The sequence below is a fragment of the Orcinus orca genome, chromosome 1, assembly GCF_937001465.1.
Source record: "Orcinus orca chromosome 1, mOrcOrc1.1, whole genome shotgun sequence".
In the NCBI taxonomy this organism is placed as follows: Eukaryota; Metazoa; Chordata; class Mammalia; order Artiodactyla; family Delphinidae; genus Orcinus; species Orcinus orca.
Genome location: NC_064559.1, coordinates 98362874 through 98505458, shown reverse-complemented (window position 1 = coordinate 98505458; position 142585 = coordinate 98362874). Strand labels below are relative to the sequence as shown.

Sequence of the window (142585 nt, the reverse complement as noted above, 5' to 3'; positions counted from 1 at the left end):
CACAAAGCACCGAGCTGATCTCCCTGTGCTATGCAGCTGCTTCCCACTAGCTATTTACCTTACGTTTGGTAGTGTATATATGTCCATGCCTCTCTCTCGCTTTGTCACAGCTTACCCTTCCCCCTCCCCATATCCTCAAGTCCATTCTCTAGTAGGTCTGTGTCTTTATTCCTGTCTTATCCCTAGGTTCTTCATGACATTTTTTTTCTTAGATTCCATATATATGTGTTAGCATACGGTATTTGTCTTTCTCTTTCTGACTTACTTCACTCTGTATGACAGACTCTAGGTCTATCCACCTCATTACAAATAGCTCAATTTCGTTTCTTTTTATGGCTGAGTAATATTCCATTGTATATATGTGCCACATCTTCTTTATCCATTCATCCGATGATGGACACTTAGGTTGTTTCCGTCTCTGGGCTATTGTAAATAGAGCTGCAATGAACATTGTGGTACATGACTCTTTTTGAAGTATGGTTTTCTCAGGGTATATGTCCAGTAGTGGGATTGCTGGGTCATATGGTAGTTCTATTTGTAGTTTTTTAAGGAACCTGCATACTGTTCTCCATAGTGGCTGTACCAATTCACATTCCCACCAGCAGTGTAAGAGGGTTCCCTTTTCTCCACACCCTCTCCAGCATTTATTGTTTCTAGATTTTTTGATGATGGCCATTCTGACTGGTGTGAGATGATATCTCATTGTTTGGGTCTGTAAACCATCTGCTCAGGATTTGGGGAGGGAGGAGGAGCCTAGAGAGAGGGAAACAGCAATGCAGCTACAGGCCAGGGACACTGGAAGACAGACAGACAGTAAACATTCCATGCTGGCAGAACACCAGGGACATTTTGGTTTTTCTTGTTTTTTTTTTTTTTTTGCAGTACGTGGGCCTCTCACTGTTGTGGAGCACAGGCTCTGGATGCGCAGGCCCAGCGGCCATGGCTCACGGGCCCAGCCGCTCCGCGGCATATGAGATCTTCCCGGGCCGGCTCACGAACTCGTGTCCCCTGCATCGGCAGGTGGACTCTCAACCACTGCGCCACCAGGGAAATCTCTTAAGGCAGCATCTCAGCCACCTTGTGCAGCTGCAAACGTAAATCATCATCAACACCCCCAGCCTGTCTACCTCTTTCAAATTGACAAAGCATTTTCATCTATGAGAGACAGATAGATATTATTACAATTATCTTCCCATTTTACAGATGTAGAAACTGAGGATCAAAAGAGGTTAATGAATAAACCCAATATGTAGTAGAGCCTGGCCTGGGACCAGGTCCCGGTCCTTTCATACCAATGGTCTTTCCAGATCCAAGTCCCTCTCAGTGCAGTGAATCTCCCACACAAGATGGTTTCAGACCTTGAGAAGCCACATGAAAGGGGGAGGCCAGGCCTGTCGCAGGGCAGCCTCTCTCCTCCCTAGCACCATTCCAGGCAGGAAAACTAAGGTCTGTGGCTGCATGTCAGCAGCCTCTGAGATCAAGGTGGCCTTTGTTCAACCCCAGCTCCTCCTTCTGCACTCAGTACGTCACAAACGGTCTGTGCCTCCAGCCCAGCCAGACCTGCAAAGGCTGCTGGCCTGAGAAACCTCAGCTGTTCTCTCAACAGGGCCCGGGGACCCTCACTGTCTGTGAGCTGCAGGCTGGTGGACCTGCACTCCTTCCCAGGGCAGTGACGTGTCCTCCTAGGGAGTCTCACGGTCCAGCTTTCACAGGGTCTTTTCACCTTAGTCTTAACATCCATCCCATCTGTCACACCAACGACATTACCTTTTAAACCTGGAGAAGGCCCCCCCCACCCCAGTGGAGAGACTGCTCTCACCCTGAGCTTGTTCCCAGCTCCTGAGTGGGCTCCTGTTTGTCTGTGGCTCTCACCCCAGCCACATCTTTCGGCTTCTTTCTGCTGGGCTCCTTTATCACTAGATTTCCCTAGATTCTTGGCTGGACTGGTTGTCAACATCTCTCTTCTGTCCAGCGGGGGAGGACAGACCACACCACAGCACAGCCTTCTACCCACCCCAGGCATTCAGACCACATTACTCTACCCCATAGGGAGGTGAGTGGGCTCTGCAGATCCCCACACACAGTCCCTGAGAAGGTGCCCACCGACCTTTGAGACCGTCCCATTGGGAGCACAGAGGGGAGGGAGAGCCCCAGCAGGAACAGATAACTGGGAAAACCTCCCCACTTTAAGGGTCACTCCCCATCCCTTATGGGCCTAAGAAAGAACCCCCATCAGCCTCCAGCCTGCACACCAGCTCCCACTCCCCGGAGTAAGACCTTCCCTCCCGCCCAGTGCCCGAAGACCCTTCCAGATGCAGCTCAGATGGCCCCCTGGGAGCCTGCCCCATCTGCCCCAGATGAATTAGGTGCTCTCTGCGCTGGCTCCCACAGCACTTCAGCTAGTTGTTGATTATTTGTGATGTGACCGGGTCACAGGCTCTTGTCCCCCTCTTCTGATGCAGGCCCCAGGCCCCGTGAACAGGGAGGCAAGGAGACCCCACTCTCAGGCTGGTGCCAGTTCAAGGTCGGCACCTGAGAGTGGGTGTCCTGTTGACTCACCCTGGTCCCAGCCCTCCCGTAAGGACGCTGGGGTGTCACATATGCTCTTGAACACGACAGGCAGCTTTCAGCTAAGCTGCACGTGGCAGCCATGGCTGGTTTCCACTCAGCAAATATTTACTGAGCACGCCAGTGCCTCGGCACAGCCAGGGCTCTCATTTCCTGTCCAGGTCACCATCTGCTGCGGTCATTGAGCCCTGAGGTGGCTTCAGGGGCAGCGTGACCTCACCCAGCGCCTCCCCTTCTGATAGACACTTGGTCCCCAAGGACCCAGTTGCCGTGTTCTGTGGGAAAACGAAGGTGAGCTCCTCCATGGCTATATCTTCCCAGACCTGTTTCAGGGGTGCTAATTCACCCCAAGAACATCCACCCCTCAGAAGGAAAATCTTAAAGTCTGCAGTGTTATCCTCAGAAATTCAAGTCTGAAAGCTAAATTCTACTATTGGCATAGTAGTAGAATAATTCTACTACTGGGCATATACCCTGAGAAAGCCATAATTCAAAAAGAGTCATGTACCACAATGTTCATTGCAGCACTGTTTACAATAGCCAGGACGTGGAAGCAACCTAGGTGTCCATCGACAGATGAATGGATAAAGAAGATGTGGCACATGTATACAATGGAATATTACTCAGCCATAAAAAGAAACGAAATTGAGTTATTTGTAGTGAGGTGGATGGACCTAGAGCCTGTCATACAGAGTGAAGTAAGTCAGAAAGAGAAAAACAAATACCGTATGCTAACACATATATATGGAATCTAAAAAAAAAAAAGGTTCTGATGAACTTAGGGGCAGGACAGGAATAAAGACGCAGATGTAGAGAATGGACCTGAAGACACAGGGAGGGGGAAGGGTAAGCTGGGACAAAGTGAGAGAGTAGCATTGACACATATACACTATCAAATGTAAAATAGATAGCTAGTGGGAAGCAGCTGCATAGCACAGGGAGATCAGCTCGGTGCTTGGTGACCACCTAGAGGGGTGGGATAGGGAGGGTGGGAGAGAGATACAAGAGGGAGGGGATATGGGGATATATGTATACATATAGCTGATTCACTTTGTTATACAGCAGAAACTAACACAACATTGTAAAGCAGTTATACTCCAGTAAACATGTTAAAAAAACCCCACATAGGTCAATGGAACAAAATAAAGAACACGGAAATAAACCAACACATATATGGTCAATTAATTTATGACAAAGAAGCCAGTGGGGAAAGAACAGTCTCTTCAATAAATGGTGTTGGGAAAACTGGATAACTATATGCAAAAGAATGAAAATGGCTGAGAAATATTGCATTGTATATATGTACCACATCTTCTTTATCCATTCATCTGTTGATGGACATATAGGTTGCTTCCATGTCTTGGCTATTGTAAACAGTGCTGCAATGAACATTGTGGTGTTGCTTAGCCATTAAAAAGAATGAAATAGTGCCATTTGCAGCCACATGGATGGACCTAGAGATTGTCATACTGAGTGAAGTAAGTCAGACAGAGAAGGACAAATATCATATGATATTGCTTACATGCAGAATCTAAAAAAAAATGATACAAATGAACTAAAATTTACAAGACAGAAACAGATACACAGACTTACAGAACAAACTTATGGTTACCCGAGGGGAATGGTTCGGGGGAGGGATAGTTAGGGACTATCATGTACACACTGCTATATTTGAAATGGATAACCAACAAGGACCTACTGTGTAGCACAGGGAGCTCTGCTCAATATTATGTAACAACCTAAATGGGAAAATAATTTGAAAAAGACTAGATACACGTATATGTATAACGGAATCACTTTGCTGTACACATGAAACTAAAACAATGCAAAAAGCAACAAGTGAGCCTACGTCAAACTAAAAAGCTTCTGTGCAGTAAAGGAAATCATCAACAAAAGGAAAAGGCAATTTACTGAATGAGAGAAAATATGTTCACATCTTATATCTGAAAAGGGGTTAAGATCTAAACTATGTAAAGAACTCACACAACTCAACAGTAAAAACACAAACAATCCAATTTAAAAATGGGCAGAAGATCTGACTAGACATTTTCCCAAACATACAGATGGGCAACAAGTACATGAAACCATGCTCAATATAAGCAGCCTCAGAGAAATATAAGTCTAAACTACTACGAGATATCACCTGACACCTGTTAGAATGCCTAGTATCAAAAAGACAAGAAATAACAAATGTTGACGAGGATGTGGAGAAAAGGGAACCCTTGTACATTGTTTTTGGGAAAGTAAATTGATGCAGGCGCTAGGGAGGTTCCTCAAAAATTAAAAATAGAACCACCATATGATTCACCAATTCCACTATGGGGTATTTATTTGAAGAGAATGAAAACACTAACTTGAAAAAATATACATGCACTCCCATGCTCATTTCAGCATTATTTACAATAACCAAGAAATGGAAACAACCTAAAACCTAAGTGTCCACCAATGGATGAATGGATAAAGAAAATGTAATATATATACATACACAGTGGAATATTATTCAGCCATAAAAAGAATGAAATCTTGCCATTTGCTACAAAATGGATAGACTTTGAGGGCATCACGCTAAGTGAAGTAAGTCAGACAGAGAAATACTAGTACCGTTTGATCTCACTTGTATGTGGAATCTTAAAAAAAAACCAAACAAGCTCATAGATACAGAAGACAGGTTGGTGGTTGCCAAAGGGGGGTGGGGGTGGGGGGAGGTGGGCGAAATGGGGAAGGAGATCAAATGGTACAGACTTCCAGTTATAAAATAAATAAGTTTTAGCAATGTAATGTACAGCATGGAGACTATAGTTAAAAATACCGTACTGCATATTTGAAAGATGCCGAGACTACATCTAAAAGTTCTCACTACAAGAAAAAAAATTCTGTAACTATGTATGGTGACAGATATTAACTAGATTTATTGACTTAATCATTTTGCAATATATGTAAATATTGAATCATTATGTTATAAACTAATATAATGATGTATGTCAATTACACCTCAATAAAATTTTTTTAAATTATATTAAATCAAAAGTGAAAAAGGAACATCTAGTTTGCAGCAGCAGGAAGTCACAGGGGCAGGGCCTCTGGTGATCTGTCAGGGCCTATCAGCCCAGGGAATCCTGAACAGGCCTCCACCTCTACCCTTGAAGCTCCTGAGAAGTCTTCAGCAGGGGTTTTCAGCACTGCTGAGACCACCTGGAGTAAGGAGAAGCTTGGGAGTCTGGGGTCAAAGTCCCCTATCTCCCAGAGGGCCTCTCCCCACTCCCCACTGTCCAGAGCTCCCAGCCTGTAAACTGGGGGGAGGGGTGGGAGGAAGGACACCTGGTGGGATCAGGCCCTAGAGGAACTCACTCTTCATCAGAGATCTAAGGATGCAAAAGAGACCAGAAAATGCCCCCCGCCCCCCCATACGTGCCCATGCACACCCTCCATCAGAGGTCAGATTACCCAGCACCTAGGTCCAGGGGCAGATTCTTCTTGGAGAGGGGATGGGAAGGGGACCTAGAAAGGCCACTGGGGCCATGTGGGTTCCTGGCATCTGTGCACCTGCCTCAGGGACACCTTCTGCCTCACAGACCCAACCCCATGGATTTTCCCCCAGCTGCCTTTAGCACAGGCCAGTATTTGGGAAACACTTTTGAGAAAACAGCTCATGTCAGTCAGGGGAGCCAGGAAAGAGTCAGGAGACCCAAAAGGAAGTTACTTATCTCCACATAGGTCTCCCTTGTTTTGCTTTCAACTTCCTCCAGGCTGAATACACCAAAGGACACTGAGTGGGTCCACCCCACAGGCTGGTTCCTGCCAGCTCTGACCATCTCTGCCCAGGAAGAGCCAAAGGGTATGAAACCCCTGCTGCCCAGTGTCCCACCCACTCACCTCCAGATCCAGTTTCTTTTTCTTCTTCTTTCATTTTGTGGAAGCTTTTTCTTTCAATTTTATGTTTTCAAACTTTTATTAATTTTTAATAGACATTTTCTAGAAGGGTTTTAGATTTACAGAAAAATAATGAAGATAATAAAGTTCTCACATCCCCTTACACACCATTTCCCCTATCATTAACATCTTACATTAGTATGGTAATCCGTTACAATCAAGGAACTATTATTGATAGGTCCACACATTATTCAGATATCCTTAGTATTTCCCTTATACCCCTTTTGTGTTCTAGGATCCCATCCAGAACAGCACATTACATTTAGTTGTCATGTCTCCTTCAACTCCCTTAGCTGTGACAGTTTCTCAGAATTCCCTTATTTTTGATGTTGACAGTTTTAAGGAGTATTGGTCAAGTACTTTGTACATTGTCCCTCCATTGGGATTTGTGTGATGTTTCTGAGGTTACAGGCTTTTGGAGGAAGACAACTGAGGTAACAATGCCCTTCTTATTATATAATCTCAGGAGTGCATACTGTCAACATGACCTCACTGGTGACGTTGACCTTGATGTCTGTCCTGGGTAATGCCTTTCAGTAATTTTTTATTCCTGCTTTGAGTTCTTTTTTTTTTTTTAACATCTTTATTGGAGTATAATTGCTTTACAATGGTGTGTTAGTTTCTGCTTTACAACAAAGTGAATCAGTTATACATATGCATATGTTCCCATATCTCTTCCCTCTTGCATCTCCCTCCCTCCCACCCTCCCTATCCCACCTCCCTAGGTGGTCACAAAGCACCGAGCTGATCTCCCTGTGCTATGCGGCTGCTTCCCACTAGCTATCTATTTTATGTTTGCTAGTGTATATATGTCCATGCCACTCTCTCACTTTGTCCCAGCTTACCCTTCTCCCTCCCCATATCCTCAAGTCTATTCTCTAGTAGGTCTGTGTCTTTATTCCCATCCTACCCCTAGGTTCTTCACGACCTTTTCTTTTTTTGTTTTTCTTAGATTCCATATATATGTGTAGCATACGGTATTTGTTTTTCTCTTTCTGACTTACTTCACTCTGTATGACAGACCTAATTGTCCATCAACAGATGAATGGATAAAGAAGATGTGGCACCTATATACAATGGAATATTACTCAGCCATAAAAAGAAATGAAATCGAGTTATTTGTAGTGAGGTGGATGGACCTAGAGTCTGCTTTGAGTTCTTATCTCTATTTCTAAGAGAACTTTCTCATTTTGAGATAGTTTCTTTCTTTATTGCTTTTTTTAGGTGGATGCATTTTTCTAGAAAGGGGTTCCTAAATCATCAGATTCTCAAAAGTTTGCATAATAAGAGATGTCAAGACCCTAACAAGGTCGGCTTAGGAGCCTCTCGGGTCACTTCCAGTGCAGCCAATACTTACCGAATACGACCGGGAATTCATCCCATAGCAAGGCTTTCCTTCTAACCATAGGAATTATTTCAAGGGCTTTCTTTTTAAAGAATTTTTCTTATTTATAGTCAAGGTACACACAGGAGACAGCACAGGTGTGACTGCCAAGGAAAATCACTAGGGGGATATTTATAACAAGGAAATATTGGCAAATAAATGATGAAGAAGGGGAGGAAATCCCCAAGATGTTACATTGGAGGGCTGTCACTGAGATGGTTAGTGGTGTTGTGAATTTTAGTGAAGTGATTGCTGGATTGCCATGTAGCCATAGTGTACACTTAATAGCACCTATAATAAAGCACGTGGTACATCAGGAGTCAAGGCCATGGATCCACATTTTATTTTTCTGATTTACAAGTGTTGAGAAAGGAGAAATCCCAAGATGCCGCTCTCCCCCACCAGGGAAAAGAACATTTTGACTTCTGTGAATTGGCCAAATTGTTGTCTCTTCCTGAAGCCATCATTAGCCAGCATGACAAGGCCTCCATCATTCGAATTATTTAGCCATCTGATAATGAGGGCCTTCATGAACCGGGAGGACCCTCCGTGGAATCTGCGAATGGAAAGCCCCTTACCTAACACATTAGTAAAAGTTACAGGTACACAATGAAGGAAAGCCCTAGTGCACCAGCCATTGACGTATTTGAAGCACACTTGGGAAGTCACATTTTGCAGTCCCTAGAATGGCTTTGCATTGGCACTAAATGAAGAAGGAAAATTTTGTACATTTCCAACAGTCTCCATCTACCTACCCCTCTTGCAAGTGACTGGCTTAGTTTGACCCTTTTCCTCTAATGGTTCGGCATGAGGAAAACACAGCTTCAGTGAGAGGGATTTTTTTATTGGCCACATCACACAGCTTGCGGGATCTTAGTTCCCCAACCAGGGATTGAACCAGGGCCCACAGCAGTGACGGCGCTGAGTCCTAACCACCGGACAGCCAGGGAATTCCCATAGTGAGAGGGATTTTGTATTTGTGTGATGATTTGCCAAGTTGGATAACCTACCTTGTCCCTTGGAGCTAAAGATGGAGATAAGATTTGTCTGTCCCCTCTTAAGCAGGATCTACCCCAGACTTGTTGCTTCTGGGAGCTGGCACTACTCTAAGGGGGAGTCCAGAGCAGCTGGAACCTTTTGGCTGTTAGTGAGTTTGCTGGTTAATAGCTAAATCAAGAAAGGTATTGGTGAATAATAGAGATATTTGGCATTTGAGGAAGGTTGAGGGAGGATGAGGAACAGTGACCAATATGACTACTCACTGTTGAGAAACCAAATCCAAGTCCACTAACTCCTCCTTGAAGAATATTGAAGCTACTGGCTGTCACATATAGAGCAGATCTATTTCATGTGGACTTTAGCAAATCAAATGATAGAAACTGGGCTATTGTCAACTGAGTATTAGAATTCTTGTATCTCATTGAAATCTCCGATTTTGTAATAGCCTTTAATAGAGTTTCAGCCTTGTCTTAATCTGTTTGGGACCTAGTATCAAGAATATCCAATTTTGAAACTGATGTGTCACCGTGTCAACATTGTATCGAACTGGAGACACCACTGTTTGTTGTTCTGCAATGCCCACATTCAACCGTTTTGTGCATGATATCCAACAAATTTTAATAAGCTAGTGAAGAAGAAATCTGAGTAATTAGTTTAAGCAAGTAAATGCTAATTAGGGAATGTCTCAAAAGCATCCCTTATATACTAGGTCAAAACACATCTTACAGCCCTGCTTAGTAGTGTAATCCAAGTTCTGTCAAGGCAACTGCACTTGTGTGTGTGTGTTTGCTTTGCCTGACAGATGGCTCTGTTCGCTTAGATTGATAGCTAGGAAAATAATAATTCCATTATTCTGGCCAAAAGAATATTAGCTCTTGGGTTTTGGCTGTTTCAGTCAGTCTTCCTGCCAGCACAGCATATGAATCTATATGGATTCGATTTTCAAGGAAATGGACTCATCTTGAAGAGTGGCTATCTGAAATATCATCTGTTCACTCTAAAAAAAGCCCCGCAATGAACAAATATAATAAAACAGAAGCAGACTCACAGACGTAGAGAACAGACTAGTGGTTACAAGAGGGAAGGGGGTAGGGAGAAGGACAAAATGGGGAAGGGGATTAAAAGGCACAAACTACTAGGCATAAAATAAATAAGTTACAAGGATGTAATGTATAGCATAGGGAATATAATCAATACTTACAATGACTTTGTTTGGAGTATAATCTATAAAAATATCAAATCACTGTGTTGTACATCTGAAACTAACATAATATTATAATTCAACTAGACTTCAATAAATAAAAAAGAAAGAAAAATTTGGCTTTAGCTCTGTGCTGGTTTCTCCTTTAAAGCAGTCTATTTCCTTGCTTCTCTCCTGTAGCATTAAGGCAATCTTTTCTTAAAATCTGAGACGAATAATTGAGGTTTCTGCAGAATAAAGGAGCTGCACAGACATGGCACAGCAGCTTGCAACTCCTGTGCAGTCATTCCCTGCTTTTGTACATGATGCTTTTTAAAGTGCTTTTAATAGTCAGCATTTTGACTTACCCAGGGCCAGATGCTGGCTGCAGTGTGCTATTCCTTCAGCAGTGGATGTGTTCAGTGTTGCCAGAAACAGTCGAATATGCAGGTAGAAGCTGTGAGATACAATACAGAGATTAGTGCCCTCATAAGAAGAGGAAGAGATAGCAAAGCTTTCCCTCTTCACCGTGTAAGGAAACAGCAAGGAGACAGCAAGCCAGGAAGAGGGCCCTCACCAGGAAGGGCATCAACCAGCACCTTGATCTTGGACTTCACAGACTCTGGAATTATAAGAAAATAAATTTCTGTTGTTTAAGCCATCTAGTCTATGGCGCTTTGTAATAAAACTCTAAGAAGACCAAGACAGTCTGGAGGAGAAAAGGAAAAGACTCCATGACCCACCAGCACCACCTGCAACCAGCCCCTAAGCCTCCCTCAAAGCATCCTCCTTCCCGGCCCACCCATAGCACCTGGGCGTTAGTGCCACCTGGCGGCTGAAGATGAAACTGTCCTAGCGGTTTCCTGAAAGGTGTCTTCCAACATCAGGTCAACATTCAGCCAACATGTAATAAGTGTCAACTGTGTGCAGCACCACTGGGATACAAAGACAGGAGGCAAATTCACTTTACTAGAGGAGTCCAAACTCTAGCGGGGGAGATAGAAGCAGAAATCATTTCAGTGCAGGTTGTATGTGCTACAGTACAGAGGCTCTTAAGAAGCATTTTCTTTCATCAAGGAGAACAAAACAGACCATGTGAAAACTGAAATAAAGCAGGAAGGCCTCTTGGAGGAAGAATGCAAGATAACCTGCAGGAAACAGGTGGAGCACACACAGCCACCAGGAGAGGAAGGGGCTGCAGGAATGGAAAGAGGTGTAGCTTGGGGGTCCTGTGGCCCAGGGTCTCCATTCCTGACAGAGGCCAAGGCAGGTGTAAACTGGAGGAGACTGGTCCAACATGTTGTGCTCTAGGGATGTTAGAAATGACCAAAGCAATGGACTTAAAGTTAATTTAAAAAGAAAAAAAATCAGCTTCTCATGCATCAAAATTTACCAGGAGCATGACAGTCTGAGGGGGAAAGGACAAAAGGGGAGTAAGTGAGCCTATTGCCTGCCTAGGTTTTCCCCAGATCCCTCCTCACTCGTAAGGTTCAGGTAAGGTTGGGGGTCTCAGCATTGGGGAGAGAAGCAAACGGTACCGGGTGGGGGAGAAATGACTCCCTCCGCGGCCCCTTCCAGCCATACAACTCAGTGTGCAGAGGGCTGATGTGAATGCGGGGGATGGTGGGTCGCGTGGCCAGGTCCTAAGAGGATGGACTTTCACGGCAGGAGTCAAGGCAAAGGGTAATGAGCAAAACCAGCAGCAGTGAGTTCCCGGTAAACCCACCACTCAGATCAAGACTCTACCAGCCACGCGGAGGGGTGTGGAGAAGCCCCTCAAGCAGGGCAGCAGAGCTGGGCCAAGCAGATTGGGGCTGAGGCCAGGAGAGCAGGGCCAGCGGGATCCAGGGAATGTGGACAGAGCCCAGTGTCACAGCCACATCCACGTGATGAAAACACAGGAGAGCAGCAAGACTAATACCTTCCAGCAAGAAGACTTTGGTCCCGGTCCAGCTGCAGGCGGGGTCTGTGGCCTCCATGGGAAAGGGAGCCCTGAGGCCAGGACAGCCTTTTGCACTGGTGTCCTCAGGCCTCCCACAGGCCCTGCAGGTAGCGGGTGCCGAATAAATGCTTCCTGGATGTGAGGATGTTGCAGCTTCCACCTGAAACCACCAAAGAATTCTTGCACCAGGTATCACTGAAGATAAAGGCCCCTTGGCCTCTGAGCTAGCCTTTCCCCCGAAGGAATTCCTGACTCCAGTCAGTGCTCAGAGGCGCCTGCCTGCTTTGAACTCTGCTGCTCGGCCTGCCAACCACCCAGTTCCCAGAGGTCCTAACAGCCAGGCTGCCTCGCCCCACTTCTCCTGACCTAACCCCTTGAGCACCAGCTTCACCCCTGCCCCAGCACGGCCCAGACCCAGGAGCAGTGCAGGCTCAGTCCTGGGGACAGTGACTGCGGGCTAAGAGCCTGGTGTTTCCCTCAAACCTGAACACAGGACTTCATCCACGGATTCAGTGAACACTGGTTGCCTGTTGCCCAGGTCTCCTAGAAAGCCAGAAGCAGAACTGAATACTCTGGTTTTCCTGGACACCATCCCAACTGGTACTGGGGGTTCATCCTCCTCCTGGGAGAGTCTGCACCCACCCTCAACGTCCCATGAGGTCCTTAGCTCTATCCCCGGGACAGAGGGTTTACAAATGTCCCACGTCCCCCAGGTCCCTGGTGCTGGGCTGCCTGCACTCCCAGAAAACTATTATAAATCGCTGGCACCTAACTCTTACTGCCTGTCCCCTCACTGTCAAGGCTGCTCTCACCCCTTGCCCTGTAAGAAGGGAGCAGTGTCCTTCCTCTGGAGCACAGCCCCAATCTGTGTGTCCAGCAAATCACTGAGGCCCAGCCACTGATTTCCATGGGATGATGAGAGAGCCGGGGTCACTTCCTCTCCTCTTCTCTTGGCAAAAGTTTTCCTGATAAAGTCTGTTCCTTAATCATATGAATTTTCAGGAATTCTTCCTGGGACCTGATATGCGGTTGTGGCAATAACGAAAAGACCCGCCTTGCAAAATGGCACAAGACTCTGGAACTGAGCAGTGGGACACAACGGTGATTTTGTTAAAGGACAGAGAATCAAAGGCACCAGGGCTGTTTCTCCAGGCTCCAACCTGCCCACCAGTGCCCCTCCCCAGCCAGGCAGTTTCCCTGTTTCCCCACCATCCCTGTCTCCCATCCCTACACATTCCACTTTCCAGATTTTATTCTCTTGCCTCAACTTCTTTGAAAAAATGTCCCCAAAGCCTGAGTATTCTCTTCCTCTGAAATACAGATTAAATCATTCCCATTTGTAATGTAAAGAACCATCTTCTGAGATGTGAATCAGCACCGTCTTGTGAATGAAGGGTCTTAGTGAAGAATGAGGGGTGGGAGACAGAGGTGTGGGCTCCACCTGGACTGGCTTTGTCTTGTTGCTGGAAGAAAATCCTAAGGAGCCCTCACAGGAGTGGGGGTTCTTCCTGTGTGGAGCAGAGAGAATAAAACCCTGGTGCTGAGACTGCACTGTCCCTGGTGGCCAGGGGGAGAGAATCTAGATTCAGGGTGCTGGTAAGAAGTGGTAGTAGCAGGACGGGAAGCAGCTCAGTACTGGGGATGGGAGCAGAGAGAGTCCTGCTTCAGAAATGGAGCAGGGCTCATGTCATAGAGGGGGGTGGAGAATGAAACTGTATTAAGTGCCCACAACGTTCAGGGCACTGTGCTAGGAGCTTATATACGTTTTCCCAAGTAATCCTTACAGCTCGGCCCCTAACTACCTGGTCTACAGAAATGCATGCACCTGCCTCCAGGGGACACAAGAAAAAGGCCCTGTGATGTCTAGTGAAAGAAGCCAGAGAGAGAGGACACGAACTCTGTATCTTCTCCTGTGTGAACCGCCCAAACAGGCCAAGCAAATCACCATGTTTGTGGATGCCTACAGAGGTGGTCAAATTATGGAGAAAAGTAAGGAAGTAATTATATCTGCTGAGGGGGTCCTTGTGATTTGTAAGGGGCACACAGAGACTCTTGGGGTGCCGGGGTGTGCCATCTCATGACCCGTGGTGCTTATATTGGGTGTTTCCTTATAATAATTCATTAAGCTATACATTTATCGTTATGTTCTTTCTGTATTGTTTTTTCACAACTAAGAAGGTCTTTAACAAAAAGTTCTGTGAACACCTTTGGAGCATAAAGTACTTCCAATATTTGGGGGTTTCTGTTAGGATTCATCGCGGATGTGGGTAATGAGGCAGATGACATATTTTACATTTCCTGATGCACATTACAGACCCTATGGGATGTCACTGCTTAATTTGAATTTCTATGACTACAAGTAAATTACAACATGTTCTCAAATGTTTCTTAGCTGGCTTTATTTTCTATTTTGTGAATTATTTATTCATATCTTTGAATATAATCCATTCGTGAGATCCAGTCATGCTTGGGATGCCGACTCCAGAGCATTTTGAGGGCAGAGAAGTGTCCATGGAGAGGAAGATACTAAAGATACCAAAGGGGCGGGGGGAACCGGAGGGAGCAGCTGGTGTCCCTTCCCCAGGCTGCAGATGCAGAGCTGTGAGAATCCTTTCTGTTTGTCTCCACGCATCCTGTGTCCCCTGAAGCAGCTCATGGGACAGGCCCTGGGGATGCAGTGAGCAGACTTCATACCTGCCTGAGAGGAGCAGGTCCAGAGGGGCAGCAGACAAGACAAAACAAAACAAGGCAACTGAGACACAGGGCTGGATGGGACACACACAGTGATGGAGGGTAGACAATACACACTGGCAGGGTGGGGAAAGTGGTGTTTGAGCGGGAAGGAGTTTGAAGAGGGGGTGGTGGGGGCGTAGGGGAAGCTGAAGGAACTGTGAGCAAATAGAGTACTGAGTGGAATGGGTGAAACGTCGGGCACGTTTGAGACTAGTCTGGAGAGAAGGGAAGAGACCACGAAGGCCCTGGAGGCCATGCTCAGAGTTAAGCTTTATTTTGTAAGCTGGCATTTCCCAAAACATGTGACGATTCAGACACTAATTTAGCAGAGGCTCAGGAGGGCTTTGGTTGAAAAAATAAGAAGGAACGTGGAATCCCACGGTCACATATGTGATGCAGTGAGTGCAGGAGCCAAGCTATGCTCTGTTCTCCCCACAAGCCCTCACCTTCCTCTCCATCTCCCCACCTATGGTAGCTCATCAGCAGTGTCCTCCTTACAACGAAACCCCATTTTATTGTCAGTAGCACAACCACATCTCTGCACTAACCATGAGCTATCTGAGGTAGACCTGTCTGCCCCCAGCCCAGACCCTCTTCAATGGCATACTTGTTCCTTCCACAAATATTAATGAGCTCCTACTGTGTGCCAGTCACTGCTCCAGGTGCTTAGGACACATCCATGAAAGAATCCAGCAAAACCCTCTACCCTCATCACTCCATTAGAAGGAGGAAGACACTACACAACAGTCATGATAAATAAGGAAGTGGTATAGTGTGTTAGACGCTGATAAGGGCGCTGGGAAAAGCAGGGTAGGGAGGATCCAGGCCTGGGAGAGTGGTTTTAATTTTACATCAGAAGGTCAGAACAGGCTTCATCCAAGGAAAGCCTTTTGAGAAAAGACTGGGAGGAGGTGACGGAGTGGACATCTTAAGGAATAGCTTCCTTGGTGGAGGTGACAACCCTTGTAATGGCCCTCAGGGGGGACCGTGCCTGGTGTGCTCCAGGAGGCCAGCGTGGCTGGAGCAGATGTGAGTGCAGGCAAGAGGGGAAGGAGATCCTGAGATCAGACAGGTAACGAGGAGCCAGATCAGATCCATCTTGACCTGGAATCTCGGGATGCCCATGCCAGAAGGGGCCTCAAAGACTGCATGATAACCTACCACTTGCTGGTCAGGTGAGAAAATGAGGTGGACAGGACAGGGTCGATGGGCACTGGTATAGAACCTGGTTCCTGTACAGCTTCTCAAAGCCAGGTCTTGCTAGTGAGGACCTTGCCTGGGTCCTGTGCAGGGCTGTGCTCTCCACTCTGTCCACGTGTCCAGGAGAGACCACCCCGGTGGCCACAGCAGCAGGGCAGGGAGACTGGGTGGCTGCCGCTGCAGCACTGTCCACCAGGGGACGCTGGCCCAGCGCGCAGCTTCTCCCTTCATCCCCGGAAACTCCCTGATCTCGGCTCCGCAGGGCTGTCGCCACCTGGCTCTGTCCCCAACTCCAGCCCACGCAGCGGCTCCTTCCCACCCAGGCTTGCCCCCTTTGTCTCAACCAACCTCCCTGCCTCTCCTTCTCCCCCTCCCCTCCCCCCTCTTCCCAAGCTACCGGGGTGGGTACAGCCCAGCCCCAAAAAGGTCTCTGAGAAGGGGACCCCGCCTGGGTTTTGAGGGGCGGAGGAGTGGGAGATGGGGAGGGGTGGCTGAGGGCGGGGCGGGGCGGGGTGGAATGTGCACAGTCACGAGTGCTGTCTGCCCTGCTCCCCGGGGGCTGGCTCTTGCTCTCTCCCTGTTGTGTTTGCTGCTGAGGGGTCCCCAGGGGCTCATTTGGAGCCCGGGAACAGGGCAACCGGGGAGTAAGGGCAGAGGCGAGATTCGGAGAGGAGAGCGGGGGCCTCTGCCCGCCAGAGCCCCTGGGAAAGGAGGCCGCTCCCCGCCCCCCAGCCCCACTCGCAGGGCTTATCACCTTCCACAGCCTCGGAGAGGCGGAGACCGAGGCACCAGAGAAAGACTTCCAGGCACCCTCCTTCCCTGCCCCCGTTTCCCGGATGTGTCAGGACGAGGCCGGGGTGGACTGTGCCCGCACAGCGCTCTGCTCTAGGCCACCCTGGGTCCTGCAGGGCTGCGGCGGGCGGTGCTGCCGCGGCCCCTTATCAACGCCCTGTGCCCAGGCCACACCCGCCTGGCACACACACCCAGCGGGGAGAGGAGAAACGTCCAGAGAGCCCCTACCCCACCGCTCCACAGGCCGGGGACGGGAGGGAAAGCCAGGACGGCTGATGCAGGTGGGGGTCTGCGCCCAGTCTCTCTGACCCACTGTCCCCAGCGTCTCCTTCGTCCTCTTCCCCCACCCTGACCTCGCTCTCTGGGCCTCTGAGGCCTAAACCCCCAAACCTGAAGAGCAGAGGTCAGCGGGAGTCCCCAGCTGACCAGGGAAACAGGCTCCTCCCCTGAACCTTGGTCTTGCTCAGCAGCTGGCCCGAGGCCAGGAGCAAGCTTTCCCCTCTCCAGAGGAAGACTTCCTGCTGGCCAGAGGCCGGGGAAATCCCAGAAGCCGAGCTTCCCCTGCCCTCCAGGGACTCACACCCGCCAGGCCAGGGCAGGGAGCTGCTGGGCCCTCCCACGGCAGAGCGGGGGCGGGGGGAGGGGCTGAGGGCACGGGGGGAGGGGCGAGGGCGGGACAGGGTGAGAGAGGGGCTGGGGGGACGTCAGGGAGCAGGGTCAGAGGCCCAAGAGGGAGGGAGAGGGGCCCTCGTTCACCCCTTCACTTCTGGGTTTGGGGTTGCATCACTCACATCCCGCTCAGGGGAGGGGCTGAGGGCTGGCCAGACAGTGGAGGGAGGGGGAGGGGGCTTGGAGACAGGGAGGGGCGGGTGCCCGATATTTCTGTCAGAACCGGGAGGAAGGGATCGTGATGGGCTAAGGGGAGGGAGGAGACAGCTGGCAAGACCCACTCTCCCCCAAGCGCTGGGACTGGTGGTCCCGCCGTTCCTCCCCTCACAGTCGGCTGGGGTGGGAAGATGGGGAAGGGAGGAAGGAGAGAGTGAGAGTGAGGGGTGTCCACGTGGCAGAAAGCGCAGCCCCCGCAGGAGAGAAGGCAGCGTGCATGGGGTGGTGCTGGGCATTAGAATGGTTATTCTTGTCCTGTTTCCCTAGAGATCTCCTTCGGGCCCCCTCACAACAGCTGTGATGTATTCCTCCTCCAGTTCCCCTGCTGACGGCTTAGGGGACCAGGCCCAGAATCCCAGCCAAGGGCGGGAAGCCTCGTCTTCCCTGCAGTGAGCACCCCCATCCCACATTCTGTCTCCCTCCTTTGCAGCTAACTGCCCTCCTGACCAAAGCTGAGCCTTCTCCTCCCTCCTCCTCCAGGAAGCTCTCCTAGACTGACCTCCCCACACCCCCTCATTCCAGGGCTCTTCTTCAATCTGGCCGCAATGGCCACACACCCTTTTCTCTCCTGGGCGCTGATAGGTGGCTGTGTAAGTGTTCTAAGCCCTGTGGTTTCCTGGGTGTGTCTCGGGTCTCCCATTAGTAACAAGTCCAGGGCAGGGACCTTGAAGTCAGGTCACAAGCCAGTCCATGTGGGGAGGGGGTGGGGAAGCCGCCAGTGGATTTTCACAGCCCCGGATCCTAATTAAAGGGTCCCCATCTCTCCATCGCAACCTGCGTAAGCCTGACCTTTGCATCTCCCCTTTCCCCACTTTTTTCTCAAATCCAAGCCATCAGCCTCTCCCAACTTCTGGTTTTCAGTTAACAGGTCCACCCTTCTCCCACCCACCCAGGCTGGAAACCTGGAGTCATCTTGACTCCTTCCTCTGACAGCCCAGATACAGGCTCACATCCAGCCCTGCCTCTTCCAGCTCTCCAACCCCAGTCACCTCACTTCATCTCAAGTCAGCAAGCATTCTTGATCACCTGCCAGGGCCTGACTAGTGTCAGGTGCTGATACACAAAAGATGAGTAAGGTCCCGGCCTTGCCCTCGAGGGCGTCACCGCAGTGTTAGTTGCACTATAATAAGTCTTTTTTTTTTTTTTTTTTAACATCTTTATTGGAGTATAATTGCTTTACAATGGTATGTTAGTTTCAGCTTCACAACAAAATGAATCAGTTATATATATACATATATTCCCATATCTCTTCCCGCTTGCGTCTTATACTGGAAGCACAGAGAGCCCTGGAGTTGGAGAGATGCATTTCCACTGGGGACATGAGGAAGACAGTCTGGACTTTTCTGTGTTTCCTTAGTAGAAGAGATGAAGTTCTGGCTCACCAGTGACTGGCTGAGTGGCCTTGGACAAGTTATTTAACCTCTGAGCCTTTGTTTCCTCAACAACAAAAAACCCTTGCAGGATTTGGGAGGATTAACTGTAATAATAGCTAACATTTATTAGCTTTCGTTAGGTACCAGGCCGTCTCCTAAGTGTTTTATAGGTAACATGTCATTTTATCCTTGCAGACCCTGTGAGGTAGGGGACAGAGTCATCCCTATTTTTAGATGAAGAAACTGAGGCTCGGGGAGGTTAAGTACATTGCCTGCGTGAGTCCAACTAAAAAGGACTGATGCCAGGATTTGATGCAAGACACTGTTTCATAATCACGTATTACTCATCCATGTAAGTTTATCTTCAAAATAATGATACTAGTAGGCAACCTTTTTTGAGCACTACACTGTGCCAGGCTCTGTGCTGATTGCATGAGGCCATGGCATCAGATGCAACAGCAGGAGGAGAAGCGGGGGACTTTACCCTTCTGTATCGGCTGCTGCTTAACCTGCGTTCTCAAGGCTTCCACCTCTCAGAGCCTCAGACCAAGATGCTGGGCCTGGGCTGGTAGATGCAGAAGCTGGGAAAGAGTTGTTAACCAAAACTTTAGAAACGGAGACCTGACTGAAATAAAAAGGTGTTTATTGGGGCTTGTTAGAACTGCAGCCCGGGACACACAGATTCAAGAAGTACTTGAATTGTGTTCCATGGGACTACAACATGGCGGAGGCTTATGAGGGCAAAACCTGCAAGGTTACAGTTAATTACATGAGTTCTCAAGAATTACAATCAAAGACGGCAGGAAGTGAGGGTGCCGGTTACGCAAGGACAGGTTGGGGTCTGAAATGGTCGCATGGTTACAAGGGGGAATCTTGAGACCAGAAGGTTGCAGGTGGCACGTGTTGTTCTGAATGCCCTGGTGGTGTCCTTGGGTCTGGTACAGTTCAAAGAAAGTTCACGTTCTCTGTGGTGCAGAGACGTGTCTGACACCAGATCCTCAATGGCCTCCTGACTCCATTTTTGTGTGAACTGTGATGACTTTATTATAATTTCAATTTGTCATCAGAAAGGAGGGGAGAAGTGCCCCCAAGGGCACTGCCAACACCCCTCTCCAGCCCCATTCCCCAGCTATGACTACGGAACACAACATCAAGAGAAACCACCGTCTTGCCAGCTAAAGGTACCAGAGATCAGAGTTCAGGGTTGTCAAGCAGCTGGAAGTTTCAAGGGGGAAAATCTGGAAGCATGACAATCTAGGAGTGAGATCCAAGTCACAAAATAAATTGTCTAAATCCCTGGGTGGCAGCTAGACTATACATATGAGGGAAGGACCAAGGTACCTCGTAGAAAAGTAGGTGTATGGCAGAGAGAAATCTGTTATTGACAGAGATACAGAAAAATCAGAGCTGTGAATCTTTTTTTAAAAACCTGAATTCATACCCCAACGTTGTACAGCTTGTTGGTAAAAAGCTGAAGCCAGATGGGCTTGAAGAACAGAGTCCAAATCTGACAGAGCAACTGGCAAAAATGAGGGAATACTGAGAGGCAAGGGAACCATTGATGAACAACCTCTAAAAATGTGAGCAAATAATTTGACAGACACTTCACTAAAGGACAAATTGCAAAGAAGCACCTGAAAGGTGGAAAAGTGCTTAACGTCATTTAGCATTAGGGAAATGCAAATGCAAATCACACTGAGATAACACTACACAACCCTACCATGGCTAACACAAGAAGACTGAAAATACCAATTGTTGGAGAGGATTTGGAGCAACTCGAGCTCTCATACATTGCTGGAGGTAGTGAAAATGGCACATCCACTTTGGGAATTTGTTTGGAAATTTCTTGTAATTTTAAATGTACACTTAACCATACGACTCAGTGTTCTATTCTTAGATATTGACTCAGCAGTCCTAAGGAAGTGAAAAACAAGGCTGAGATTATGTGAAGCAACATAGGAACCCAGAGAGCAAAATTCAACTCTCGGGGTTGCACTAGTAGGACCAGAGAGTTGGTGTCTCCTTAAATTTTGAACCTTCGATGACTTCCTTGCCTCACGCTAGTCCCAGCCCTGAGAAAACATGTCTACACAAAGACAGGTGTGTTCATAGTGTCTTTATTGGTAATATCCCAAAACTGGAAGCAGCCCAAATGTGTATCAGTTGGTAAACGGATAATCACATTGTGGTACGTCCATTCCACACTGTGGAATACTACACAGCAACACAAAGAAATGAACAAACAGTACGCAGAAAAACATGAGGGACTCTCCAAGGCTTTATGCTGAATGAAAGAAGTCAGACACAAAAGACTACTACTGTATGATTCCATTTACGTAAACTTCAAGAAAAGGCAAAATTATAGTGTGGGAAAGCAGATTAGTGTGGCCTGGATCAGGGGGATCCAGAGGAAGGGGATACAAGGGAATTTTTTTGAAGGGATGGAAACATCTGTTTATTGACTGTGGTATGGGCTACCTCACTGTGTACATTTGAGTAAATGTGTGAATGAATACAGCCTTTGAGGGCAAACAGAGTTTGTCAAATCCCCTTGACAGGCTTAGAAGCCCCGAGTCTCAAGGAGAATACAGACCCTGCTGGGAACTGACCCAAATGCCAGACCAGGATTTGTTCAGAGTCCTCTGCTTTTCATCTTCCAAGGACAGGGTGAGAGGTAGCATACTGGGCTCATCAGTGATGCGCAAGCAATCTCCCATGGGGATACACCTAAAGAGAGAGCCATGTGGTAGGGAAACAGACACACCTGTCCTTGATTACAAATAATACGTGCTTCAGAGGCAAAGTAAAGGATGCCAGAGACCAGATCTAGTAGGACAAAGCTGGGAGGAATGGAGGGGTAGGGGGGAGCAAGGTTCATTTTTCAGGGGCTGACTAGTTTTTATTGAGTTGTAATTTACATACAGTAAAAGTGGTTGATTTTAAGTGTGCAACAAGATTTTCTTGTGTTTCCTAGAGAAAAGTTTTAACTTTTCTACAACTGTGTATTAGATCCATTCAGGTTTTTACTTCTTGGGTGGAGTGGGGACTCTTGGGTCTGAGTTATTATGAGTTATAATAATAATAATATACTATATAATAATATATAATATAATAATCTGAGTTATTATTATGAGTAAAACTGTGCCCCCTTTCTGTTTGGATCTCGCCCTTAGAACCTAACTGGTAGGGCCAGGTGTTGTCGCCGTAGCTACTCAGTTGTTGGAACAGATGGGGTTAGACAAGGGACTAGGGGAAGCCATTCTGAGAGCTTAGTCTCTGTGTTTTTTCTCTGAATTTGCTAGAACACTTGCACTTCAGGCCAGTGCCCTGGGCTTATGAGCTGTTTGTATTCCATGGTGAGAGGAGCACGCCTTTGAGTTTTGTGTGTGTATGCGTGTGTGTGTGTGTGTGTGTGTGTGTGTGTTTCCATTTCCGCATGGCCCAGCCACTTTGGTAACCATCATTACTAGTATTATTATCTCTAGGAGCTGAGCTTGGAGAAAACAGTATGCTGGTAAACACTGCTCATTGAAAATCCCTTCTGGGAGAAATTCTTGGATGAGGATGAAGAGCTTTGCAGAAGTTACAAAGATTTTTTAAAAAACTGGAGCAAGAAGAATAGCAGGGATATCTTGTCTGTTGCAGGACTGATATTTGGGTTCACTTGGAGTTAAGCAGTTTCTCACACTTCAGACACTCATCGGTGTTGATGCAGACCAGCTCCCATTGCAAAAGATTGGCAAGAAGGTTGAAGTTACAGTGGAATATTGGGGAATTTTTTTCAACAGATGCTTGGCCACCTCCTCATGTGTTTCCTTGTGTACAGTAGTGCCACGGGAAAGAATTGATAGCTCAGGTGAGCTGATGGGGCTCCTCTCCTTATCCTTTAATTTTTAGAGGCTCAGAGTGAGTAGAGTCCTGGCATGGATTCCTAGCTTTCCAGTTGTTTTCCCAGCATTTGATGCTTTTCTGCCAAAGCCCCTTTTGGACCCTGCATCCTAAGTTTCAGAGCTGAGGCTGCGGAGCTGAGCCAAGGAGGGGAACCCAGATGCTCGGCCTCACAGATGAGACCAGCTGCAGAGGCTCATAGCTCTGGAGTCAGTGGTCTTTGAAGCAAAAACTGGGGGAGGCAGCTATGGTGGGGTCTTGAGGCTGCTAGGACCTCCAGAGGAGGGGTGACGCAACTGCACGTCTCAGCTCAGGCTGCACCTCCTGGGGGTGTCAGGAAGGATGAAGAGGATCTGGTAGTTTTTGCTGCCCAGGGTCTGACTAGCTGTCATTTGCTGAGGAGCACAAGGAAAATGTTGATAGTAACCAGTAACTGCAATGGTTTGTATTTATATATAACTCTTTTAGGAGAATATTTCAAAGGTAATTAGCATTATAATGAATCAAAACTGCGAGGGATTGTGTAAAATGGGGTATGAGTGAATTGAATTAATGAGATTGCATTTTTCAAATTATTGGCTCATCAAAGAATTGGTTGATAGTTTAAAATGAGTAAATTTTTAAATAGGAATTTTTAAATGACTCTAATAATGATCCATCATGTTTGTAGTAAATAGACTCAAGTCCATAACCAGTGGACCAAAAAAATGTGAATGCACATTAGTCCGATTAAATTCAAAATCACCAACTTAGTTCCAGCAAAAGAACATTACCCACCACATTAAATTAACCTTAACTTGAATTTTATTGTTCTTTCTAATTGTATACTTAAAATTTTTATTGTTATTAGATAAGCATACAGTGTATACATTTCGTATTTATATACCTTTGAGTAATGTAATAATAAAATAAGTTAGCGAAAATTGGATTTCAATATATGCGTGGTGAGTTTTTACTTTTAAAAGGGATCTCTGATTCTCAGCCTGAACACAAGTAACGTCTGTCACACTTGATGTCAGTGACACCTAGTGGCGGGAGGCAGAACTGCAACTTCATTGATGGTTTAAACAGCCTCCTCTTGGATAAACTTCAGTGTTCCTCTGGTCTTGAAATGAGTCTTGAAATGAGGTGACCACCAGTCCCTGGTCTCTCCCTGTGGCTCTTCAGCTATTTGGAGCAACTATATGGAGGAGAGAATTATATTTAATGTGCTGGGAACAGAACGTGGAAACAAATGGTGACTTTTAGAGTGAGGAAGTCTTCAGGAAGGCATTTCTAACAATTACAGTGGTCCAACAATGTACATAATTTGGCTAGAAATTCTCTTCTCTTTGTTTTTGTTTTTTTTGTGTGTGGTGACTCTAACATTCCTTGACCTTATGCCCTGTGGGTAATAAGCTCCCCACCACCAGAAGTGTTTAACAAGCAGCTAATGACCATTTGATCAGGGAGGGATTCTACTGAAGGGTCTCCTGAACTTGGTGGGAAGAGAGGTTAGAAGGCCTCTTGGCCCCATTGCAGCCCTGAGTTTCTTTAGGCTCAGAATTGAATCTGATTTCAGTGACTCTATGCAGGTAGGTTGAGAAAGAAGGGGCTGCCTCACAGCAGGTGCGCAGGACCCATTGATCCAGGTCGTGGGCCCAAGCCCACTCTGTTCCATGACCTTCTGAAAAGTGTCCATTCAAGTCTCCACCTTCACCATCTCCGCATCACTTGAGTTCTTATTAGGGTCAATTGAGTAAATGTTGCCACTGCCCTCTCTAAGACATCTGGGTGTCCTAGAAGTCACTTTGCCTTAAGAAGTTTCTTAAAGCTCTTTTTGAAAAGAGCTGATGTGCTCTAAATTGCGAACAGACCAGGGAGAGAATTATGCCTTTGTCACTATGAAAGGATCAAAGGTGGCCATGGGCTTAATGTGTGACAATGTGTGCAGTGGAGACGCAGGGGTCAGAGCTGTAGATTTATAGAGTGATCCCAATAAGGACGGTAGGCGCTCAACATAGTTTTGGAAGTTTTAGCCACAGCAATCAGAGTAGAAAAGGAAATAAAAAGAATCCAAATCGGAAAAGAAGAAGTAAAGCTGTCACTGTTTGCAGATGACATGATACTATACATAGAGAATCCTAAAGATGCTACCAGAAAACTACTAGAGCTAATCAATGAATTTGGTAAAGTTGCAGGATACAAAATTAATGCACAGAAATCTCTGGCATTCCTATACACTAATGATGAAAAATGTGAAAGTGAACTCAAGAAAACACTCCCATTTACCATTGCAACAAAAAGAATAAAATATCTAGGAATAAACATACCTAAGGAGACAAAAGACCTGTATGCAGAAAATTATAAGACACTGATGAAAGAAATTAAATATGATACAAATAGATGGAGAGATATACCATGTTCTTGGATTGGAAGAATCAACATTGTGAAAATGACTCTACTACCCAAAGCAATCTACAGATTCAATGCAATCCCTATCAAACTACCACTGGCATTTTTCACAGAACTAGAACAAAAAATTTCACAATTTGTATGGAAACACAAAAGACCCCGAATAGCCAAAGCAATCTTGAGAACGAAAAACGGAGCTGGAGGAATCAGGCTTCCTGACTTCAGACTATTCTACAAAGCTACAATAATTAAGACAGTATGGTACTGGCACAAAAACAGAAATATAGATCAATGGAACAGGATAGAAAGCCCAGAGATAAACCCACGCACACATGGTCACCTTATCTTTGATAAAGGAGGCAGGAATGTACAGTGGAGAAAGGACAGCCTCTTCAATAAGTGGTGCTGGGAAAACTGGACAGGTACATGTAAAAGTATGAGATTAGATCACTCCCTAACACCATACACAAAAATAAGCTCAAAATGGATTAAAGACCTAAATGTAAGGCCAGAAACTATCAAACTCTTAGAGGAAAATATAGGCAGAACACTCTATGACATAAATCACAGCAAGATCCTTTTTGACCCACCTCCTAGAGAAATTGAAATAAAAACAAAAATAAACAAATGGGACCTAATGAAACTTCAAAGCTTTTGCACAGCAAAGGAAACCATAAACAAGACCAAAAGACAACCCTCAGAATGGGAGAAAATATTTGCAAATGAAGCAACCGACAAAGGATTAATCTCCAAAATTTACAAGCAGCTCATGCAGCTCAATAATAAAAAAACAACGCAATCCAAAAATGAGCAGAAGACCTAAATAGACATTTCACCAAAGAACATATACAGACTGCCAACAAACACATGAAAGAATGCTCAACATCATTAATCATTAGAGAAATGCAAATCAAAACTACAATGAGATATCATCTCACACCAGTCAGAATGGCCGTCATCAAAAAATCTAGAAACAATAAATGCTGGAGAGGATGTGGAGAAAAGGGAACACTCTTGCACTGCTGGTGGGAATGTAAATTGATAAGCCACTATGGCGAACAGTATGGAGGTTCCTTAAAAAACTACAAATAGAACTACCATATGACCCAGCAATCCCACTACTGGGCATATACCCTGAGAAAACCATAATTCAAAGAGTCATGTACCAAAATGTTTATTGCAGCTCTATTTACAATAGCCCAGAGATGGAAACAACCTAAGTGCTCATCATCGGGTGAATGAATAAAGAAGATGTGGCACATATATACAATGGAATATTACTCAGCCATAAAAAGAAACGAAATTGAGCTATTTGTAATGAGGTGGATAGACCTAGAGTCTGTCATACAGAGTGAAGTAAGTCAGAAAGAGAAAGACAAATACCGTATGCTAACACATATATATGGAATTTAAGAAAAAAAAATGTCGTGAAGAACCTAGGGGTAAGACAGGAATAAAGACACAGACCTACTATAGAATGGACTTGAGGATATGGGGAGGGGGAAGGGTAAGCTGTGACAAAGTGAGAGAGTGGCATGGACTTATATACACTAGCAAACATAAAATAGATAGCTAGTGGGAAGCAGCCACATGGCACAGGGAGATCAGCTCGTTGCTTTGTGACCACCTAGAGGGGTGGGATAGGGAGGGTGGGAGGGAGGGAGATGCAAGAGGGAAGAGATATGGGAACATATGTATATGTATAACTGATTCACTTTGTTATAAAGCAGAAACTAACACACCATTGTAAAGCAATTATACTCCAATAAAGATGTTAAAAAAAAAAAAAGAAAAAAAAAAGAGGAGCGTGAAGGCCTCGCTGTTTTCAGGTTCTTCAGAATTGGGGAGAGATCAGAGGCAAAGAGTTTCTACAAAGCCCTTCTCAGCGATGCCCCGAGCACTTTCCTTGGAACTGGATACCTGGCCGCAGAGCCCCTGTGTTGCAGGCCCTGGATCTGTGCTATTTGAGAGAGATGCTGCCCACCCTGGAAAATCTACCTGATCTAAGCTCTGAGATCCAACTGTTACACTGGGTGACCCGACCATCCTCTCCATGATTAGTTTCCTGCCTGCAAACAATCAACTGTAGAATGTGTGTGACCTGACTGAACTTGACAATAATGTCCTCAGGATCAAGTGACACTGAGACCTTGAGCCCAGGGAGCATGTATAACCGAGCAGGACCCTATGTCCTCTGCTTTAGTTCTTCTCTGAAGTACCTAGATAACAGTATCTCATGCACATTTTCTGAGCTGTTTTACAGATGCTAAAACCCCCACCAGTGGAAGAAGTTAACTACTTGATGACCATGAGCACGTAACCCCCAGACCTAGTGGAGCCTGAGGACTGATAATGTTAACCCTGTGGTACCACCCTATTCCCTCACCATCAACCATTCAGAGAATTGTGCACAAGCTGATCACACACCCTGCGACTCCCCTCCCTCAGCTGGTCTTTAAAAATGCCTCCCTGAAGCCCATCTGGGAGTTCAGCCTTTGGGAGCATCAGCTGCCCCAAACTCCTTGTCTGGCGCCTTACAATAAACGCTGCACTTTCCTTCACCACAACCCAGTGTTCGTAGGTTGCCTTTATTGCACGTGGACAAGCGGACCCAAGTTTGGTTCGGTAACACATCAGACTTCTTCAGGGAGTCTGACCGTTGGGCTCACGTGGGAGCCCCTGGCAGCATGGTAGCATCATTGAGTGCAATCTCAGGGTTTCCCTTTAGGGGCAGAAATGGTCCCTATGGAGACGTGGGTGGGTCTGATGTTGCACAAGGATTGGAGGGGGTTTGTGTGGCCTGGGGATGGGGCAAGGTTTTGCGGGGCCCACATGCGCTGGACCACCTGAAGATGCTCTCTGAAAGCAGGCGACCACGTAGGCTCTGCAGACACAGGCCCAGCTCTGTCACTTTCTAACTGGGTGAGCTTAGGCAGGGTAGTGAACTTCACTGAGCCTCTGCTTCCTTTTTCTCTAAAATGAAAATATGAATATATTAGTTGCACCTGCCCCATAGGGTTGGCTGTAATAAGTGCAGTGAGGTGCCCAGCTCAGTGCCAGACACATGGGGGACCTCAGCAGAGGTGAGCTACAGTTACTGCAATGTAGCTACGGTTACAGGCAAGGGCCAAAGTGGTCCATCTGGTTGGACTGGGAGGAGGCTTATGCTGTTAAGTATTGTTAAAAGGTTTGGATTATAAAGACGGTTTGGATTTATAAAGTTTATGGAGCTAATAGAGAAGAATCATGTGGCAACAACCTCCCTCTCTCTCCTGCGCCCAAGGTTGCAAAAAGTTGTGGAAAGTCCAGAAGTGTTTGGTGCCTCCGTGATGGTACAGACAACTTTTTCAGGGTGGTCTGTGACTTGCGGGGGAAAGCTTGTGTGGCCGTGGGAGTGTGGGATCAGGCATGGGCTGCTGAGGAGGGAACACTGTAAAGACTATTATGACCTCTGGAAAGCTGGAATTTAACATCAGTGGTCTTCAGAAGGTCTAGAGCATGCAGCAATTTACAAATTTACAAATACAAAACTTTGAATCTTATGTCTGGTGAGGTTGGTATGTGTTGTAAGTTGCTTAGCTGGGGAGTGAGCCTAGCAGACTGCCTGGCAATCCCAACCAATGTTAATGGTTCTCTACCAGTCTTCTCAAGCATAGAAGATGCTTGAGATGTGATTAAAAATGAGTGTGTGTGTGTGTGTGTGCACGTGTGTGTGTGTGTGTGAAAATGGCTTTCCAGTGAGAGAAACATGTTGTCAGAAGACAAAAAGGTCACTGACTCACAGCATGAAGATACTCACAGGAAACATCTGTCTCAATGAAAACCGATTTTGGGGATAGGAGGGAACCTGCCCCAGTGGCTCCTTACATGTGAGCCTGGGGTTGTCCACAGGTGTCCAGACAGCTTGCAAGGACCCACGGTGTCCTGGATGGTTCTTATGCCCTGGGGGGAAGTGAGGCTTTGTCTGCTCAGACTCTGAGGGTGCCTACCACGCAGGCCCAGCCTCCCAGCCACTATCAGAAGCCAGCCCTTTCATGAAGGGGCTTGAGGTCTGCCAAGTGGTAACAATGTCCAGTGACGCCAGGGTGTGACAGCACTGTGGGGACCCATGTGCGCCGATGTGTGGTATTGATGCTCTGGTACCTTTCTGTAATGAGATCGTAAGCCTGTGTGCCGATGGTATGACTAAAATGACAAGGGTTGAATGAAGGGAAAGAAAGAGACATGCCTCTGCTTTAAGGAAACCCTAACCCTTTTGGAGCCTTTCCATCGTCACAGCTAACAAAGCAAGTGAATTAATAAAAGGAAGTTGTCTCCTCTACTCTTCTCACCTCTTGCCCTTGGCAAGAGAAACACACACACACACACACACACACACACACACACACACACACACACACACACACACACACACTTGTCCCCTCTGGAGGGTGCTGGAGGCAGGTGCACTTTCTTCCATCAGGATGAATGTTTCTCGGCTCCTTCAAGTGGGGCACCAGGGCAAATTTTCCGGTATGTTTGTGGATGTCAGTCCAAAGACCAGGAAGAAGTCCAGGTGAGAAACTCTGAGCCACCTTGCCTCCCCTTCCTGCTACAGTCCTAGCCAGCAGCTTTCTTTCTGGATGCTTCTGGCTTTGCTCAGTCTTTTTACAACCCTCCTTTTCTTTTAATACAGGCACGCTCCTTTGCTGACTGTTCATGGGGTAATGGACCCACAGAGTATAGCTTTTGCCGTATTGGGTGATAAATTCTTCCATATATGCTGGGGCAAGCTGGTGTTCTTACAGACATTGAACACTGGTATTTATGTCCTAGTCAAGCATCTTTCCATCTTTCCACAATATTACCAAAGGCCTTTTTGCAATTATATGTAGGTGGCCAGACTGGAGTGATGGTCTGGTTGTGAGGGAGGGAGAGTATAAATTCTCCATCAAGAATGGCTCTGTGGACGCCTGCCCAGAGGAAACGAGGCTTTCCTGAGTTCATTTGTGAGACTGAGGCTGCTTCCCATCATTTGTCTTGAGGGTTTTTTGTTTGTTTGTTTTTCTGTTTGTTTGAAAGAACTCATTTTATTACTTGGATTGTCAGTCTTAGGAAAATAGCTTTTCACAAAGAATAAAATGTAGAAAATATTCTGTGAAAGCCTCCTGCATCCAAGTGGGGAGTTTTTGAGGTTTCAGACATTAGGTCATTGATGATCAAAAAGTTGTCATTCCCCTTGGGAAAATGGTTATTATCTCCACAAGGCAGTGGCAAGCTGACCCCAAAGGGGACGTGTGAGAATTTGTGTTGTGCGTTCTTACACAGCTGTGCCAGGGGCAGCGATATCTGACAGTTTCTTCAAGTCCACATGACAATATTTTATTACCATGTTTTAAATTTTTGGTTTCGTTTTCTGGTTTTTCTTTTACAAATAGCCTCTTACCAGAATGGGCGGAGGTGGGGGCTGTGTGAGATGGCCTAGAATGGTGGGAACCTCTGAGAAGGGTGCTGTCCGCATCTGTCAGGGGTTCAGGATCCCGGAGCCCAGTTTTGAAATGATCCTTTGGATTTTTTATGTATTTTCTTGATGTGAATTTTTCTCAAGCTTCGTATCTTTCATTTAGTACTTCCTGTTGTGGAACATCTCGCTCTGATGCTCGACCACCTGCTTATCATCACTGGCTTTTCTAGAAAACTCTGTGGACGATGAAGCTGCCTCTAGAGACCTGACCGCCTGCCTCACCCACTGGCCACACAGCTGCCACACGCCTTACTTTTGGTCACCTGAGCCCTGCGCCTGTTACATTTCCACGCCCCTGTGTGGTGGCCTGTGCAATTTGTATGCACCACACAGGCTTAGTGGCTTTCAAGGGCCTTAGAGGAAGGACGGAAACTGAAGATTCCTTCTGTTTTGAGGCCAGTGACCTCATGAATGTGGCTCCCAGTCCCTCTGTGGATTGAGAGTCTACGGAGTGTCTGGTGGTCCCACTGGCCCTCCTGTAGGAATCCCAGACCACTCTGGACCCAATCCCTTCCCTCCCACAGGGCCCAGGGCCTAACTTTTTTTCTTTCCCTTTGAAATGTTCACCAGCCACTTTAAATGAGCTTTTCTCTTCCCTTGACCCTGACTTTGGACCCAGCTCCCTTGTGCCTGCCTGTTCCTGGGCCTCTTTGTTTTCGGGATTTTACTGGTCTTTATTCAGGGGATATAGGCTAGGGACATGAAAGTAGGCAAGGTATAAAGTTCAATAACCCCTACAGGTGTAACCTGAGGCTTAATAGCTGCTGAGAGTTTTTGTGAAAACCTCATGGGCTGCAAGCCCTGGGGTAGCTGCCAACATAAGAAAGGGGAGACCGGGTGGGGGTCATGGCCAAAAGTCTCAGGTGTATTTTTTCACCCTTAGTGGGAGCTGGAGATGGGGCAGAGTTCGTTTGCAAGGTGGAAGACAGTAATTACCAAATCACTACAAAGTGATTACCAAATTACAAAATCACTACATTGGGCTTAGGTTTTAATTTTTAAAAATTCAGAAATTACTTAAAAATTTTTTTGTCGCTGTTGGAAAAGAACAGTGAAATTGTTCCCTTGACACCACAATTATCTTTTCAGCATTAAAAATAAGTCGTTGAATACCATGCACTTTAAAAGTTTGATAACTTTACTGCTGAATTGTTTGTATCAACCTGTGAACATTTCCAAATCACCTTTTGTTTTTACCCTAATTATTTTTTGTGACTTAAATAACTTATCTAAAAACATTTCCGCACAAACTCATCTAAATGTTAGTAAAGCTCCCCCTGGTGGCGAGTCTGAGTATTGAAGTCCCGCGGTCTATCTTCCTTCACGGGCACCAGCAGTCTACGACCTAAGCTGCCTGAAGAGCAGTCTGTGCCAACCTTTTGATGCTGAAGCTCTTATTTGCCACTGATAGGTGTGTGTGTGTGTGTGTGTGTGTGTGTGTGTGTGTGCGTGTGTGTGTGTTAGGGGGTGTCTGGGTGCGTGAGCAGAATGTGCATAGAGGCTAAGGATGGACAGAAAGACCATGGGTTGTATTTAGGCGGGAGTTGAGAGCGAACAATCAGGAGATCTACTTGTCCCTCTGCATCCCTGTTCCCCTATCAGCAGCGCTGAATTCGTTGGCCCAGAAAGGACCCTCATCACACAGGGGAGTTGTGTGCTCCCCATTCTCCAACCTGAGGCTGCCCATGTCTGAGGCACCACTGGCTGTGCACAGAATGCCAGCTCCTACTGCTGGCAAAGCCACTGACCTCCAGCTGCTGCCTCCCTCTGTCCTCCTTCCCTAGCCAGGCCCCGAGGAGACAGGAGACAGCTCCCCCAGGTTGTTACGGGGTACTCTGCTCCCAGACCTGGCACCAGCCAGGAAACCAGTGATAACTAGTGGTCACTGGTTAGAACTACGACTTTACTTTGAATTTTCAGTGTGCCGTAATAACCTCCATACTAAATAGACATATTCATGTGTAAAGAATACATGCTTGTGTTTAAAACTCAAACAGTAGATAAAGGCATTCAATTAAAAAAAACTAAACTTTCTCTTCCTTATTGTTCCACATTTACTACTGCAATGAACAATTTCTGAGTCATCTGGTTAATAGCACACAAATGTAAATAACATGGCAATATATGTAAATTCTTGATTTACCAACTTTAGGTAGTATCTATTAACTACCTTGCAGGAAAGGTAAAGAATTTAGGGCATTATATGGGCTTCCTTTCTTCCTGCCCCCTCTACTTCCTGGTTTCGATCTGTAATGTTACTAGGTTTTCCAGCGGTTAGATATACAATTTAAGAGTGTACTTAAACCTCTATTTCTTGATGTATCATCTTTAGACAAAATCTACTGATTTTCCACTACGCAAAACAAGGAAATCAGTGCATGTAGATGTCCCTCTGCTCTCCTCCTCCAGATTTCTGTCAGCCATACTATCATTTTTATATTGAGCATGTTTATAGCAGTTAAAGGCTAAAGTAACCATAATTAAGTGTTCTATGCTTTGGGTTGATTCTGAAAACTGAAACCCCTTAAATAGTATTTACGGCATTATGATTATGTAAACATTATGTACTGCAGAAGCAAGTGTTGTGATTAGGCCCACAGAAAAGGAAAGAAAGTAACATGTAATTAAACCTTGGCCACTCAAAGGAGAATGTTCTATGAATGAAGTCCTATATCCTTCCACTCTGTTGTTTACTCACAATTATCCCACAGTTTAGTTTGCACCAAATTTGAACCATGACTTCCTTAGACTGGGTTTTTCCCAAGGTTTCTAACTGTCATTTTACTTGTTGTTATTGGAGAATCACATATCTTCATCTTATTGTTTAGAATTAACTACGACCTGCTTAGGATATATATTTTGAGCTCTTATTCATATAATTTGCATAGTAGAAGTGGCTTGCTTTCTGAACACAATCTTCACAGAGCCCTCTGTCTTTGGACCAGTTACTTTCTAGGGCTGCTATGCTGTTGTCAGCTTAGGAGTTTTTCACTGCACACCTGAGTCCCACGTTTTCTTGGATGTGGGTCATTTTCTCTTTTGGATTTATTGTTATTGCTAATGTACAGATTCGCTAGAGCACATACTCCCATATAACATAGCAGTTAAGAGTTGGCCTCCTGAGTTTGAAACCTGGCTTCATCGTTTATCATTCTGTGGTCTTGAACAACTGTGTGTGCAGGGTCTTGGTGTCCTCCTCTATAAAATGGGCATAATACAGCTCCCTCACTGGTTATTTTTGGATGGGCTAAGATAATACATGTGGAACTGTTAGGTCAGTCACCAATAAATGATAAAAATTAATATTTGGTGGATTTGGAAAGGGAGAGGAGTATATTAGTGTGCTCATTGACCATTCGACCATCCTGAAACATGGCAGCCAAAGCATGCTTCTGAAGTGGTCATGAAGGACCCGAAGGACCCTCTGCCACTGGGCACTCTCTTGATGATGTTGTGCTGTCTTTTATGGCAGGGACTCCCATGTGCATGTCTCCAGACCTCTCTTCTAAGCCCAGACTTCCATCCCTGACTGTCTACTTGACATCCCCACTTGCATGTCCAATACACATCTCAAATGCAACTTGTTCAAAACTAAACTCCTCATCTTCTCTCCCAGACTTGTTGCACTCCCACCATTCTCCAGCTCAGGATGGAGTTGCCATCCTTCTAGTTGCTCAGGTCAACCATTTCAGAGTCACATTGATTTCTTTTCTTTTTCTTGTATTCCACATCTAAGCCATCAGGAAATCCTGTGTACTCTATGTCCAAAACGTCCCCAGTATCCTACCCCTTCTGAACACCACCACCGTCTCCATGCTTGTGGGAGCCATCAACATCTCTCACCTGGACCGTGCACAGCCTCCTAACTGGTCTCTCCGCCTCCACCATTGTTCCCTGCCATCTATCCTCAGACTTGTCAGGTATGATCCTGCCTTGCAGCCTATGCCCTCTTCCCAGGACTCTCCTCCTTCAGAGACCCATTGTCCGTCCGATGAACCTATCATGCCTTTGCTCAGACGTCACCTTCCCAATGAGGACTTCCATGGTCACCCTACTTAAAACTGCAGCCTGCCCTGGCCACTCCTGATTCTCCTTACTTTGCTCTACTTCTTCTTCTTCCTCCATGGCACATACCACCCTCTAAATTACTACGCACGTTACTTATTTTTCATGTTTATTGTTTAGTATCTTTTCCTCTGCTAGATTGTCAGTTTCTTGAAAGCAGAGTCTTTATCTGTTGTATTCGTTGATGTATTCCAAGTGCCTAGTGTAGTGCCTGACTCAGTTGCAGGCACAAAGTAAAATTTGGTGAATGAATGAACGAATGAATGGCAATGAGGAGAGTTGGGGTTCTCCCACACTGGCATACTCCGCTGGCCCAGCTATTTGAAGGTGACACCAGGAGGAGGCAATATGGTTAATAAGTCCAGGGAGCAGGATCTCCTTAAAGTTAAGATTTACAGGGCGGTGACTTCCAGAGTGCAAGGCTATCAGGCAGCATGAGGATTTCCCACCCCAGCATTCACAGGACCTGCTGGCCTCAAGGCTTCTTTCCAGCTCCAACCTTCTGTAATTTCAGACCATATGAGGTGCTGAATTCCCTGGAGGTATTGCAGCATAGGCTGGATGATGGCTCAGGAAGGATAATGCAAAGGGACCCAAGCATGAGAAAAGCATTAATAGTGGATGACCTTCAAGTTCTCCTCTAATAATAAGATTTGATAATTAGATGACTGACCTCCCCCTGATCTCTCCCATCCCTCAAAGCCTGAGTCACAGCCCTAGAATCCCTGGTCCTGCTGGGTCCCTCTGAGCCATTCCCTGACCCTCCCTATACCCCTATTACTCCATAGTTATGGTCACAGAACCTCTTTCCCCTCCCCTACAGAATGTATTCTATTTCTGCCAAGACAATGTAGTGTCCCTGACTGAGAGAGAGCAGCCTGGACAAATGGAAGGAGGGTAAGTGAGGGACACCTTCCTCTCAACCTTACTCTTTCATCTCTTCTTCTAATTTCCGCCCCTTCTCACTGACATGGCCACATGGCCAGCTCTGGACCAGACTTATCCATCAGGTTTGCACTGTGGTTCGCCACTTGGAGACGCAGGTGGACATGTGAGTTCAGAGGTGTGGAACAATCACAGGAGAGATCTAGATGAGAATGGCGATGGTCAGGCAGGAAGGGAGGCTGAGGGCCGGAGCATGGAGAAACAGCCCTGAAGTACCCATCAGCCTAAGCGCTCTCATTTTCTCTCTTTCATCCCCACCCCCCGCCCCAGCCCTTGATCTCTTCAGCAGCCTGGTGCCAGAAAACCTAGAGCTACAGGATGTGCTGAGCTCTGGCCCAAGGAATTAGAATTTATTCAAAGCCCTCTTGTGAGCAAACGACATGATCTTTTGTCAACAAGAGACCTGGGAGAGTATGTCTAGCAAAATCACCCCTTTGCTTTCATTTCTCTGCTAAATGACCAGATAAAACCCACATTACATAGGTCATTCCCTGAAATGCTAATATATGTATTCTCCCACCTCCCACCTAATTATCCCATTCCTTTCACATTAAAAAGGTTAACAAGTTATTTTCCACTATTTTCTTCTGGAGTATCTTTTTGGCAGTTCAGCAGCTGCTTCACTGTAATGATGGAGTAGGGACTAATAAAGGCAGACAGCAATGCAAACTTTGCAGTGAATGCAAGTACCTAGCCACCTGCTCTGAGAACACCTGCACAGGGTTTATACAAACATTATCTCTTTCAATAAGTACTCCAGGCAAGCAGCTGATATTATTTTCCTGTTTTACAGGTGAGGTGAGCAGAGCTTGGAGAGGCTGGATAGTGGGCGGTAGGGCCATACAGGAGCCAGGCCTCTGGCTTCAGCTCTCATCTGCTCTCTGCTTCTTCACAAATGTCTCTCTCCAAACAGGACTAGTGACCCATGAAACCCTGCAAGGACATTGGGTGAAGAGGCTAAGAGCATGGACTTTGACGCTAGCTCCAACTTACTAATGTGTGCTCTTTTCTTATTATGGCTAAAATTTATTTATCAATTTATTTTAAAAAAATTTAAATTGAAGTGTATTTGATTTACAAAGTTGTGTTAGTTTCAGGTGTACAGCAAAGTGATTCAGTTATATGTACATTATATAATACATATATTCAGTTATACATATATATTCTTTTTCAGATTGTTTTCCCTTATAGTTTATTACAAAGTATTGAGTATAATTTCCTGTGATATACAATAAGTCCTTGTTGGTTATCTATGTTATATATAGTTACATGTATATGTTAATCCCAAACTCCTAATTTATCCCTCTGCCCCTTTCCCCTTTGGTAACCATAAGTTTCTTTTCTATGTCTGTGCATCTGTTTCTATTTTGTAAATAAGTTCATTTGTATCACTTTTTTAGATTCCACATATAAGTGATATCACATGATATTTGTCTTTGTCTGACTTTCTTCACTTAGTATGATAATCTCTAGGTCCATCCATGTTGCTGTAAAATGGCATGATTTCATTCTTTTTTATGGCTGACTAGTATTCCATTGTGTATATGTACCACATCTTCTTTCTCCATTCATCTGTTGATGGACATCTAGGTTGCTTCCATATCTAGAATAATGCCTGGCATGCTGCCTTATATTTATTAATTCTTCAATAAATAGTAGCTTTTCTTATGAGTTAGTCTCTGATGAGGGGGCTGTACTGATCAGAGGAGATTGGAAGAGGGGAAAGACAGCAAGGTTGGCTAGTTGACGTCGAAAGAGTTAAATCTGGAGATTTTGTACGGGCCAGCCAGATGTCAAAGAGAAAGACGGACCTTGAGGAGGGACAAAGGACAAAACAGAAAGAGAAAACAGGTGTGCCCTTGAAAGGTTTGACATTCTTTTAACTACCAAATTGAGGGAGGCCAGACAGGTACCTCTCCTCTTTGAGGACACCCCTCAAATAACACCACTCTTCCCTGTCAGAGTTCTGAACCAACTGAGAAACAAACCAAAAGATATATTGGAGCCAGTTGACCACCTTTATGATTGTGATAATAAATTTTATACATCAACTTGATTGGGCCATAGGGTGCCCAGACATTTGTACAAACATTAGTCTGGGTATATCTGTGGGGGTGTTTTTGGATGAGATTAACATTTGAATTGATAGACTGAGTAAAGCAGATTGCCTTCCTTTAATGTAGGTGGGCCTCATCTAATCAGTTGAAGGCCTGATCAAAAACCAAAAGGCTGACCCTCTTCCAAGTGAGAGACAATTTCTCCTGCTTGACTAGCTTCAAGCAAGGACATCGGTTTTCTTCCTTTCTTGGACTCAAATTGAAATCTTGGCTCTTCCTAGGTCTCTAACCTGCCGGCATTTGGACTGGAATTACACCATCAGCTCTTCTGGGTCCCCAGTTTTCCAAATGCAAATCTGGGGACTTGTCAGCCTCCATAATCATATGAGCCAATTCCTTATAATAAATCAATCTTTCTTATAGATAGATAGATAGATAGATAGATAGGTCATCTCTTGGTTCTGTTTATCTGGAGAATCCTAATGTAATTATTAATAAAGCTGAGGTGTGAGAACCAAATGGGCTGGCTAACTACCCCTCTCCAGGCTGGAACTTGAGACAGGCCACCTGAGGGAAAGTTTCAGTCTTCAGAGAAGACACACTTATCTAGATTGCAGGCTTATACTGGTCCTGAGTAAAGAGGAAGGAGAAAGGGAACAAATCCCCATGTCTCTAACTTGGATAGAATAGATTCACCAGTGAAGATGTGAGCAAACAGCCATTGTCCGCTAACTGGGGAAGAATAAGAGGTGTTTAGGGAAAATTCTAATGATCCCTAGATTTTTGTGCAGCTCACTGTGCTTATCCATTAAGCCTGTGGTCGATCACGGGTGTGGGCAGCAGAAAGAATATCTACTGATCCCATCTGTGTGAGGCTGCATGCCCAAACCAAATATTCCTCCTCTGTGCAGTCTTCTGGGAGCAGAGCTGAGCCACTCAGGTTTTGTAGAGAGCTCTGAAATGGGTCAGAACAGTGGACTAACTAGAGTCCACTCCAGCTCACAGTGTACTTGAAACTGAGTTTCCTCTCTGTTCTATTACCCGCCCCTAGTTATTTCATCCGTATTTCCTAACCGTCTATTAGAGGTTCTGTGTTGAGGTCTGATGACATCATTTACTTCTCCAATCATAACACGCCAACACAAAGATACTCTGATGTTGAGAACAAATTCCATTCCATTAGGAAATCCCCAGGGAAGAATGACAGCTCAAAAATTAAATTCCCAAGGAAATTAAAGTAAAATATTTTAAGTTAAAAACCCCAGTCATCATCCTCAATGTCCTGTGTGGCTCTACCCTTGGCCAGGGTGTCTCAGTGCCTGAGCCAAGCAGGATTCTCGCGACACATGTAGTGGAGAGGGTGGCTCACAGGGCTGGGTGAAGTTCTATCAGCATCTCAGGGCACCTATCAATTCTATGCCAAGTGTCTGAGGTGCTTCTCCCCTACCTGATGCTTTATTTTAAAAGTTTTCAAATCTCAGAAAAGTTGGAAGAGAGAATAGTACAATGAACACTGCCATGCCCTTCCTTGCATTCACCAATTTTTGCCAAATTTGTTCTCTTTCTCTCTCTCTCTCTCTCTCTCTCACACACACACACACACACACACACACAGAATTTAAAAAATATTTACTGAATCATCTGAAAGTATTTTGAATATTTTCAAAAATATTTATATAGTAATATCAGGTTATTGATTCAATATTATCAATAATATATAGTCCATATTAAATTTTCCCTAATTTCTCCTGTGGCTTCTTTTTTTTTTTGATCAAGAATCCAATCAAAGTTCCTATTAGGTGTGTCTTTTCAGTCTCCCTTTGTCACACTGCCCTTTTATTTTCACCTTTTGTGACATTGACAGTTTTGGGGAATCTCTCTCAGAATGGCCCACATTCTGAATTTGTCTCCTCACATAGGTTCTGGATTAGCTTCTTTGATAAGAGCACTCTGAAGGTGAGACTGGACTTCCCACTGCACCACATTAAAGATCACGGAGGGTCAGTGTCCCCCACTACTAGTGATGCCACATTTGGTCACTTACTGAAGACTGGCGCTGCCAGATCTCTCCGTTGTAAAGGTACATTTCCCCTTTTGTACTGTGGGTGATGATGCACTGAGACCCTGTGGATCTCTTGTTGCCTAGCAACCTCTTACCCAGTAATTTTAACATCCATGCGCGATCCTTGCCTGAATCAATTGTTACCATGGGATTGCAAAGTGGTGATTTCCTAATGTCAACATTCCTTCTACATTTATTATTTGTTGTCTTCTGTAAATAAGAGATTTTGACTGCTATTTTTTTTCCTTTGAGAATAATTATCTCATAAATTCTTTTAATGTGTTATCGTTTATTACTAGTAATATTATTTTTCATGCTCAAATTATCCCAAGGCAAACTCATAGATGAGGTACCTTACTATTTGCTATATACTGAATGTTTGTGTCCCCTCCAAATTCATATGTTGAAACCTAATCCCCAATGTGATGGTATTAGGAGGTGAGGGTCTTTGAGAGGTGATTAGGTCATGAGGGCAGAAGACGGCTGAGGCCGCAGCTTTTTTGTTTTGTTTTGTTTTTAGTAAATATATTTTTTATTCATTTTAATTAGATTTTAAGCTGCTTTTGTCTTTGGAGGCTTTTAGAAAGAAAACTGAATTAGGTCCACTTCAAGGTCCACTGATTTTCTTTTATGAAACTTGTATGATGCTCTCAGGCCATATCGTAGCTCTGCAATAATATCTATCTTGATTTTCCACTCTGCAGCTTTCTTTTGAATATGTTCTCTAGTTGAGGATTTGTGTAAAGAATATACTGCTGTTCTTGCCATTTCCAAAGCAGTCTTCAGAAAGGCCATATCTATGCCTTTATTATTTTTGGTCCCAAAGGGAGGATTCATAATTACTGTATCAAATGACTTAGACATTCTGTTAGATAACGAGCACACATCACACTGAGCCATGTCAACATTTGTTAACTCAAACTCTTCTACATTCCTATTAAATATTTCCAGTGTGTCTTCATCTATGTCAAATCCAACACACAATCCCTCATAGGGGGTTTTGCTCTTATAAAAGAGACCCCAGGGAACCCCTTTGCCTCTTCTGCCATGTGGGGACATGTCTAAGAACCAGGAAGCAGGCCCTCACCTGACACTAAATCTGCTGGCACCTTGACTGTGGACGTCCCAGCTTCCAGAACTGTAAGAGGTAAATTTCTGTTGTTTTTAAGCCACTCTGTCTATGGTATTTTTGTTATAGCAGCCTGAGCAGACTAAGACACTATTTAAAAGAATCCAGAGAGTTAATAGGACATGTCAGAGTATCATAGCACGGGCCCTAGACTTACTGACTTTAGAAAAGAAGTCAATCTCAGGGTCCTAAAACATTTATCCTAACAAAATTATGTCCCCGGAGACCAGCATTTAGCATTGCCAAAGAAACTGGTGTCTGAATCACAGAGGGTAAATGGAAAAGATCTTTTCACCATAATGAAATTGTGATAAAGTCTAGAGTCTGAAATTTTAACTAAAGTGGAAGAAATCTTAAGTTTTGTTTTGCTACTATGAATTCACCATACTGGGAAAGGGGCAGAATTCACCTAAGTGGTACATTTCTTTTCCACTGAAGAATTTTTAAATTTCCTTTTTTTTTGAGTCTGGTGCTACCACCTTCTCAGAGCGGCATTGGGTATGAGCTTTGTTGGGTAATGTGGCCTCCATCACAGATGGTGAGCAGATCTTTTCCTTTAGTCCTGAGCTGCTCTCGCAGTTAATTTGCAGTTAGGCCTAAAAATCCCCCTCCTAGGGAATGCGTTCCCCTTGTCTGTCTTTATGTTAGTTGCAGTTCTGTAGTAGAGACAAATGTCTCTCCTCTTGCTCTATAAGGCAGCACGGGGCTACAGCTCAGGCTCATATCTCTGGTGTCCTTGTTAAAAGATTCAGCTGAGGTTGGGTCAGCAGACCCAGCCCTTCCTACCTTGGCAAGGCCCTAACTCCTAACAGCTTGAAAAGCTCTGTGACACACAGGGAAGTCAGCTGCCTTGCATTGAAAGCAGAAAATATTGCCCTGGCTCCCAATATATCAAAGGCCTTGAATGAAAAGGTTCTGTTCTATGGCTGAAGCTTGGTCACAGCCACAGCTGTTCAAGAAAGCCAATCTGTTGAAGGACAGTGGTCCCTTTTTCAAGGTTGCTGGCTTTGCTGGGGCCCTTGACTCTCACCTAGAAGATAGCCTGAAGGAGAAGATCATGTGCTAACACACTGTGGGTGAGTATAATCCCAGGGAAGTAGAAGGGAGAGGGAATAGGAGGGAGGCTGGGAAAGAAGAACACATTTAAGAATGTGTAGGGCTTCCCTGGTGGCGCAGTGGTTGAGAGTCCGCCTGCCGATGCAGGGGACACGGGTTCGTGCCCTGGTCCCGGAGGATCCCACATGCCACGGAGCAGCTGGGCCCGTGAGCCATGGCCGCTGAGCCTGCACGTCCGAAGACTGTGCTCCGCAATGGGAGAGGCCACAACAGTGATAGGCCCGCATACTGCAAAAAAAAAAAAAAAAAAAAAAAAGAATGTGTAGACCCAACTTGGCCAGAGTTTTGCAATAGGTTGATTGCTTGGTCACTCAAGGAGTCCTCAGAGAGGTCATATAAATAAAGCTTTTACATCTCTGAATGGTGCATTTAGGGAGGGGGCTGTGGAGAGGACAAAAGGAGCAACATTTATCCATTGCCTTCAATATCCCAAAGTTAACTTCCCTGCACATTTGCACTTCAGCCCAATAGGGGAGCCCCGGAGTGGAGGTGGAAGGCTCATGGAATGTGTGTGAGGGAGGTGTTGTCAAGTCATGCCCCCAAGTGCCATAGGAACTGGAACCCTTGACTGGCAGAAGCAACTGCCTGAATACACAACCATGGGAATAGTGTAGGTCGTGTCCAGGGCCACCGCACCCAGAAGAGCCCAGTGCACTTGCTCCCCATTGCTTAATGGTCAGTGTGTGTATCCCCAGCCCTACAGCCTTTGGTCAAAACCTCGTCTAAGTTCTAGTGCCCTGCCACAAAACACCACAGCCTAAGACTTAAAGCTCCTGTCTCAAGTTCAGCAGCCAAAAGTCAACTCCAATACACTGTCATAAAAAAACACAGTAAAAAACCCATATGATCTCTGCCTGGTAAGCACCACCAAAGCATAGAGCCGTCTGCCCTGCTTCGAGCAGAAGCCTCCATCTCTTGCTATGCATTTTGCTCCCCTGAATTCTCTATTTTTGTTTCTCAGGGTTTGAAGCCTCCTATGCTAAACCTTGAGGTTGGGGTTGTGAAACTGTAAGTATCCCTCTGTAGAGGCAGGTCTTTTAAAACTTAGGACAGAGGGGAACACATGGTCCTGTGGGCTGCTCTTGGCTATGAGAAAAGAAGACAGAGGGGCTGGACCACTAGAAGCCAGGAGTGTGGTGTTAAAGGAACTCCCTTCCCGTGAGAGGAGTGGGGAATAGTGTGCTCTCTAACATCCCCAAACCCCAGGGCACTTGTGTTAAGATTTCTTAAAAGCTCTCTCACCGGGCTCTGCTCTCTACCTGAGGCTCAACAGTTCCCCTTGAGTGGTGAGATGAGGGGCTGTCTTCCCTTCTTTAAGCCATTATCTAGGAGTCCTGCCTTCCCCTGGCTGGAGTTGGGAGGGAAAGTAAAACACCCAGTGCCCCTCACCAGACCACCCATCTCCTCCATCACCCCTTTCAATGAACTCTGATCTCAGCTGATAGAGGAGGTGTGAGGAACCAGGGAAGTACCCAAGGGTCATGTGGCCACTTCTGAGTCAATCCTGTGGGATGTGTCCAGAAGCTCCTCTTCAGAACATGTGAGTTACTATCAACTGTTGAGCTCAGCTTTGGGGCTTAAGCGTTTTTCTGAGGGAAACAGGAAAAGTCCATTCAACACTGTTGCACATTCATTTATTCACTATGAATTGAGCATCTGTGATTCACCAGGCCCTGTGTTGTGTGTTGGGCATGATGCGAGGATGAGAGGAGGGTTATAAAATAGAACTAACTATAACACTCAACCCTAGAGAGGCTTTAAGTAGTCCAGGGAGAGAAGCACGTGGGTGCATGCACTCACACACACACGTGCACACACACACACACACACACACACACTTTTGTAAGGACTACAAGAAACATAGATGCCAAAGGTTATAGAAACCTGTAGAGAGAAATGAGGCCTCACTGAGTATTGACATTTGAACTAAGTGTTGAAGGATGAGTGAGTTTGACCGAACAAAAAGGGGAAAGTTACTAGGAAAAAAGCTATGGCTGCTTGAAAGAAGGTGGTGTGTATAGGAAATGAAAAGAAGTTCCTGTGACAGGAGTACATGGTGTGTGTTCTTGTCTGTTAAAGGGGATATTGGGAGGTGGAGCTGAAAATGTAAGTTGGAACTAAATCCTGAAGACCCTTGTGTCCACTGATAGAGCCTGAAATCTGGATAATTGAAGGATTTCAAGCAGAGGAATAAATAGAGCTGGTTTTTAGAAAGATCATATTAGCAACTCTGTTGGGAGGTCGAACTGGCAAATCTGTTGGGGATGGTTATGCAAAGAGAGAATCTGGAAGTTGGGAAACCAGTTTCGAGGCTATTATGTAATGCTGGTGGTAGGTGATGAAGGCCTGTACTAAGGAAGTGGCAGTAGGAACTAAAAGGAGGATGTGATTTGAGAGATATCTCAAAAATAAAGCTGACGGGGAATTCCCTGGTGGTCCAGTGGTTAGGACTACAAGCTTCCACTGCAGGGGGCCCGTGTTTGATCCCTGGTGGTTGGGGAACTAGGATCCCGCATGCTGTGTGGTGCAGCTGAAAGAAAGAAAGAAAGAAAGAAAGGAAAGAAAGTTGACTGGGTTGGCTTGGGTGACCAATTCAATGTAGAGACTCACAGACGGCTATGCATCTTCTGTCTTGGGTGAGTGGGTAGAGTGCTATCTTCAAGTAGAAAAAGAAGAAGAAGAAGGAAAAGAGAGGGAGGGAGGGAGAGAGAGCGAGAGAAAAGAGGAAGAAGGAGAAGAAGGGGGAGTGGGGAGAAGGAAGGAAGGAAGAAAGAGAACACAGTAAGGAGAGCAAGTTTTGTGGGGACAACTGATTGGGATTTATGTGGTGTTTTAGATACCTGCAGTTCATGCAAGTATCTTGTTCTTGTTTTGAACAATACGCAGCATTCATCTCAAACTGACAGGTGGACCTTGTAGCAATGATTTTATTGGGATTATTAAAAACTCTAAGATTGAAGGACATGTGTTGCACTTCTTTGGGTTAAGAGAGAGCAGGTAATGATATAGACAAATTTGTAGAGGTGATGTTTATTCATCAGGGAGATTTAATGGACATCCAATTCGACAACAATTCATTGAGCACCAATTGAATGCCAGGTACCATGCTGGCTGCTTGGGCTTTGCTTTTAAGGAACTCTCAGTCTTGTTGGAGAAACACAAAAATGCACACGTCTCTGTAGCAGAGGAGCCGTGTAAAGGAAAGAGCACTGTCCTGGGTACCAGGAGTCATGGGTTTAATTTAGTATGTGCTTTGCCACTAACTCATCATTTAATTTTCAGCTAGTTGCTCTTCCTCTTTCGTTCTCAATTTACAACCAAAAAATTAAAGAAGTGGCTTAGATAAACTCTAAGTTCCCTCCAAACATCAGCCATTAGTGATTCCATGTCTCACGGCATACAAGTGCTATGGGAGTCCAAAGACAGATCATTTCCAGTAGGGGCTGACATTTGACTTGGGGCCCAGTGAATAAGCAGGATTCTAGCATATGCAATTGACGGAAAAGGCTAAGAGGAGGAAGTGCAGAGTGGCTATGTTAGCAAATGGGGAAGATCACCTGGTGATTGAGTGTAGGGTGTGGAGGACAATGACCACGGAAAAAGCTGGAGAGGGAAGTAGGTGGTACTATGTGGAGAAGGGCCATGAATGCCCCGTCAAGGATTTTATTAATCCAGGCAATGTGGCTTGGAAACGATTCCCCCTGTACAATCCACCGGAGGGTGGAGATCAAGATGAGGTGTGATGGACATCATAAAAATGGATCAAAACATCCCATGGCTCAGAGGCGAGATAGATCAACTTTGAATGGAGAAGGCTAAGAGGTATATTTATTCACAGTGTATTCATTTCCTCTGTGGGAAAGTGTGAGGCCTGAGGTGGGGAAACGAAGATGACAGCAGCTGCTTTTTACTGACCTAGGGAGGCTGACGAAACCCAGCATGTTGCTGAGAAGTTCTCTTAGCAGCAGGATCTGATGGTGTTCTAGCGGAAAGATGGTGCAGGGAGCATGTGATCTACGTGAGTGGCCCCCATGGAGTTGGGCAGTGGGCAGCCAGAGCCCACGCTACTTCTTCATGGGCCTGGGTACTCAGTATGCTCCTAGGATCAGTAGCATTAGCATCACGTGGGAGCTTATTATAGATGCAGGATCTCAGCCTCCACCCAGACTCAATGAATAAGAATCTGCATTTTAACAAGATCTCCAGGTGACCCATAAGCACTTTATTTTATTTTATTATTTTTTAACATCTTCATTGGAGTATAATTGCTTTACAATATTGTGTTAGTTTCTGCTGTATAACAAAGTGAATCAGCTATATGTATACCTATATCCCCATATCCCCTCCCTCTTGCGTCTCCCTCCCACCCTCCTTACATAAGCACTTTAAAGTTTGAGAAGGCTTCCTGCTTTCTGAACACAGCTTTCCTCACTCAAACTCCTTCTCTTAGTTTATTTCCTACTCAGGGAAGAGAAAAGAGTACTTCTTGGATTTACTAGGGAGCACACTGGATCAGATGCCAGTTTGAGGGTAGGAATACACCATAATGACCCATAATATCTTCTTCATTTATTCATTCATTCAATCAATCAAATAATAATAGAGCACCTCCTATATTTCAATATGTATTCTATCTGCATCTCTGGTCCTCCTGGCCTTGACTGTCCTGGGTTACTTCTGGCAGGATGGGAAGGATCTAGGACCTAAGGTGTGAAGTCCACTTACTTGGGCAGGTAGATATTGGCACATGGGCAGGAGAGGAGTTATCCTGGTGTCAGATTCTGAGCTTAGAGTTTCAGACAGACAGGGGGAGTGTGGAATGCAGTCCCATCATGGGGAGGTCCATGACGAGCGCAGTGTCCATGTCTCCAGGGGTGTGTGCTGTCCCATTGGGCAGAGCCCACTGTAGCCTTACCAGACTGACTGCAGCTGAGAAAAGCACCCACTGAAAGCAGGTTATCCGTGGCAGATTTTAGGGGCAGTCCTCATGGAGGAATGGTGGGGATGTGTATGGGAGTAGGACTCGGAATAGTGACCAAAGCTGAAGTTCATTAAGGAAGCCAGGCAACATCATGGGCCCTGGGTTGGGAGCACATGTCATTAAGAAAAAGACCACTGGGCCAAGGCTGTCACTTTGGAAATAGGAGGGAGTCCTGCAGGGCCCTGTGTTCTGTTCACACTAGGGTGTGGGCACTTGATGCACAGGTTGCTGGGTGTGGCCTTGGGTCTAGGACCCAAGGTTTAAATCTTCCCGCTTTGATGTCCCTTCTCCCCCAAGGGTGGTTTTGGGTGCAGAGGCTGAGACAGCAGTCGGGAGCTGCGTGGACTCATCTGTGAGGAGTGGATGCAGCCAAGAGCTGGGGCTTAGGGGCTGCGGTGTAAGCCCCCTTCACCTGGGAGTAGATGACGCAGGAATCCTGGGGGAAGGAGCACATAGGTGAGGGCCAGAGGCCAGCAGGCCCTAGGTGGGAGAGTACACAGGTCACGGGACTCACCGTGTTCTTGAGAAGCTTTGGGTCAGAGGCTGCTGTGGAAAGAAAGGAAGCATTCATCTGTGAACTGAGAACTCTCTCTTTGTATCTGTGCCATCAGCCCAGCCACAGCCATCTCCATGTGGCTGCACTGAACCTTTCCTAAGAACCTCAACCTCACAGCTTCGACCAACTCTCTCAGTATCACTCCACTCTTTGTTCCTCATGCTGAGCTCCCCAGGGACTCTCAAAAGAAAGAAATCTACTTTTTATCTTGTTCATGCTTTGATCATAGATTCATAGTATATATTATGGAGAAGCAGCCTGGCCTGGAGCAGAGGCAGTGCAGTGGTTCAGAGCAGACTTCTGATCCAGACCACCCCAGACTGAGCCCCAGGTCAGCCGTGCCACCTCTGTGGCCTTGGGCAAGTCACTCAGTATCTCCTGCCTCGGGTGTCTCATCTGTATGTTGGGAATAATAATACCTACCTATAGGGTTATGTGTGTGTGTGTTTGATTTCTAACATCTGTTATGTGCTGAGCAGTTCCAATGTGCAGGTACACTTCTGAGGGCTATAAACAAACAAACTTTAAATGTATGTGTGTGTGTACATATTTATGGCATATATATATATATATTTTTTTTTAAATGTATTTATTTACAATACTCAGAACTGTACCAGTCACATAGGAACTGCTCAATACATGTTGATATGATAATAGAAGTTGTTATTATTATTATATTGTCTTAAAGCTGTAATGAAATATGGCATTCATCAAGCAAGGCTTTCTTTTTGGCTTGGAATGAGCCTCAAGGCTCCCTGGAACTGCCCTGAGAAGCAGAGCTTGGCCTAAGGCTTGGACTCTAGAGACAGACTCTTCTGTCATTTGTTAGCTCTGTGACTTCAGGCTGGTCATTTAAGGTCTCTCTGCCTCTGTTTTCTCATCTGTGAAATGGGGTAACAACAACACACTTCAAAGGAGATTGTAAGTGTGAATGAGTTCATACGTTTTAGAGGTGGGCCACTGAACCAAGAATGGAACAAAATAGAGTTCTTTTAATTTTATACAAGAAGAATCAAAAAACCAGAGAAGGAAGCAGAATGGCTAAAAATCACATGGCACTTTTTACAGAACAAAGTTAGAATAGCCCCAAAGGCTTTCCCTTTCCTGCTCTGAGCAAGACGAAACCAGGCTGGGATTCTTCACGGCTGACCATCTACCATGAGTGAGGACTAATGACACAGACAGACAACCTGCATATACTCATTATAAAAGCTGCTTAAACTCTGCTGCTGTAATAGCATCTCCACATCTACTTCCTCGTTTGATCCTCACAATTACCCTATGAGAGACTGTGATAAGCAGAATAATGTCTCCCACAAAGATGTCCATGTCCTGATACCTGCAACCTGTGAATATGTGACCTAAGATGGAGAAAGGGATTTTGCAGATGTGATTAAGATTAAGGACCTTCAAATGGTGAGATTATTTTAGATTATCCAGGTGGAATTTTAAGGAGAATTTTAAAATCTGAGAACTTTTTCTAGTTGTGGTCAAAGGGAGCACTGACTATGGAAGAAATGGTTAGAGAGGTGCCACTTGCTGGCTTTGAAGGGGATGGGATGGGACCATGAGCCCCAGAAAGGAAAAGAGTGTCCTTTAGAAGCTGGAAAAGGCAAGGGAATGCATTCTCCCATGGAGCTTCCAGAAAGGACCTCTGCCGACACTGATTTTAGCCCAGTGCGACCTGTGTTAGACTTCTGACCTACAGCACAGTAAGATAATAAACTTGTATTGTTTAAACCCTCATGGTCATTTGCCACAGCAGCAGTAGAAAACAGGTACAAGTAGGCAGGGAATGATAGACAGTCCTGTCTCATTTCACAGATGGGACACTGAAGCTCTGAGGAGCTGACTGCCCAGGGTGATGACTTTGTTACTCAAGTGATGCTGAGGCCATCCATGGAGAATGGAGAAAGCAGCTCTGCATGGTGAGCTTGGGTTAATCGCAACAGAGTAGGTGGGTACAAAGTAAGAAGCCCAGTGACCCAGCCTGAGGGGCAGTTCTGTGTCTGGTTGGCCCAGACCCACTGAAGGGGTGGAGACTGAGCCACACATAGCAATAGACCGCCAAAATCAAGGGTCCTTTGGTCTTACCTGCCTGTTTGTTCTCCACCTTCACGGTCCGGACTTCTGAGTACACCACGTCTCCTCTGTTAGGATTTACTTGGAGAGAAGTTGAAGTTTGAGAGGACTCTAAGGTTCTTGCCCCTTGTCTTGCTACTTCCTCCTCCCCCAGATAGAGTTTGTTCTCTGGAGGGGGCAGAGCCCTCTGGGCCTCTGTACTGTCCCTTCCTCATTTCTTCTCCCACCACTTCTTGGACCAACCCTGGGGTCCCTGCCCAAATGGAGGGTCCTCTGTCCTCACCATTGCTGTACACTGGTTGTAGTTCTATCCAGCTTGGTACATTGTGGTAGGTGGGCTCTTGTGGGTCTGAAGCTGACTGATTCCTGTAAGATAGAAGCATTGATGTTTCCCAGAAATCCTGATGAAGTAACTATAAGGATCATTCCCTGTTAGTGAGTCTTTACCACAGGATAGTTGCCAAGCCTGGAAACGTAGATGAGCATATAACAAATGGTCTATTGTTATGGACTATTATATTATAAATCATAATATTAATCCAGATTTTATGATCACCTGTATGTCACTGTGCTAGTGCCTATAACAATATTAAGTTGATTCTATTATTATCTCTATTTTTTAGATGGAAAAAATGGAGGTTCTGAGAAGTAAAATGACTTGCTCAAGACTATGTAACTAGAAAGGGGAAGAGCCAAGATTCAAACCTGGCTCCAAGGTCTACACTCCCAGAGAGATCAGTATCTGAGTGAAATCCATAATTAGAAAAGCTCAAATGGGAATTCCCTGGTGGTTCAGAGGTTAGGACTTGGTGCTTTCACTAAGAAGGGCTCGGGTTCAATCCCTGGTAGGGGAACTAAGATCCTGCAACTGTGCAGCATGGCCAAAAAAACAAACAAACAAAAAGGCTCAGAGGAGCTCAGGATGGTTTGGATGCTGCTACCATAAGCTTGCCCAGGGATAGTTTGTGAGCTGTGGTGTGACTCCTAAAGTCAGCCTTTGGAATCCAAGATGGCAGCCCCTTCTTCACAGGCACCACCTCCTGTTAGCAGAGAGGTCTCTCGGGGTGGCCAAGTTGCATGACTCCATCTTCTTGGCTGTCATCACAACAGATGTTGGTTAGGTTAGGTTGGCCATGACCAGAGCTTTCCAGGCTGATTAAGCTAAGACCATCTTAGGAAACGGATGGATTCAGTGGTCATAGTGTCACTCAAACACTCAAACAACCAAGGCAACATTGGACCAAGGATGTAAGTTAATAAATAAAAAGCAATTAACACTTGCTGCAAGAAAAAGGCCTATTTAGCTAAGCTGATGGGTGAGAAGGTCCTGGGAATTGAGATATCCCAAGGGAGGTGGCAACATGAAATTGGCACAACCCATCTCAGTGACATGAAGCAGTGACCGTGCTCTCAGCAGTAACCAGATTTAATTCCATTTTCATACTTGGTGGGCATTTCATTAACCATACGGCAATATAGGCAGGTCTTACCTGGAGGAGTCAAATGTAGGCTTTCTTCCTGCAAAGGAAAGCAGAGAGACATTGAATCCAGGAGAAGGAAGACTTCACAAGGAGCACAGCTCATAGGAGGCTCACCTAGAACCTTCCAGGAGTCACTGTCTCTAAGATGTGAACCCTCCTTTGCTATGTCCAAGGGAGGTAGCAGATTGGGCAAAAACTACTTATCCTGGATTCCAGAGGGGTATAGTTATAATACAAAAGGGTAGCCCACAATCCATAATCTTTTAACGTGGAGTTTGTGAAGAACAATGGTCAATAGCTGAATGTGGGAAAATAGACTTGATCGGCTATGAAAATACCATACATTTACAAAATCAGTAAGTTATCAAATTACATTTGGTTTCTGTTCTCACTCCTATTTCTCAGAGTTTTTCTTCTCCTCTTCTGTTCCTTGGGGGTCTTGTAAGGGTAGAGAGGGAAAGACACTGTAATTTGTCATGTCAGATAAACTACATCTTGTGAAGACATCTTACACCCAATAGGGCTGTTCTGGAAACTTTGCATTTGATTAAGACAAATTCTGGAGGAACTAGAGAGGAAGGTAGGAGTTGTGGAATTGTGCAGAAAGGAGGTTTTGAGAGCTTGGGGTTGGTTCCAAAGGCAGCATGGGCCTGAGGGAATGGAGATGGGAAGGACAGGGACTCAAGCAAAGGTTAACTAGGGAGTTACTCACCTGCTTTTCTCGGGAGCCAGCAGTAGAACAACAGTGCTATGGCAGCGAGACCCATCATGCTGAGCAGCCCCCCGGTGACACCGGTGGCAACAGGGCCACTTCTGCTCTCTGTCAGCCCTGAGGGGGAGACCCCAGGCATGAGCCAGATGGAGAGGCTTGTGGTCTTGAACTGCCCTGATCCCTGGAGCTGATGCCTGGGAGAGAGGATGAACTGAGGGGACCAGGACTCCTGAGGCTAATGAGGTGCAAGTGTGGCACAGGGGATGGAACTTCTCTTGGTGGGGAAGCTCATGTCTGTGGCTGATGCAAGGGTTGAGGGTCAGGATGGATGATGCTAGCTGAAGAGTATTAAATTCGGTGGTCTTCTTTAGCCTCCTTTCCCACCCAAATGACAGGCCTTCAGAAAAACTTAATGAAAATAACAGTTTGGAGAACATCTAGCTTTGTGTACATGTCCCTGAGAAACACTGTCCTGGTCAGGCATCACAAGGATTATCAGAGTATCCTAGGAGGAAATCTTTTGGCCACATCTGTGGCCTGAGAATAGGAAACTTACCTGTGATGGAAAGTGTCACTGCCTCACTGCACTGGGGACCCAGGCCATTGTCGGCCTCACAAGAGTAGGTTCCAGAATGATTTGCAGTCAGTGAGAGGTTGAGGGACACTCCTTGTCCATAGTGGGACATGCTGCTCTCTAGGGTGACATTCTTGTGATAAAACTGGTACAGGATCGGGGGAGAGCCTCTCTGGGCCTCACAGTGAAGCTCCACCACATCCCCCACCACAGCCTGGGCCCTGGGGGCCCTGAGGGTGAGGATAGGGCGAGACACTGGAACTGAGGAAAAAACAAAAAGTCAATAGAAGTTCCTACTTCTAACATATTCAGAAAGGAACAAAAAATAATATAAACAAATAATAAAAGTCATATCTCAATCAAGGAAAATATATTGAAACACATATGACAGGCAAAGTTAGTGACCTGAATCCACAAATAGCTTTCAACGCACAAAAATATCCAACAGAAAAGTGTGAAAAGGGTATGAATCACTAAAAACTTCAAATAGCCAATAAATATATAAAGATATTATCTTTGTTACTAGTTAAGTATATACAAATAAAAACACCCATCAGACTGGCAAAGCTTAAAAAGGTAGATAATACTGATGGGGTTGTGGATTAAGAGGCACCCTGATATTCTCTCAGTGGGAATGCAAATTTGAGACACTTCCTTGAATGGTGATTTGGAAATATATATCTAATTTAAAATGCACATAAACTTGGACCCAGCAAATCTACTTCTAAGACTATTTTCTTTAGGGCTACTAACATAAGTTATGTAAAAAATGGCCAATAGACACGTGAAAAGATGCTCAATATGGCTAATTATTAGAGAAATGCAAATCAAAACTACAGTGAGGTATCACCTCACACCAGTCAGAATGGCCATCATTAAAAAGTCAACAAGTTTGGTACTGTGATGTGTTTACTTATTATATACAGTTCATACTTCATAGAAACTGTTATTTTATTGCTTTTGAATAAATTTTATATGTTGAATAAAAAAAAAGTCAACAGGACTGAGACCTTCAAGATGGCGGAGGAGTAAGATGTGGAGATCACCGTCTTCCCCACAAATACATCAGAAAAACAACTACATGTGGAACAACTCCTAGAGAACACCTACTGAAAGCTGGCAGAAGACCTCAGACTTCCCAAAATTGTGGCTTACAGGGTTTTGGTGCTCCATCCCGGTGTCAGGTCCTATGCCTCTGAGGTAGGAGAGCGGAATTCACAACATTGGTCCACAAGAGACTTCCCAGCTCCACGTAATAACAAATGGCAAATGCTCTCCCAGAGAGCACCATCTCAATGTTAAGACCCAGCTCCACTCAATGACCAGTAAGCTACAGTGCTGGATACCCTATGCCAAACAACTCGCAAGACAGGAACACAACCCCACCCATTAGCAGAGAGGCTGCCTAAAATCAAAATAAGGTCACGGACACCCGAAAAAACCCACCAGACACGGCCTTGCCCACCAGAAAGACAATATTCAGCCTCACTGACCAAGACACAGGCAGCAGTCCCCTCCACCAAGAAGCCTACACAACCCACTGAACCAACCTTAGCCACTGGGGACAGACACCAAAAGCAACGGGAACTACGAACCTGCAGCCTGTGAAAAGGAGACCCCAAACACAGTAAGTGAAGCAAAATGAGAAGACAGAGAAAAAAAAGCAGATGAAGGAGCAAGGTAAAAATGACCAGACCAAACAAATGAAGAAGAAATAGGCAGTCTACCTGAAAAAGAATTCAGAGTAATGAGTGTAAAGATGATCCAAAATCTTGGAAATGGAATGGAGAAAATAGAAGAAACATTTAAGAAGGACCTAGAAGAACTAAAGAGCAAACAAACAATGATGACCAACAAAATAAATGAAATTAAAAATTCTCTTGAAGGAATCAATAGCAGAATAACTGAGGCAGAAGAACGGATAAATAACCTGGAATATAAAAGGGTAGAAATAACTACCACAGAGCAGAATAAAGAAAAAAGAATGAAAAGAATTGAGGACAGTGTCAGAGACCACTGGGCAAACATTAAACACACCAACATTCAAATTATAGGGGTCCCAGAGAAGAAGAGAAAAAAAAAGGAACTGAGAAAATATTTGAAGAGATTATAGTTGAAAACTTCCCTAATATGGGAAAGGAAATAGTCAATCAAGTCCAGGAAGGGCAGAGAGTCCCATACAGGATAAATCCAAGGAGAAACAGGCCAAGACACATATTAATCAAACTATCAAAAATTAAATACAGAGAAAAAATATTAAAGGCAGCAAGGGAAAAACAACAAATAACATACAAGGGCATCCCCATAAGGTTACCAGCTGATCTTTCAGCAGAAACTCTGCAAGCCAGAAGGGAGGGGCAGGGCATATATAAAGTGTTGAAAGAGAAAAACCTACAACCAAGATTACTCTACCCAGCAAGGATCTCATTCAGATTCGACAGAGAAATTAAAACCTTTACAGACAAGCAAAAGCTAAGAGAATTCAGCATCACAAAACCAGCTTTACGACAAATGCTAAAGGAACTTCTCTAGACAGGAAACAGAAGACAAGGAAAAGACCTACAAAACAAACCCAAAATAATTAAGAAAGTAGTAATAAGAACATACATATTGATAACTACCTTAAAAGTAAATGGATTAAATACTCCCACCAAAATACATAGACTGGCTGAATGGATACAAAAACAAGACCCACATATATGCTGTCTACAAGAGACCCACTTCAGACCTAGGGACACATACAGACCGAAAGTGAGGAGATGGAAAAAGATATTCCATGCAAATGGAAGTCAAAAGAAAGCTGGTTAGCAATTCTCATATCAGACAAAATAGACTTTCAAATAAAGACTATTACAAGAGACAAAGAAAGATACTCATAATGATCAACAGATCAATCCAAGAAGAAGATATAACAACTGTAAATATTTATGCACCCAACAGAGGAGCACCTCAATACATTAGGCAAATGCTAACAGCCATAAAAGGAGAAAGTGACAGTAACACAATCGTAGTAGGGGACTTTAACACCCCACTTTCACCAATGGACAGATCATCCAAAATGAAAATAAATAATGAAACACAAGCTTTAAATGATACATTAAACAAGATGGACTTAATTGATATTTATAGGACATTCCACCCAAAAACAACAGAATACGCCTTCTTCTCAAGTGCTCATGGAACACTCTCCATGATAGATCATATCTTGGGTCACAAATCAAGCTTTGGTAAATTTAAAGTAATTGAAATTGCATCAAGTAACTTTTCGGACCACAATGCTAAGAGTCTAGATATTAATTACAGGTAAAAATCTGTAAAAAACACAAACACATGGAGGATAAACAATACACTACTAAATAACCAAGAGGTCACCTAAGAAATCCAAGAGGAAATTAAAAAATACCTAGAAACAAATGACAATGAAAACATGATGACCCAAAATCTATGGGATGCAGCAAAAGCAGTTCTAAGACGGAAGTTTACAGCAGTACAATCCTACCTCAAGAAACAAGAAACATCTCAAATAAACAACCTAACCTTACACCTAAAGCAATTAGAGATAGAAGAAGGAGAACAACAAAAAACCCTCACAAAGTTAGCAGAGAGAAAGAAATCATAAATATCAGATCAGAAATAAATGAAAAAGAAATGAATGAAACAATAGCAAATATCAATAAAACTAAAAGGTGGTTCTTTGAGAAGATAAACAAAATTGATAAACCATTAGCCAGACTCATCAAGAAAAAAAGGGAGAAGACTCAAATCAATAGAATTAGAAATGAAAAAGGAAAAGTAACAACTGACACATCAGAAATACAAAGGATCATGAGAGATTACTACAAGCAACTATATTGCAAAAAAATGGACAACCTGAAAGAAATGGACAAATTCTTAGAGAAGCACAACCTTCCAAGTCTGAACCAGGAAGAAATAGAAAATATAAACAGACCAATCATGAGAACTGAAATTGAGACTGTGATTAAAAATCTTCCTAAAAACAAAAGCCCAGGGCCAGATGGTTTCACAGGCAAATTCTATCAAACATTTAGAGAAGAGCTAATACCTATCTTTCTCAAACTCTTCCAAAATATAGCAGAGGGAGGAACACTCCCAAACTCATTCTACAAGGCCACCATCACCCTGATACCAAAACCAGACAAAGATGTCACAAAGAAAGAAAAGTACAGGCCAATATCACTGATGAACATAGATGCAAAAATCCTCAACAAAATACTAGCAAACAGAATCCAACAGCACATTAAAAGGATCATACAATATGCTCACGTGGGTTTTATCCCAGGAATGCAAGGATTCCTCAGTATATACAAATCAATCAATGTGATACACCATATTAACAAAGTGAAGGAGAAAAACCATATGGTCATCTCAATAGATGCAGAAAGAGCTTTTGACAAACTCAACACCCATTTATGATAAAACCCTCCAGAAAGTAGGCATAGAGGGAACTTACCGCAACATAATAAAGGCCATATATGACAAAACCACAGCCAACGTCATTCTCAATGGTGAAAAAATGAAACCATTTCCACTAAGATCAGGAATAAGAGAAGGTGGTCCTCTCTCACCATTATTATTCAACATAGTTTTGGAAGTTTTAGCCACAGCAATCAGAGAAGAAAAAGAAATAAAAGGAATCCATACCGGAAAAGAAGAAGTAAAGCTGTCACTGTTCGCAGATGACATGATACTATACACAGAGAATCCTAAAGATGCTACCCAAAAACTACTAGAGCTAATCAATGAATTTGGTAAAGTAGCAGGATACAAAATTAATGCACAGAAAACTCTTGCATTCTTGAGAGGGCAGACAGCAGAAGCAAGAAGAACTACAATCCTGCAGCCTGTGGAACAAAAACCACATTCACAGAAAGATAGACAAGATGAAAAGGCAGAGGGCTATGTACCAGATGAAGGAACAAGCTAAAGCCCCAGAAAAACAACTAAATGAAGTGGAGATAGGCAACCTTCCAGAAAAAGAATTCAGAATAATGATAGTGAAGATGATTCAGGGCCTCGGAAAAACAATGGAGGCAAAGATGGAGAAGATGCAAGACATGTTTAAAAAAGACCTAGAAGAATTAAAGAACAAACAAACAGAGATGAACAGTACAATAACTGAAATGAAAACTACACTAGAAGGAATCAAGAGCAGAATAGCTGAGGCAGAAAAATGGATAAGTGACCTGAAAGACACAATGGAGGAATTCACTGCTGCGGAACAGAATAAAGAAAAAAGAATGAAAAATGAAGACAGCCTAAGAGACCTCTGGGACAACATTAAATGCAACAATATTTGCATTATAACGGTCCCAGAAGGAGAAGAGAGAGAGGAAGGACCAGAGAAAATATTTGAGGAGATTATACTCGAAGACTTCCCTAACATGGGAAAGGAAATAGCCACCCAAGTCCAGGAAATGCGGCGAGTCCCATACAGGATAAACCCAAGGAGAAACATGCCAAGACACACAGTAATCAAATTAGCAAAAATTAAAGACAAAGAAAGCAGCAAGGGAAAAATGACAAATAACTTACAAGGGAACTCCCATAAGGTTAACAGCTGATTTCTCGGCAGAAACTCTACAAGCCAGAAGGGAGTGGCATGATATACTTAAAGTGATGAAAGGGAAGAACTGGCCACCAAGATTACTCTACCCAGCAAGGATCTCATTCAGATTTGATGGAGAAATCAAAAGCTTTACAGACAAGCAAAAGCTAAGAGAATTCAACACCACCAAACCAGCTCTACAACAAATGCTAAAGGAACTTCTCTAAGTGGGAAACACAAGAGAAGAAAAGGACCTACAAAAACAAACCCAAAACAATTAAGAAAATGGTCATAGGAACATACATATCAATAATTACCTTAAACGCGAATGGAGTAAATGCTCCAACCAAAAGACACAGGCTCACTGAGTGGATACAAAAACAAGATCCATATATATACTGTCTACAAGAGACCCACTTCAGATCTAGGCACACATACAGACTGAAAGTGAGGGGATGGAAAAATATATTCCATGCAATTGGAAATCAAAATAAAGCTGCAGTAACAATAGTCATATTGGATAAAATACACTTTAAATAAAGAATGTTACAAGAGACAAGGAAAGACACTACATAATGAGCAAGGGATCAATTGAAGAGGAAGATATAACAATTATAAATATATATGCATCCAACATAGGAGCACCTCAATACATAAGGCAATGGCTAACAGTTCTAAAATAGGAAATCGACAGTAACACAATAATAGTGGGGGACTTTAACACCCCACTTACACCAATGGACAGATCATCTAAAATGAAAATGAATAAGGAAACAGAAGCGTTAAATGACACAATAGACTAGATAGAGTTAATTGATATTTATAGGACATTCCATCCCCAAAGAGCCGATTACACTTTATTCTCAAGTGTGCATGGAACATTCTCCAGGATAGATCACATCTTGGGTCACAAATCAAGCCTCAATAAATTTAAGAGAATTGAACTCATATCAGGCACCTTTTCTGACCACAATGCTATGAGATTAGAAATGAATTACAGGGGAAAAAACATTAAAAAACACAAACACACACACACACACAAAAAACCCCCAAAAAACCCCACAAACACATGGAGGCTAAACGATACATTACTAAATAACGAAGAGATCACTGAAGAAATCCAAGAGGAAATAAAAAAATACCTAGAGACAAATGGGAATGAATACACGATGATCCAAAACCTATGGGATGCAGCAAAAGCAGTTCTTAGAGGGAAGTTTATAGTTATACAAGGCTACCTCAAGAAACAAGAAAAATCTCAAATAAACAATCTAACCTTACACCTAAAGGAACTGGAGAAAGAAGAACAAACAAAACCCAAAGTTAGCAGAAGGAAAGAAATCATAAAGATCAGAGCAGAAATAAATGAAATAGAAACAAAGGAAACAATTGCAAAGATCAATAAAACTAAAAGCTGGTTCTTTGAGAAGGTAAACAAAATTGATAAACCGTTAGACAGACTCACCAAGAAAAAGAGGGAGAGGACTCAAATCAATAAAATTAGAAATGAAAAAGCAGAGGTTACAACAGACACCGCAGAAATACAAAGCATCCTAAGAGATTACTACAAGCAATTGTATGCCAAAAAAATGAACAACTTGGAAGAAATGGACAGATTCTTAGAAAGGTATAAACTTCCAAGACTGAACCAGGAGGAAATAGAAAATATGAACAAGCTAGTCACAAGTAATGAAATTGAAACTGTGATTAAAAATCTTCCAACAAACAAAAGTCAAGGACCAGATGGCTTCCCAGGTGAATTCTATCAAACATTTAGAGAAGAGCTAACACCCATCCTTCTCAAACACTTCCAAAATATTGAAGAGGAAGGAACACTCCCAAACTCATTCTATGAGGCCACCATCACCCTGACACCAAAACCAGACAAAGATAGTACAAAAAAAGAAAAATACAGAGCAATACCACTGATGCATATAGATGCAAAAATCCTTAACAAAATATTAGCAAACAGAATGAAACAACACATTAAAAGGATCATACACCATGATCAAGTGGGATTTATCCCAGGGATGCAAGGAGTCTTCAATATATGTAAATCAGTCAATGTGATACACCATATTAACAACTTGAAGAATTAAAACCATATGACCTTCTCAATAGATGCAGAAAAAGCTTTTGACAAAATTCAACACCAATTTATGATAAAAACTCTCCAGAAAGTGGGCACAGAGGGAACGTACCTCAACATAATAAAGGCCATATATGACAAACCCACAGCAAACATCATTCTTAATGGTGATAAACTGAAAGCATTTCCTCTAAGATCAGGAACAAGACAAGGATGTCCACTTTTACCACTATTATTCAACATAGTTTTGGAAGTCCTAGCCACAGCAATCAGAGAAGAAAAAGAAATAAAAGGAATTCAATTTGGAAAAGAAGAAATAAAACTGTCACTGTTTGCAGATGACATGATACTATACATAGAGAATGCTAAAGATGCCACCAGAAAGCTACTAGAGCTAATCAATGAATTTGGTAAAGTTTCAGGATACAAAATTAATGCACAGAAATCTCTTGCATTCCTATACACTAATGATGAAACATCTGAAAGAGAAATTAAGAAAACACTCCCATTTACCATTACAACAAAAAGAATAAAATACCTAGGAATAAACCTACATAGGGAGACAAAAGGCCTGTATGCAGAAAACTATAAGACACTGATGAAAGAAATTAAAGATGATACCAAAAGATGGAGAGATATACCACATTCTTGGATTGGTCGAATCAATATTGTGAAAATGACTATACTACCCAAAGCGATCTACAGATTTAATGCAATCCCTATCAAATTACCAATGACATTTTTTATGGAACTAGAACAAAAAATCTTAAAATTTGTATGGAGACAAAAAAGACCCTGAATAGCCAAAGCAGTCTTGAGGAAAAAAAAAGGAGCTGGCAGAATCAGACTCCATAACTTCAGATTATACTACAAAGCTACAGTAATCAAGAAAATATGGTACTGGCACAAAAACAGAAACATAGATCAATGGAACAACATAGAAAGCCCAGAGGCAAACCCATGCACCTGTGGTCCACTAATCTATGCCAAAGGAGGCAAGGATATACAATGGAGAAAAGACAGTCTCTTCAATAAGTGGTGCTGAGGAAACTGGACAGCTACATGTAAAAGAATGAAATTAGAACACTCCCTAACACCATACACAAAAATAAAGTCAAAATGGATTCGAGACCTAATGTAAGACTGGACATTATAAAACTCTTAGAGGAAAACATAGGAAGAACACTCTTTGACATAAATCACAGCAAGATCTCTTTTGGTCCACCTCTTAGAGTAGTGGAAATAAAAACAAAAATAAACAAATGGGACCTAATGAAACTTAAAAGCTTTTGCACAGCAAAGGAAACCATAAACAAGACGAAAAGCCTCAGAATGGGAGAAAATATTTGCAAATGAAGCAACTGACAAAGGATTAATCCCCAAAATTTACAAACAGCTCATGCAACTCAATATCAAAAACAACAAACAAAGCCCAATCCAAAAATGGGCAGAAGACCTAAATAGGCATTTCTCCAAAGAAGATATACAGATTGCCAACAAACACATGAAAGGATGTTCTAATCATTAGAGTAAAACAAATCAAAACTACAATGAGGTATCACCTCACACCAGTCAGAATGGCCATCATCAAAACATCTACAAACAATAAATGCTGGAAAGGGTGTGGAGGAATGGTAACCCTCTTCCACTGTTGGTGGGAATGTAAATTGGTACAGCCACTATGGAGAACAGTACGGAGGTTCCTTAAAAAACTAAAAATAGAACTACTATACGGCCCCACATCCCACTACTGGGCGTATACCCTGAGAAAACCTTAATTCAAAAAGAGTGATGTACCACAATGTTCATTGCAGCTCTATTTATAATAACCAGGACATGGAAGCAACCTAAGTGTCCATCGACAGATGAAGAGATAAAGAAGATGTGGCATATATATACAATGGAATATTTCTCAGCCATAAAAAGAAACAAAATTGAGTTATTTGTAGTGAGGTGGATGGACCTAGAGTCTGTCATACGGAGTGAAGTAAGTCAGAAAGAAAAAAACGAATACCGTATGCTAACACATATATATGGAACCTAAAAAATAATAAAAAGGCTATGAAGAACCTAGAAGCAGGACAGGAATAAAGATGCAGATGTAGAGAATGCACTTGGGGACATGGGGGTGGGGAAGGGTAAGCTGGGACGAAGTGAGAGAGTGGCATGGACATATATACACTACCAAATGTAAAATAGATAGCTAGTGGAAAGCAGCTGCATAGCACAAGGAGATCACCTCGGTGCTTTGTGACCACCTAGAGGGGTGGGATAGGGATGGTTGGAGGGAGACGCAAGAGGAAGGAGATAGGGAGATATATGTATATGTATAGCAGAGTCACTTTGTTATAAAGCAGAAACTAACACACCATTGTAAAGCAATTACAGTCCACCAAAGACGTTAAAAAAAAAAAGTCAAGAAACATTGCTGGAGAGCCTGTGGAGAAAAGGGAGACCTCCTACACTGTTGGTGGGAATGTAAATTGGTGCAGCCACTATGGAGAATAGTACGGAAATTCCTCAAAAAAGTAAAAATTGAGTTACTATATGATCCTGTAATTCCACTCTTGGGCAAATGCTAGTTCAAAAAGGTATATGCACCCCAATGTTTATAACAGCAATATTTACAATAGCCAAGACATGGCAGCAACCTAAATATCATCATTAGATGAATGGATAAAGAAGATGTGGTATATATACATACGATGGACTATTACTCAGCCATAAAAAAGAATGAAATAATGCCATTGCAGGAACATGGATGGACTTAGAGATTGCCATACTGAGTGAAGTCAGACAGAGAAAGACAAATATCATATGATATCACTTATCACTAAAAAAATGATGCAAATGAACTTATTTATAAAACAGAAATAGACTCACAGACATAGAAAACAAAATTATGGTTACCAAGGGGGCTAGCAGGCAGGGATGAGATAAATTTGGAGTTTGGGATTAACATGTATACCCTACTATATATAAAATAACCAGCAAGGGCCTACTGTATAGCACAGGGAACTATACTCAATATCTTGTAATAACCTACAATGGAAAGAATCTGATAACGAATATATATATATATGTACGTATATGAAACTGAATCACTTTGCTGTACACATTGTAACTATACTTCTATTTAAAAAAGTATTTGCAAATATATTTGCACAAAGATTTCTATTGTAGAATTTTTATAATAGCTAAAAACTGGAGACAACCTAGTTGACTTGCTAATAAAACACGAAAGATATCCAAGATATATCAAGTAAAAAATGCAAGTTGCATAACTATATGTGTAATATGATTGTACTTGTAAAAAATTCTATGCCTTTATGTTTATAATATATTTTAATATTTCTAGAAAAATATACCTGAAAGTACCCTTTTGTTCCATTTGACTTTTTATCGTGAAAGTTTATGTATTCTTCCAGAATAATAAATTATTAAAAAGTTGTGTTAAACCTGGCCACAAAGGATGAGAGATATTATAATGTAGATTTACATTGAGTTGGATAGGCTCATTTTTCAACCTGGCTTTACCTTTGCTAGCTGTGTCTCTAAGCTGGTTACTTCACCTCTCTAAGCTTCAGTTTCCTCTCCTGCAAACTGAGGATAAAAATGATCTCATTTTTAACCTCAGTGGTTTATTTTAAAGATTAAATGAGATATTGCATGTCAAGTACTAAGCACAGGGCCTGGCACATACAAGGGCTCAGTAAGTATTTATGATGGTGATGATGATGATGGTAGTGACAATGTAATAAGTATTCCTTTTTCTTGTAGTTCTCCATGATGTGTCCTAGTTCTAGGACTCAGACACAATCATTTAGCAAGAAGTCCTTTAGATGTGATAGCACCAGCATAAATAATAGGCATTTGCACCAGGGATCATAGAAACAAAGGAATGAGGATGTGTATAAAATCACGAATACAGAGTGTGAGGGGTATGATGTGCTGGTCCACTGTGTTGTGAAGAGGGAGGGAGTGGCACTTGGTCAGAAGTACATGCCTGTGTGGTGGATCTAAAAGGTGAGTGTGTAAACCATGCGGTAAGAGTTCCTGTGAACCTTAGAGGAAAATTGGCTGAGGCAGGTGCTGCCTACCACTGGGGGAAGAAGAATGGACTAGTTGAATGGAAAAAAATCAAATCTGCAATCAGGTAGCCTGCTAGATGCCAAAGAGATGGCTGCCCCAGCCACCTTGATGGGATGCTGGCTCCTGGGCTGGTATGCCTAAATCAACCTGCTCATGTGATTTTGTCTGTATTTCTTATGATACTCAGGGACCCAGCCAAGGGAGACTAAGAGTATCAGCCTGTATTTTGCTTTATGTACTTCAGAAAGCATTTGCATGTTATTTCATGGTCTCGTGTTTCTCTGGGTTTGTATCCCAGGAGCAGTGACTCCCAGCTTCTCCTTTAGCATGTCTCCTTCCAGGAACCTTTGAGTCTGACATACACCATATTCCCTGTGCACCAAAATAATAGGATTCTAGGGTTGAAGATGACCCTGATATTCATCTAGTTCAATTTTCTCACTTTGTGAATGAGGAAATTGAGGTCAATATAGGGAAATATGCTTGGCCAAGTTCATAGAGCTAGTATCTTCAGAACCAACACTAGAACATTTATCTCAACAGCCCTTAGCATACTTTTGCTCTACCATAAGATTGGCCTGTAGGGGATCATCACAAAGCAGATTCAGAGATGACAAGAAGCAGTTTTCCTTTGGCTTTTATACCTAAAGGCAAGATGTCAGACTGCTTAGAGAATGAAAGAATTTGATTAATGGGTGACCATTTTCACTCCATGTCATCCTGCTTTCACCTCTGTGTCCCCACTGCTTTAAGAATCACTTTGTAAACTAACTTGGATTGGTTGTGATTGTATACCCTTAAAAGCTATGTACCTAGCTAATATTAATATAGAATTTTTAATATGGAAATGAGAGGCATGTTTATATCCCTGGTAGTGAAAGAAGCTCAAGAGTAGAAGTTTGTTGGAAGTCAAAGAGAGAAAAACCAGGACAAAGAATGACCCGACCTTTCTGGGGGCAACGAAACCTATACCTAAAATTCGTTATTTTCCCTTTTGTATCGTAACTGCAGATCAAAATATAGTCTTGGTTCTAAAAACCTTCTTTGCATTTTTAGTGAGGAGTTTTGATCGCATTCAAGAAGACTTCTTGAACTGTGCTGCTGGGAAGGTCCAGGTTCCTGAAAGCGCAGACACAGGAAGGATCCCAGACTTTCAACTGGAAATTCTATGTGCAGGAAATATGCTGGGTGGTCACACCAGCAAACAGGAGTGCTGGAGCTCCATTTCTGCTGCTGAGGAGAGAAAGCAGTCAGTCCCTGGCTGTGCTGTCTGTGGGCAGGACCAACTCACCTATGACACTGAGTAGCATCACCTCACTCTGCTGGACCCCCAGGCCATTGTCGGCCTTACAGGAGTAGTTTCCAGAATGGTTTGTGGTCAGAGAGAGGTTGAAGGATGCTCCCCCTCCCAAGGGAGCTGAGCTGTTTCCCACGGCGACATCCTTGTGATAAAACTGGTACAGGATCGGGGGAGAGCCTCTCTGGGCCTCACAGTGAAGCTCTATCATGTCCCCCACCACAGTCTGGGCCCTGGAAGCCCTGAGGGTGAGGACAGGCTGAGACACTGGAACTGAAGGAAAAAAGATAGTTAACCATCAGTTCATGCTGTTTAAATATGTTCTTCTATAGAAAAGACATTTCAAACAGGAAAATGTTTTTAATGACCTTGAGACATCACTCAGAACTCAGCTATAATTGCTTCATATCTGAAGAAACAAATCATTTATGTAGTGTTATATATAGTCTGGAATACTTCGATATACAATCGCAAAAGTGTTTGGGGAATCTGAAAACAGAGATTAAATTGAAACCCAAGTATCTGAGAAGTCAGAAGACAATTGGAGAAAAGGAGAAATCAGTTCAATAGAAAATGAGAAACAGGGGAGACTGCTGCTTACATAGCCAGAGATGTAACCGAGCCTTGGCCGCATCAACACTAAGACCCAAAAGAGAATAAATATTGATCAAGTTATTGGCTCATTTTTATATTTATTCATTCATCAAAAATTAATTGAGCAGTTTAAAAGTCTCAGGAACTACACAATATGCTGGGGATTCAATAGTGAGAAAGACACAGTTCCTGCCCTCATGAAGCCTGCAATCTAGATGAGATGATAGAGAGCAATTAAATAGAAAAACAAATACATAATTAAAACATTTATAATTGATACAAAGTAAAGAATAGGATGCTATGAAATGTTTAATAATGGGGCCTGATCTAGTATGGGTTAGTCAGGTAATGCTTCCTCACAAAGTGACATCTGAATTAACCAGGTGAGGAAGGGAGTGAAGACTGCCCAGGCAGGCAAACAGTGTGCGCAAAGGCCCTGAGCTGGAAAGAAGGTTGGAGCTTTTGAGCTGTTGAAACGAGGTGACAGCAACAGTAAGAGAAGGGTTTGAAGAGTGCCATGAAATAGGAGGCTGGAGAGCTAGGCAGAGCTTCACAAGCCATGGTACGGATTTTGATCCTTCTTCACAGAGCAATGGGAAACCTGTAAGTGTCTCTATACAGGGGCATGAGATGATCAAACCTGTCTTTTCTAAAGACAATTTTGATCTCAGTGTGCAAAATGGATTGTAATGGGACAGAAATGGAATGGAGAGGTTATTAGGGGTGGAGTGGTGGCGTTGCAGTAATTGAAATGGTGGTAGACTTGACTATGATAGTGGCAGTAAAGATAGAAAGAAAAGATCCAAGGAATATTTTGGAAATAAAATCAATAGGAGTCAATGATTAACTGGCTATGGAGACCAAGGGAGAGAAATGGCAAGGAAGACTCCTGGGATTTTGCCTTGTATATATGGGTGAATGGATGTGTCTTTCACAGAGCTAGGGACACTTGGAGGAGGACCAGATATGGGGGGAGTTCCATGAGTTCAGTTTTAGAGATGTTCAAGTTCATGAGCCTTTAAGAGATATGGCATAGGCAGGTGCTCAGGTAGGAGGTCTCTTTTGGAGATAAAAGTTTAAGAATCATTTATAGATGACACCCCCAGGATTATCCAGAGAAAGAACATATATAAGAGAAGAGGGTACATGCAGGACAAAGCTCTGGGACACACCAATGCTTTTAAAGTTTGTCCATAAAAGGAGGAGCTAGTAAAGGGAACTGAGAAGGAGTGGCAGAGAAAGGAGATCCAGGACAAGGTGAAGTCATTGAAGCCAAGGAAGGGAGGGTTTCAAGAAGAAAGAAATACTATTTCTGAGAGACCAAGTAAGGTGAGGATTGGAAAATGGCCATTGCATTTAAAGCCATGGGGGTCATTTGTGACCTTTGTGAGAATCATTTTTTATATAAAGGTCAGAAGAAACCAAGTGTTAAATCCAAGAAGGTAAGGAGGAAATGGAGACAATCTGTGCAACTGACTCTTTTTTGGAAGTGAAGCCATAATAGAGCAGTGGCTGGAGACATAAGTGGGACCAAGTTAGGGTTTTTTCTTAGACATGGGAGAGACATAGCACGTTAAATGTCAATGGGAAGGATCCTATAAAGCAGGAGAGAAAGTTGTTCAAAGTCTGAGAATGCAAGGAAGGATGGACTCTAGAGGTGAGACGGAGATGTTCACCTTTCATAGGAAGCAGTCTTCTATACCTTAGGAAGAGGAGGGATGAGTTACTGGATGGATACCGAGACAAACACTCAAATGGTGGTGGGAGTCGAGGGTGTGATTGTCTGGGAGGAAGTAAAGGTGTTAATGAACTGGGGGTTCTGTTGAGGTCTGAGAAAAATAATGATTGGAGGATTTTATTTATTTTAATTCCTGTATTCTTTTATTTTTTTAAAACATCTTTATTGGAGTATAATTGCTTTACAATGGTGTGTTAGTTTCTGCTTTATAACAAAGTGAATCAGCTGTGCATATACATATATCTGCGTATCTCCTTCCTCTTGCGTCTCCCTCTCTCCCTCCCTATCCCACCCCTCTAGGTGGTCACAAAGTACCGAGCTGATCTCCCTGTGCTATGTGGCTGCTTCCCACTAGCTATCTATTTTACATTTGGTAGTGTATATATGTCCATGCCACTCTCTCACTTCATCCCAGCTTACCCTTCCCAATCCCCGTGTCCTCAAGTCCACTCTCTACATCTGCGTCTTTACTCCTGTCCTGCCCCTAGTGATTGGAGGATTTGAAGAAACAAGTAGAGGGATAGGAGGTTGTGATCAGGTGATTGGAGTAGTGTATGTACGGGCCAGTGGGTGGCGGAAAGAATGACAAGCCATTTTATTGAGTGGGTCATCCATGTGGACGAGTTATGGAATGATGACAGAGTGTAGGGTAGAGAGGAAGACTATGAGTGAGGTGCCAAGCCTGCACTGAAAGTGGGCATGACTAGGAGGTCAGCCCATGAGAGGCCAGGTAGGAGAGAGAGTGCTATAGCTGAATGAGAGGTAAGATGTCAGGAGAATGATGTTGAAAGGTCTTTTAGCAGGAGTTCTGGCTGGAGGTCTGAGATGCTCTGGGACAGGGGCAGGAGAAGCTAGAGAGAAATTCATGAGCCAGTGAAAGGATGAGTTGGCCTTTTTATTGATTGACTGACAAAGGAAACCCCAACTAAATCTCTTCTGAGGTGAGACATGTTGAACTTTATAATTTCCTTTCTTGCTGATCATTGTTGGCCAGGATGCAATTTGTGTTTTAAAAGCCTTTATTCCTACGTTAGGAAACTTTTAGTCACAATGCCTTGCACTGCTGCTACCAAGAGAGGCAAAGCAAGCAAAGGGAAGGTGCGAGTTCCTGAAAATGTAGAATACAGAACTCTCAGTTGGAGGCTGTGTAGCAATGATGTCACACAGCAAATCGCCCTGGGGTACCTCCAATCTCGGCTACAGGTGAAGGTGGGGGAGATGGTCTGTCCCTGGCTGTGCTGTAGTTGGGTCCACTTACCTCTGACACTGAGTGACACTGTGTTACTGCGCTGGAACCCCTGGCCATTGTTGGCCTCACAGAAATAGTTCCCAGAATGCTCTGCCGTCAGAAGGAGGTTGAAGGAAGCTCCCTTTCCAGAGGGGCTTGAGCTGCTCTCCAGGCTGGCATCCTCATGATAAAACTGGTACAGGATTGGGGGAGAGCCTCTCCATGCCTCACAGTGAAGCTCTACCATGTCCCCCACCACAGCCTGGGCCCCGGGAGCCCTGAGGGTGAGGACAGGCTGAGACACTGGAACTGAAGGAAGAAAGATAGTTAACCATCAGTTCATGCTGTTTAAATATGTTCTTCCATAGAAAAGACATTTCAAACAGGAAAATGTTTTTCTGTTTTTAATGACCTTGTGACATCACTCAGAACTCAGCTATAATTGCTTCATATTTGAAGAAACAAATCATTTGTGTAGTGTTATATATAGTCTGGAATACTTCGATATACAATCGCAAAAGTGTTTGGGGAATCTGAAAACAGAGATTAAACTGAAACCCAAGTATCTGAGAAGTCAGAAGACAATTGGAGAAAAGGAGAAATCAGTTCAATAGAAAATGAGAAACAGGGGAGACTGCTGCTTACATAGCCAGAGATGTAACCGAGCCTTGGCCGCATCAACACTAAGACCCAAAAGAGAATAAATATTGATCAAGTTATTGGCTCATTTTAATATTTATTCATTCATCAAAAATTAATTGAGCAGTTTAAAAGTCTCAGGAACTACACAATATGCTGGGGATTCAATAGTGAGAAAGACACAGTTCCTGCCCTCATGAAGCCTGCAATCTAGATGAGATGATAGAGAGCAATTAAATAGAAAAACAAATACATAATTAAAACATTTATAATTGATACAAAGTAAAGAATAGGATGCTATGAAATGTTTAATAATGGGGCCTGATCTAGTATGGGTTAGTCAGGTAATGCTTCCTCACAAAGTGACATCTGAATTAACCAGGTGAGGAAGGGAGTGAAGACTGCCCAGGCAGGCAAACAGTGTGCGCAAAGGCCCTGAGCTGGAAAGAAGGTTGGAGCTTTTGAGCTGTTGAAACGAGGTGACAGCAACAGTAAGAGAAGGGTTTGAAGAGTGCCATGAAATAGGAGGCTGGAGAGCTAGGCAGAGCTTCACAAGCCATGGTACGGATTTTGATCCTTCTTCACAGAGCAATGGGAAACCTGTAAGTGTCTCTATACAGGGGCATGAGATGATCAAACCTGTCTTTTCTAAAGACAATTTTGATCTCAGTGTGCAAAATGGATTGTAATGGGACAGAAATGGAATGGAGAGGTTATTAGGGGTGGAGTGGTGGTGTTGCAGTAATTGAAATGGTGGTAGACTTGACTATGATAGTGGCAGTAAAGATAGAAAGAAAAGATCCAAGGAATATTTTGGAAATAAAATCAATAGGAGTCAATGATTAACTGGCTATGGAGACCAAGGGAGAGAAATGGCAAGGAAGACTCCTGGGATTTTGCCTTGTATATATGGGTGAATGGAAGTGTCTTTCACAGAGCTAGGGACACTTGGAGGAGGACCAGATATGGGGGGAGTTCCATGAGTTCAGTTTTAGAGATGTTCAAGTTCATGAGCCTTTAAGAGATATGGCATAGGCAGGTGCTCAGGTAGGAGGTCTCTTTTGGAGATAAAAGCTTAAGAATCATTTATAGATGACACCCCCAGGATTATCCAGAGAAAGAACATACATAAGAGAAGAGGGTACATGCAGGACAAAGCTCTGGGACACACCAATGCTTTTAAAGTTTGTCTATAAAAGGAGGAGCTAGTAAAGGGAACTGAGAAGGAGTGGCAGAGAAAGGAGATCCAGGACAAGGTGAAGTCATTGAAGCCAAGGAAGGGAGGGTTTCAAGAAGAAAGAAATACTATTTCTGAGAGACCAAGTAAGGTGAGGATTGGAAAATGGCCATTGCATTTAAAGCCATGGGGGTCATTTGTGACCTTTGTGAGAATCATTTTTTATATAAAGGTCAGAAGAAACCAAGTGTTAAATCCAAGAAGGTAAGGAGGAAATGGAGACAATCTGTGCAACTGACTCTTTTTTGGAAGTGAAGCCATAATAGAGCAGTGGCTGGAGACATAAGTGGGACCAAGTTAGGGTTTTTTCTTAGACATGGGAGAGACATAGCACGTTAAATGTCAATGGGAAGGATCCTATAAAGCAGGAGAGAAAGTTGTTCAAAGTCTGAGAATGCAAGGAAGGATGGACTCTAGAGGTGAGACGGAGATGTTCACCTTTCATAGGAAGCAGTCTTCTATACCTTAGGAAGAGGAGGGATGAGTTACTGGATGGATACCGAGACAAACACTCAAATGGTGGTGGGAGTCGAGGGTGTGATTGTCTGGGAGGAAGTAAAGGTGTTAATGAACTGGGGGTTCTGTTGAGGTCTGAGAAAAATAATGATTGGAGGATTTTATTTATTTTAATTCCTGTATTCTTTTATTTTTTTAAAACATCTTTATTGGAGTATAATTGCTTTACAATGGTGTGTTAGTTTCTGCTTTATAACAAAGTGAATCAGCTGTGCATATACATATATCTGCGTATCTCCTTCCTCTTGCGTCTCCCTCTCTCCCTCCCTATCCCACCCCTCTAGGTGGTCACAAAGTACCGAGCTGATCTCCCTGTGCTATGTGGCTGCTTCCCACTAGCTATCTATTTTACATTTGGTAGTGTATATATGTCCATGCCACTCTCTCACTTCATCCCAGCTTACCCTTCCCAATCCCCGTGTCCTCAAGTCCACTCTCTACATCTGCGTCTTTACTCCTGTCCTGCCCCTAGTGATTGGAGGATTTGAAGAAACAAGTAGAGGGATAGGAGGTTGTGATCAGGTGATTGGAGTAGTGTATGTACGGGCCAGTGGGTGGCGGAAAGAATGACAAGCCATTTTATTGAGTGGGTCATCCATGTGGATGAGTTATGGAATGATGACAGAGTGTAGGGTAGAGAGGAAGACTATGAGTGAGGTGCCAAGCCTGCACTGAAAGTGGGCATGACTAGGAGGTCAGCCCATGAGAGGCCAGGTAGGAGAGAGAGTGCTATAGCTGAATGAGAGGTAAGATGTCAGGAGAATGATGTTGAAAGGTCTTTTAGCAGGAGTTCTGGCTGGAGGTCTGAGATGCTCTGGGACAGGGGCAGGAGAAGCTAGAGAGAAATTCATGAGCCAGTGAAAGGATGAGTTGGCCTTTTTATTGATTGACTGACAAAGGAAACCCCAACTAAATCTCTTCTGAGGTGAGACATGTTGAACTTTATAATTTCCTTTCTTGCTGATCATTGTTGGCCAGGATGCAATTTGTGTTTTAAAAGCCTTTATTCCTACGTTAGGAAACTTTTAGTCACAATGCCTTGCACTGCTGCTACCAAGAGAGGCAAAGCAAGCAAAGGGAAGGTGCGAGTTCCTGAAAATGTAGAATACAGAACTCTCAGTTGGAGGCTGTGTAGCAATGATGTCACACAGCAAATCGCCCTGGGGTACCTCCAATCTCGGCTACAGGTGAAGGTGGGGGAGATGGTCTGTCCCTGGCTGTGCTGTAGTTGGGTCCACTTACCTCTGACACTGAGTGACACTGTGTTACTGCGCTGGAACCCCTGGCCATTGTTGGCCTCACAGAAATAGTTCCCAGAATGCTCTGCCGTCAGAAGGAGGTTGAAGGAAGCTCCCTTTCCAGAGGGGCTTGAGCTGCTCTCCAGGCTGGCATCCTCATGATAAAACTGGTAAAGGATTGGGGGAGAGCCTCTCCATGCCTCACAGTGAAGCTCTACCATGTCCCCCACCACAGCCTGGGCCCCGGGAGCCCTGAGGGTGAGGACAGGCTGAGACACTGGAACTGAAGGAAGAAAGATAGTTAACCATCAGTTCATGCTGTTTAAATATGTTCTTCCATAGAAAAGACATTTCAAACAGGAAAATGTTTTTCTGTTTTTAATGACCTTGTGACATCACTCAGAACTCAGCTATAATTGCTTCATATTTGAAGAAACAAATCATTTGTGTAGTGTTATATATAGTCTGGAATACTTCGATATACAATCGCAAAAGTGTTTGGGGAATCTGAAAACAGAGATTAAACTGAAACCCAAGTATCTGAGAAGTCAGAAGACAATTGGAGAAAAGGAGAAATCAGTTCAATAGAAAATGAGAAACAGGGGAGACTGCTGCTTACATAGCCAGAGATGTAACCGAGCCTTGGCCGCATCAACACTAAGACCCAAAAGAGAATAAATATTGATCAAGTTATTGGCTCATTTTTATATTTATTCATTCATCAAAAATTAATTGAGCAGTTTAAAAGTCTCAGGAACTACACAATATGCTGGGGATTCAATAGTGAGAAAGACACAGTTCCTGCCCTCATGAAGCCTGCAATCTAGATGAGATGATAGAGAGCAATTAAATAGAAAAACAAATACATAATTAAAACATTTATAATTGATACAAAGTAAAGAATAGGATGCTATGAAATGTTTAATAATGGGGCCTGATCTAGTATGGGTTAGTCAGGTAATGCTTCCTCACAAAGTGACATCTGAATTAACCAGGTGAGGAAGGGAGTGAAGACTGCCCAGGCAGGCAAACAGTGTGCGCAAAGGCCCTGAGCTGGAAAGAAGGTTGGAGCTTTTGAGCTGTTGAAACGAGGTGACAGCAACAGTAAGAGAAGGGTTTGAAGAGTGCCATGAAATAGGAGGCTGGAGAGCTAGGCAGAGCTTCACAAGCCATGGTACGGATTTTGATCCTTCTTCACAGAGCAATGGGAAACCTGTAAGTGTCTCTATACAGGGGCATGAGATGATCAAACCTGTCTTTTCTAAAGACAATTTTGATCTCAGTGTGCAAAATGGATTGTAATGGGACAGAAATGGAATGGAGAGGTTATTAGGGGTGGAGTGGTGGTGTTGCAGTAATTGAAATGGTGGTAGACTTGACTATGATAGTGGCAGTAAAGATAGAAAGAAAAGATCCAAGGAATATTTTGGAAATAAAATCAATAGGAGTCAATGATTAACTGGCTATGGAGACCAAGGGAGAGAAATGGCAAGGAAGACTCCTGGGATTTTGCCTTGTATATATGGGTGAATGGAAGTGTCTTTCACAGAGCTAGGGACACTTGGAGGAGGACCAGATATGGGGGGAGTTCCATGAGTTCAGTTTTAGAGATGTTCAAGTTCATGAGCCTTTAAGAGATATGGCATAGGCAGGTGCTCAGGTAGGAGGTCTCTTTTGGAGATAAAAGCTTAAGAATCATTTATAGATGACACCCCCAGGATTATCCAGAGAAAGAACATACATAAGAGAAGAGGGTACATGCAGGACAAAGCTCTGGGACACACCAATGCTTTTAAAGTTTGTCTATAAAAGGAGGAGCTAGTAAAGGGAACTGAGAAGGAGTGGCAGAGAAAGGAGATCCAGGACAAGGTGAAGTCATTGAAGCCAAGGAAGGGAGGGTTTCAAGAAGAAAGAAATACTATTTCTGAGAGACCAAGTAAGGTGAGGATTGGAAAATGGCCATTGCATTTAAAGCCATGGGGGTCATTTGTGACCTTTGTGAGAATCATTTTTTATATAAAGGTCAGAAGAAACCAAGTGTTAAATCCAAGAAGGTAAGGAGGAAATGGAGACAATCTGTGCAACTGACTCTTTTTTGGAAGTGAAGCCATAATAGAGCAGTGGCTGGAGACATAAGTGGGACCAAGTTAGGGTTTTTTCTTAGACATGGGAGAGACATAGCACATTAAATGTCAATGGGAAGGATCCTATAAAGCAGGAGAGAAAGTTGTTCAAAGTCTGAGAATGCAAGGAAGGATGGACTCTAGAGGTGAGATGGAGATGTTCACCTTTCATAGGAAGCAGTCTTCTATACCTTAGGAAGAGGAGGGATGAGTTACTGGATGGATACCGAGACAAACACTCAAATGGTGGTGGGAGTCGAGGGTGTGATTGTCTGGGAGGAAGTAAAGGTGTTAATGAACTGGGGGTTCTGTTGAGGTCTGAGAAAAATAATGATTGGAGGATTTTATTTATTTTAATTCCTGTATTCTTTTATTTTTTTAAAACATCTTTATTGGAGTATAATTGCTTTACAATGGTGTGTTAGTTTCTGCTTTATAACAAAGTGAATCAGCTGTGCATATACATATATCTGCGTATCTCCTTCCTCTTGCGTCTCCCTCTCTCCCTCCCTATCCCACCCCTCTAGGTGGTCACAAAGTACCGAGCTGATCTCCCTGTGCTATGTGGCTGCTTCCCACTAGCTATCTATTTTACATTTGGTAGTGTATATATGTCCATGCCACTCTCTCACTTCATCCCAGCTTACCCTTCCCAATCCCCGTGTCCTCAAGTCCACTCTCTACATCTGCGTCTTTACTCCTGTCCTGCCCCTAGTGATTGGAGGATTTGAAGAAACAAGTAGAGGGATAGGAGGTTGTGATCAGGTGATTGGAGTAGTGTATGTACGGGCCAGTGGATGGCGGAAAGAATGACAAGCCATTTTATTGAGTGGGTCATCCATGTGGACGAGTTATGGAATGATGACAGAGTGTAGGGTAGAGAGGAAGACTATGAGTGAGGTGCCAAGCCTGCACTGAAAGTGGGCATGACTAGGAGGTCAGCCCATGAGAGGCCAGGTAGGAGAGAGAGTGCTATAGCTGAATGAGAGGTAAGATGTCAGGAGAATGATGTTGAAAGGTCTTTTAGCAGGAGTTCTGGCTGGAGGTCTGAGATGCTCTGGGACAGGGGCAGGAGAAGCTAGAGAGAAATTCATGAGCCAGTGAAAGGATGAGTTGGCCTTTTTATTGATTGACTGACAAAGGAAACCCCAACTAAATCTCTTCTGAGGTGAGACATGTTGAACTTTATAATTTCCTTTCTTACTGATCATTGTTGGCCAGGATGCAATTTGTGTTTTAAAAGCCTTTATTCCTACGTTAGGAAACTTTTAGTCACAATGCCTTGCACTGCTGCTACCAAGAGAGGCAAAGCAAGCAAAGGGAAGGTGCGAGTTCCTGAAAATGTAGAATACAGAACTCTCAGTTGGAGGCTGTGTAGCAATGATGTCACACAGCAAATCGCCCTGGGGTACCTCCAATCTCGGCTACAGGTGAAGGTGGGGGAGATGGTCTGTCCCTGGCTGTGCTGTAGTTGGGTCCACTTACCTCTGACACTGAGTGACACTGTGTTACTGCGCTGGAACCCCTGGCCATTGTTGGCCTCACAGAAATAGTTCCCAGAATGCTCTGCCGTCAGAAGGAGGTTGAAGGAAGCTCCCTTTCCAGAGGGGCTTGAGCTGCTCTCCAGGCTGGCATCCTCATGATAAAACTGGTACAGGATTGGGGGAGAGCCTCTCCATGCCTTACAGTGAAGCTCTACCATGTCCCCCACCACAGCCTGGGCCCCGGGAGTCCTGAGGGTGAGGATGGGGCGAGATACTGGAACTGAGAGCAAAAATGAGTTAGTTGATACCAGGATCTTTTCCCATTGACTCTATTTTTATTTTTCAGAAGTTACCTCTGATGATTATTTGGTGACATTTTCTAGATCTTTTCTATGTGTAAGAACTCTTATTCTTATCAACACATAAACAAATACATAAAATACCCACATACATGCCTGGGATCACAGTATACATACTGGTCTATGACCTGATTTTTCCCCTTAGCAAAATATCATGAGCATCATTCTGTGTTATTACCTAAAGATCTATCTCAGTCACTTAAAAAATCAGCTTTATTGAGGTATAATTTACATGCATAAAATGCAACTGCTCTAAATTTAAAATTTGATAATTTAGGGTAAATATTGCTTGATTATTTTTAACAACAGCAAAGCATTCCATGGTATGAATTTACTGTAATACACTGAAGCAATTCCTCATTATGGAACTTTAGGTTGTTATTGTTTTCTAAGTTTGAATAAGGCTGCATTACACAATTCTGTATATATATCATTGTATTTTGTCAATGCATTTCTTAGGATAAATTCTTCGAAGTGGGATTTCTGGGATTGGGACATGGGCATTTCAAATAATGATATATAATGCTAAATTTTTCTTCAAAAAGTTTCAATGAATTTACACTTGCACTAATAGTATGTAAGAGTTTCCTTTCCCCACCCTCTGATCAATTATAGTCATATAAATGCACAGGCTTATTTTTCTTATCATTTCTCTTTTCCTAGTTTTAAACTCTACAGTTGTTCCATCTGAAGAATTGACTTATTCTATCCTATGGGACCTTACAATTTATTATTTGATTTTTTATGGACTGCTAGTGAACTATAATCCATTAATGATGAGTTGTTCTCTATAAAGTAACCAGAAATTATTTACAAAATGAAAACTTTGAAATCTGTCATTAATTTTTATAAATTATCAAGTCAATTTTTGTTCTCCATTATGAAATAATAATAATCATGAGAAAATTGGTTTTTTTAATTTCCTCTTCTCCCTCTGGCTGATTTTCCTTTGTTACATATATTTTTTACATTTTCAGCATTTATAATAGTTGCTTTCTCTTCTGTAACCATAACTCTCATGTTGCTTAGCCTTTGTTTTTATGTCTGAATCAGTGGTTTTCAACCATATCTGTACAATATTTTCAACTGAGGATGTGTTAAAAAATATGGATTCTGAGACCCCATCTGAGAGATTCTGAATTTGATTGGTCTGGAGAGAGCTTAGTAAAAAGTCTTTTTTCAAAATTCCTAGGTGATTCTAATATGCAGCCAAGGCTGAGAACTACTGATCTGAATAGATTCAGTATTCACTTTTCATATCATAGTTTCCTCATTTGGAGTCTTTTATATTGATTCATACCTTGGCTGGCTAGAGTTTGTCATCAAGTAATTTTTCAAGAAGCTTTAATGGGTACTAAGTTCCCTGAATTCTTGCACGTTTGAAAATGTTTTTTTGATTTGATATAAAATTCTCAGTTCTCATTTCTCCTCTGAAAGTTCAAGTCTGAATACAATTCCTCTCTCTTTTAGCATTGACTTCTGTGTAAAGACTAAGACCAACTGCATATTTTTTCTTTTTGAGATGACTGCTATTTTTTCTTTTTTCTTTTGCTATGATCACACACACGTGGGCGCATGCACACACACACACACGTATATTTTTAGCCTTGAAAGTCAATAACCTCATCAGGATATGTCTTTTGATCTACATATTCAAGTTTTCTTCACTTCAGGAAACTTTTTTATTATGTCTTTGAGTTTTGTTTCTCTCTTTAGACACTTAATTATCCACACTTGTGGGCTTCATTGTCTGATCTCCATATTTTACTTTCTTTTTGCCTTTTTCTGTGTCTTTCTACTTTGTATTCTGTATTATTTTCTCAAACCAATTCTCCATTCCAGTAACAGATTTTGGAAGTATGCATTCTCTTCTTAGTGCTTCAAATTTGGATTTTATTTTTAACATAGGTTTGGTTTTTCTCCTGAGCTCTGTTTTATATATATATATATATATATATATATATATATATATTTTATTTTCTGTTATCATCTCTCTTTTTTCTTAACATCTTTATTGGAGTATAATTGCTTTACAATGGTGTGTTAGTATCCGCTTTATAACAAAGTGAATCAGCTATACATATAAGATTCTCATATTGGACTTGTTTTCTTTATGGCTTTTACTTCAATGAATAAAATTATATTCTGAGTTTTGTATTTGCTTGAGAAAGCTGTGTGTGTGTGTGGGGCGGGTAGTGTTTTAGTGACCCAGGGCTGTTGATAGATTCAAAATGGGTATATCTTATTAGCTCACATTCCCAAGAAATTTCTGTGTCTTCTCTTTGGGGTATATTCCCTTGGGGAAAAAAAAACAACCCAGATTATTCTGCCAGAAAGTCTGCATGGCTCACAGTGAAGCTTCTCAACTTGTTTGCTAATTTAGGGCTCATTTACTTCTGTTCAGTTGATATAAACAGTTGCAAAGATCAATGTTTTCTCCCTGCTCTTTTTTTCCTCATCTCTTCTCAAAGACTTTTTGTTCATGGAGTTACAAATGCTGACTGAGGACCTACTCTATGCCAGACACCAAGTAGGCACAGGGATGAGGTGCAGACCAAAACTGATAAGGTTCCATTCTCATGAAGCTTATACTCTGGTATTGAGGAAGACAGACACTAAATGGGAAATAAAGGGGTTTCAGATATTGCTAAATTTGAGAAGAAAATACAACATCATAATGAGAAAGAGGATGTCTTAGGGCTTGGGGCTTTCCTAGGTAGATTGGCTTCAGGCTTTGGAGTCTGGGACCCAGATCATTTACATTTTTAAAATAATCTCTTTACTCAACAATTTATATTGGGGTAATGTCTTCCTTTGGCCATGTTTTATTTCTATGATCTGAAACAGCTATCGAGGAGCAAGAGGTCCTTCAGATCCATATGTTCCAAGATAGGACCATAGTAATAAGAACTCCAAGTGGACTCATGGGTTCCTAAGACCACAGACTGTAACAGAAACTTGCCTAATTTACAAATTCTGACCAGACCACACTTGCAGTTACAATCACACTCTGACCAATTCCTGCTCCCAAAGCCCTAAAAGTGCCTCACCTAACTCCCTGCTGTGAGAGTTGATGAGACTCTGTGAAACTGATGCTCTCCCTTGCTTTGCCAGGTAAACAAGCCCAGCTCTGGGGCACCCACAGATTTCCCTGGTTGTCTTGTCTGGGGCTTTGACGAGTATCGCTCAGCCTCTCCCTCACTCTGTTTCTTCCAGAGCTTCATGAATTCATGGCCTCTGGGTTCCTATTCCAACTTGAATCACAGAATTCTGGGGCTCTAAGGGACGCTAATTACTGTCTTATCTAACTTTCAATAGAAGGTGAAAACAGCAAGACAAAGAAAATTTAAAAGTTTTGCCCAAATTATGAGCTAGCTATTTTCATATCCAGGGCTAGAATTCAGATTTTCTGACCCACACTGACATCAGACAACCCGAGCAAGGTCTTTTTCATGTACACTGGCTCTTTCTAGGAAACCTCAGAGGTCCTGCTGTGCATATCGTTCCTAGAAAAAGTATTTTCTTAAACGTAGTTCATTACATGTCACGTTGTCCCAAGTGACCCTGCTCTCTTGGCCATCATTTGTTGAATTAGAGGTGAGCAGTTGGTTTAAGAACATTCTATGTATAGACTTGCCAGTGGCCTATGAGGTGTCTTAGAGCTAGGCTGCTTGACTAGTTAGACTAGTTGGAAGCACCGCTTTGGCAGTTGGGGCAGACGCTGAAATACAGAGCAGGATGTCATACCTAGAAGTCCAAGGCAGTCAATGCTGAAATTAACAGGAGTTTTGAGTAAAAATAAGTTATAAGATAGAGTCATAAGAATGAGGGTGGAAAGCACTTAGGAGCAGTAAGAACAATGGGTCAGAAGGACATAGAAAGGAAATAGCTGATGGGCTTAGGAGTAGAGAATAATGAAAGCTTCTAGATCCTCAGACATCAGTATAATCTGTTTTTGAGAAATAAGTTGAATTCTGAGAGATCTCCCAGTTCTTATTCCATGAATCTGAATATAATGTCTTTCCTGTTTTTTGTTTTGTTGTTGTTGTTGTTGTTTTTTAATCCCTGGATATCCTTAACAAACCCTCACCCACTGGAGACATCAGGGTTTTTTTCTTCTGACCTAAAATGATCTGATATACCAGATTCAATATTTTTCTATTTATATTTCTCTTCTCTGAAAAGAAAACTGAACTTTCACTCTCTACTAAACAAAGATTCCAAGTGTAAACAGAAGCAAATTTGCCCCTAAAATGACACTTTTTCATGGTTCCATGGGAAACCATGATCTGTACAACTATGGTTCGTATACCTTTATAAATGTATGTCATACTGCAACAAAAAATTTAAAAACATAATACAATGAAATGACACTTATTTTACTGGGTTAAGTCAAAGGATCACGGAAACCCCAGAAAACAAATGAGCTGGTTTCCAGGAAGCAATTTCCTCCCTTCCCTTCACCTTCAGCCCTCTTTAAACCTACTGGAAGAGCTTGAATTGCTTGAGAACACTTTGGAGAAAGTAAGGTCTTGCCCACTATATGCCCATATGACTGTGCTTGTAGCTAAATTAATATGTAAGTGTTATTGGGGAAATATGAGATGCTTCTGTGCATGGAGTTAAGAGAAATTGGCTTGGAGACTGAATATACAGGGCCTGAGAAGATAATTTGAGAAAACAAACTCATTTGGTAAAAGCTGGGGAAGGTGCTGAGCTATCATAGGGGTCTGGCTGAGCCAGGGATGGGTGAGATTAAGGCCCACAGATAGCTGGTTCTATAAGAAGGGAACCAAGACAGGCATGAGGTTGACTGGGGTAGGAAACTGGAAGATCCATGCAGACCTCTGAAAAGGTTGGTGTGAGAGGGTCAGGGATGGGTCACTGACAGGAATCCAGAGCTTACTGGTGACAGAGAGTCTCAGGGTCTCACTGCTCTGGAGGCCAAGGCCATTGTCAGCTGCGCAGTAGTAGTTCCCAGAATGCTCTTCAGTCAGAAAGAATCTATAAGACATTGTTCTCCATAAAGTAGCTTCTATCTTCATGAGCAGAACACCTTCATGAAAAAACTGATACCAGATGGGCAGAGAACCTCTCTGAGCTTCACAGTCAAAGCTCACCTCATCTCCCACAAAAGTCCAGGTCCCAGGAGGGCTGAGGGTGAGGACAGGTTGAGACACGGGGACTGAGGGAAAGAAACACTTAGTCAAACAGGTGCATCTGACACTTCTTGGAGCTTTCAATCAGTGGCTAGTGAGATGTCCAGTCTGAAGTCCACTGGCCCTCAGGGCAGCCCAGTGCCTCCCAGGCTTTTCTCCCCAGCTCTCTCCCTTTTCCATGCTGGTCTTCTCCTTTCCCATCAGACCTGGCCCTTCTCTTCTCCTGTCTCCCTTTGTTAGGTGACCCTCATTCTTGTTTTCCAGAGGAAATGATGTTCTCTGGGAAGAAGTCCCTTATTTTGCTTCCACCAGACTGACAGATTTACCTTGTCCCTTCCCTTTGCCATATGACCATGGAAGATCTGTTCCCTCACCTGCCAAGCCTCTCTGAGTCTTCTTATCAGTCCCTGCTCTACACTTCTCCCTTTGCTGGGATTGGCCTCAGGCCTCTGCACTTGGCCCATTTCTGTTCCAGATTCACATACTCTTCCAGGATGCTCTCCTCTGTTCCTACACTCTCCCTGCATCCAGCCTGACCCTCTCTATTTACAGGTGAGAAAACTGAGTCAGGAAAAGGAGATCCACCTGTAGTCCCTCAGTGGGCTGTTTTCAGGGCCAGATAGGACCTGAGTCTGTCTCCTTACTCATGGTCTAATGCTGAATCATATCATCTCCTTGAAAGTGGAACTGGAGTTTGCCACCAATGAAGGAAACAGCATAGGGCTCTACAGAAGCTATTTTCCTCTCACTACCACAACTACCTTAATAGCTTTCAGTGTAAGATGGCATCAGATACTGGTAAAGTAGGTGGTGTAGTTTGGGGTGGTGCAGTAACCATAGTTACATGGTTGGAGTAACTGTGATGTTGCTACCTGTCTGTATCCTACATGGATTTGCACATTGGTTATTGCCAATAATTAATTGTTGATTGGAACAACAGATATCTCCACAACTCTGGGATAGAGAAATGATTTGAGAACTACTAAGATTGATTGGAAACTCAAGCATCTGGGGATTTGAAGGATAAAGAAAGAAAAGAGAAAAACAGTGAATTCTGTAGATGCCAGGGACCAAGGAGGGGGAGAGAGACAGATGCTGCAGACATATTAAGGGGTGTGATGGTATCTGAACTTGTTGAAAGATGAGGCCCACAAGATAGAGACAGTTGTTCAAAGCCCTGGGAACCAATGGGGATATTAGAATGGTGTTATGGACTGAACTGTGTCCCTTCCAAATACATATGTTGAAGCCCTAATCTCCAATATGACTGTATTTGGAGATAGGGCCTTTAAGGAAATAAATGTCAAATGAGGTCATAAGGGTGGGGCCCTAATCAGATGGGACTGGTGTCCTCATAGAAGAGGAAGAGAGAGGCCTCTCTCTCTCCCAGGGCACAGAGGAAAGGTCATGTGAGGACACAGAGATAAGGTGGCCTACCACAAGCCAGAAAGAGAGCCCTGATTAAATACCAATCTAACTGGCACCTGATCTTTGACTTTTAACCTCCAGAACTGTGAGAAAATAAATTTCTGTTGTTAAACCACCCAGTCTGTGGTATTATGTTATGGCAGCCTGAGCAAACTAATATAGATGAATTGGGGAAGAAGCAGGAAGTAGGTAAGGGAGTAGAGATTTGTTGGGATTCAGTAACAGGAAGATTAGACCCAGGAATCGCTGGACTATGTTTTTTTTTTGATTGACAGAAAAATCAAAGACTGTGTATCATCTAAACCAAATAATGGTGAACTCTGACAGCATCTGGACCCTGAAAAATTTTCACAGCTGTGTTAGGAGAGTTTTGGTCAGACTGTGTATTTTACTGTTGATGATTCACTGTAAGGAATTCCTGAGAGTGTGGTCACAGGAAGGAGCTCAGATCTGCCAAGCAGAGGCAATGAACCTGCCGTGGTGCCATGTGAACCAAAAGCCTGTGAATTTCTGAAGCTGCTGTCTTTAGATTGTGGGGTAACAAACAACCTGATCCTGTGACTTCTGGTGGTCAGACTTAACTCACTTCTGATGGAGAGTGGCCTCTCCTCACTGCCTGGGTCCCCAGGTCATTGTCTGAGTACAGGAGTCATTCCCAGAATGTTCTGTGGGCAGAGAGATTTAGGGATGTTCCTCTACTATAGGGGTCTGGGGTCCTCAGGATTTCAGCCTCATGATAAAACTGATACAGAATTGAAAGAGAGGCTCCCTTGGTTTCACAGGGAAGATCTGGAACTCTATCTCATTCTTCCCAATATCCTGTGCCCTAGGAGCCCTGAGGGTGGTGAAAGGATGTGTCATTTGGAACTAAAAGAGACAACAAGGTAGTGGGAGGGAGGGAATCCCTGCACATCCTTAAATCAATGAGGCTTATGAAGACACATGGTCCCAGATTGTTCCAGTTCTAAAATTCTGTTTGTTCTGGCTTTATCCCAGGAGCCACTGCATTTAAGCTAAAAAGTAATTTGTAAATATGAAGAGTCCAGACATATGCCAATCACTGAGTACTTTCTCTGACCTCCATTTCTAGGAGTTTCCAAAAGCTCCCATAACTCCTTCTATCCCTAAATCCCACTCCTGTTAGTCTCTAACTTCTGGTAGATTATTCAGAGTAGTAAATTATTGGCAACTATCAACATTCACTCCCACCCAACCACCTTGTGGTTTTCACGAAGTTTGAAAAGCCATCCCTCAGACAATATCTGGCAGACATACCTTTCACATTGATGGTCACTGGGTCACTGCGGAAGGAGGAACGACTATTGCTGGCAACACAATAATACTCTCCATCATGGCTGTTTTGCACCACAGGGATCTTGAATTCTGTTTTTGAGGAAGTGTGAAGCTTTCTTTCTGTCCTCAGCTTGAATTTTCTGTACCAAGAAACTGTGATGGGGCCTGGAACTCCATTTACTGAGCAGATGAGCACCAGCTCCTGCCCTTCAAACACCAACTCTGGGCGAGGGTATATACGGATGTCAGGAACAACTTCTAAATGAATAAAAATGACATGTGGGATTCTTGGTATTGGGGTGTCACAGAATGAGTCATAGAAGAAGAGTCTCAGAATGGGAAGGGCTAAGTCTGCTGACCCGATGGGAAGTTGGCCTGGAGTAGAATTGGGCTTGTTCCTTGGGACGAGGGAGAATGTGGTGGAGTGACTGTGGTCCATCCATGGTTTGGGAGAACTTCAACTCCCTAATGAAATGGTGGAGCATCTGGCACAAGAAAAAGAGGCAACCCTGCCCACCCTCCCCTCATGCCCTACCTGTTAGAACATGGACTAATCATTCTAGAAATTACACCCGGTGCCCAACAGTGGTGTTGCTTGTGGGGGAAGTGGTGGATGGTGAAGGGGACAGGAAGACCTGCCATCAGAGGTGCTTGTTCTGAAGCTGTGACAACTGCAATGGCTAGCTGGAAATCAATCATTGGCATATACAGAAAGCTTGCCCTGGAATAAGCACTTCTTAACACCTCTGCCAGTCAGTTAGATGATCAGAGGATGTGGACACATAACAGTCCTCCTAAAACTGGGAAAATCTGTGATGAAAGTGTTCTATACTCCAGGTGGTTGTGGTTTTACACTAGGATGTTGGCTTAGGGCAGTGCCTTTCTGAGTCATCCTGGGGGCTTGAAGAACAAGGGAAGATACCTGGGAACAGAGAGGGAGTAGGGTTTGAGACTGGGGTTCCATCAATTATGCTAGGGGAGATCCTATGCTAGAAATTACTATTTTGCAACTGTTGGGTAACACCCTCTCCACTTCCTTTCAATTTTCCAGTCCAAACCAGGGACCTAAGGAAAACCTGTTGACTGTGACTGGAGAACAAAGATTAATAAATTCTGGATAGTGTAGAAGAAACATAGAACCTTCTTTTTTGCTTAGGAATGGGAGTGAATTTATGGAGAATGCTACCACTTTCACCCCTTCCTCATTCAGGAAAGCATGCGCCCCAGATCTGCATCTTTCCTAATGCTCAAACACGTCTCCTATGAGATGGGTCAAATTTAATCAGAAGAAGCATTTGACAATTGGTTAGCACTCATGCATGAGGACCTACACAGTTTCAGAGATGTAGGGAAAAGTAATCGTGGATAAAACACCATCCTTAAAGACAGCAAGTTGAAACTATTTACTCCCCAATCTCCTGTCCTTTGTTTTTTTATTCTTAAGTGCTCTGCTCCAGGGATCTAGCATTCTAGGAATCTGTCCATCTGGCTGAGCAGAGTCCATCCAGCCCAGTCGGAGGGCTCTGCCACAGCCCATGGCTTATGCCTATAGGCCTACCAGGAAAAAAAAATGGTGTCAAGGAAGAGAAACTTCAGAAGAAAAAGAAAGAGTTGTATCTCATGGGATTGAAAGAAAAAAATAAACAACTGTTGTGCCACTCTGCCCGGCTCTTCCCAGCCCCAGTCTTAGCAAGTCTCACCTCACTAACACTTACTTTTCACCTGTATCTGTAATCTCTGGCTCTGTTTCTGGACAGAGGGATTCATGCTCTGTGCCTGGCACCAGTAAGACCCTGAGTTTTCTCTCCATATGGTGTGGATCCAGAATTCTGGAGAACTTCCCCAGCCTGACCCCAGGGACCTTCTGTCTCTGAAGAAGTGAAACTGGAGCTGGACATCTGGCCTCTGTGGAGAGAGCTGGGTCTCACAGGTCAGAGTCACTGCTCCTCCTTCAGTGGGCTGGGTGGAGCTGGCTTTCAGCACAGGACGTGGAAACAGCTCTAGAGAGAAGAATCAAAACAGTCCCTGGAACAGTGAGGCTTGTAACTGCTCTGGAGAAAAACACAGTTCATCCTCAGCACGAGCAAGCAGAGCACACAAAAGCAGGCAGAAGAGATGCCACCTTTGATTACTAATATCCTTCAGCCCAAAGCACAGTAATACTTTCTCTGTTCCTTGTAGGACTGTGCCCTGAGGTTCAATGGTATTACAGTCCACCCTCTTTATCCTCTACAATCTCAGGGGTCCTCCTTTAGACTAACCTATTTCACAAAATAATGAAGGCTTTACCTTGGACTTCGATTTTGACCGAGTTTGAAGAAACCAACTGATCATCTTCCTTAACTCCAGTACAGTGATATTTGCCGTTGTCCTTCAGACTTGCCTGATGAATATGGAAGTCAGTCAACATTCCCACTGGTATCTCCACAGTGTGATCTTCCAGGACTTTTTCATTCTTGTACAGCTTTATAGTTTTCAGTACTGTGTTTGCCTTTGCTCGGCATCTCAGAATTACAGATTCTTCTTCAAACACATCAAGTGGAGCCTGCAGGATCAGGTTGGCTGTAGGAAACACATGGACAGTTGTTTGTTTCATCTGATTGTTTCTCCCTTCTTTTCATTATTATTCCAATAGATTTTATAAGAGAGGGACTAGGAAAAAGGATTCTTAAAATAATTATCATTTCTTTTTTTCTGGTCTTATCGATCTATCTATCTATTTTATATTTTATTTTTTGGCCATGATGCGCAGCTTGCAGGATCTTAGTTCCCCAGCCAGAGATCAAACCCGTGCCCCTGAAATGTAAGTGCAGAGTCCAAACCACTGGACCACCTGGGAAATCCCTCTTTTTTTCTGGTTTTAAAAGGAACACATATGTTTGAGAAAATTTTGTAAACGGAAATGTAAATTAATCTTATCATCACACCACCCAGATTTTTTCAAGTTCTTTTTTCTATGTACATGTATATGAGAGTCTGTGTGTATTTCTTTTCTTTTTATGAAATTAAAATATTTATCTACTTGATAACTTGCTTTTCACTTACTTTGCTATGAACACTTTCCTATGTCATCAATATCATTCCCTAATCTGGTTTTCAATGACCACAAAGTTTTCCTACAACGGCAGTAAGGTAATTCATTTAATGAGTTTTCTTTTCTTGACCATTTAATGTTCTTCAATTTTGGTTGTATATATCTATGATTATTTCAGTAGGTAAATTCTTAAGAGGGGAATTGTCAGGTCAAAGAAGCTCTTAGCTCTTTGCTACTATACTGCTTCCTTGTTCACTAAATTAAAGAGCATTATAACTAGAAAGATACTGCTTCAACTCAAAACAGGTGGCTTTAGGACAGAAATGGAAATTTCTGTCTATCTATAAAACTATCTATCTATCTGTCAAATATTAACAAATCCTCATGTAGATTATTATTCCTAATAAATTTTATAAGCCTCAAACTATACATAGTTTCAGAAACCATTCAGATAAATTGCTTCTCAAATTTCCTTTTTCCTGAGCAGCTTGTAAAATATATAAATTCCTGGGCCCTATTTCTATAGCTTTTGAATTAGTAAATCTAGCTGAGTTCTGGGTAACTTTATTATTACTAAACTTTTTTCTTTCATTTCTTTCCCACCTGGAGAAAAGAGCAAGCCCACACGATTACTCAGGGGTGAGTCCTGGGCCTGGCATCTGTAATCTCCAGATTCATGGACCTCATGGGTGTTTCCTGAGGTTTCACTTTGTGTTTTTTCCAGAAGATACCAACGGTACCATTTTATTTTCTCTGATGCATCCAAGTGAAATATTTTGCAAGTCAGTGTCACATTCTCTCCTTGGAAGACAGTGGTCCATGGAGAATGGAGGAAAATTACAGATTTTGGTTCAGTTGCTGTGGATGAAAGAGAAAGAATCTGAGGTGGAGTGGCCTGCAGTCCCCATCACAGTGGTTTGTGAGGCCCAGACTGGAGGTCCTGGCTTTGGAGAATCCCTAAGAAACCCCCCTGGGAAGGTCACTGATTGCTCAAGTCTGTGTTTCAACCAAAGCACTCACCCAGCAGAAAGTGATTGCTGAGGGGATGACAACGAGCAAAATGATTTCAAGAGGGTGATACCAGGAAAGGTTCACTGCCAAATGTCAATGGGAAAAAAATGGTAGGTTAGTCTGTTATGGAATTGGATCCTGGGAAATGTCATCCCCTGCCCCTGCCACTTCATCATGTTCATAAACTCATAAGAACTTCCCAGGGAGTTGTTAAAATCACAATTTTGCACTTTCCAAAAAAGGATAAATCATATTAAGATTTTGGCACTGGAAAAAGCTTGAGAGATTAACTTGTCTAACACCTTCATCTTATAGATCATATCCAGGAAATGCCCAGAAAAATCCCATCATAGCTAATTGTGGTAGAGCAAAGAATGGACAAGTTGTTAGCTAGAATCCAGAGGTGATCTAATTAAGGATGAAACACTGGGCAGCTGATTTTGGACAGGAGAGAGGTGGTAGTGAGTTCTTGCTATTTATGAGTCCTCAAATAGCCAAAATACTCTGACCCAAAAGATTGGCAATTAAGTGTTAGAACTTAAAAAAAATGTGGGATACAGACAATTTGTCTCCTCCCTCAATCTCCTCTTTTTGTGTATTTCTTTCTTTTAAGGGACCATTTGTTGGATGTTCTTATGCTCCCCACACATTTCCTGGAGGATTTTACTCCTAAAACTTCAGAGAAGGCAACATTCCCACTGGTATCTGCACAGTGTGATGTTTTCAGAGAAGTTTTGCAGGCTTGCTGATTGGAAAACATCTTATCCCAAGTCCTGTGCATTTGATATGGAGTTAAGATGTCCTGCCTTGTTATCTGGGGTCCATTTGCAATAGGAGTAAGTGCAGGACCTAGTGAAGGCCAGGAGTTGCTTGTACATTTGCTGCTTCTTCCAGGGAGGGTCAGAGGATAACCACATGGCTATCCTGGCTCTTAGGCAATGCCAATAGACCAGGTGACACTTTCACATCTTTGCCGACCTCAGCAAGAGAAACAGGAGATATTAGAGATCCTCAGGCAATCATCACAAATATTTCATATTTATTAGGGAGACACTCTTATCCAGGGACACTGAAGTACATAAGAAAGGAAAACTTACCAAATTGTCCACTGACAGGAGCTGTAAAAATATAAAGAGCCAGAGATGAGCACAGAGCAAGGAATCTTTGGCTTTTCAAAGGGAAAGCTTGTTTTTTTTTTCATTCATTTATTATTTCTTTCATTAAAATTTATTTTTTAATGTAATAGTCATTTGTCAAATGTCTATTTATACTGGTCATTGTGCTTGGACTAAAGCGTGAATAAAAAAGATGAATAAAAAATGGTATCTGATAAAAGAAATTGATTGGTGGGATAAACAGAAACCCTAAGCAAAATAATATAATTATAATACAGGGTATAAGTGCAGTAACAGAAATACACATGGGCATCTTGAAGGCAGAAGGGTCACCCATCCCAGTATGCAGGGTCTGTGTATGTGAGTCAGTGTGTGGCAAAGAGGGTGGGTGGACCATGAAAGATACCTGAAGGAAGTGATGCTTGAGAAGACTGAATGAGAACATAGGAGTCAGCCGGGCAAAGGTGTTTGTGTGTGGCAAGAGCTGATGGGGGGTGTAATTAAGACAGAAAGGGCACAGATGTGAAGAAATAGCACTGGTGTTTAGAAGTTGAATGCAGGAGTGGTTCTGGAAGGTAGAGAGTTTAGGGGAAATCAAATTAGACAGATAGGCAGGGTCTAAGTTATGGATGGTATGTAGCTATGGTTTCATCATAAAAGTAACAGAGAGCCATGGAAACGTTTCAAGTAGGAAAGTGACAAGATTAAAAGTTGTAACTTATTGGAGCACTCTGGCAGATGTAAAGCAGAAGGACTGGAGGGAAGGCAGAGCAAGAGATGATGATATTTAATTTTCTTCAGAATGTTTATCTGAAATTATCTTATTTGCTTGTTTACTTTGTTTGTTTACTTTCCCTTCTCTAGAATAGAAGCTATGTGAAAGCAGGGACTTCTCATGTTCACCAAATATCACGCAGAATTTATAACAGTGCCTGGCTTATAAGAGACATTTCATAAACATTTATTGAGTAATGAATTAATTAAAGTACTAAGTTAGTAAGTATCTCTACTTGGGAGAATACGGGTTTGAGAAAAGGGTATTGGAGAGGCAGAGGAGGCAAAATTGACTAGTTTGTAAACTGATTACACATTCCAGATGAGGGACAGATTTGATTCATTCATTCAACAGAAATTTGTGGAATGCCAACTGTATCTAGGAACTGGACAAGACAATGGAAATCCAGCAGTGAGCAAAAGGGATATTATCTCTGTCCACATGGGGATGATAAGAAATAATCCAAACCTAAGTGTTATAATCAGAGCAATGGATTATTTGCCATTTTCTAAATATCTTGACACCATGGATTTGTATTGTTTTGTAAGTAGCTAATATTTTTCTGAGTGTATTCTCTGTGGTAGATATTCACATACATTATTTCATGTAATCTTCTTAACTATCCCTATGAGGAAAGTTCTATGATTATCCCCATTTTACAGACCAGAAACTGTTTAAGTAGCTGTTAAGGGCAGAATTGAGTTTTTAACCCATTTATTTGAACCCATCCTGTTTGACCCCAAAGCACATGTTCCTGGCCATTACCCTATCCTGCTCCTTTGTTTTGGTGCCACACAAGGATGTGCTTCCTATTTCTGGAGTATTCCATGCAGCTTCCAACTATGGGGTCTTTTTTTCTCACATTGTGCTGCACCTCTTCCCTGCCCCTTCCATCTCCTACCGTCTATCTGTTTCATGAAGTCATTACCAGCTACTTGGCATATAGTTTTTAACCACTTTTACAATCATTGGTAACTTTGCTTGGACAATTGTTTAACTGAGATCTTGTTACATAGATATTTCTTGTACATTGGCCTTGTTGAAGGTCCTTCTATATCATGAGCTTCCTAAGCACAGAAATGCTGCCTCCCGTGTCTTCCCATCATTCTCAGCACCTAGCATAGTGCTGTGTATTAATGTTACTAAATAATTTGTTGAACAAATATGTTTTATTCTAATATTTTCAACTTTGGTAAAAAAAGAACCAGTTGATATGTGTGAATTGATAGACTTATACACACCCACAGGCACAAAGAGAATGTCACATGTTGGGAGTGACATGAACAAGATGGTAGAAGAGGAGGTCTCTAGTCTTTGTCTCCACCCTCTACAGAAACAAAGTTTTGGCAGCCATCTACAAACAAAAACTGAGAGTTTTGAGATCTAGAGATTGTGAAACCCCATTGGAGCCCAAGACCAAGGAGGGCCACTTTGAGAAGACAAGCACATGCGCTGGTAGAAGACTCACTGACTATGATCCCAGCTACAGAATGAAAGCTGCCTTATTCTCCTGTAAACTCAACTCTAGCTCCACTTGTCCATTGTCTTGCCACCAGCCTTTTCTGCCGAGGAATTCATGCTCATCCATGCCCTTGGTTGCAAGCCCACCAGCCTCAGACCTGAGTTCTATTTCTGAAGCAGTTCTGTGAGTCACACTCTACTGTAGTCCAAAGCAGTCTTGCCTGTCCAGGGTTCTACCCAGGGACCCAGTGAAAGCCACACCTGTAGACATCCCTGACAACAGAACTTCATGTCTTGAACTTGACTGTGGTCCTAAAGCCATCCTGTGACCAAACTCCAGTACCACTCTCTGAAGTTCAGGGAAGTCCTGACTTCCCAGGGACCAGCCAAACAACCCAATGAGAGAATGCTCAGGGACCTAGCAGAAATCACACCCATCCATGCCCTTGGTAACAGGCTTGCCAACTTCAGACCCAAATGCAGACCCAGCAATAACCATGAGATCCAGCTCCAGCCAAGCTCAACCATGATCCTGGAGGCAATCCTATAAGTTCATGGAAGAAGCAAGAGTATTTAACAGTTCAAACAAGTAAATACCAGAAAGAGTGTCTGCTTTTCTAAATTCACAGACACCAATGCAGAGCTACACAGATCATATTTTTCAGGCAAATATGACAACATCAAAGGAAACTAATAAAGCTCCAGTAACTACCCTAACGATCCATGAACTGCTTGACTAACATTTCAAAATAATAGTCTTACAGAAGCTCGATGAACTATAAGAAAAAGCAGACAAGTAAATTAATCCACAAACAATAGATAAACAAAATGAGAAGTTTAACAAAGAAATAGAAAACATAAAAAAGAACCAAAACAAAAATCTTGGAGCTAAAGAATACAATGACTAAGCTGAAAAATTCAATAGACACCTTCAATAGCAGAAGTGATCATGCAGGAGAAAGAATCAGTAAATTCAAAGACAAGCCATTTCATATTACCCAGTTAGAGGAACAAAAAGAAAGAAGACCAAAAAAGAGTGAAGATGACCTAGGTGGTTTATGGGATAACATTAAACCAATCAATATATGCATTATTGAAGTCCCAGAAGGAGCAGAGAATAAGAGTGAAAGACTGTTTAAAGAAATAATTAAAAACTTCCCAAATCTGGAGAGGGAATTGAACATCTAGATCCATGATTCCCAAAGGATCTCAAATAAGCTAGACATCAAAAGGTCCAAGGCATATTATAATCAAACTCTCAAAAGTCAAAGACAAAGAGAAAGTTTTGAAATCAGCAGAAGAACAGCAACTCATCACACACAAGGGAACCCTAATAAACGTACAGTGGATTTATCAGTAGAAAAATTGCAGATCATTAGAGAGAGTGGGATAATTAAAATGCTGAAAGAAAAAAACCCTGCCAACCCAAAGTACGATACATGGCAAATCTGTCCTTTGAAAATGAAGGTGAGATAAAGACTTTCCAAGATAAACAAAAGCTGGGAAAGTTAACTACCATAAAACCTGTTGTAAAGAAAAGCTAAAGGAAGTTCGTCAAGTTGAAATTAAAGAACACTAACTAGCAACATGAAAACACATGAAATTATAAAATTCACTGTTAAAGGTGAGTATATATATGGTTTGACTTATGATTTTTCAGCTTTGTGATGGTGCAAAAGCAATACACATTTGGTAGAAACCATACTTTGAACCTTGAATTTTGATCTTTTCCTGGGCCAGCAATATGTGGTATGATACTCTCTTGTGATGCTGGGCAGCAGCAGTGTGCCAGAGCTCCCAGTCAGCCACACAGTCAAAAGGGTAAACTTACAACAATTCTGTATCTATACAGTCATTCTGTTTTTCACTTTCAGTACAGTATTCAATAAATTACATGAACTATTCAATACTTTACTATAAAATAGGATTTGTGTTAGATGATTTTGCCCAACTGTAGGCTAATGTAAGTGTTCTGAGCATGCTTAAAGCAGTTTAGGTTAAGCTATGATATTCAGTAGGCTGGGTGTATTAAATGCATTTTAGACTTATGGTATTTTCTGCTTATAGTGAGTCTATCAAGACATAACCTCATCATGAATTGAGGAAGATCAGTATAGTTATATTCAGACTACTCTGAATACTGGGTCTTATTCTATTCAGTCTGCTATGAAAAAAATGCCATACTGGGTAGCTTATAAACAGCAGTAATTTATTTCTCAAAGCTCTGGAGCCTGGAAAGTCCGATATCAAAGCACTGGCAGACTCATCTCCAGTACAGTGCACTTCATCATAGACAGCTATATTTTCACTATAATCTCATATGGAAGAAAGCATAAGAGGGCTCTTTTTGGCCTCTTTTACAAGGGCACTAATCTCTTTCATGATGGTTCTGCCCTCATGACATAATTATCTCCCAAACGTCCCACCATCTCCTAATACTATCACCTTCGGTGTCAAAATTTTAACATATGAAGTTTGAGGGGAAACAAACATTCAGACCGTAGCATCCTATATAATGGTATATAAATCACATTTAATTCCAGTGAAAAGAGTTTAAAAAGACAAAAGTATTAAAAATAACTATAGCTAAAACAATTTGTTAATGTATATACAATATAAAATATGTAAATTGTGATATCCATAACAAAATGGGGGGGAGAACTAAAAGTGTAGAGTTTTAATATGTGATTGAAATACATTTCTTAACTTAAATTGTCTGTTATATTTTATAAGGTCCCATAGTAATCACAAAGAAAAAAACTGAAATAGGTACACAAAGACCCCCAAAAGCTAAAACTATCTTGAACCAGAAGAACAAAACTGGAGGCATTATACTCCCTGACTTCAAATTTTATTACAAAGCTATGGTAATCAAAGCTAACATAAAAATAAACATATAGATCAATGGATCAAGAACAGAGAGCCCAGAAATAAGTCCACACTTTTACAGCCAACTGATCTTCAAAAGGGGTGCCAAAAACACACAAGGGGGAAAGAATAGTTCTTCCTGTAAATCATTCTACAAACACTGAATATCCACATGAAAAAAAAAATTGGATCCTTATATATCACCATGTACAAAAATCAATTCAAAGTAGATTAATGACTTAAATATATGACCTGAAACTGTAAAACTACTAAAAGAGAACATAGGGAGAAAGCTTCTTGGCATTGATCTGGGACATGAGTTTTGGATATAACCCCAAAAGCATAGGCAACAAAAGTAATAACTAAAACAAATGGGATTGCATCAAAAGTAAAAGCTTTTGCACAACAAAGGAAACAACAATATAAAGAGTAACCTATGAAATGGGAGAAAATATATGCAAACCATATATCCAATAAGGGGTTAATATATAAAATGTCTAAGGAACTCTAACAAATCAACAGCAAAATACAAATAACCTGATTAAAATACAGTTAAGGACATGAATAGATATTCTTAATAGAAGACATAAAAGTGTCCAAAAGTATATAAAAAGATGCTCAACATTAATAATCATCAGGGAAGTGCAAATCAAAACCAGGAGATAACACCTCACACCAGTTAGAATGGCAAAATAGACAAAAGATAGACCAAATAGACAAAAAGATAACAAGTGTTGACGAAGAAACCTTGTACACTGTTGGTAAGAATATAAATTCACACAGTCATTATGCAGAAACAGTATGGAAGTTCCTAAAAAAAATAAAAGTAAAACTATCATATGATCTAGCAATCCCACTTCTGGGTATGTATCTGAAGGCAATAAAATCAGTATCTTGATGAGATTCCTGCATTCCCATATTCATTGACAGTAGCTAAAATATTGAAACAATCTAAGTGTCTGTCAACTGATTAATGGATGAAGAAAATGTGGTGTATAATAATATTCCGTTGCATATATATATATGCAACGGAATATTATTCAGCTTTAAGAAAAAGAAAAAAATCCTGCCATTGTGAAAACATAGATAAACCTACAGGACATTATGCTAAATGAAATAAGCCAGAGAAAGACTAATACTGCATGATCTCACTTACATGTAGAATCTGAAAAAGTTGAACTCACAAAAGCAGAGAATAAAATGGTGTTTGCCAGGCAGTGAGTAGGATGTAGGGGAACTGGGGAGATGTTGGTCAGAGGAAATGAACTTTCAGTTGTAAGACGAAGGAGTACTGGATATCTAATGTAGAGTATGGTGACTAATAATGTTTTGTTGAAATTTGCTGAGAGTTCATTCTGAGTGTTCTTACCACACACACACACACACACACACACGGTAATTATGTGAAGTAAGAGAAATGTTAACTAGCTGATTGTTGTTATTACTGCATAATATATGTATATCAAAACATCTCGTACATCTTAAATATATACAATTTTTATTTGTCAACTATACTTCAATAAACCTGGAGGGAAAAAGAAAGAATGTCATGAATCTTAGGTTTTTCCCTTGCCTTGCCCACTTCTCCCTGTGAGTCTCGGTCTTTGTCTCCCCCTCCCTGTGTTCTTTATCTGACAATCACAGCTGTGGTTTGCATTCGTGTGCAAAAGAAGGAGACATCTTTTGTATTAGAAAACTTTCCCTCCCATGTCCAGCACCATGTTCTGGCATTGTCATACAAGGGATAAACACTCTTCCTCTGCAGAGAGAAAACTAGGGTCTTCTCTGAATGAGACAATATGAACAAGCAAACACAATACATTTTCTGGACTTTATCAAGTAATATTTGTTGTAGAAAAAAATGAATAAACCCTTAAGTGTTGTGGTCACTGTGGTTTCCTTCTTTGTAAAGTTGAAGCTCTGACCACGCTTTCAGCCTCAAGGGAGAAATCGCTGAGCTATACAGTGAAGCCAGAGAATATAATCTCCCCAGGCAGAAAAGAATCTCTGAGCAGGGGCTGAGCCCCAAGAAAAGGCCAGGTCCATGGTAGAGAGGTGCTGTCCCAACCCCACCCAGGGCCCACGTTGAGCTGTTCTACTTACCCAGGACCAGCAGTGATACCCACAGCAGCATGAAGACTTGGCCTGCCCAGGGCTGAGACCAAAAGAGAGGTTTTCTCAGGAATACCAGGTTTGGCCTTGATCTTACAGTTAGTTGTACACTGTCACAGTAGCCCCAAGGAAGACATCTGAGAAACAGCTTTTTCAAAGAGCAGGATGCATTAGTAAATTAGAAAAAAGGAAGTGGAAGTACCCATCCTTAACTACTAATCAAAGTTTCCTGCCCAGTGATCAAAGTGAAAAAATAAATGTTAGGGGTTTTAAAAAGCTCATCCTTGACCCCACATTTCTATTGCTTGGAAAATACCTTAAGGAAAATATGGAAGATAGCTCTAAAATAATGTTTTTGTGACATTATTCATAATAGCCAAAACACTTGAAGCAACATAATAGGACTGCTTAAGAATATTCTGATACATCTAAACAATGACATAAAATGCAGACATTAAGAATGAGATAAAGTTGCACATATAAGAAGGCAAGACAACCTTGATTAATGTGAAGAGAAAAAAGTGAGGAGTTGATTGGTATTTGTAGTATTAACACATTGGGGTAGATGTAAAAAATAGAGTACATGTGTATATAAACTGACAAAGTATCCTTTTTTATTTCCTGGAAAGTATACCTAAAATAGTGATTATATTTGAAGAACTATGGATGGGAAAGAGACATTTTATTTTATGTCTTTCTATACTGTTTAACTTTTAAAAATTTACTATGTTTGTGAATTGATTTTATAACTTTTTAAAACTCAAGTTTCCATCCTGGTATACTGACAGCAAAGATCACTAAGACATTAGCTGCCATGAGAAATGCCAGTTCCTTATTTTCAAATAGTTTTCCCCACCCTTTCTTTCTGAGTCCATACCTTGGTCTTCTTAAGGGACATTTAATCTCATATCTGCAAATGCATATCACCTTACATATATTATGTTATATCCTACCTACTTCATTCTGAGACAAGAAAAGCATGTAAGGGTAAATAGAGATTATTCCATCTCAGTCCAGCAGGAGACCTCAAGGGAACAAAGAGCTTTTACTTGCTTTTGAAGCTAATACAAATAGCTCTGCTACATATATTCTTGTATAGGTCTCTCGGTGCATGTGGGCACGCATATCTGTTGAATATATACCTGGGAGAAGAATTCCTGGCTCTTAAAATTATTTTAGAAGGCTCAGTTTAGAAGGTACTGCTAAATTATTTTGGAGAGTGGTTGTGCTAATTCCTACCTTATCAACCAGTGTGTGAGAGTTCTTGTTGCTGTAAAATATTTACTGATATTGGTATTATACTCTTGTAAACTTTAGACACTGTGCTAGGATTATCTTAATGCAGTTTTAATTTTCATGTCCCTGGTGAATTATGCAATTGAGCATCTTTTCATATTCTAATTGGTGAATTGGATATTTTTTTAATCTCACTGGTCATTTTTTCTTTTCTTGCCTTAAAATACAAATTTTATTTCATCTGGCTTGCAATTTTTCTTTTGTGATATCATTGTCTGGTTTTGGTAGTGTGATGTTGGTCTCATAAAATGACTTCAGAGGTGTTCTTTCCTCTGCAATTTTTTGGAATAGTTTGAGAAGGATAGGTGTTAATTCTTCTCTAAATGTTTGATAGAATTCACCTGTGAAGCCATCTGGTCCTGGACTTTCGTTTTTTGGGAAATTTTAAATTACTGATTCAATTTTATTACTGGTAATTGGTCTGTTCATATTTTCTATTTCTTCCTGGTTCAGTCTTGGGAGATTTTATCTTTCTAAGAATTTGTTCATTTCTTCTAGGTTGTCTATTTTATTGGCATATAGTTTTTTGCAGATGAAATGATACTACAGATAGAAAATCCTAAAGATGCCACCAGAAAACTACTAGAGCTCATTAATGAATTCAGTAAAGTTGCAGGATACAAAATTAATATACAGAAGTCTGTTGCATTTCTAGATACTAACAACAAACTATCAGAAGAAAAATTAAGGAAACAATCCCATTTACCATCAAATCAAAAAGAATAAAATACCTAGGAATAAACCTACCTAAGGAGGTAAAAAGCCTGTATACAGAAAATTATAAAACACCAATGAAACAAATTGAAGATGACACAAGTGGATGGAAAGCTATACCATGTTCTTGGATTGGAAGAATTAATATTGTTAAAATGACCATACTAGCCCAAGACAATCTACAGATTTAATGCAATTCCTATCAAAATACCAATGGCATTTTTTTCCCAGACCACAACAAACAATTTTAAAATTTGTATGGAAAGACAGTAAACCTTCAAGAGGCAAAACAATTTTAAGAAAAAAGAACAGAGCTTCCAAACAGCTTGAAACTAGGTATTGAGATACTCCTCTTAGGAACTCTGAGAGTTCTTGGCATATCCTCAAATACTGGGAGCATTTAAAAATATAGTAGTCTGTTTGACGAAGCACAAAGATTTGAGAGATGACAAAGAGCTGGAGCAGGGTTGAATAATAAGTTTTATCTCCTACATGAGGTCACTCTTCAATATTGGGAGAGGGCTTCATTTCATCTACTGTATACAAACCATAACAGAGTCAAGCAAAGTAAAGAAACAGAGGAATATATTCCAAATAAAAGAACAAGATAAAACCTAGAAAGAAAAAAAAACCTTAATGAAATAGAGATAAGTAATTTACCTGATAAAATGTTCAAAGTAATGGTCATAATGATGCTCACTGACCTGGGGAGAAGAATGGATGGACACAGGAAAACTTCAACAAAAAGAGGGAAAATATGAGAAAGTACCAAATAGAAATCACTGCTGAAGAATACAATAACTGAACTGAAAAATACACTAGACACATTCAACAGCAGACTAGATGAAGCATAAAAGAGGATGCGTCAACTTTAAGACAAGGCCGTAGAACTCACCCAATCAGAGCAGCAAAAAATAAATTGAGTAATTTTTTTTTTAAAGTGAAGATAGCTTAAGGAACTTATGAGGCAAAACCCAATGGACACACATTCAACTTATAGGTGTACCAGAAGGAGAGGAGAGAGAGAAAATAGCAAAAATCTTGAAGAAATAATGGATGAAAACTTCCCTAACCTGGGTAAAGAAATAGACATCCAGATCCACGAAGTTCCGAGTTTAAATAAGATGAATCCAAAGAAAACTACACCAAGACACATTATAATTAAAATGTCAAAATTAAAGACAGAGAGAGAATATTAAAGAGCAGCAAGAGTGAAATATTTTGTTATGTATAAAGAAACACTCATAAGACTAACAGTAGATTTTCCAGCAGAAACTTTGCAGGCCAGAAAGGAGTGGAATGATATATTCAAAGTGTTGAAACAAAAAATAAAAAATCCAACAAATAATACTCTAACCCAGAAAAGTTATCTGGTAGAATTTAAGGAGAGAGAAAGAGTTTTCCATACAAGCAAAAGCTAAAGGAGTTTTCACCACTAAACTGGCCTAACAAGAAGTGTTAGGAGGACTTATTTAAAATGAAAAAAAAAAAGTTTAATTTCTAACAAGAAAACATATGAGAGAAAATATATAGTAGGTAAATATATAGTAAATTTAGTGGCTTAATGGTTTAGTGGTTTAATATATAGTAAATTTAGTGGTTTAATCACATAAAGCTAGTATAAAGATTAAAAGACAAAAGCAGTAAAAACAACTATTACAATCATTAGTTAAGGGATATACAAGACATAAAGATATAAACTGTGAGGTGGAAAGTAAAAATTTTGAGATATAGGGATCAAACTTATGTTGTTATCAATTTAAAATAGAATGTTATGTTATTATACAAAAGCCTCCTGGTAACCACAAAACAATCCTTTAGTAAATACCGAGAGAGAGAGAGAGAGAGAGAGAGAGAGAGAGAGAGAGAGAGAGAGTAATATAAGCATAACAGTAAAAAAAAAATTCATCAAACAACAAAGGAAGAAAAAAAGATTCAATAAGTGGTGCTGGGAAACTGGAGAGCTACATGTAAAAGAATGAAATTAGTACATTTTCTCACACCATATACAAAAATAGACTCAAGATAGATTAAAGACCTAAATGTAATACGTGAAAAAGCTGTTAGGAGAGAACAGAGGCAAAACACTCTTTGACATCAATTGCAGCAATATATTTATGGATCAGTCTCCTAAGAGAAAAGAACCAATAGCAAAAATAAACAATGGGACCTAATTAAATTTAAAAGTTTTTGCAAAGCAAAGGAAACCATCAACAAAATGAAAAGATAACCTACTGAATGGGAGAAAATATTTGCAAAAAGCTCATACAACTCAACATCAAAAACAAACAAACCAACAAAAAACAGAATTAAAAATGCACAGAAGAATTCAATACACATTCTTCCAAAGAGTAAATGCAGATGATCAACAGACACACCACTAATCATCAGGAAAATTAAAATCAAAACCACAATGAGATATCACCTCACACATGTCAGAATGGTTATCATCAAAAAGAAGACAAATAACAAATGTTGGCAAGGATATGGAGAAAAGGGAACACTTGTACACAGTTGGTAGAAATGTAAATTGGTGCAGCCACTGTAGAAAACAGTATGGAGGTTCCTCAGAAAATTAAAAATTGAACTACCATGTGATCCAGTAATTCCACTCCTGGGTATACATCTAAAAAAACCAAAAACACTAATTCAAAAAGATGCATGTACCCCAATGTTCATAGCAGCATTATTTACAATAGGCAAGATATGGAAGCAACCTATGAATGAATAAAGATGTGGTATATATATTGAATATATATATATATATATATATATATATATATATATATATATAATGGAATATTACTCAACCAGAAAAAACGAATGAAATTCTGCCTTTGCAGCAACATGGATGAACCTAGAGGGTACTATGTTTAGTGAAATAAGTCAAACAGAGAAAGATAAATACTGTATGTCATCACTTATATGTGGAATCTAAAAACAAAACAAGCGAATATAACAAAACAGAAAAGGACTCACAGCTACAGAGAACAAAGTAGTGATTACCAGTGAGGAGAGGGAAGGGCAAGGGGCAAGATAGGGGTAGGGAATTAAGAGGTACAAACTACTATGTATAAAATAAATAATTATATTCTACAGCATAGGAAATGTAGCCATTATTTTGTAATAAATGTAAATGGAGTATAATCCAGAACAATATTGAATAAGTATGTTGTATACCAGAAACCAATATAATATTGTAAGTCAACTATGCTTCAATTAAAAATAATTATAATTTAAACTGGTACACTCTTACAGAGACACCAGGGTGATTTTAAAATTTATCTGAAAGATAACATTTAAATTTCTAAAACATTGTGAAGATTGTTTAGGATGAAAAACTAACACTTGTAAATTTGGTGTGATAAATTCAAAAGAACAAACATGTTTGGAAACACATCAATGATTGTAATTTAATTTTGTTGAACATATAATTTCACTTGCTTGTATATTTAAATATTTTGTAGCTAAAATAATTATTCACTTAATGAATAAAAATAATATAAAATTTGGGAAGCTATTAAAAAAAGAAGAGTGCAAGAGAAGAAAAAAAGGAACACAGAAGAACTACAAACACAAGTAGAAAAGAATTAACAAAGTGGCAATATGTACATACCTATCAATAGTTACTTTAAATGTAAATGGACTAAATACTCCAACCAAAATACACAGAGTGACTGACTGATAAGAAAACAAGACCCATATATATATACTGTCTACAAGAGAGTCATTTTAGATGTAAGAACACACACAGACTCAAAGTGAAAGGATGAAATAAGACAGTCTATGCAAACGGAACCAAAAGAAAGCTGGAGTAGCTATATTTATATCAGAAAAAATAGGCTTTAAAACAAAGACGGTAGTAAGAGACAAAGATGGGCATTACATAATGATAAAGGAGTCAATCCAACAAGAGAATACATTTATAAATATTTGTGCATCCAACATAGGAGCATCTAAATATATAAAGCATATTTTAACAGACCTAAAGGGAGAAATAGACAGTAATAGTTGTAGGGGATTTTAATGCCCCACTTACATAAGTGAATAGATCAACCAGAAAGAAAATTAATAAGGAAACATCTGCCTTAAAGGATGTGTTAGCCAGATGGACTTAACAGATATATACAGAACGTTACACTCAAAAATAATAGAATGCACATTCTTCTCTAGGGCTCTTGGAATATTTTCCAGGATAGATCATATGTTAGGCTACAAAACAAGTTTTAATAAATTTATGATAATTAAAATCATATCAAGTGTCTTTCTGAACACAATATTAAACTAGAAATTAATTACATGAAGACAACAAAAATTTACATATGTGGAGATTAAACAACATACTACTGTGCTTGCTTTGGCAGCACATATACTAAAATTGGAATGGTACAGAGAAGATTAGCATGGCCCCTGTGCAAGTATGACATGCAAATTCGTGAAGCATTCCATATTTTTAAAACAAACAAACCAATCCAAAAATGGGCAGAAGACATAAATAGACATTTCTCCAAAGAAGATATACAGATTGCCAACAAACACATGAAGGGATGCTCAACATCACTAATCATTAGAGAAATGCAAATCAAAACTACAAGGAGGTATCAACTCACACCATTTAGAATGGCCATCATCAAAACATCTACAAACAATAAATGCTGGAGAGGATGTGGAGAAAAGGGAACCCTCTTTCACTGTTGGTGGGAATGTAAATTGATACCACCATTATGGAGAACAGTATGGCGGTTCCTTAGAAAACTAAAAATAGAACTACCATACGACCAAGCACTCCCACTACTGTGCATATACCCTGAGAAAACCATAATTCAAAAAGAGTCATGTACCACAATGTTCATTGCAGCTCTATTTACAATAGCCAGGACATGGAAGCAACCTAAGTGTCCATCGACAGATGAATGTATAAAGAAGATGTGGCACATATATACAATGGAATATTACTGAGCCATAAAAAGAAACAAAATTGAATTATTTGTAGTGAGGTGGATGGACCTAGAGTCTGTCATACAGAGTAAAATAAGTCAGAAAGAGAAAAACAAATACTGTATGCTAACACATATATATGGAATCTAAAAAAAGAAAAAAGAAAGATTCTGAAGAACCTAAGGGCAGGACAGGAATAAAGACACAGACATAGGGAATGTATTTGAGGACAAGGGAAGGGGGAAGGGTAAGCTGAGACAAAGTGAGAGAGTGGCAAGGACATATATACACTACCAAATGTAAAATAGATAGCTAGTGGGAAGCAGCTGCATAGCACAGGGAGATCAGCTCTGTGCTTGTGATCACCTAGAGGGGTGAGATAGGGAGGATGGGAGGGAGATGCAAGAAGGAGGAGATATGGGGATATATGTATATGTATAGCCGATTCACTTTGTTATAAAGCAGAAACTAACACACCATCGTAAAGCAATTATACTCCAATAAAGATGTTAAAAACAACAACAACAGCAACAACAAAACCCACAACTTACTACTGAGCAATCAATGGGTCAGAGGGAAGTCAAAAGAGAAATAAAAAACTCTGAGATGAACAAAAATTGAAATGTACCAAAATTTGTGGGATACAGCTGTTCCAAGTTCTACATCCACGATTCAGTCATGTGATATACCACATTAACAAAATGAAGGTTAATAATCTCAATAAATGAAGAAAAAGCTTTTGAAATAATTCAACGTTCATTTATGATAAAAACTGTCAACACAGTTGGCATGGAAACAGTACCTCAACATAATCAAGGTCATATATGACAAGCCCACAGCTAACATCATACTCAACACTGAAAAGCTGAAAGACTTCCTCTATGATCAGGAGCTAGATAAGGATGTCCACTCTCTCCACTTTTATTCAATATGGTATTGGAAGTCCTAGCCAGAACAAAAAGGCAATAAAAAGATATAAAATGCATCCAAACTGGAAAGAAAGAAGTAAATCTTTTACTATTTGCAGATGACATGATATTATGTATAGAAAATCCTAAAGATTTAATAAAAAAACTGTTAGAAATAATAAATGAATTCAGTAAAGTTTCAGGATACAAAATCAATATACAAAAATCTGCTGCATTTCTATACCCTAATAAACTAAACTATCAGAAAGAGAAATAAAGAAAACAGTCCTGGGGCTTCCCTGGTGGTGCAGTGGTTGAGAGTCTGCCTGCCGATGCAGGGGACACGGGTTTGTGCCCTGGTCTGGGAAGATCCCACATGCCATGGAGAGGCTGGGCCTGTGAGCCATGGCTGCTGAGCCTGCGCGTCCAGAGCCTGTGCTCCGCAACGGGAGAGCCCACAACAGTGAGAGACCTGTGTACTGCAAAAAAAAAAAAAAAAGAAAGAAAACAGTCCCATTTACAACTGCATCAAAAATAAAATACTCAGGAATAAATTTAACCAATTAGGTGAAAGACCTGTATATTTAAAAGTTCAAGTACTAATGAAGGAAATTGAAAATGAAACAAACATATGGAAATATATACCATATTCATGTACTGGCAGAATCAGTATTTTTATTTTATTTTAAATTTGTATTGGAGTACAGTTGATTTACAATGCTGTGTTAGTTTCACATGTACAGCAAAGTGAATCAGTTATATATATATACGTACGATACTTGTCTTTCTGTGTCTGACATACTTCATTCAGTATGACAATCTCTAGGTCCATCCATGTTGCTGCTAATGGCATTATTTTGTTCTTTTTCATGGCTGAGTAATATTCCTGTGTGTGTGTGTGTGTGTGTGTGTGTGTATACACACACAAACACACACACACTATATATATATATATATCTCACATCTTCTTTATCCATTCATCTGTTGATGGATATCTAGGTTACTTCCATGTCCTGGCTATTGTAAATAGTGATGCAATGAACGTTGGGGTGCATGTATCTTTTCAAATTATGGTTTTCTCTGGGTATATGCTTAGGAGTGGGATTGCTGGGTCATATGGTAGTTCTATTTTTAGTTTTTTAAGGAACCTCCATACTGTTGTCCATAGTGGCTATACAAATTTACATTCCCACTAAACAAAGTAGGAAAGTTCACTCTTCTCCACACCCTCTCCAGCATTTGTTGTTTGTAGAGTTTCTGATGATGCCCATTCTAACTGGTGTGAGGTGATACCTCATTGTAGTTTTGATTTGCATTTCTCTAATTTTTAGTGATGTTGAGCAGCTTTTCATGTGCCTCTTGGCAATCTGTATGCCTTCTTTGGAGAAATGTCTATTTAGGTCTTCTGCCCATTTTTTGATTGGGTTGTTTGTTTTTTTGATATTGAGCTGTATGACCTGTTTGTATATTTTGGAGATCAATCCTTTGTCTGTTGATTCATTTGCAAATATTTTCTCCCATTCTGAGGGTTGTCTTTTTGTTTTGCTTATGGTTTCCTTTGCTGTGGAAAAGCTTTTAAGTTTAATTAGATCCCATTTGTTTATTTTTGTTTTTATTTTCATTACTCTAGGAGGTGGATTGAAAAAGATCCTGCTGTGATTTATGTCAAAGAATGTTCTGCCAGTATTTTTAAAATGTTCATACCACCCAAAGCAATCTATAGATTCAATGCAATCCCCATCAAAATTCCAATGGCATTTTCATAGAAATTGAACAAATAACCCCAAAATTTGTATGGAACCACCAAAAACCCTGAAGAGCCAAAGCAACCTTGAGAAAGAAGAACAAAACTAGAGGTATTACACACCCTGATATCAGATTATATTGTGGAGCTACAGTAATTAAAACAGTATGGTTTTGAAGTGGGACTTCATCATAATGAAAGGCTTCTGTGCAGCAAAGGAAACCATCAACAAAACGAGAAGGTAATCTACAGAGTGGGAGACAATATTTTCAAATCATATATCTGATAAGGAGCTAATATCTAAAATATATAAAGAATTCATACAACTTAACAGCAAAAAATAAAATAAAATAAACAATCCAATTTAAAAATGGGCAGAAGATCAGAATAGACATTTTTCCAAAGAAGACACACAAATGGCCAATAGGTATCTGAAAAAGTGCTGAACATCACTGATCATCAGGGAAAGGTAAATAAAAACAACAATGAGATATCACCTCACACCTATCAGGTTAGGTATTATCAAAAAGACAAGAAAAAACATGTTGGTGAGGATGTGGAGAAAAGGGTAGAACTACCATATGATTCAGCAATTCCACTTCTAGGCATTTATTTGAAGGAAATAGAAATACTACCTCAAAAATATATGCACCTGTATGTTCACTGCAGTATTATTTACAATAGCCAAGATATGAAAACAACCTAAGTGTCCATCAATGGATAAAAAGACAAAGAACTTGTGGTACATACGAACAGTGGAATATTATTCAGCCACAAAAAAGACGAAATCTTGCCATTTGTGACAACATGTGTAGACCTCATGGGCATTTATACTGAGTGATATAAGTCAGACAGGGAAAGACAAATACCATGTGACCTCTCTCAGGTGTGGAATCTGAAAGAGGCAGGGGGTTTGGGGTGGTAGAAATAAGGGAATGAAAAGAAAAAAGGAAAATAATGTACAAGTCTTTTTGTAAGCAGCCTTTGGCAGGAAAGAGCTCTTCGCAGGAGGCCCCTTTTGTCTTGTCACAAAACTTAAATCAGACACCCCTATGCTGTACTCATCTCTAGCCCTAGCACAACTTTCAAATCTTTTGATCACACAATACCTTGCTTAACCTGTTGGTTTTTTCTGTAGATCAAAGAAGTAGAAATGAAGAATAAGTAATTAACAGATGACCAGATCTCTTCCTTAGCATCCCTTTCAGTAATCTCACGAACAAACTGTGTGAACAAGACAATATCAAAAGAAAGATCACAAGAATTTGACAAGCCTGCACACAAACCTGCATGCAGAGGGGGATGGCAACGACTCTGGCCCCCTATCTCAATGATTAACTGAGATAACTTCCCCTTTTCCCTTTAAAACTTTCATGGCTGAGAAGAATCTTGGGAGGCGGTTTTTGGGGAACACTGAGTCCACCATCTCCCCAGACTGCCGGCATTCTGATTAAAAGCAACTTTCCTTTCTACCAACATTTGCCTCTCTTGAGTATTGATTTTTGAGTGGTGAGCAGCTGGACCTGATTTGGTAATACTTTAAGAAAATTGTAAAATTTATTGCCATGAAAAAGCTGGATAAATGGAGAGTTATATCATATTTGTGGATAGCAACACAATAACATAATGACCTTAAATCTTATCACATTAATCAACAAATTCAAGATGAAAAAAAAGAAAGAAGAGAAGTAACAGAAGTTTAAGGAGGGTGGAAGGAAGTGACCTGGACACCCAATAACACTTCTCTAGTAACATCCTGATGAGTTAAGTATAAATGAATCAGAAAGAAATGGATTTTTTTTCCCTTGAAATACACATGAGTTTAAATACCAAGGAAAAGTATGCTTGGAAAAAATGTTTTGTTAAAACTCCTCCTCCCCCAAAAAGTTTCATTGAAGATGGAGTTTTGTTTTTCACTCTTTTAGTCATTTGTGGTTTGTCTCAGAAAGTAAAATGTGGTAGACATGCTTTTATTCTGAACTGAAAGTGATGTTTATCCTGATAGCTTACCATATATTGGATGCTTACTGTAATACAACATCACATCAGGTACTATGTATATATTATTTTATTTAATCTTTGCTTCAACACTAAAACAGTTAAACAGTGAAATAACACAGGCAATGTTCTGTCAGGTGGGTATTATTGTCCTCATTTTACAGATGAGGAAAACTGAAGCTCAAAGAAATTAAGTACCTTAATTTCAAGTACGTTGTAAGTCCAAAGACTCAAAGACAGTAAGTAGTAGAGCCAGGTCTGGAACCCAGATCTGTCTGAGAATGAGCATAACCAATTCAATACAGAGATTCAACAGTCATTAACATTTGAATAGGAATCTAGGTAAAGCACTGCTCTAAAGCCATCTGTAGCAGCAACAGTTTCCATGGTTAAATGGTTATCTCAAGGGCAATATTAAGGACCTATTCTGGGTTCCTGATGGCAGGAAATGGAAACTTGGTATTCTGAAGTTTATAAGTAAGCACTGTACTATCTATAACAGTACAAATTAGAATGAAAGTCTTTTGGAGGACAAAGGGAGAGACATATTTAAAGTAGGACGTGAGGAATTAACCACGGTAATCTCATGATCACTGGATAAACCTTTCGGTTCAAGGGCTCTGTCAATCAATATGGAAAAGGGTTGGAACCTCTCAGTTGCTCTGGCTACAGGCAGCTGGAGGAAAAAGTGTCATATACAGTAATGAGAGAGGATTGACAGAGATGAAGAGGGAGTGTTGGCAGCATAAACAAATCGGGACAAAGGGAGAATTTAATTATTACCATCAGGTCATTTTCCTGAAGGAAAATCTAACCGGCAACGTTCTGTCGTGACAGAGAGGTAAAGGAGCACAGGCTCTGTTACCAGAGAGACTCAGAGCTCTGCCACTTACCAGAGGGATGACCATGAGCAAATTATCAAACTTGATCCCAAGTTTCTTCATCTTTATAAAGGAGACAACACCACCCATCTTACTAGGTTGGTGCCAGCCTATTCAAAACCCAGACCTGCATGAAACCCAAATCTGCTGTTCTTTCGAACTTCTATTCACTTTCTACACTACAGCATTTTTACCAAATTGCCTTTATTTGTGGTAATTAATGCTTATTAAAAATCACTGGGTGAATGCATATATATTTAATAACTCTGTTGAAGTATAATTTTCAATGATAAAATCCATTTGTTTTATCACCGCAATCTGATTTTTTTTAAATTTCCACTACCCCAAATAGAAACTTGGCACCCATTTGTACTCTCCATTCCCACCCACAGCCCCAGGCAACAGATTACTAATTTACTTTCTTTCTCTATAGATTTGCCTATTCTGAGCATAGAAATTGATTCATACAATATGTGGTCACTTAGTATGCTTCCAAGGCTCATCCGTGTTTTAGCATTCATCAGTACTTTGTGAATGTATGCTTTGTTTTTTGAACCTTCTTGGCTAGGATAACAAGGTTTGTTAAGAATCTCCTTGAATATTTCAGTTTCCTTGAAGGTACTGTCTACATCAACCTGAGTTTGTTAAACAAGAGCAACAGCCAGAGATAATAAGGAAAGAACCTGTCTGATATCCCCCGTTAAACTTTCTAGGGTTCTGAGGTGAGATACCCATGCCTGTGGGTCACTTTGCATACTTGCTACCATTTTCCCGACCATGTCCAGAAGGGATATTAGGTCAGATTAGGCTGTTCTTGACTTCTGTCTTTGAATGCTGGACATTCTTTTTGTGTGCTGTGGCTTTGCTACCTTGAACAGGTAACAAAGAACAAAAGCTCCCCAGCTTTCCAACTTTTTGCTAGTTCTCCAATCTATGTCCGTTCCTCCACCTAATTCAACTTCTGAATACCCTCTGTTCATTACTTCATATTGATTTTTATTTCTTATTAATTTATCTACCTGGTTACATTTAGAAAAAGTAATCAAAACAGGCACCCATCACTGGGTTTGTCAAGCAAATCTCTCCCCATCTTAAGATACATGCTGGACCTGCCAAGGTGACTCTCTACACAAAGACCCTTCTCCTTTCGTGGTTTTTTTCCAACTTGGACATCCCAATACACCAACTGCCTTGTGTATTCAGACTCTGATCATTGGCCAGGGAGGAAGCTTGTTGTATGGGAAGAACATTGGTATTCGAATTGGATAGACATGAAACTGAATCTTAGCTCTGTCAGTTACCCTCTGGGGGACTTTGGGCAAACAATGCAAGATTTTGAGTCTCAGTTTTCTCATTTATAAAGCATGTATAAATTATACTTGCCTTCTAGTTGTTGTCAGCATTAAATGTTTGCAAAGTATATGTCACAAGAACACAGTAGATGCTGCATAAATGGCAGTTATGAAGTTTATTAGCCCGCCACCCTGAACTCAGCTCTTTTTTCCGTTCACGTAACTGAGCAGCACCCTATGGGGTTTTCCCATGACAGACCCCTCCCCCATATCCTCGGCTTTAACTCCTCTCCACAGTACACAGATAATAGTATCTCATGCATATTTCCTGAGTTTTTCAGATGCTAAAAACCACCACCAAATGGAAGAAATTAACTACTTGGTGATCATGAGCACATAGCACACAGACCTACTGGCGCCCAAGGGCTGGTAAAGTTAACGGCCCTGTTACTTCAACATCAACCAATCAGAGAATTTTGCACGAGCTGATCACATACACTGTTACCACCCCCATCCCCCAACCTGGACTTTAAAAATGCTTTGCTGAAGCCCTTTGCGGAGTTCAGGTTTTGGGGTGGGGCATGAGCCACCCGTCTCCTTGCGTGGCCGTGCAATAAACATTTCACTGCTCCAAACTCTGACGTTTCAGTTTGTTTGGCCTCACTGTGTGTTGGGCACATGAACTTGTGTTAGGTAACATTCTCCAAGGCTGCCCTCAGCCCGGGGCTTTCAGATCCAATTGCCTTCTAATCCCAGCACTAGCATAATCACAAATTCCAATGACGGGTTCAAATATTTAGTTAGAAAGCATTTAGAAAAAGAGAGAACTTGTTTTGGGCCTGTTTGATTCTGGAAGATCCATTGGAGAAGACCTCTGACTAGCCACTTACGACTTGCTGGCAGCATCACAACTACATCTGGTTTCATGAACATATGACCTGTACAGTCACACAGGACCCTACATTTATTTATAAAGGCCCTGAGCTTGGTCTAACACTCTGCTGTTGCCGTCTTGAAATTTCTAATAATTTTATCTTTAAATTGTGTTTTGTAAATGAAGTCTGACGGAACAATGGAGTCAGCACATGAGCAGAGAAGGTACTTGCTATAGGTGTGTCCACTTTCCTTGCTGCCCAAATGCAAATAGCATTCAAATACCCCAGGAACACAGAATTCCTGTTGGATCCACAATATGTGTGAGTCAGCAAGACTCAAAGGGAGTACAAAGTAAACATATTACATCAATGAATAACAGCCCTGAGAAGCCATGCTTTCCATTTGAACCAGAACTGGCTTTAAACATAGTAAGAAGGCAATCGTGTTCTAAGAAACTTCAACAACCTAGGAACCCTAATATAAGGTACTTCCCTATATTAGCTAATCAAGTTAGCTGAAAATAACATAAAAGGAAAAGGAAAGATAAGACAATCTCTATATTTCAGTCTTTCCTTACTTGTCAGTAATCTAAAGATAGAAAGTGTTGGCATAATGTGCTCATATTAAGAAATGAAATTTTAAAAGTTGAGAGGTTTTTTTTTTGCAGAATTTCCACTGGTCTCAAAAGAACAAAATACGTATGATGAGTGAACTATGAAATACAAATTGTCTAATTTCTGTGGTTCTACATATGAGTGAAATACTCTCACATTTGCAGTTAAAGCTGGCATTGCAAAATATAAAGGTGAAACATAAAATTCATGCTAATGATTTAAAATTTTGTCTTTTCTTTTCTTATAATGACCTTAAATAGCAAATAAAAAGCATCATGACAAGAAGAGGCAGAGACCATGGAAAAAAGAAAAAAAAAAAAAGCTTTATATTTTAGTACATTTAGCATCACTTTTTTTCTCTTGGGTTTTGAACAGAGGGTCTTGCATTTTCACTGGGCCACAGAATTTATATAACACCCTGCATCTAACTCTGCTCTCTTCTTGGTGGTCCTGAATATCTTCCTGGGGAGAACTTGGGCTACTTGTGCTCTTAGGGAAGGAGGCCCTCTGCCAATGAACTGACTTCTTTTCATAATGAAAATTCTCATTTTTTTAGTCAGAAAATAGTAGAAGCCAACTGGTTTGAGGCTTTCCCCTTACCCCTCCAGCTTATGTAAATTTCTGAGGTGTTATTTTTCCATGCCTCTGGGAAGTCCGAAGACACAACACATTTTTGCATAAACATAAATGATATATTTATCTTGGGGTTCCTCTTTCTGATACTCTTGAACTGACGTTTGGGTGGGGGCTGTTTTTACATCTTATCTCAAGGCCATGCTTAGCTTTAGAGATTTTATTAAATATAATAAGCAAGAAACTGGGATGGAGCTAATGAAAACTGAAGGCTGATGGTGTGCACAGCAGAATCACCAAATATACAAGATTGACGTATTGTAGAGGTTATCTAGGTAAACATTTTAATGACTCAAGAGTGAAGGCAGGGAATTTCAAATTGTTTTAAAAAAAAAATGTCTAGGCCACAAAGTGATTGCCCAGGAGGAGAGAAATCTGAATGTGAATCTCAAATTTTCTTCAAGTTTTTTTGGTAAATAAAATCTTGGCACATAAAATGCAACACTGAGAGGAGCTGGGTGAGACTGCACTTATGCCAAGGAGTTTTTGTTTGTTTGTTTGTTTTTTGTGGTACACGGGCCTCTCTGTTGTGGCCTCTCCCGTTGCGGAGCACAGGCTCCGGACGCGCAGGCCCAGTGGCCATGGCTCACGGGCCTAGCCGCTCCGCGGCATGTGGCATCTTCCCGGACCGGGGCACGAACCCGTGTCCCCTGCATCGGCAGGTGGACTCTTAACCACTGTGCCACCAGGGAAGCCCCCAAGGAGTTTTTGAACGATACTTCAGTCTGTCTTCATCTATGGCATCGTCATTCCCTTGGTTGCCTAAGCCAAATTCCTGGGACTTGTCCTAGATGCCTTCCTTCACCTCCAATCAATAACTGTTTTTACTGAGTTTCCTACAAAACAAGGTGTGTGCCCCTCCCCTCTACTACATCTGTGGCTCTGCCCTGTTCATCTAACCTTGATGACAGTAACAGTACCTAACCACTCTCCCTGTCACCAGGCTCTCCCACCATGAAGCTGTCTTTGACACAGCCACTAGAAAGATCTCTCTGGAGGACAAATCTGAGACACATGGTTTGACTAAAACATCTGTGGTTCCCTGCGGTTACAAGATAAAGCTCTTTACGGCACCAAGGCTACTGGGGGCTCTCCCTTTCCAGACTGACCCAATTTTCCAGTAAACAGAGTTTTATTTTGCAAATGTACTAAACTGCTTGTAAGTTCCTGAACACATTTTTCTGTTTTATGCCTGTGCACATTTTCTATGTCTGCTTAAGTCCTTTTCTTCATTCCCTAGCCCATCCTTTCTGTGTCTAGTTTTCCAACTCAGTTTCCTTTTCCTCTTCTTTCTATTCTTCCTTCCTTCTCCTCCGCCAGCTAACATTGATTAAATGTCTAGGCACTATGCTTAAGACTCCACACTTTTAATCCTCACAGCAAGTTTATGAGCTAGATTCTACAGTTATTCTCATTTTTAATCTCTAAGGAGTTATTTGAGTAACTTAACTAAGGTTACATAGCTATGAACTGTGACCTGGATCTGAACTCAGATCTGGTTGGCTCCCACATGTTAATACTCTCTTAATCACTGTGTACTATCTCTTCCAGAAAAATTTCCCTTGGTTGAGTCGGGCAGTGGCTGGCTGGGATGTTCAACAGATCTGTGTCTTCTGCTTCCCAGGCCACAGCTGGATTGCTTTTCCCACCCCTGAGTTAGGCAAGGAAGCTGTGGCTAAGTTCTGGTCAATGGGCTATGGGAGGAATGAGTGCATGCCACTTTCAGGGCTGGCCCCTAAAGTCTCTCTGGTGACCTTCCACACTCTCTCTTTTCGCAAAGAAATTGGAAGCCCAGAAGATGACAGTGTCATGAGATGTAAGCAGCCTAGGTTCCTAAATGACTGGGTGGAGCACAGCTTTGTCCTTCATCCTGGGAGCAAGTGATGCTTTATTTGGAAAGCTCCTAAGACTTCTAGGGTCATCAGTTACAACTGTTTTTTGTTTTTACTTTTTTTTTTTTTTTGGCTGCATTGGGTCTTCGTTGCTGTGCACCACAACTCTAGTTGTGGTGAGCAGGGTTACTCTTTATTGTGGTGCACAGGCTTCTCATTGCGGTGGCTTCTCTTGTTGCGGAGCACAGGCTCTAGGCTGTGGGCTCAGTAGTTGCAGCATGTGGGCTCAGTAGTTGCAGCTCATGGGCTCTAGGGCGTGAGGGCTTCAGTAGTCGTGTGCATGGGCTCAGTAGTTGTGGCTTGCAGGCTCTAGGGTGCAGGCTCAGTTGTTGTGATGCATGGGCTTAGTTGCTCTGAGGCATATGGGATCTTCCTGGACCAGGGATTGAACCTGTGTCCCTTGCATTGGCGGGCGGATTCTTAACCACTCCACCACCAGGGAAGTGCTGTTAACACTGTTAATGTTACTTTCCCTAGCACATGGGCTAAGTGCTCCATCTAATGTTACTTTCATATTATATGGGAATTATCTCTTTATGTATCTATCTCTTCCAATAAGATGTTTGGAAACATCTTAAGGGGAAACACTTTTTCTGATCAATCTTTATGTTTGGTATATTAAGTACACATTAAATATTTGTTGACCTAGAAAATATATCAATGGCTTACTAAATACTAATATTGATAATATGTTTTGAATGCTTATATGCAAAAGGCACATTATCAAGCACATATTCATTGCTTTATATAATTCTAATAATTCACAAATGTTAATTAAGTGGTTACCATGTATTGTGTATTGGGCTCTGAAAGAGGCCCTGGGGATACATTAGTAAACAAAACAAAGTCCCTGTTTGCATAGAGCATAAATTATACTTTGTGTAATCAGATAATAAACAAATAAGAAAAACTCTTAGAATGTCAGATGGTAAAAGTGCTTTGGAGAAATATGAAGTAGCATAAGAAGAAGAGGAATTAATGGGGGTTAGGAGATGTGGCTATCTTAAATGGGTGATAAGAGAAGACCTTGTGGGGATTATAACATTTGAGTAAGGTTGAGAGGAAACAAGTAGTGGTTATCAGGAGGAAATCATTACAAACAGAGGGAACTGCAAGGCCAAAAGCCTTGAGTAGGCATGTGCTCACAATGGCTGTACAAGGTACATAGTATCTTCATTTTGCATAGAAAGAAACTGAACCCAGAAAATTTAAGTAACTTATCAAAGAACTTATAAGTGGCACATTCAAGGCTTGAACTGAAATCTTTTGGATTTAAAAGCCCATATTCATTCTGATACACTCTCCAGCCTGTGACTTTTACTTTTAGTTACACTAAAAGTACACACACACACACACCATTCTAAAAGAACTGTCATGGGAGGTCATGATGAATGGCTTTCTTAATACCAATGCTTTCTATGTGACTTCTTACTCAATAGAGACTAGAAGGGTGAAGCTAGGGTTTCTGCATGTAGCCTCTCCTTCACTAAACAGATCACCTGCCAGACTTAGAAATGGACTTTGGTGTAATGAAATTGCAGCTGTGAGCTCTTCTGGAAGCTGCATGGTAGAGCTGGATGTTTTGATTTTTCTGAGCTGAAGAAGGAGAGGCTTTTGTGTTGAATGGAAGTTATAGCAGCTTCTCAGTTTTGAAACTTTGCCAGTAGCAGCTGAGACCCTGTGGATCTTGCAGTGGCTGCTCTCTTGCCAGGCCAAATTGGCAGTTTTATTCTGGGAGTTGCCCTTGGAGGCTCAGCCTAGAGCCTCATTCTCCAGCCTGTCCCTTAATACCCTATATTAAATCCCTTTCAGGCGTCCAGTTTGTTTTACATATGTTCAAGTTGTACATATGTAATGTACATATGTACATACATTTTATATATGTACAAGTTGTACATATATAGCTTGCTCATCTATTTTGGTACCAAGATTCAAAGTCCTTTTCAGCAATAGTATTCTAATTACCATTCTGACCTTGCCTCCTATTATAGTAGACACGCCCTCCTTGGACTCTGCTACACTGAACTCCATCACTATCAGGGAGCTTATTTCAGATGTGGTATCTTCACCTTTGCCTATTTCTATTATGCTTCACAAAGATGCTTGGACTTTTATCACTCATGTATTTTTCACTGCTATGTGTGGAAAGGGGTGTCCTCCAGGCCCTTTTGGGAGATATAGTCAGAGTGTATGCGAGTGGGTCATATGTGATAAATCCACTTCAGCAATCTCATTTATATTAATCTTTGAATCTTTCCACTACATTATACCAATAAATAGTTGCTATCTCAACCTCATTTAACCCAGGCCACTGCTGAGTATAATTTTTGATCCTCCAAGAGAGCAACTATTTAGGACCACTCCTAGCTGCTTGTGTTCATACACTGAATCCAGGATCTCTACCAATTGAAACTATATCAATTAATTTAGCCCCAAAGAAAATTACCTTCCTCCATCCCTAGTCTACTATCCTTGGCAAAATATCCAGGTTTTTGCTATTATAAATTCATAAATGTAAAAAATTCTCTTAACATGTTATCCTTCTTTTTCTGGGTTTTGCAGTATTATTGGCCCTCTACAACATATTGAGATAGTCATCTCAAAGTAAGATTAGTTATTACTGCATTCTGTTAAGAAAGAAGCCCAACCCAGACCTCTGGATATTGGAAGCAACATATATCACACTGGTTGCCCTGTTCTGACTCAATAACTGAACTGCCCATAAAGCTGTTATCTTTGAGAGAGTCCCTGAGGAAGGAAGAGTTCTTCAGCTCATCTAGGCTAGAGTACAATCAGTTCTGTGCTTGGTTTTTATGACCTAGTATACCCAAAGGGTCCAAAAGTGCTGAGGCTGATTAGGATGTTTTGTGGATGCTGTAGCAAGCCTAGACAGGAGAATCACAGTCAATGACCCTAGGGTTTTGGAGCAAACCTATGCCCTCTTCAAGTAACTACCATCTTTTTGCAAATGCTCTTGGGTAGCCTTGCTCAGGTAGTCACTGAACACTTGAACATGACACACCAGAGACCTGAGCTGTTCATCATTAGCTGGAAGGTGTCTGATCCACTAATCAAGAACTCATACCATCACCAAGTGGAAGTGATTACAGAAGATCTGACACCTGAAGGTATGAGTAAGTTGAATAAATAATAACTGGCTCATATTCATCTCTCCAACTTCTCTCTCAACTAACAACTATGGCCTGGTGGTGAGTTCCCTATGACCAGTTGACAGAGGAGGAAAAAGTCTATCCTGGCTTAAATATGCCAGTGTCAGCTGGAGGTGACTGTTGCAACACCGTAGCCCCATCTGGGGAGTACTTGGAGGACTGTGAAGAAGAGTTTTGCCAGTGACAGAACTTTTAGTGGCACATCTAGAGGTCCACTTTGACTGGAAGATGAGATATCCAGAGATGAATGTCTACTCTTATTCATGAGCAGGGGTCATATGGTCTGGGGGTTGGAAATAAAAAAGTTAGGAGATTAGGAAAAAGTTACATGGGTGGACCTCTCTGATTGGACCCAGAGCATGAGAGTATTTGTGTCTCATATGAATGCTCACCAAAGGCCTTGCTGCAGAAGAGGATCTCAATAATCTGAGGGACATGATAACTTGCCCTAGGTGAACGTCAGTCAGCTCTTTCCCCGGCTTCTACACTGATTACTCTAAGGGTTCATGTAAAAAGTGGCATCGGTGGAAGATGCAGAGGTTAAGTATGTACTCAGTTATATAAGCATGTGCTCACCATGGCCAGTCTGGCCACTCTTAAGTGCCCAGCCTGACAGATACAGAGGCTAGATGGAGTTTGATAACGTGCCAGATCCATGGGGGGCCAGCTTGTTACATGGTAGTAGAGTGTCTACATTAGATCTCTTCCATTCTGGAGAGGGTGGTTATTCTCCTCAATGAAATGGGTAATTCATTCATTCAAAAGTATTTATTAAGCACCTACAATGTACCAGGCACAGTTCTAGGTGCTTGGGATATATCAGTGAACAAAAAAGACAAAGGTTGTTGCCCTTAACTTACTTTCTAGAGGGCTGACATACAATAAGCATAATAAATAAGCAAATTGTATGGTATATTTTAAAGTGATAAGTGCTGTGGAGAAAAAAAGTAAAGCAGAGTAAGGGAGATTGGGAGTGCTTAACTTTTTATCATGGAAATTTGAAACATACAAAAGCAGAGACCAGTATAAACCCTCCTTCCTCCTGTAATGTACCTACCACCCAGCTTCAGAAGTGGTGCTCACATGACCAAACTTGTTTCATCTATACCCTTATCCACTTCTTGCCCACCCTCTCATTACTGGATTATTTCAAACAAAAGCATATCATTTAATCTACAAATACTTCAGTATGAAGTAAAAAATGAATATTTTTTAATAAAAACATAACCACAATACTATCATTTATATCCAAAACACATAAATTCTTCAAACATAAATTATCCAAACATAATTTCTTTATATTAATGTACAAATTTCATTTAGTATTCCATAAGTAATTCCTTTTTAACTTAATTTGTTTGAGTCCAGCCTCACTTATTCCTTTTGACTGACATGTCTCAAGTCTCATTTAATTTATAGGTCTTCCCTCTTTCCTTCCTTCCAGTCATTTGTTTGTTGAAGAAACCAGGTCATTTGTCCTGTAGAATTTTTCCATAGTTTACATTTTTCTGATTGGAATCCCATGGTGCTATTTAACATAGTCCTTTGTCCCATTTATTTCCTGTAAACTGGTAGTTAGACCTAGCGACTTGAGTGGATTCAGTTTTGATATTTCAGGCATAAATACTTTGTAGGTGGTATTGGATACTTCCATCAGGAGGCACATAATATTAGGCTGGTTTTTGTATGTCAACTTGATCAGTAGCATGAAACATTCACACAAATAGTCGTTTTCTGTTTCTTTCAGTCTTTCTTCATCTATTGGAAGAATTATTCTAACATCACCTATTTGATAACTCAAAGATACAGCTCCTACAAGAAAGGCAGCTCTGTATCCTTTGAGTAGGGAATAGTATTTAGAGACTACAACATGTGCAATGGGTGCTCATTGTTATTGAGTTGTTAATTATTTCTAGACATTTCCAGTGGACAGAACTAGGAAATAAATAATTATTTTAAAAGGCAGGGTTTGAAAAAAAAAAAAAAAGACAGGGTTTGTCATCAGTTTGTACTAACATTTCCAATTCAAATTTAGGTTTTGGGGGTTACTTAAAGTTACCTACTTAACTTTTTAATTTTATATTTCTTCTCTCCAATGTTAAAAATCTTTGTCCCTAATAACATTAACGTAATTAGCTTTTGCTTTTGGAAACTCAGTCTAGAGCCTGCTTCTTCAGGTCTTCTAATGATTTTTCAAAGTAGTTAATATAAACTTAAATACCTTTATCTGTAAACCACTTGGAATGGATTCTTCTGCCTGCAACTGAATCTTGACAGTGTAAACAGTGTAAGCAGGAGGGATGGGGTTATGCATTCCTGTAAAGTACACATGCAGCCACTCATAGTGAAACTAATTGATGCAGCTGATTCCCCAGTGGGAGAATTGTTGAAGATGTATTAAACAGAGACCTGAGTCACTTGGTCCTTTCTGTCTAGATGCAAATCCCAGTTCTCCAAAATTTATGCTTCTGTTTTTCAGCAGCAGTCCTTCTCCCGCCTTATTCCTTTCCCCTAAATCACACCCTAGGGAACACATTAGGTTAGGCTCAGAGCAGGTACACAGGCTCTTTTTTTAACCATGGACCCTGGTCATTTTAGTGACGTCTTTGAGGGGCTTTCCCATCACGGCATCAGAGTGGGTGAATCAGAAGTCCTGGGAGTGAATGCACATGGGCAAGAAGAACCGGAAAGTTGGAACTAGTTGGTCACTCTAGAGACCTCAAGGACTGCACTGAGCTGGGTCTTGGGATCAGGGACAAGTCACATGAGTAGGACATCCTTGTAATTTTCCATGATATCTTCATCTTTAGAGCCGACCTTTCCAGCTGACTCATCTCGGAGCTGTGTCTTCACCTCAGAGTAGACAATTGAGGCATGCTGGGGTGGAAAAAAGATAGAAGAAGAACTGGAAGGAGAAGGAGTATGGGGCTATAAGCAGTAGTGGGAGAGAAAACAGTCAGGAAATGAAACTCACCTGGTCCTCTAGAGAAGTTCTGAAGGTATTTCCTGTGGAAGAAAAGGAAACCACTGAACTATGAGTATTGGATCCACTCAGAACTCAGTCTTATAGCTTATTTCCCAGAATCTGGGAGTCACTAGGCCTTTTGCATTGATTGTCATGTTTTCTCCTCCCTGACCCCCAACATGTCCTACAACACATGTGACTTTGTTTTACCATTTCTTAACCCAGCCTTCTGCATGTCCTTTTCAGGCTCCCTTAATACCACAGAAAGAAATCTCACTCCCTTCATTTACCAGATGTTTAGAGATAATTTCTCTCTTAGTTACAATTCTTGCCTCTCTTAACTTCCATCTTACCAACCTTGAAGTCCAACCCCTGCTTGTTCAGCAAGTTCCCACTAGACCTCTTCAAATGTCTGCTCTGTGAGAAAAATTCTCTTGCATTAGCGTGTTCTGGTTATTGATTTTATTGCCAAAGTTTCCTAGAGATGGAGCCATAGTGAGAGAAGAGTTTAGCAGGTATGATTTGTCATATCCTGCATATTAGAAATTAAGAATTCAGAGAAGGTAGAATCATGAGAGCTATATATAGTAATTTTATGGAGAGATAGAGCTTGGGAAAAAAGATACATCCTGGAACTCTTTCGTTTTCATTATATTTTTACCATAGACCTTCTGGATTTACAGATCTTTTTAATAACCTGATAGAAGCTATGTACTCCCTCCCCAGAACAATAGACATATGCATGGAAATTTGCATAAAATTTCAGGGGCTTCATGCAAACACTGAGGCACTGGTAAAGAAATCTTGCTACAGATCATCAACACATAAAGTGCCTAAAATATAACTCGTCCACCAACAGAGTGCTCAGCTTCAGTGGTGTTTTGACAAATATGTCAAGGACAGAGTGTGAAGAGCAGCAACTGATCAAGGTGACTCTATAAGATGTACCTAATTAACCCAATCAAATTGGTGGCAGTTCTATCATTCAAAAGGTCCTGATTAGTGGGGATGGCTGAGAAATCAAAGTAACAGATAAAGCAGGTGTTCAGATGATGCATGTTAGTCAAATATAGCAATAGGCACTATATGCAGCAAATATTATAGCAAAACAGAAGACTTAGTCTTTTACTGGCTTGTGACCTTGTAAAAGTCCTTAACCTCATTTGTAAACCGTGTTCAGGATCACGTTACAACTGAAATTTCTACTAGGCACAAAAATACTGGAGAGGTGCTACAGGTAGAAAAGGCAGCTTACAAAATGGAAGAACATACTTGCAAACCATATATCAGATAAGGGATTCATATGAAAAATATATAAGGAATTTGTAGGACTCAATAGCTAAAATAATAACAATAACCCAATTTTATAATGAGCAAAAGTTCTGAATAGATGTTTCTCTAAAGAAGACATACAAATGGCCAACAGTTATTGAAGAGGTTCTCAACATCAGTAATCACACAAATGAAAACCACAGTGAGATATCACCTCACACCTATTAGGATGGCTATCATCAAAAAGACAAAAGATAACAAGTGTTGGCAAGGATGTGGAGAAAAAGAAATTCTGGTACACTGTTGGTGGGAGTGCAGATTGGTACTGCTACTATGGAAAACTGTATGGAGGTTTCTTAAAAATTTAAAAATAAAACTCTCATGTGATCCAGCAATCCCACTTCTGAGTACATATCCAAGGGAATTGAAATCAGGATCTTGAAGAGATCACAGCACTATTCATAATAACCAAGATATGGAAACAACTTAAATGTTTATTGATGGATGAATGCATAAAGGAAGTATGACACACACACAGACACACACAGACACACACACACAATGGGATATTGTTCCACCTTAAAAAAGAAGGAAATCCTGTCTTTTGTGACAACACAGATGGACCTGGAGGACATTATTCTAAGAAAAATAAGCCAAATACAGAAAGACAAATACTGTATGTTCTCAAACTCATAGAAGCAGAGAGTAGAATGGTGGTTCCAAGGGGCTGGGGGAAAGGAGACTAGAGGTATTGCTCAAAAGGTACAAAGTTTGAGTTATGAAGGATGAATAAATTCTGGAGATCTACTATACAGCATAGTGCCTACAGCTAACTATATTCTATTGTATACTTAAAGCTCGCTAAGGTAAATCTTATGTTAAGTGTTCTTACCACACATCATCATCATCATCATCATCATCATCATCATCAAGTGTGTGGAAGGAAACTTTGGAAGATGATGTATATATCTATGGCCTTAATGGTGGTGATGGTTTCCTTGGTGTTAATTTATCTCCAAACTCATGAGTTGTATACATTAAATGTGCATAGCTTTTTACATGACAAAAAAAATAGTGAACTACTTATAATATGCTAGAATATGGATGAATTGCAAAACATTATGTTAAGTGAAAGAATCCAGACCTAAAGATTCCATTACATAAGATTCCATTTATATGAAATTATAGAAAAGCAAAACGATAGGACAGAAGGCAGATCCGTGGGTGCCAGGGGTGGAGCTGGGGGGAGATTAACTGCAAAGGAGCATGAAAGGATTTTCTGGGCTGTTGGAAATGTTCGACATCGTGATTGTGGTGGTGGTTCTGTGAATGGATGCATTTATTAAAATAATTTGAACTGTGCGTTTAAACGTAGAGAATTATACTGTATGTCGATTATACCTCAATAAAGCTGATTAAAACAATCAATGAGTAGATTAGAAAACAGAGTGCACCACACTAAGTACTGTCTCCTAAAACTTTAGTTCAGTTATGTGTGTGTTTGTGTGTGTGAGTGTGTGCACATTCACACTGCTTAACAGTACAATTTGTACTTCTTACTGCAGATAACAATAAAAAATATTTCAACACCCTTATCTAGAGCATTGAGAGTTCTGACTCATGACTGGTGGTGGGATTGGAAGAAGGCTGTGGGTCAGCAAGGACCTGAAATTCCCAGGTGTCCCCAAGGACAGATGTGGTCCACGTGGGAGACAGAACAAGCAGGAGTATGGTCACCTTGGGTCCTGTTCAATAGGGCCTCCAGGTACCAAGGGAATCCAGCAGCAGGAAGCTGGATGTGATTGACTGGAGGTGAGGCCAATGAAGGAGTCACAAATAACTCCTGGAATTAGAAATGCACCAGCTGTGCCAAAGGAATTTTAGGAAGGAGGGGTCCAGCAGGAAACCTCAAGAGACCACACATGTACCTTATACAGGGGAGTGCCTGCTTAACCATCTGCCATCCCAGAGAGGCAGAAGCCAGCTTCCAAAATACCAGCTGGAGTAACTCCTTTCCCACTCCTTTCTCCAGGCTAATTAGGGGAAGCCAACCAAAGAAACAGAGAGGCCAACTCTGCCTCGTCCTCCCCCTCATCCCTACCATTGCCAGCTTCCATTCTGAAATTTCCCTGAACTAGGAGAGGGGAAAGTTTTGCTTAACATCTTCAAACTAGGTGTTCTAGTTACTTAATAGAGACTATGACATAAAGTGTCCACCTACTGTCTATTGTCTAAGATAATGTTTTGTAAAGACTTTGACTGCCAGAATTTTCATCCTGAGTGCCCGAGAAGATCTCTCACAGAAGAAAGTTTAAACAGACAGTGGGAGACGGAAGATTTTTGTAATTAAGTCATGAGTCTTGCTTGTTCAGTATACTGGTTACACAGGGTTGTTATATGGATTAACTAAACATATACATACATATGTATATTTTTATATATTATAATGCATATATATCCTTATCACATAATAGGTGCGTTGCCATCATTCATTCATTACTTAAGGGAAATCTTTGTACATACACCTTCATGATTATAATATCTGTTAGAAGGATGTTTAATTTTTGTTCTGATCATCAGCAAAGATACGTTATGTAGTTTTCTGTGTTTGCCTTCTCTCTTCAGAATCTAAGCATCACACTGTAGGGATTTTTATCTGCCTTGTTCACTGATTTACTCTCTTTACTTAAAGCAGTGCCCATCACATAGGAGGTGCTCAGTAAATATGTGTCAAATGAATGAATATAGTTTGCAGCAAGAATCTCTCCCCAGTGACTTACCTTCTCCTTCTTCCCCAGGCTGAATAATCTGGATCTGAGAATATACCAGGTCTCTTTCTTTGGGGTGCTCTGAGAACAAAAAAAAGCAACACTTTCTAAGCTGTCCCAGTCAGTGGGGTATGCTGCAGATGCTTCTTCCTAAGCAATTATTTATTGTGAATGTCTGGGTTTGGGATACTTAGGGAGACCAGGGGCCTTTGCCAGGCCTCAGAACAAAGTATCTCTCCCTGGCTCAGGCTGGGAGCAGTTTCCTACCAGGAAATCTTTACCATTGCCATGCAACTGCTGCAGCTCCACTGGGGCAGGGCACATGGGATGGAAGGACACTCCTGGGCCTAGGGTCAGGGGTCTCCTGCGAGGCACAGAAACACATGATCATCCTTGGAACATTATAATATGCACAAGAGTGGGATAGACAGAGACAAAAAGGAATGGGGAGAAGTCAGCAGAACAAGGCCAGAAGAGTCTCTAACATCATAGGAATGATGACCTCATAGATAGAATGGTCACTCTCAGTTGGTTAAAAAAACCCAGCCTCATCACCTGGAGGAAGTGTCCTCAAAGCATTCTATCCGGACAATTCAAGAAGAAATTAGACATAATCCATGCTCCAAGTCCCTGACTATAAGACTGAGGCACTGACACAGACAGAAGAAGACCATATTTTCCAAACCAAATTTAAAAGCACAAAATTTGATGAGTATATGAGCACATGTGGGGCAAAAAGAAGATTCCTAGAAACTGAGGTTCCTCTAGAAAGTCTAGAATTAACAGTCATTTTATACGTAGTTATAGTAACACGTTGCCTAACTATAGGACTATTTGCACCAGAAATATTCTGCGGCAACCTAGAAAATCTATAACCTTTGGTATCATCCATTCAGATAAATTTCAAATAAGAAACTGATCAAAATACATGCAAAATCCATTATACAAACTATTAGAAGGATTCTAGGAAGCTGTGATTGTGGCCATTTTAAGGAATGTGAAAACGGGAGTATCTAGACACAGGGACACAGAGAAATCACTTAGCCTAAACTTGCAGCCCCACAGTTCTGCACATTTTATTCTTGGGAAACCAGAAAGACTGAGGCCTCACCTGGTTGTGTCTCCCAGAGAACCGTCTCCTGCAAAATAAAACGAAGGCAGATTGTGTCAGCAGAGGGAGCTCATTCTCAAATATTTCACACACATGCACTGCCTAAGAGAGGTCATCAGAAAGTTATTTCAAACATGGGCCCAGTCCCATATTCTCATGAAAACCATGTGAAAAAGAACTGAACAAAGCATATAACTTGCTGGGGACAGGGCTACACATTTCTATGTTGAATATACAATTATTTGAGACTTATTAAGGTCCAAGGCTGTGTTGATCTACCTCAGGAAATACTAAATATAGCCAAATTTGTCTTTCTTGCAGAGTAGTGAGGGGCTGTAGCTGGCTTTCCAGGAACATCTGTGGTTATGCCCAGAGGAACCTCAGTTTCAAGCTCGTTAAGGAGACTCATGGTCAAAGGTCCAAGGCTCCCTACATTCAACCCAGTGCAGGGCACATAGCAGGTGCTCAGAAGGATCTGGTGAGTTGAGTTGAATTGAATTAAATTAAAAGACAGGGATGAAGGATGGGTAATTATACTAGAGCTGAAAAAGTTTCTGTGCCTGTCTTCTACACCAGGTTTCCTGGCATCTGAAACTACCCTGACCTGGGTTAAAGCAAGAAGCCTTTGGACGCACATGACAGTACCAGGGAGAAACTCTCTCCACCATGTAGAGGGGGAGGCAGCGGCCTGACCTGTGGAGAGCAGAGCCATGGGAGCACAAGGTGCTCGTTTCAGGCTTTGACTCTGGGAAGTCTCTGAGGAAGAAGAAGGATAAAGATTAGCCAGCTCCCATTCTCAGTCATTTCTTCATAGGGGCTTCCAGTTTATTTTGATTGTCCACTTCTAGGGGATGTAGGGTGGGCTGAAGCATCTAGTTGACCAGTCTGTTTGGACCAAAGAAACTACCCAAGGAAACCTTTTAAAGTTTTTGAAACTTCACATTAAAATGTTTATTTCCTCCCTACCTTTCCACTTGAGGCTTTGTAGATTAGACTAGATACCTATTAAGGAAACTGCCATTTCAAGGAAGAGTATGAGTGTGTCTGTGAGCGCTGGGGTGGTGAGGTAGAGAACGGTGGCGTGGCTGTTACTGAGGTTGGGATGAGCTGGGGTGTCTGAGGCAGGGACAGGGCATGGGCTCTAGCAAAAGGTAAGAGAGAACACAAACCTAGTCTCCTCTGGTGCCAGCAGTAAAACAGCAGGGCCACAGCCAGGAGAACGCTGAATATCCCCCCAGTGGTTCCTGCAGCAACAAGGCCTCTTCTTTTCCCTGGGGTGCCTGGAGGGGAAAAGCCTGTATGAGCCTCCAGGGGAGGGGTCTAGGGCCTGGAGCCCTGGAAGCTTTCCTCAGCTTGGCTGGGGCCTTGAGCCTGGTAGAGGGAAGAATCTAAAAGATGAGGACTCATGGGGGCCTTTGAGGACTAGGCTAGGACTGGTGTGGCACAGGAAGCAGGTTTCTACTTGTGGGCAGCACAGCCCTGAGCCTGCATGTGACAGGAAGTGACTCACTGTGAAGGGGTAGAAGACAAGAGCCTGGGTGGATTGTGGCAAAGGGGAGAAAGGTAGACAGCTCCCTCCACTGACCCCCAGACATCATTTCAGAAATTAATATTTGGGGGAAAATCTACATCTGCCTCTCTATCTCTCTATCTATTCTGTACTTTGGCCTTTTGGAAATTTCCCCTAGACATCTGGAAAGATGTTATGCGACAGCGGCTTGGCAGCACCTAACTTTGGAACAGCAGCCTGCCTGAGAAAGAAAGCAAATATCACCACTGATTAGGACACTAGCTGAACCAGCAGTAACTCTGAGATTGTTCTCCATTAAAAAAATATATTGGGACACCACAATGAAATGCCACCAGTTTCCTTCCTCATAGAAGCCTGAGTCTTTGAAGGGGAGGTGGGAAAGAAACTGATGGAAGGAATAAACTAAATTGTTGGGGAATTCTGATTTTTCCATTGGATCCATTCATTCTCCAAGGCAAGGGTGTCCTCTCTCACCACTCCTATTCAACATAGTTCTAGAAGTCCTAACCAGAGGAATCAGGCAAGAAAAAAATAATAGAAGACCTCCAAATTGGAAAGGAAGAAGAAAAATTATCTCCGTTTGCAGGTGACATGATCTTATATAAAGAAAATCCTAAAGACTCCACAAAAAATCTTTAGAGCTAATAAACAAATTCACTACAGTTGCAGGATACCAAATCAACATACAAAAATCAGCTGTGTTTCTATCCATGTAACAATGAATTACCCAAAGAAGAAATAAAGAAAACAATCCCATTTTCAATAACATCAAAAATAATACAGTACTTACTAGTAAATTTAACCAAGGAGGTGAAAGACCTGTATATTGAAAACTATAAGATATTGTTGAAAAAAATTGAAGAAGACACAAATATGGAAATATATCCCATGTTTGTGAATTGGAAGAATTAATATTGTTAAAATGTCCATACTATATAAGTCACCTACAGATTCACTGCAATCCCTATCAAGATTCCAATAGCATTTTTTACAGAAATTAAAAAATATATATTGTATGGAACCACAAAAGACACCAAATAGCCAAAGTAATCCTGCAACAAAAGAACAAAGTTGGAGGCTTCACACTTCCTGATTTCAAACTATATAACAAAACCAGAGTAACCAAAACAAATTGGTGTTAGCATAAAAACAGATACATAAATCAGTGGAACAGAATCAAGAGGCCAGACATAAACCCATGCATATACTGTCAACTAATATTGGATAAGAGAGCCAAGAATACTCAGTGGAGAAGATAATCTCTTAATAAATGGTGCTGGGGAAACTTGATATTCACATGCAAAAGAATGAAACTGGACCTCCATCTTATACCACTCACAAAAATTAACTTGAAATGTATTAAAGACTTAAATGTAAGACCTGAAACCATAAAACTCCTAGAAGAAAACATAGAGAAAAAGCTCCTTGACATTAGCCTTGGCAATGACTTTTTGGATATGATACCGTAAGCACAAGCGACAAAAGTGAAAATACGCAAATAGTACTACAACAAATTAAAAAGCTTCTGCACAGCAAAAGAAATAATCAGCAAAATGAAAAAGCAATCTATAGAATGGGAGAAAAAACATGGAAATCATGTATCTGTTAAGAGGTTAATATATAATAATATAAGGAAGTCATACAACTCCATAGCAAAAAAACCCTCAAATAATCCAATTTAAAAATGGACAAAGGATTTGAATAGACATTTTTACAAAGAAGGCATGCAAAAGTTAACAAGTTCATGAAAAGGTGTTCAACATCACTAATTGGGGAAATGCAAATCAAAACCACAGTGAGGTAGCACCTCACACCTGTTACAATGGCTTTTTTATAAAGTTTGTTTAGAATCAGAGCATAAGCAAAAACAGTAAAATTGGGTTTCCCTGGTGCCGCAGTGGTTGAGAGTCCGCCTGACGATGCAGGGGACGCGGGTCCGTGCCCTGGTCCGGGAAGATCCCACATGCCGCAGAGCGGCTGGGCCCGTGAGCCTGCGCCCGGAGCCTTTGTTCCGCAACGGGAGAAGCCACTACAGTGAGAGGCCCGCGTACGGCAAAACAAACAAACAAACAAACAGTAAAATTAAATTTCAGCATTTCAGTTTAATAAAGCAGTCTACGTTATGGTGATTTAGCAGACCATAGGAAAGCAAGAAAATGTGTCACACTTACACTAAATTAAGGACGTTGAGTTATGTTACTAATGTATGCAACTTTAATTTTGTTTAACACTCTCTGCCAAAATAAACTTTATTCCCTATAACTTAAAAAAAAAAGAAGACTAGAAATAACAAATGTTGGTAAGGATGTGGAGAGAAGAAAACCCTTGTACACTGTTGGTGAGAATGTAAACCTGTGCAACCACAATGGAAAACAGTATGTAGGATCCTCAAAAACTTTTAAAAAATAGAACTACTATATGATCTAGCAATCCCACTTCTACATATATAGCCAAAGGAAATGGAATTACTGTCTTGAAGAGATATCTGCATCCTCATGTTTATTGCAGCATTATTTACAATAACCAAGACATGAGCAACCTACGTGTCCATCGATGTATGAATGGACAAAGAAAATCTCGTGTATATATATATAATATTCCATCATGATGGAATGTGAATATGATGGAATATTATACAGCCATAAGAAGGAAAATTCTGCCATTTGCAACAACATGAATGAAGCTTGAGGGCATTATGCTACGTATGACAAGTCAGACAGAGGGAAAGATCTCTGTCTCTTTGAGCTAAAAGATTGTGTCGAGGTTCAAATCTGGGCTGCCAGGTATAAGCTTTGTGACCATAGGCAAATTACCAAACCTTTCTGAGTTTCACACTCCTTTTCTGTAGAATGGAGATGATAATATCTTTATTTTCTAGGATTATGACTACGATAAGCAAAAATGATATGTGTAAAACTTATTCATTCAGCAAATATTTATTGAATGCCTAATATGAGCTAAGCAGTGGAATAGGCACTTGGGATAAAATATGGTCAAAATAGAGATTTACCTTTATGAGGCTACTATGGGAGGCATGGAAAGAGACAGAAAATGACTGCATGGCATGGCAGTTGGTGACACATGCTGTGAGGAAGAATCAAGCAAGACTTGGAGAGGGAGGGCCTTGGTGAAGAGCTGCTATGTTACATAGGGTGGCTGGGAAGGTCTCACTGGGAAGGTGAGTAAGGTCCTGGAGGAAGTGAGGGGATGAGCATGAAGATAGTGGGGAAGGGCAGTGCAAAGGCCCTGAGGTTGGAGTGTGACTGGAAGTTTTGAAGAAGAGACAGGGGGCCATGGTGGCTAGAGTGGAGAAGGTGAGGAGAGAGTGGTGGGCCATCAGGTCAGAACAGCAGGATAGCCAGATCATCAGGATCTGGTGGGACGTTGAGAGGACATTGGCTCTCCCTCTGAAGGAGATGGGAAGCCATGGGAGGCTATTGAGCAGAAGAGTAACATGATCTGATTTATGATTTAGAGAGTTCCTTCTGATACTGTGTTGAGAACAGGTTGTGTGGAGCCACAGGTGAAGCAGAAAATCAGTGTTATTGCAATCATCCAGGTGGCTTGGATCAGGTGGTAGCAGTGGAAGTGGTGGGAATTAGTCATATTTTGGTGATACTTTGAAGGTAGAGCTATCTGGACTTGCAGGTGTATTAGAGTTGGAGGATCTAGAGAATCCGCCTGCCAATGCAGGGGACACAGGTTCGAGCCCTGGTCCGGGAAGATCCCACGTGCCACAGAGCAATCAAGCCCGTGCACCACAACTACTGAGCCTGTGCTCTAGAGCCTGCGAGCCACAATTACTGAGCCTGCGTGCCACAACTACTGAAGCCCTCACGCCTAGATCCCGCGCTCTGCAACAAGAGAAGCCACTGCAATGAGGAGCCCACATACCGCAACGAAGAGTAGCCCCCGCTCACCACAACTAGAGAAAGCCCACACGCAGCAACAAAGACCCAACGCAGCCAAAAATAAAATAAATAAATTTATTTTTAAAAAATGTGATGGGGATCCAGTAAAAAGAAAAAAAAAAAAACCTTAAAAGGGGTATCTGATGAATAGGTATAGAAGTACCATTGGAGTGAGGCAAGCCTCAAGGTGATGGGTTTGAGAGAAAACAGAAGTAAAGAGAGTGAGTAGAGATAACTCTTTTAAGGGAAATCTAGCTTTCCAGTAGTTCCTCCATAAAACTAGCTTTATTGGATAGCCTGGGATGCAACTGAACCTGAGATAGAGGATGAATTGAAGCCCCATAGAAACAATTTCTTTAGTCCCAGGGGAGCTGAGTGGGAACCTGGCTTGACCTAGTATGACTCCTTGGAGACAGAGGAAGGTAAAGATATAAGCTACGACTGTGCTATCCCAAAGGAAGGCTTATCTCCTCTGTGGACATAATGGGGCTCTGTATTCGCTCTTGGTACTTGTAAGTTTCCTGACCTGCATACAAGTTGGTATTGACACACTCTTAGACCTACAGTAATGGAGTAAAGGGATGTTTTATGTCTTTGGCCCTGTGGAGGATTACCAAAAGGAGAGTATAGTTGACGCTTAGGATGAAGGATGCTAATGACATAAGACTGCTGTTTGAGAGCAACACACAATGGATCAGCGTACAGGCACACAGAATCATCCCCAAGAGATGAAATGGCCCCTGGCCAGCATTCCCTCACTGTAGTACCTCCTTATAACCTGAATTATTGATATTTAATGGAAAAAAGTGAATATCGCAGTGGAAAATGGAAATAGAAAAATTAGAGTCACAAAGATAGTGTTGGCTATGCCCACCCCTAATTTGAGAAATCTGAGAATAAATAAGGTCAATGGGGATTAAGACTTACTTCTCACAGAGACGTTCACCGCCTTGCTCTGGATGAGGCCGTAGCCATTGTCAGCTGTGCAGTAGTAGCCCCCTGCGTGGCTCTCCCTGGTAACAGGGATCTCCAGCTCTGCTCTCCGGGAGCGCTGACTTTTCTGCCCCAGACTCTCCCTTGTGTCCTCTCTGTGCCAGGAGAACGTGGTGTTCCCCGTGCCCTCAGCCACAGAGCAGACAAGGACAAGTATCTCCCCTTCAACCACCGGGTCCCCCTGGGGCTGGGTCTCCAGGAACACTCCAGACACAGGGATTCCTGTATGAACACAGACAACAGGTGAGGGCATGGTGAGAGGAGGACAGGGTTGGGATGTTGGACAGGGTCACTTTTTATGGGACTTTAAGATATACTCTTCTGCAGGTGTTAGCACTGTAGCTCATAGACTGTGGATTTGGGACCTAGAGTATCATTAAATGTAGTAACCTTTCCATCCTGATGCACAGACTCCAGGAGAGAAAAATTGGGTCTCCCTGAAAAATCATTTGGGTTTTATGTCCTGTCCTAGTTGTCAGTGTGAATTATTTTGACCTGGGAGAAGTAATAGCAATAGTGGCTATCATCACACTGACCTAGACCACATCCGTTTCCAGAAGTCCTGCTTTGGTACCTAAGACAAGCTGATATTTATTGTATTTATCTTTGTGTGTATGCATGTCCTTCTCTTCTGCTTTACACATCACACTGTTTGTTGTTACTGGTTAGGGTCCACCTCTGTGGATATGTGTCTTCTAAATAGTTTGCCCCAAGATCTGACATCCTAGAATCTGTCGATTCAGTAGCAGAGAATTTTGTTTCTTGTTTTCATTTTGTTTTGCCCAACTCTTGTATCTGCCTCCGTGAATCACCTCTGTCATTTCAAGGTGCTAGAATTTCAAAGAAAGACTAAGTTTTTAGAGAACTAGAGGTGGAAATGAAATCCTGTATTTCTTTTATTATCTACCTCACTTCACAGTCTAAGCCTGGTGCCTCTGTCAGGATGAAAAACTCCATCTGTACTGGGCAGTCCCTACCCTCACTGGGCCAGAAGGAGCAGTCAGGGGAGACGCCACAGCCCGGCTCTCCAGCACTCACTCTGCACGTCAATCTGAAGTGGAAGGCTGCGTTTGTGGATGCCGCTGGTCATGGCCCCACACCAGTATGATCCTGAGTCTTCTCTCCAGACGGCTGTGACCTGGAGTTCTGGGGATGTACTCCAGTTTGAGAGGATGACCCCATGGTCTCTGAAGAAGACAAAGCGAAGCCGAGTGTCCGACCGCTCTAGAGGAAGCTGTGTTTTACAGCTCAGGTTTACAGAATTCCCCTCTGTAGGCTGGGAGTCTGTGACTTTCAGCTTTGGACGTGGAAATAGCTCTAGAGAGAAGAGGTGAATCAAGTTCTCAGTATGAAGCAGGCTTGGATTCGCGGTTCTGGAAAACTTCAGACACCCAGCAAGACAAACTTATCGGCCCCTCTATCACATTTTTCTTTCCCAGGATTATTTAAGTCAAATTGTTCCACTTTCTCTGCCTCTTGGAGGACGTGGTCTCAAATATTTCCAGAGTTTGTTATGATATCAACTTATATAGGGAATTCCCTGGAGGTCCAGTGGTTAGGACACTGTGCTTTCACTGCCGAGGACCCTGGTTCAATCCTGGTCAGGGAACTAAGCAGATCCCACAAGTTGAGCGTCACAGCCAAAAAAAACCAAAAACCAAAAAACACCACTTACATAGATCCCCGCGGATGCGCCCAATTTACCCTGCCCTGACATTGCCAAGCAAATTTGTATGAAATGAAGTGTTTACCTTGAATTCGAATATTTGTGAGACTTGTTCTCAATACACGATTGTTTTCCAAGGATCCAGTGCATTGGTAACAGCCACTGTTGTTTAAACTTGCTTGTGATATCAGAAGATCCAAGCTTTTATTAGAATCAGAAATAAGTTTTCTATTCCAAAAGTACCTCACAGCAGTCAGTTTCTCTCTCCCCCTTTTCCGGCATCTCAGAATCAACTCGTCACCTTCAAACACAGAATGTGGGGCCTGGAGGATGAAGGAGGCTGGAAACCACACACAGATAAGACGTTGTTATTGAGGCACTCCTTCCTCTGCGCATCCTGAATTACAGAGATTTTTTTTTTCTTCCTTTTTTCTCCCCCAGGATTTAGTCTCCTGACTCAAGCTCACTCATTTCCTTCCAAATCAGTTGACCTGCTTCAGATACAATTCCTAAATAAATCCTAGACACGTCTATTTAACCATTCAGGGACAGATTCAGAAATATAAGGATTCTAATGTGCAGAGGAAAAGCTGAGAGGAGGTGTGACCAAATCTCTGACGTCATTGATTACGGAGAAGATCAACACCGACTTGCTCACCAAATAACAGAACAGGAGTCGTCAAAGACGTAGTTCTTGGAGAAATACACTGGGAATTGTTACAGTGCATTGGAGTGCGCTATGCAGAGGGCTTATGGTCACAGATACAAATTCAGGGTCAAGGGACAGTGAATGCGGTCCATTCATGAAGCTCTCATGCTCTTCAGATTCTGATTACAGGCTAGTTCTATCCTTTCTCTCTGAGACGATGCAGTGAATGCCTGCTCCTATAGACCAATGCCTGAGGAGTGATCTAAATTTTCTGAAATAGAGAACGGACATATCCTAAGACAGGTGAAGACACAAGCCCTGAGGCTGGAGATTTCCCACCTCTGAATTCTTATTTTATAGCACTTTTCACTTTCTATTTTGTGCTTAGTACATTCATGTATACGTAAGTTCTCCCCAAGGAGGCTGTAGAGCCCTTGAAGGCAGGACCTAAGACAGCTTCACTTTTGAATCCCCTAAAACTAAAACTTCCTTCTTTAATTGTGTGTGTAAGAATGTCTGTTGATTAATATCAGACATTTAAACTCTAATGTCAATAGTAGTTTGAAAAACACTTATAGACAGTGAGGGAGGACATGAACCTGAAAGATCAAAGTTAGAGTAGAATGAAGGGCCTCAGTTCTTGGAAAATCCAGGGAGCTAAGATGTACTGCAAACCACTTCCAATGTTTTAACTAATTCACCTTCTTTCTCACCTGTAGAAAAAAGCAAGCGCACAGGGTTACTTGGGAGTGAGCCTGGGGCCTGGCAAATGTACTGTCCAGAATCACGAACCTCGAGGGTGTTTCCTTGGGTTTCACTTGGACGTTGTCTTCCAGAGTACCAACGGTACCATTTTATTTTCTCTGGTGCATAGAAGTGAAATCCATTGCAAGTCAGATTCACTCTCTCTCCACGGAAGACAGTGGTCCACGGAGGCTGGAGGGAAATCATGGATTTGGGTACAGTAGCTGGGGAGAAGAGAAATGAGTCTGAGGTGGAGGTGTCTGCAGTCCCCACTGCAGTGGCTTGTGTGGAGTGGACTGAAGCACCCAGCTTTGGTGAGTCTCTGAAAGGCCCCCCGGCGGGGCTGCTGTTTCCCCAGGTTTCAAGTTTTCCAGCTGTGTTCACCTTACCCAGGAGTGCAGCAACTGCTCTGTATACAATGAAGTCTGTCTACAGGAACAGACTAACCTTTCAGAGGGCAACCCCAGCAGGACCTACTCACCAAAGAAATCAGTGATGGGAGGCCCACAAACCCCCTTACCTTTTCCAACAGGACCAGGTCCTCAGGTAGATTCCTCCTGAACTCCCTCCCACCTGCTCTTCATGTTACACACACCTCTCTAAGATGAGCATTTGTGTGGCATGGCCGTATGGTGGGGTGAGGGATTGTAGAGGGAGGGAGTATAGGAATTTGGGGTCAATTACGCAGTTATGGAAAAGGGTCCATAGTATGTTTTTCCAACAAGAAGTAGGTAGGGGAGGGGTGAGCAGGCTGTTGTCTGAAGTGAAAATTATATTGAAATAACTACAAAGAGTATGAGTGCTGGGAGCTAGGTGCTTCTAACTCCCCACACCCCAAAGATACTCTTTCATGAAAATAAAATGTGGGCCCTGCATAAAATCAGGCCTTAAGATCTTTGAATAATTAATGGACAGAAGCTGGAGAATGTAAGGGTAAATATCAATACAAATTAAAGATAAGAGGTTTAATTCTCCCTGTTGAAAATAAGGGAAACAACTTCTCCCTCTGTTTTTTTCTTTCAGAATTTCTTTCAAATGTATGTGAATCTTTATTATGGCTAAAAAGCCTCTTGCCAGTCTCATAACTCAGGAACATCTTTCTCAAGAAGGAGCCATCTTTTTTTTTTTTTTTTTTGCCGTACACGGGCCTCTCACTGTTGTGGCCTCTCGCGTTGCGGAGCACAGGCTCCGGACGCGCAGGCTCAGCCGCCATGGCTCACTGGCCTAACCGCTCCGCGGCATGTGGGATCTTCCTGGACCGGGGCACGAACCCGTGTCCCCTGTAACGGCAGGCGGACTCTCAACCACTGCGCTACCAGGGAAGCCCCAGGAGCCATCTTTTTGAAATGCAGACATCTAGGGGGATAGCTCCCCTGGATCCTGTCTCCCCATTCCTGTGGAAGGGTAAGCATTTACCTTTGGTAGGTACCTTGTTGCAGTATGCAAGACTACCTCCAGTCCTAAAGATATGAGATGTTTATTCCTCCTCTGGAAAAAAGCCAATAACCATGATAAATTTAGGATAAACTATGTGTGACAAAACGTGCTGTCAAGTCCTCCTGCTTGAGAACTAGTTACTGTTTAATCTTGAAAACATGTATGTAATGGGCTGAATCCCCTTGGCAATATAAGAGTGAGAGATCCTTTTCTGTCTTTGCAATCTCTTGGCGGATTGTCTGTGATGAGCATGCTTATTATGAAGCGTATGGTTTAATGCTTATTCAATGCTAAAAGCGTTTGCTTTCTTTATTACCTTTGTGGAGAGGATTTCTAGGTTGGGAGATTTTGTTTTTAACTTTATTTCCTGCAGCCATTACTGTGGCTCTTTCTTATCTGAGTTTATTTCCTAAGTTTTGTAGCTTCAAGGTGTGAGAGTTAGTAACTGAAGGATGAATCTACCACTGTGGCATAAAAATTATTTTGAGCTGAAGGCATTTGAGAATAGATTTTATTTTTCTTTATTCTGAATTCTCTTATCTGCCTAAAAGCAAAGCCTGTGAAGAGTTCAATTGTCATAAATCACCTCCCCAGGAGCAAATAAATGATCAGCTCTTATCCCCAGACACTGGAAGTTGGCACCACACCTAAAGCAGAACTTGTCACAAAACTAGCATAGCTCCCATCTATTCTCTTAAGGGCTCATTTATCTTTCCTAAAAATCATTTGTTTTCCAGTAAGTAGCCTTCTCACCTGCCCCGTTCCCTATCCAGATGTTATATAAGTCCCAAATTCTAACTGCCTCCTTAGTTTATATTTTTCTGTGTATTCCCGTAAGTTTTGAATAAAAAAATTTGTCTTTTCTCTTGCTAGTCTGCCTTTTGTCAGTTTAATTTGCAGGCCCTCATTAGGAAAACCTAAGAGGATAGAAAAAAAAAGGTTTTCTTCCTTGACATAATAAAAGTAATCACAGACCAAATTATTCACTATTGGAAACACCCACTCAAACATTCTTACCCCTTTAACACTACTATTTTCTAGCCTGCACAAAGATCAATGTTTTGATAGGCTAATCCTTCATTGTGTATACAATGAAAATTTATTGTAAAGTGATACTTCAGATTCTGCCAAAGATGCAGTAATTCATGAAGGTGGTAAAAGTGTTGTGGGACCACGGCTCTGTTGGCTCCCAAAGCCACTGACAAGTGTAGTAAAGCAAGATTTGTTAAAGTTGAAGAGGAGCAAACAATGATAGGGAAAATATTTGTTTGGCTTCTGAAAGTTAGTCCCAATGTCCTTCTGTTGAGCCTGTGGCCCATCAGCGGGTTTGAAAAACAGAAGCACTAACTTGCCCAGCCATGTGACACAGTTCTGAGTAAGGAGATGTCAGAGGAATAAAGCTAGGAGTGAACTAAGGGGTGAGGATTCTGGGGGAAGATTTTTCCTTTATGATGAAAGGAGAGAAGCATAGCAGGGGAGCTCTTTTGCAGTTTTAGTTTCCTACAGCTATCACATACAAAAAAAACAAAACAAAAAAAACCACACAAAAAACAATATTTGATTCATGCTTTGTTCTACAAATTGCCTTGGTAATCTAAATTCTGTGATGTAGAAAATAAAACACATTATTTCCATTTGTATTGTCTTTTTTCCAAAAATAAAATCTCATTGTTGGGGATATGCAATTTACCATAAAATCATAAGTGGAATCAATTAAGTGTGTTTTTATCTTAGTACTTTTTATGCTCAGATAAGGAGGACTGTCTGTATTCAAGGGCGTACAAGCAATTGTTTTTTTAAAGCTTGAGACTTTAAATATTCTTACCGTTTTCTGTAAGAACTGCCCCAAATACGCCTTAGAATTGTACCCAAATGTAATGGAAATACTCTGTTTGGGGGCAAAAACTGTAGAATAACCTGAACGCTTGTTTTAACTAAAGAAATTAAATGTTCTGTTCGATTATAGAAACATTCATGTGTCTCTGCAGACTTTTTTTCCTTTCTCTTTCTCTAGAGGTTTATACAGATATACTACGCCCCAGTGAGTACGGGGTTGTGTCTCTCTTAAAGAGAATAGAAATCTGCACTGTTTATGTTCCTGGGAAGCATCTGGGGTTAGGGAAATGGAGACTGGGCAGTAGGTCTTATACTGGAGGGAAGGGAGAACTTCTTTGGTGTGTGCAGCTTTATTCCTCACTGGTCCAAGTAAGTTGCCCCTGCTATGTACAGGTGGCCCAGTGGTCAGGGAGAGACACATCTTGTCAGCATCTTTAAGAGGTTGGGACTGAGTCAATGAGTTCTGAGATTAGCCACATCTACTAGCTGACACTCTCTGTATTTTATTTCTCCATCCTAGAATGTTTAACAAAACCTAGTCCAGTTAAGACCTCCTCCCAGTTAGGCAGAGATTTGTGGGAAATGGGTTGTAGCCACAGCACTGAGGGGGAGAATCACAGGCCCAGAAGCTGCAGGGGATGGTGTGCATCAAGGGGCAGTGGCTCCCACTGGCTGGAGCTGGATGACCATAAGAAGCTCCCTGGTTGGGGGGCGGGGGTGGGCTGGACAAATCAGCAGGGATTGCCAAAACTCGTGGAGACAGCTCCCAACAGAAGGCTGAAATTTCTGCTGACCAGTAGGATGGGGGCTCAAAGTTATCATGATCTGAGCTTATTAATAGAGAAATGTCTACACAGAATGCTGAAGTTCAGGATGAGTTGGTTGCCCGTGGCTCTGTCAAGCTTGGGGGGACATGGGGAAGCCGGCAAGTTGGTTGCACCTCAGCCTCCCCCAATGAGGTAATGGCTTATTTCTATCCTTCCCCTCTCAGGATTCTATGCATTCTGTCAAGTTGGCTAGAATCCCACATCAGGTGGGGACACCCCGTTTCCTTGAATTCTGTGACATGTATCCCAGCCCTGTCTCCAATATCATCCAGCATGATGCCAGGTTTCAACCAGGAGTGTGACTCCCAAACTCTTAGGGTCAGAGTCCTAAGACATGTTTTCACCTGCCCGTAGTCCTCAAGAAAATGATGCAGGCACAACAAGGCCTCTTTCTCCAAGTATTTGAGATACAGGATAGTTATTAAGATATCCAGAAACAACCAGACAAGGATGTCACAAAGAAAGAAAACTACAGGCCAATATCACTGATGAACATAGATGCAAAAATCCTCAACAAAATACTAGCAAACAGAATCCAACAGCACATTACAAGGATCATACACCATGATTAAGTGGGGTTTATTCCAGGAATGCAAGGATTCTTCAATATATGCAAATCAATCAATGTGATAAACCATATTAACAAATTGAAGGAGAAAAACCATATGATCATCTCAATAGATGCAGAGAAAGCTTTTGACAAAATTCAACACCGATTTATGATAAAAACCCTCCAGAAAGTAGGCATAGAGGGAACTTTCTTCAACATAATAAAGGCCATATATGACAAACCCACAGCCAACATCATCCTCAATGGTGAAACACTGAAAGCACTTCCACTAAGATCAGGAACAAGACAAGGATGTCCACTCTCACCGCTCTTATTCAACATAGTTTTGGAAGTTTTAGCCACAGCAATCAGAGAAGAAAAGGAAATAAAAGGAATCCAAATCGGAAACGAAGAAGTAAAGCTGTCACTGTTTGCAGATGACATGATATTATACATAGAGAATCCTAAAAATGCTACCAGAAAACTACTAGAGCTAATCAATGAATTTGGTAAAGTTGCAGGATACAAAATTAATACAAAGAAATCTCTGGCATTCCTATACATTAACGATGAAAAAATCTGAAAGTGAAATCAAGAAAACACTCCCATTTACCATTGCAACAAAAAGAATAAAATATCTAGGAATAAACCTACTTAAGGAGACAAAAGACCTGTATGCAGAAAATTATAAGACACTGATGAAAGAAATTAAAGATGATACAAATAGATGGAGAGACATACCATGTTCTTGGATTGGAAGAATCAACATTGTGAAAATGACTCTACTACCCAAAGCAATCTCCAGATTCAATGCAATCCCTATCAAACTACCACTGGCATTTTTCACAGAACTAGAACAAAAAATTTCACAATTTGTATGGAAACACAAAAGACCCCGAATAGCCAAAGCAATCTTGAGAACGAAAAACAGAGCTGGAGGAATCAGACTCCCTGACTTCAGACTATACTACAAAGCTACACTAATCAAGACAGTATGGTACTGGCACAAAAACAGAAAGATAGATCAATGGAACAGGATAGAAAGCCCAGAGATAAACCCACACACATATGGTCACCTTATCTTTGATAAAGGAGGCAGGAATGTACAGCGGAGAAAGGACAGCCTCTTCAATAAGTGGTGCTGGGAAAACTGGACAGGTACATGTAAAAGTATGAGATTAGATCACTCCCTAACAACATACACAAAAATAAGCTCAAATGGATTAAAGACCTAAATGTAAGGCCAGAAACTATCAAACTCTTAGAGGAAAACATAGGCAGAACACTCTATGACATAAATCACAGCAAGATCCTTTTTGATCCACCTCCTAAAGTAATGGAAATAAAAACAAAAATAAACAAATGGGACCTAATGAAACTTCAAAGCTTTTGCACAGCAAAGGAAACCATAAACAAGACCAAAAGACAACCCTCAGAATGGGAGAAAATATTTGCAAATGAAGCAACTGACAAAGGATTAATTTCCAAAATTTACAAGCAGGTCATGCAGCTCAATAACAAAAAAACAAAAAACCCAATCCAAAATTGGGCAGAAGACCTAAAGAAACATTTCTCCAAAGAACATATACAGACTGCCAACAAACACATGAAAGAATGCTCAACATCATTAATCATTAGAGAAATGCAAATCAAAACTACAATGAGATATCTTCTCACACCAGTCAGAATGGCCATCATCAAAAAGTCTAGAAACAATAAATGCTGGAGAGGGTGTGGAGAAAAGGGAACACTCTTGCACTGCTGGTGGGAATGTGAATTGGTACAGCCACTATGGAGAACAGTATGGAGGTTCCTTAAAAAACTAAAAATAGAACTACCATATGACCCAGCAATCCCACTACTGGGCATATACCCTGAGAAAACCATAATTCAAAAAGAGTCATGTACCAAAATGTTCATTGCAGCTCTATTTACAATAGCCCGGAGATGGAAACAACCTAAGTGTCCATCATCGGATGAATGGATAAAGAAGATGTGGCACATATATACAATGGAATATTACTCAGCCATAAAAAGAAACAAAATTGAGCTATTTGTAATGAGGTGGATGGACCTAGAGTCTGTCATACAGAGTGAAGTAAGTTGGAAAGAGAAAGACAAATACCATATCTTAACATATATATATGGAATTTAAGAAAAAAAACTGTCATGAAGAACCTAGGGGTAAGAGAGGAATAAAGATGCAGACCTACTAGAGAATGGACTTGAGGATATGGGGAGGGGGAAGGGTAAGCTGTGACAAAGCGAGAGAGAGGCATGGACATATATACACTACCAAACGTAAGGTAGATAGCTAGTGGGAAGCAGCCGCGTAGCACAGGGAGATCACCTCGTGCTTTGTGACCGCCTGGAGGGGTGGGA

The 142585-nt window shown here is 41.8% G+C and overlaps 2 protein-coding genes, 1 long non-coding RNA gene and 1 other non-coding gene across 10 annotated transcripts in view; 1 reads left to right on the top strand and 3 right to left on the bottom strand.

The window, feature by feature from the left end:
- Positions 1-8202: 8202 nt before the first annotated feature.
- On the bottom strand, positions 8203-10825 carry LOC117198362 (uncharacterized). The gene is made up of 3 exons (XR_004479496.2): positions 10639-10825; positions 10430-10518; positions 8203-8438 (listed from the first exon to the last, which is right to left on the bottom strand). It is a non-coding gene; the product is annotated as an uncharacterized LOC117198362 (long non-coding RNA).
- Positions 10826-47320: 36495 nt separating this feature from the next.
- FCRL5 (Fc receptor like 5) lies at positions 47321-97127 on the bottom strand. 7 transcript variants are annotated; one of them, XM_049694357.1, is made up of 18 exons: positions 96979-97127; positions 89754-89774; positions 88249-88503; positions 86901-87173; positions 86327-86611; positions 84594-84869; positions 81638-81916; positions 76374-76652; positions 72770-73048; positions 69166-69444; positions 65570-65848; positions 52514-52792; positions 51958-52074; positions 51255-51282; positions 50048-50130; positions 49777-49845; positions 47641-47672; positions 47321-47562 (listed from the first exon to the last, which is right to left on the bottom strand). In XM_049694357.1, exons 1-18 carry the CDS (start codon positions 97007-97009, stop codon positions 47473-47475), a joined length of 3234 nt encoding a protein of 1077 aa, XP_049550314.1. In that variant the 5' UTR covers positions 97010-97127; the 3' UTR covers positions 47321-47472. The 7 variants fall into 7 exon arrangements, with proteins under 7 accessions (XP_049550314.1, XP_049550321.1, XP_049550332.1 ...); XM_049694364.1 differs by having other exon boundaries at positions 47641-47669; XM_049694375.1 differs by lacking the exon at positions 51958-52074.
- A 6218-nt stretch (positions 97128-103345) lies between these two features.
- On the top strand, positions 103346-103452 carry LOC117198383 (U6 spliceosomal RNA). The gene has a single exon (XR_004479534.1). It is a non-coding gene; the product is annotated as a U6 spliceosomal RNA (small nuclear RNA).
- A 16066-nt stretch (positions 103453-119518) lies between these two features.
- The window catches only part of FCRL4 (Fc receptor like 4), a 25413-nt gene continuing 2346 nt past the window's right edge, over positions 119519-142585 (bottom strand). Inside the window, exons 3-12 of the mRNA XM_049694492.1 lie at positions 135523-135777; positions 134246-134500; positions 133533-133811; positions 132429-132716; positions 127229-127339; positions 126060-126087; positions 125230-125312; positions 124961-125029; positions 120918-120949; positions 119519-120820 (exon numbers count right to left, since the gene is read on the bottom strand). Of these exons, the coding sequence (XP_049550449.1) occupies positions 120704-120820; positions 120918-120949; positions 124961-125029; positions 125230-125312; positions 126060-126087; positions 127229-127339; positions 132429-132716; positions 133533-133811; positions 134246-134500; positions 135523-135777 (1517 nt within the window). The 3' untranslated portion in view covers positions 119519-120703. The remainder of the gene's footprint in view (positions 120821-120917; positions 120950-124960; positions 125030-125229; positions 125313-126059; positions 126088-127228; positions 127340-132428; positions 132717-133532; positions 133812-134245; positions 134501-135522; positions 135778-142585) is intronic.

Excerpts from the sequence above, each read along its gene's own strand:
- FCRL5 (XM_049694357.1), bottom strand. The coding sequence starts at position 97,009 with ATGCTGCTGTGGGTATCACTGCTGGTCCTGG. Across the intron at positions 65,849-69,165 it reads AGTGTCACTCAGTGTCAGAG|TTCCAGTGTCTCAGCCTGTC; the intron begins GTAAGTGGACCC and ends TTTTTCCTTCAG. Across the intron at positions 49,846-50,047 it reads ACAACCAGTGTACAGCAATG|TAAATCCTAACAGAGGAGAC; the intron begins GTGAGGACAGAG and ends CTTCTCTCCAAG.